At 40.6% G+C, this 144,179-nt stretch overlaps 4 protein-coding genes across 7 annotated transcripts; 3 read left to right on the top strand and 1 right to left on the bottom strand.

The window, feature by feature from the left end:
• The first annotated feature begins 7,679 nt into the window (after nucleotides 1–7,679).
• Nucleotides 7,680–54,101, top strand: klhdc8a (kelch domain containing 8A). 3 transcript variants are annotated; one of them, XM_040158722.1, is made up of 10 exons: nucleotides 7,680–7,874; nucleotides 10,230–10,291; nucleotides 29,934–30,065; nucleotides 34,660–35,099; nucleotides 35,936–36,146; nucleotides 38,996–39,160; nucleotides 39,310–39,528; nucleotides 48,137–48,238; nucleotides 50,446–50,594; nucleotides 53,183–54,101. In XM_040158722.1, the coding sequence occupies exons 4-10, from the start codon at nucleotides 34,935–34,937 to the stop codon at nucleotides 53,234–53,236; spliced, it is 1,065 nt and encodes a 354-aa protein (XP_040014656.1). In that variant the 5' UTR covers nucleotides 7,680–7,874; nucleotides 10,230–10,291; nucleotides 29,934–30,065; nucleotides 34,660–34,934; the 3' UTR covers nucleotides 53,237–54,101. The 3 variants fall into 3 exon arrangements, with proteins under 3 accessions (XP_040014656.1, XP_040014655.1, XP_040014657.1); XM_040158721.1 differs by lacking the exon at nucleotides 29,934–30,065; XM_040158723.1 differs by lacking the exons at nucleotides 29,934–30,065; nucleotides 50,446–50,594; nucleotides 53,183–54,101 and adding an exon at nucleotides 46,036–46,220 and having other exon boundaries at nucleotides 48,137–48,234.
• A 19,312-nt stretch (nucleotides 54,102–73,413) lies between these two features.
• On the top strand, nucleotides 73,414–101,896 carry slc41a1 (solute carrier family 41 member 1). 2 transcript variants are annotated; one of them, XM_040116031.1, is made up of 11 exons: nucleotides 73,414–73,521; nucleotides 75,497–76,641; nucleotides 82,249–82,356; nucleotides 88,169–88,240; nucleotides 90,346–90,490; nucleotides 91,497–91,643; nucleotides 94,961–95,108; nucleotides 95,425–95,504; nucleotides 96,106–96,240; nucleotides 96,453–96,601; nucleotides 97,156–101,896. In XM_040116031.1, the coding sequence occupies exons 2-11, from the start codon at nucleotides 76,156–76,158 to the stop codon at nucleotides 97,339–97,341; spliced, it is 1,656 nt and encodes a 551-aa protein (XP_039971965.1). In that variant the 5' UTR covers nucleotides 73,414–73,521; nucleotides 75,497–76,155; the 3' UTR covers nucleotides 97,342–101,896. The 2 variants fall into 2 exon arrangements, with proteins under 2 accessions (XP_039971965.1, XP_039971966.1); XM_040116032.1 differs by lacking the exon at nucleotides 73,414–73,521 and adding an exon at nucleotides 74,828–75,066.
• An 874-nt stretch (nucleotides 101,897–102,770) lies between these two features.
• Nucleotides 102,771–109,468, bottom strand: si:ch211-112f3.4 (EF-hand and coiled-coil domain-containing protein 1). The gene is made up of 9 exons (XM_040115835.1): nucleotides 108,688–109,468; nucleotides 107,494–107,935; nucleotides 107,251–107,385; nucleotides 105,425–105,504; nucleotides 105,113–105,254; nucleotides 104,448–104,589; nucleotides 103,648–103,764; nucleotides 103,123–103,192; nucleotides 102,771–103,030 (listed from the first exon to the last, which is right to left on the bottom strand). Exons 1-9 carry the CDS (start codon nucleotides 109,457–109,459, stop codon nucleotides 102,858–102,860), a joined length of 2,073 nt encoding a protein of 690 aa, XP_039971769.1. The 5' UTR covers nucleotides 109,460–109,468; the 3' UTR covers nucleotides 102,771–102,857.
• A 12,629-nt stretch (nucleotides 109,469–122,097) lies between these two features.
• etnk2 (ethanolamine kinase 2) lies at nucleotides 122,098–140,058 on the top strand. The gene is made up of 9 exons (XM_040159000.1): nucleotides 122,098–122,244; nucleotides 128,527–128,664; nucleotides 128,782–128,903; nucleotides 129,543–129,683; nucleotides 133,994–134,136; nucleotides 135,645–135,728; nucleotides 135,825–135,985; nucleotides 136,641–136,714; nucleotides 138,212–140,058. The coding sequence occupies exons 1-9, from the start codon at nucleotides 122,098–122,100 to the stop codon at nucleotides 138,282–138,284; spliced, it is 1,083 nt and encodes a 360-aa protein (XP_040014934.1). The 3' UTR covers nucleotides 138,285–140,058.
• Nucleotides 140,059–144,179: the final 4,121 nt, after the last annotated feature.

Below are 144,179 nucleotides of genomic sequence, written 5' to 3'. Positions count from 1 at the left end.
TTTTACACATTCATCAGACAAGGAGCAATATAAGCATTTATAGTAGCATTATAGGATTTATGTAAGTCCAATATTCAGTCTACTTTTGGCTCTGTTTTTGGTCTCCAATAATGCCTGGAAGAAATATACAGCTGTTGGGTAGCTATGTTCACATCTACGTTGCCAACTGTGTCTGTCTGGTGTTTGGTGCTGAGCTCTTCACATACAGTGGGTTTATCACCTTCTTCACTGAAAACAGCTGCCTGCTGCTGCTGGAAAAAACGCAGATGAGAACGGAGAGAGTGAACAAAAACAATAAAGTTGCATGACATAAAAGCAAACTAATGAGCTGAAAGATGCTAAAACTCATAAATCAAGGAGAACTGCAGAGCAATTGTTTTTTCTTTCTGTTTTTGAAGCAGTGACACATTACACATTTTTTTCAATTGCTAATATAAAAATATTGAATAGCGCAGCTTTAAAGCAGCCATAATTCATATTTTTTAAAATGACAGGGTGAAAAAAATGTGACATTAAGAAAGGGGTCGTTTTTAGTGATGAACATACAGAGTGTCATCACCTGCATAAGTTGCTCCCCCCCAACTTTATGAAGCTTCATAGTGAGTTTCAGCTCATTGTTTAGCTATCCAGCTCACAACTTTACAGTTGTGATTCATTCACAGCGCAGCTCATAGTGTCGCTTTCAGACACAGCAACTGCTAAGTTGCTTAAGTTCACAATATCAACTTAAAAGGTTGATATGCCAATGTTGTGCTCACAGCTTGTTTATGCTGCCCCCAGGTGGCCAAAAAAAAACTGTTGTTACGGGTTTAAGTATTTGAATATACAGGTGAATGATGTGCATGTTCTTTCATTCTATTGTTGAAACAATTATGAATGATAAAATCTCTTCATATGATATCTGAAAGAGGTGTAGACACCCTGGCAGCTGCTGTGTAATGGAGGACATCAGATCCCAGTCTGCCGTGTCTGTCAGTCCTCACAGGGGTAGGCAGAGCAGTCTCAACTGTCAAATTACTTTTTCAAGTCAGATTGGAACAAAAGCTTTTTGACTCAAACTTGAAGGTCATAACTGAGGAATTTATTCTTTGTTTCATCTCTGCCTGGGACAGAACAGTTACTCCTGTATATTCTAATCTTGCTATGCATCCATGTACACTCCTGACAAACTTCAAAGGGCTCCTTTGAAAAACAGCCCCCCCCCCCCACCTCCATAACAAATTACCATTCAAAAGTCTCACAGCACACAACGCTACACTACACTGAATCTCTTCACAGACAGAGCTCCACTGGATGATTGAAGTTGAGCTCTCCTGAATTTCCTCAACTTGCCTGCGTGATCAAAGTGGATGAAGGCAGGCGGTTAGCAAGTGGGCCCAGAAGTAAAGCTCTGCCTGGGGCTCATTCTGTTCTGTGCATGGGGAAAGACTTCTCTGCCTTGTACCCTTCTCTCTGCAGAGTATGCACTGTCTACAGTTCACACGTTGCATACCTTACCTCTCTCCATCTTACTTTTTACTGGTTGCTGTGCTCAGTATAGTTGAACTTTTATTAGTGTTTTAATGTTGCCCACATAGACAGATTATAGATAGCATATGCCTCTATAATAAAGTGAATAAATTATTCGAGGAGTTTAAAATGCAGAAAGCAACGGTAAGATGCCCCCCTCCTGTCTCATTGTAGTTCCCATCGTCCCTTCTGAGACATGAAATGTGACTGTAATATCTTTCAACAATTTATATTAGCATTCTGCAACTTTGCAAAGCATGGTTTAAACTTCTTATTTATAGTTATGTATGACCTTTACTAGCTAAATCAAGTGAAGTCTCTTTTTCTATACTGCTGGATCTTCATTCTGCTCTGCAAGTTACACTGAGTGGGCAAAAGTATGTTTACACTTGAACATTACACCCACATTGTTATGGTACAGCAATAACTCCACACCAGTCCCCTGGTTTCAGGCTTTCCACCAGAGTTTGGAAGCTGACTGCAAGGCTTTGCTCCCATTCAGCCATAAGGGCATTAGTGAGGCCCCACACTGATTTTGGGTGATAAGACATGGCGCGAAGTTGGCGTTCCAGTTCATGCCAAAGGTGTTGGGTAGGGTCGAGGTCAGGGTTCTGTGCACAACACTAGGCTAAAATGACATGACATGCTATAGAGCTGACAGAATAGTATGACATCTTAGGAAACATGCTTTGCTTTCATGCTGAGATATATGAGAAAAATCGATACCGTTCTCATGTCTGTGCAATAACTGTGGCGCTATAGACAGGATGCAATTAACCTATCTTAGCAAAAAGACTGAAAGCCGATATTGTAAAAAACAACAACTTTACAAAATGTTGGCTTTTGATGGTACAAAAAAACCAGAAAAACCTAAATGAATGTTGTCTGGAGTCTGGCAAAATCATCCCATGTCAATTTTATTATGTGGTGGCATGGTTGATCGACTGGTTTCCGTGTTAACTGATGAGTTTGCCCTGTGTATGTGGAAAGACTGATGGAATTTATCTGTTAAACTGCTCTGTGTGAGAAAGTGCTATCAACCCTATAAATATCTGCTGTAAGTGCACTGTGTATGGATATTGTGGTCACAAGTTGATTTAAATGTAATATTTATACAAGACATCTGGCTAGATGACCTGGCTACACAGAGCCTGTATAAAAATACACTGCTGCAAAGTCACTTCCCTGCTTGGTAAAATGGGTTATTACTCTGAACCACACATCTTTTTGCATGGTCTTGTTTTTTGTGACGATTAAAACTGAATCAGAAATGAAATAAATCAGAAAGTTAGGAAAAAGAAAGGAATAAGGCATTGAAAGAAAAAGCTAATCTTTCTCTTCCCATTTCCAACATCTGCCATTACAGCAAGCGACCACCGAAGCATTCGGCCAAAAGCACTAGTTGTAACTTTGGAATTGGTTTGATCCAGTAGAGGAGAGTACCTGAGGATGGAACAGGAAACACGGGTGTAGACAGTTTTTCTGAAGCTGACTGTCACTTGGTATAGTGTTTGCTGAAGTGTCAGCACTGGAGCCAGTGATTTTTTCGGGATAGATGAATCATCTTGTTTCTCAAGATCTCATCATTTAACAGGTAAGTTGACCAATAGAGCATGTGTCTTAAAACTGAGTTTGCCTATGTTAAAGGTTTAGAAATTCGGTCGCACAGTTTGAAAAAAACACACTGGCCCCAATTACTGCCGCCGTTGACCTGGTATGAGACAAATCCTGCAGTAACAGTTTCTGGCAAAACTCATACTGTTGCCAAGTACTATAAGTTGTAAGTTTTGCAAAGTAAAAAATGCTGGCTGTAGACAGTTTGAGTCTCAGTTCAATTATAGATGTAGCAGTGGATTCCTCTCCCCCAGACTAGTGTTCTGCTCCAATGGAAACATCAGTGATAGAGAGTGACATGTCGACAAGCCAATTATCCGACTGGCCAGTTGTCATCGACAATATATCACCACACTCATCTCTCTCTCAGACGCTATGACTTCAGAGAGCCTAAAAAGGCAGTGACAGGAGACCACACATATTCAAGGCTCTTAGAAAATAATAATGCAGTTGAAAAGGCATATTCGATGAGCTGCAAAGTACAGATGTTCATCGAGAGAGCAGCACCACAACTGTGTGCGCGTGTGTGTGTGGGTTTCTGTGTGTACGTCCAGAACTAAAAGAGAGAGAATGATGGTGCTGTAATCAGGCTAGATCCCTGGAGGGAAGAAAGCAGTGCTGACAGCACGTTGTTACCCATCTTCAGAGCTGGATTTCTGGGCCACATTCCCTCTATCTGGCTTTTAAAAAATAGCAGGGGGGCAGAGGATGTCGAAGCACAGACAGGAGGCAAAAAATGACCTGGGCAGAGAAAATAAGGGGGTCTTGATTCTCCAGAGGCTCTAACAGTGACACAAAAGCTGGACTGTCTATCAGACAAAACCATGCACCCTAACTGACACAGTGTAGATTCTGGGCTTGGAATGATTTGTATGGGGATGATAGTGGCCATTACTTAGAAGGCAAAGAGCAGTAATTACAGAAAGAGGAAGGTTGAGAAAAAGGTTTTGAAGTTGTCAAGCTGTGTATATACAGTATACACCAAAGGTTATACAACAACTCCATTTTGCCTGTTGTTACTGTAATTTACATAGTGTAATGTCTCGGTGTTTCTGAAATAAAAGCACAAAAAAATAATAAAGAAATAATGAAGTTTTTTTTAAGGAATCATGGAATCTTAAATCCTAAATTTAATCTTTTTTTTTTTACCCATTCAGCAGCCAAACACACTTGGGGCATTTTTTCTACAATGGAAACGACACATTGTTTGGAAAGTTTGTCCAAAAACTCTTGCACTTGCACTTGCAGGTTGCTTTGCTTTCACCGTTGTCCAGTTCATCCCAAACCAGCTCCACGGGGTTTAAGGAGCTGGTTTCTTTGGAGACACACCTTCCATCATTTGAGGCCCCCGTCTAGTTCTTTTCTTCTAACGTTTTGGGTCATTATCTTGCTGTGGGATGAACCCCTGACCTACCAGTCTGTCTTCCTGTGTTACTTCTCTTTTCCTCACCATTCTCATAACAATATACAGTTCTACTTCCTGCAGTACAGCAGGCCCTAATAATGCATCAGAGGGTGTAGTAACTCACTTTTTTCCAACACTGTCGTTTTAAGTGATCAGCAAAAGTAGTTGCACCTGTAGGAATTGTGTGCATTAACTTTTAAGGCGTAATTTACTTCCAATGGATCAGGAAAGCTATAAACTAAACTATTTCTTAATCCCTGTTTTGTATGAAATTCACAGTTTTTAGTGACCTTTTTTCTTTTTCTGGGCAGTTTACCGCTGAACCTTTGTACCAACAGACTTGCTGAAATTTAAGTACAAACTGGAAAAATGGAAGTGTTTTAAAACTCTTGTCTGTTAGTGTTTATAAACTGTAAAAACTGAACTTTAGGTCTTTTTAGGCTGATTATTAACCATTATCACCGCTGTCACAAACTTTACATAAAACCGACATAGAAATTTATACGTTACAATCAAAAAGCTGCAGGAAAACATAGTATATCTACAAACAAAATAGGATCTTCAGCTTTTTTTCTACTGGAACTAACAAGCTAGTTAAATTAATTTGTAATTAAATACAAGTAGCCCCCCCCCCAAGAATTACACAATTCTATGGTGTAGTATTTTAATTTGGTAAAACACGTAAAAAATTGTGGTCTAAACTCAATTTTTTACAAAACATGTACTTACTGCATTTTGGCTGTGCCTGTGTTTCATGGTGGCAGTTTGTAACTGAACACAACACAATGTGTACAGCTTGTAATGAAATGTCTTGCCCTTGTACATTTATTTATTATTGCTTTTGTAATGTCGTGAATTAATTCTTAATTAAGACCTATTTTATCTTCCCTAGTCTATTTCAATGGAGAGTTCTTTCTCATGACAGTATAAAGGCGTTTTTCCAATCATTTAAAGAATAACACACAGAGAAACTGCTTTTATATTCTATATGTATACATGGCTGTACCCTCAGGAAGTCATAAGAGGTTGGAAATGAAGAGTGAAATCAAAACCGTCTCAAAAGGTCGATGCGAATGTAAAACTCATCAATGTTGAAACTGATAACACTAAACTTGTATTTATTTTCTGAATAGTTCAAAGGATTCATGGCCATATAGTAAGGATTAAATATTGCAAAAATGGAACACATAACAGCAAACACAAAATACTTCCTTACAGTGCGTCTTCCTGTTGAATGTGTTTATATGCATATTAGTAAACTGGTTAAGATCAGTTTTTTTGGGTTATCCCTGACTGGTTAATGTATATTTTGTGCATGTAAACATCACATCCTGGTATCACAAACCCTTTTTAAGCCTGTATGCCAGATTTGAAACCTGAAAATGCAAGATGGAGTGTCAATAGAAACCAGGGTACTGTGGAACATAAACACCATATTCATTTCACAAGTGTGTACACAACTCAAGTTATTTGTAGGTTACTAGCAAAGCAAAAAATATGATGATAAATGATTTAATGTTGATCTACACACTGAAAAAGGTTTACACTACAACCTTTTGTTGTTCTCACAGACGATCACAATCCTGCACGACGTAAACAGGGGGAAGAATAACCATATTTTTCATGCTCCATGTAAACATTGTATCCTAAAAATGATCAAAACCATGATAAACCTCAAAACAAGGATACTGTGTGGATGAAAAGTTCAAGTTCATTCATTGTTTGATGTTTCCAAATTACTCAGCCAATAAAACTTATGATTAAATTCTGATCATGATTCAAGCAGATGCTTTTTTTATTTTAAGGTTTCACAGCCAACTGCATGAAGTCACATTGTTACTCACTGACTGTAATAAAAATTGCCTTGGGTTAATTTAGTCATTTTAAAACAACATATTCTGTCCTATAGATTGGCAAGAAATTGTGGCACCGAATGGCCGGGAAATGGATTTTAGAAGTGAGTACGAGGAAGTGGATTTTTAACCGGCACTGGATGCCCTTGAGCAAGGCACTGTAAGCCCCATCTGCTCCAGCAGCGGCACTCAGCCCGTACTGGGTACATGGCAATTTTAGGCAAAGGCAGTCTACCAGTCTACCTTTAAAAGTCCTTCATATTGCTCACACTTGACTACACACTCTAGAGATGATTTCGAGAGGATTCTGCAGGCTGACTCTGTAAGGGGACTCGGTATTAAGGGCTGACGCTCATTGTCATATAAATGACACTGCCGGCTCTCTGCATGATTTGTACACAGCTGTGTACAAATCATGCGGAGATATGAGTATCCAGGTTTCTTATCTGACATGTATTTTTTTGTGACTATGAATAAAGCCGGAATAGTCCTAACAGGGACACACGTGTGCGCATAAAAGTAGGAAGAGTCCTTTTTCTCAGCAGACATTTTGACACAGCAGGGGAAGCGCAGTTGAAACTACTAACATCAACAATGGCTCGGTTCTGTCAAGTGTCCCAGTGAGCCAAGCTCGTACAAGACCAGAGCCTGCACCCGGCTCACCTAAATGGAACTCAGCCGTGATTAATGTTATTAATTTACCTGCACCGGTGCTTTTTCTGCTTTGACATATCAAAATGTCTGCTGTGACAAACGAATAATGAATAATAATAATAAAATATTAAAATGAAAAGATCCCATCTGTGTATCAGTGTGGGCCCATGTCTGGCCTAGGGGTACCAAAATAATAAAATAATGTTCAGACTAGATAGCTGTGTACTGAACTACAAGTCAGAGGAGGACATGCAAATACAGAGCTTCTTTCTCACTGCAGGTTCAATCATGCCAATCCTCCCTCTAACGCCATGCGTTTGGATTTATTTTAATTTATAAAATACACGTTGGTACCGTATCTTCAAATTAACTGAAAGACCAATAACGACCCGATTCATATCATTCAGTATCTCTTTCAATCCAAATACAAGAAATAGTGTCAGTGGGCTTCCCTTTACCAAATATAGGTTATCACAACACACAGGCTCTATCCATCTCTCTCCGGATTGTACCATCGCAGGGATGGATCTTAACTTGTGGGATGAAAGCCGGAGATGAATACTTCATCTCTGACCCACATAATGGCGATATAACAGGCTCGGCGAGCGGAGCCCCGTCGTGTTACAGCCCCGCGCCTCCGCTGTGGACTGCTGGCGCGGCGGGGAGCTGCGAGCGGCGCGCCTCGCCTCCCATCTTCCATCCTCCTGGATCCGATTCAACCCCCGCTCCCTCCGTCTCCCTTCCACACACAGAGAGAGAGAGAGGGAGAGAGAGGGAAGGGAAAGGGAAGAGAAGGAGAAGCGGATCACACCGAGAGAGGGGCGACGGAAACGGGGAAAGTAAGTAGCTCGAGAGGGGAGATTAATGGGAAGCTCCGGCTCTATCCGAGAGGCAGGTCACTGAGGCGGTTTACATGACTCCCGGCTCAGCTGAAAAGTAGCGCTGGTACTTTAGCTAGCAGTATTGCGTTACCCGTTACATGAGGCTACACGGTGGCTAGGAAACATCGAGAAAGTTAGTGTTTTCTACTCTAACTTCGGTTAGTTGATGACACCAACGTACAGTTAAGCTAGTTTTTTTATTGAGGGCGTTGTAGGCTAATATTAAAACAATTTTTAGAGAAGGTGACTCTCTGTCGCTAGCCACTTCAGAAGAGGTAAACAGTGCAAATGTTGCTGTCGTAGTTGGCTTTGTGTGCAACATTGATAATTAAAAGCCCAAAAGTCTGCACTGCAGTTGTCAAGATAAACAGCAGTACGGAACTGTCTCAATGGCTCTTCCCATTCTGAAGAATATGGGCCTATGGTCATTCAATTCAGCATGTTAGAGTGATGGAGATAAATGCTTGAGGAATATCAGCTTTGTGACACTAGAGAATACCACAACCTGCCAATGAGTAACCCACACCAAAGCTGCCAGTTTACTAGGTCCACTTAGCTTAAACTAATGCAGTCCCGGCAACATCCATGAAACTAACCCGCCCGCCATGAAGGTCCTGATGTGTAGTTTTTTGGTGAAACAGCTTTAGAGAGATGTTTTTTTTTTTAATATTTAGTGCATCCACATTGATATAAATGGGGCTGACAAAATGTTAGAAATGTCTCTCAGTATAAACACCTCACATTCTAACAGCACCAAAAAATGTCAGTGACCATGGAGTTGAACCGACACATTTCTAAACAGTTTTAACAAAAAATAAATAAATAAACTGGACATTATAACCTTCATGGAGGCATGATTTATTGCCGGGCTGTTGTAATAGTTTTCATTAATTTAAGCTTGGTCTTCCTCATAAACTGGCAACTGGGTTGAAGTCCTTATCTGAATATTATTGGATTGTTTATACCATTTGTCATAGTTAAATAGGGTTTTAAAGTCCTTCCCCAGCACCATGGAATGGTGATTGATGATGATGGATCTATTGTTACAGTCCTCATGACAATGATGACAGGGAATATAAAGACCATCCAGGCCTCATCTGAAAGGTCACTCACTCAATATTCACCACCCTTGTCTGTCTTCATTCTGTCTAGGTTCAAGCTGAGCACAGATGTACAGGAGGAAGAATGACATTTCTTTCTCTTCCCTTCTCCCTGAGGGGGATTGTCACTCTCTCCTACATCCACATTTTCCACTAAAGCTGTGAATTTTCAACCTAATTAACCTACAATTACATAACAATATAAGTGCCTCAGTGGTCCCCATCAGTAAAACTGGGAGAGAAACATGAACCCCAAACTTTGCTCAATAAATAATAAACCTGTTTTAACCTGTCAATGATATTTGGTAAAGTTAGCTAACTATTTATATAGAATTTGAGCAGCTAAGTGCAGTTTTGTATTTTAAGACTGCTTGAATCAATTTTTGGCCACTAGTAGACAGGCATGAACTCCAAAACAAGATGACAGACACACAGCCAGTTGTTATGGTTAATGTGTTAGCAAGCAGTTGCCTACATATACACGCACCAGAAACAGCAGCATTACTATACATTTCGAGTTGCGTCTCAGGCCACCTGGTAAATGTAAGTCAAATATTCGCTGTCCTTACTCCTTTGGCCTCCACCGACTCCTGAGGAGTTTAGCTGATAGATGTTTGACTTTCTTACATTAGCCAGTCACTAACTTTGTCTGTCGCTCAGTGCTGTGCAGTTAGCGTACAGGGCTTTTATTTATTTATTTACCAATTTTTTGCTGAAAACTGCTGCTAAAAACCAGTTCTAGTGCCAGTGCAATACCTTGGTTCCTGTACCATTTCAAATCTATACTCTGAGAAGTAGAAACACTTTTGGGAAATAACAAAACTCTTTTTTCATTCTTGTCTAAACACCAGCAGCTGTACAAGACATACAGCCAAAAAGAAATAGTCTTAACCGGGCAAAATTATGATTTACGTGAGGAACACTCTGATCAAAGAATAACTAGATATTATAAATCTATGGAAAGATTTGATGGTAGCTTTACATGACAGATTTTGATACTCAGTGCTTTAGACACATTTTGCTTCGTACCAAAAAAACAATAGAGGTTCTATACCCAGCCTTAGTTGAGGGTGGTCAGAGAAACATATTAAAATTGCACGCCACCAATGGAAAACAATGAGCTAAAAGAGTATAAAAAGCTCTGTAGAGCTGCAGAGGTGGGTAATAATTCTCTGTGGTGTAGAGTTTTAGTGCTGTCTTCTTGAATTCACAGGTAACTGAATCGCAGTGCTGAGAAATCATCCAGGGTCTCCTGCCTGGGACTCACACCTGACGGTACAGTAGTGTCATTAATTTTCTTCTAGATAAAGAGCCTCACCTCCTCACCTCCTCTCCCCAGGCTTTCCTTTCCACTCGCCCCTTCCCATTTCTACTGCCTGCCCTCATCCTTTCTTCTTTCAGCAGCCCTTGAATACTTCCACACACACTCATACAGTAAAAACCATTCAAATGCTATTCATAGTGTGCAGCTGTCACGTTAAATTGATTTGGTTCGATAACGGCCTTAGTGCAACATTTGCCTGCTCATTTGCTAATAAGACAAACAGAGGATGGAGCTCCTTCTTGTTAAAGTTAGGAGGAAATTTAACACTGATGTAGCGTGTGTCTGTCACTCAGTGCTGTTGGGAGGATGGGCCATCTCTTTCTGACAAGGCGACTGACATTTTGACAGCAGTGTTCCGAAGTAACCGTTTGACTGACGACCGGTGGCGTATGCTTCCTATTGTTTTGTTATGGTACAAAACAGTGAAGTAAACAAATGTCTTGCATTCTAACTACAATAGTTAGCATGCAATGTTTGTGTCTACTTTCTAGCAGTGGCAGGCAAATTGTAGCTTGTGGGCCTGCAGTAAAAATATACCAGATAAACAACCTGTGAATTCAAACACATTTCAATTCCGCTTCTTTAGCTTACTTCACCATAACAAATTTGTTTCTTACAAACACAAATACATTGCAGTCTAACAGAAATGGTGTGCAAGAACAACATCAACAACAGTACTTTGATCCAACCATAACTGAAACTGCTCACTGTTTATTGTGCAGGGATAAACTATAAATTACATCTCTCATCTCATCCTGTAGTGCACAAAGCATATATTCACATACGGTATATGAATCATTTTTTGCCAAATGAGTATTGACATAAGCTGCTGTAACTCTGCCCTTGAATGTAATCAAAAAACTGCCTATAAATCCATTTAATTTATCAGTAAATTGAAAGAAATAAATTAACAAAACATATTGAAAACATAAGGACTTATGTTCCACAGATAATTCATTTTATAGATTTCTAATGGTTCTGAAAGTATGATGATGACAATAAACTTGAACTTGAACATACATGAAACTACTCAAATGAGTAGCAGTAGTAGCATTATTGAGGTAGCAATTAGTAAAAATTCTGAATGTGGAAAATATGATACTGATACTGCATAAATCCGTTTTTTCTAGCTGGGACTACTTTTCATGTTTTTCATGCTCAGCAGGTCCAAATATGGGTCTAATTTCTTCCAGTCATTCGACTTAATTTGGATAGTTCTAAAGTCTTGCTTTTACTTTACACATTGCATGCTAAAGTGTTAGCATGCAGTACTGGAGCTAGTGATAAACAGGGGCACAAAATGTTGGTGTTTATCTTCTTGTTGCTTAACAATGCAAATGTTTTCATACCAGACTGAAGGCAAGCAGCCTGGGTACTGTGTATCTGTAGGACGGGTAGATAAAAGCAGTCTGCCTGCTGTGTTAAAAGCCTAGAATACACTGTCCAGACCTCCTGCTGTCTTATGATCCACGCACAGAGGAGGGAACCACACATTTTATGTATTCTACGGATTCCTTTATCCATAAATACAACTCCTAACCTAAAACTAACTTTCTTATAGACATGAAACCTGAGAGCAAAGTGCCCTCACTATGAAGAAATGCTGTCACTCTGAAAGTCAACCACTCAAATCTTAAAAGGGTAGGAGTATGGGAAAAACACACACTCACACACATAAAAGCATGGTGCAGTGAGGGAACCGTTAGGGAGTTAATTCCAATTCTGCTGACAGAAGATAGGTCTTCCCATTCTCTCTCTCTATCACATAGTAATTACTTATAAGGCCACAGGGATTATGATGTCCCCAACTCTCCTCTGTAATAGAGCCTGTGCTCCATATAACCTTTTAGTTTTGCTACCCAGTCTCTATCAGCCCCCTCATTAAGCTGTCCCTCCCTCTCATTATCCCCTCCTATATAATATCCTCCATCCATTAACTTAGCCCACTTCTCCCACTCCTCACCATTACTCCCCCTCCTCTTTCTGCTTCTCCTCCATCTTTGCTGCCTTTCCTTACGCTTCTTCCTCCTCTGCTCTTTTCTCCACTTAAGCCTTCACAGCACTGCCACACTGGATCAGCTCACTCTAATTTGACTCCTACACAGCAGTCAGTGAAAGGAAGCAGAACCACTATGCCCTGAATATATGAGTATTTGAGCTGGGGGGGGGGGCTTCAGGGAAACAATACAGTACAGTGGAAATTGAATATACATTGTCCTTATGCAACCAGGCATGTTCTTTGGTGCAGACACGTCATGTCTGTGCATACACCAAGCCTCGTTTTCGCAGCTCTGCTAATGTTTGCTTTTTCCTAAGTGCCAGTATCTATTTCTGTCTCGTCTCCATGGCTCCTGGTGCCGCAACATGCAAAATGTAACCACAGCTTTTGATTAGCTTTCTCTAGTGCTTCCAAATCTCATATTAAAAATTAAGATGTTTTTTCATCTGTGTATCAAAGAGCAAGAGTGTGTGTTATGTAAATAGGTTTGTGTAGGTATATACCGTAAAGTTGTTCTTCAAAAGGTGGTTAAACTTTGACCTTTAGTCGGTGATCATCACGAGGCCATCTCAAAGAAAGAAAATCCAGTTCTATTTATGAAAAAACAGTTATTTGTGCCTTTTCTTTTCCTTAGGGGGGGCTTAAGTGTAAATTTTTACCTGCGTTTTACCTGCGTTTAAAAAAAACGCTGGTATTTTGGGACGACTTTCAGACGTGAAACAGAAAGCAGAGAAGAGGAAAGACCCATTCAAGACCTGTGAATGGGAAAAACGTATTACAGACTCTCAAACTGAGCTGAAATGAGATGAGTGCATATAAATTAGTTAAATAACATTACAATATTTTGTTTTTTTAATTTTAAATTTTTTTTGTCTTTCGTTTCTTGAGGGGGCGGGCAGGCCCTGTTGAGGGGATACGCCACCCCCCAAGGCAATGATCGCAGAAACACTGCCTTAGCACATATAGGCATCATACCAATAACCCTATATCTGTTTAAATCATGTAAAAAAACAAAACAAATCCTTTTCATCAAATCCTTTTCAGCTGCTTTTCATTGTGCAGTTAGGGAGTTATTTCAGTAAACAACTATAGTCAGATATTGACTATGTCCAATATTTGACTGCATATTTGAGCTTTCCTGAGCATCTCACAGTCTTCTTCAGTGGATGGATTTTGCTCAGCTGTCTGTGAAATATCGCAGTTGTTGTCATGTGACCTAAGTATGGAATTTTTTCCTCTTGATCTTTCTCCAGCCATCCATTGACTTCTGGGCGATGATCTTTGACCCCTTCCCAGTGGATGCTTTGAGCTGTTTTAACATAGCTGATGACTCTTTCCACTGTTCATTGAGTCTTCTCCTGGATCCTGTTTCCACTGATGTAGTGTTCCCCTCATCTGTTACATGTGATGTGATGTTGATGTTATACACCATGCCAGTTTTCCTCTCAAGGGGGGGCAGAGATCTTATGGTCTATGGTTTTAAGTTGGGGCAGGATTCTAATCATCCACTCTTTGTACCCATTGGCCCACAGTGCCCCTCTGACACGCTACATCACCCTCTCTCTAGCCTCCTCCTCACTGACAAAATTTTCTGCTCTGTGTAGGAGGGTACTCCCCTGGTCCCATCCACTTTCACATGAACACAGGTGTCTATGGCAGCTTACCATCCTCTTCGAGGTCAAATAAGCAAATATGAACAAATTCAGCAGCTGACTTATATGTTGTGTTCTTATGCGTCACCGCCATTACTGTGTACAATAATTACACTAACAGTGGAAACACAAACTCCAAACTCCATTGGAAACACACAATACTATAAAAGTGGAATGTCAACCAGGATGTGTAAAAGAGTATCTACTAGCAAGAGATATGTAGGGTAGCGGCTGCATGTTGGCTCCATCACTTGGACTGATCCTCAGTATTTAGCAGGCCCCTGGTTGGTCCTCCGTCAGCATGCCACTGAGAATGTCATCAAATCATGAGGATTTAATGCAGGTGAATTAAAGTAAAATTGATTGGGGGAAAGGCCAGTGGCTTTTGCTTTTTCATTTTTTGCTATTTTATAGAACAGAAAAGACATCTATTGAAACTGGCCTGAATGCTTGAAAAGTTTAAGTTTTATAGATAGCCTTTATTTTAATGGTATTGATGATTAAATTTCAACACTACAGGATCTCTTGGCAAAAGCCCTTAAGAAGTGAAATCCTTGGAATACATTACATAACTCATTATAATTCAGATGAAAACGCGTTAATGGTGTCTTGTTTACATATCTATAGGCTAAGAAAACAAAGCTCAGATATAGCCCACTGTTAACTGAGTAGCTCCGAAGCAACATTACACTTCCTGTTTTACATCACACAATGCATGATGGGAACTATAGTGCCAAAACTCAAAACAAATCATCCCAAACGGGAAAAAAGAAAAGCAATAGGAATGACCTTACAATACATTTTTTGACATCACTGAGGCATTAAATGCCCCACCAACATGGTTCATAGAGTATATCTGTGGAACATTGACATTTTACTTAACAATTTGTATGAAGTGATTATCTGTGATGAATACCTGTTAATATCTGGCAAAACTCAAATAATGTTAAATTGCATAACAGTTTTACAATATTTTGTTTTTTGTTTGTTTTTTCATTAAAATAGTAGCAGAAAATGTACAGTACCACTGACATGCTAAAAGATGGCATTTCTGAATAGTGAAAGCCTCTTTTAATGCAACTTTGAAAGAGCTTATCATTACATACAGTAACTTACCATGTTGGTGACTAGAAATTAATTTCAAATTTATTTATGTCAGCTTTTAATGTAAGATAAATCTTCACATTGAACTGGTAGGTAATCTCAGATTAGGTGTATTTTACCTGTTTCCCAGTGGAATGTCTTTTAACAGGCTGAGAGTTGGTCAGTGTGTTCATGTAATCGGCTGATAGAGTGACATGAAAACCAGAGCAGGATAAAAGAAATTGTTGCTCTATTCTTTTCTTCTTTGACATGACGGCACACTTGAGTTGCTACGGTGACAATGTTTTCACTTTTACAGCATCTGTCAGCTGAACACACAGACACACACAAATGAAGGACACACAGAAACACATAAGGACAGCTAGAAGGGGGGAAACAGAGGGAGCTGTTTGCCTTTTAAAGGCAGATAAGAGAAATGCCAACTGCTCCAAAAAAACCTTAGCCAACAATCAGCCACAACTGATTTAGTCTCAGCTCTCTCATTATAGGACCTGGACCCTGTGCTGCCAGATTTAGCCTGCTAATTTACTTCATCAGTACTAGCACAGACAAGGGAACAGCTGGGCTAGACCGTTTTGCCATTTCAATCTTGTGTAAAATATGTAAATGACAGCATTCACAGTGAGGTGGCCAGCAGCGGCAGAAGAGCTAAAAGAAGCTCTGGTGACAGCAGCAGGTAATACTGGGACTCCAGGGTTGTGGCAACATTATTAGTCTGTATTGTTAGTTTTCCCCATAGAGTCTTTTTGTCTGTTGAGGGTGATTTATTATAGATAGCACATGGTGTGTTTATGGGTGCACAGTAGAGATAAGATTAGCAGAGAGAGTAGCTATTGGCTCCTTTTGCTCTCTGGAGGTTGAGGGATACCATCTCTCCCTCTGGTCTATTGATCCAGAGGTCAGCCCAGACTCAGAGGAGAGTCTTGGTTGAGTGACTTTCTGTAGCCCACAAACCTTCAGACTTTAGCTTTCTGCTCTGCTTTGTTAAGGCAGCACATTCACCTAATCCTGTATGGACCATTAGATCAGTCAGAGCTGGGCAGCCAGGTAACCGAGAGCTTCATCTAATCTTGGAGCTGACTGGCGGCAAGATGTCTGCAGCTGCTGCTAGGAACAAGGTGGTGATTCAGTTGGCTGGGAGGAGCTGAGCTGTAGATCTGTCAGCCAGAGAGGCTGAATGTGTTCACACAGGAATGTTCTTTATGTTCACATGGTGAAGAAGAGCTCTCGTCTAAATTTCATGTACAGTGGATTATGTTGGGCTGAAGTAAAGCAGAGAAAATGAGGGTTGCTGTCCTGCAAATCCTACCCAAAAGCAATCCACAAGTTCCACCTTTATTTTGTCTCAATCTAAAGTATATTCTCTTTGTTGTGGTGTTTCTGCTCTGCACTTTGCCGAGAACACCTGTTAATATTACTGAGTGGGTAGTGCTTCTTCTTCTTTGCATATTCTTCAGAAGAAGTTTGAGCTTCTTTAGGTTTCTTTACATTGTCTGCTCAGCCATGGTAGCCCTCAGTCTCAGTTCTTCTTCTATTAATTCCAAAGAAGCCAGAAACTTAAAATGTATCAGTTTCTCTGCTTCACAAAATCCCAACCTGACTCTACATCTTTGGAGTAATACTCAAAATCTAGAAACTTTTATGGACTGGCAGTTGTAGAGTTGCAATTGATTGACATGGAAAATGTAACACTGCTGGCTTCATCAAACTGCCAAAGTAATGGCTTTTTGCCATTCAGAGATACATGTCTGTTACTGTATGTACTGTAAAAGTTCTTTATGGCTTAATCTAGACATGACATGACATTTACACAAAGAGACGATGTTCATGCGATATTTAGCACCTTGTGCGTGAGAGGGAGCAGAGAAAAAGAACAGTGTCATGGAAACAGTGCAAAGAAATTATATGAAGGAACAGAAGTGTTTTCTGTTCTTTCACAGCCTGCATCAGTGATTGATTTGAAAAATTATTTTGCTGTTGAAGCATTAATTAAGGCCCATCTTGAGCATGAAGGACACTCCTGCTTTTCATAGTGAATCCCCTAATATATTTTCTCATCAGTTTCATCACTTATTAGGGAGGGGATTCTGCTGCTTACTTTATAATGTCAGACAGTGGAGTAGAAGACTACATGTTAAGTTGGGACCCTCACTCGATTACCATATGTTCATATTCTGTATGTGAAGAGTTTTACTGGAGGGTGAGGGTGTTATATTCTTGTTATCTCTTTTTTACTGTGCCATGAGTGAAAAAAAGTGATCTGACATTTTGTGTAAAGAATATGTAGGGAAAATTAGCTTAATTAGGGGAAATACTGTGTTAATCAGAATTATCACGCCAAACTACTTTAATTATTCATCCAGCGATACAATGTCAAAGCCAGCAATATAAAACAAAAAAAAAGTTTGTTTTGGTGATCAGTCAAGAGTATCTTTAATCAAAAAATTAACTTTAGGAAACATTTAACCTTAACTTAAATAGAACAAGCAACAAAGAATCAGATATGTAAAGCAACTGAAAACGAGTAATGAAAACAAAGGCAGTGACTTTTTCTATAGGACATTTATTACTACACACTACTAACAAATAACAACACAATAATAACACAACAAAACACTAACTACACATATGATGACACTATAGTAAATGAATAGATGAATATAGAATGGGAGTTTGGCAGGTAAATTATGCAATAAGTGAATAAACCAAAAGGACCATCACTGGAAGCAGCTGGTAAAAGTGGTGGTAAGTTTAGATTAAGATTTGGATGGAGAACCCAACTGTAATTTCTTAATTCACCAGAAGAAAGCAGAAAAGAAGTACTACTTGCGTGCTTATAGATTAGTAGTGGCTGAGTTGGTGTGGCAGAGTCAGGAGTGAGGAAGAAGAAGATGATGATGCAGCTGCCGTACAGTGGAGATGAAAATTCTGGCTGTTCAATTTGGTGTGGGCAGTGCAGAGACAAAATCGAACACCCATTGTACCGGTAAAGGAAAGGAAAGGAAATCCAAAGTTAAATCCCAGTGACATTCTTTTATAGGGAAAGTTTGGGACAGAGATTCAGAGAGACGCCTGACCCATTCCTGGATTGCTTGCCCTCCCGGGGCAGTATTAACGCTCACACCCCTTGTGAGCATCCTGTCCAGGAGAGGCCAGGTGTCACATGCCTAATTGTCTTGCTTTTAAAGCGAGTTCCTAAAAAACGTAGGTTGTTTCTAAATAACTACAGAGAATGAAAATCTGGAATCCTGATGATCAGTTGATTACGATTAGTCCAAACATCACATGTTTATGTTTATGGAAATATTAATACATGAGTTTAACAGACGTAAAACTTGAAGAATTTACCTACAAATGGTAGTAAATCTCTAATCTAAATGAGAATACAAAAGAAAAGTAATAAAATAGTGACATTTTATCCTGTTAGGAGCAGAAGAGAGGGACAGTCAGAAAGAGGGAACCTTTGTTTAACATGTAACATGTTTATTCTCGCTTGGTGCATGTTTTGCCATTTCCAGCTGCAGTCTTTGTATTAGTTAGGGGAAGGGATTGGTGATACGGCCTAAAATGTATATCACTGTATAATTTGAAGCACAGATGGTAATGGTACATGTCCCCTTTTTTTTTTTCTTAAAACCACTGCGGTCACTTTCATCTAACATCATTTACAGATTATCTTTTTCTGCTCGTTGTCTGACTTTTTAAACCCGAAACATGTCCATATAATCAAAGTTGCGCTGGTCTTTTTTTTACCAACTCCTCTTGTTGTGTGCAGCGCTTTCCGCCATTTCTTCAGCCTGTTTTATACAGCCTGTTCAAGGCGGGAATGTTGTGCTGTTATTCTGCCTTGCCGTTCTGTGTAAAAGGTACGAAAATGGAATGGGGCGGTCTGTGTAAAAAGGAGAGCCAGCAAGGCGGGACAGATGCAGATGCTATTGTGTTACATATCACGCTTCTGATACCGTAACGCCGGCATGCTATCTAAAATCAAACACATGGGCTGCATTATGTTGGCTTCCTTTTTAAACAAAGCAGCATTGGCTGTCATGTTTTCCAGACAATTCGCTAGCACAGACTAATGACAACGAAGCCTTCTTTCAAACAGACTAGGCACAGTGTAGTGTATTGCTGCCTCCCACTGATGTAGTTACGTCATTGCCACTTTAGATCTGTTAGGGCTCTACTGGTCAGCACAGAATAGTCAAAGTCCATACCATAGGGCAAATTGATATCGGTGTATTTTCTATATGATTTATAACATCCATCCCTAGTTTGAGGGTATTAAATTAAGATTTGTGCCGTGTTGAAAGTAATACAGAAATGCTACTAGGTCTGATCTAGTTAGATTACTGTTGTAACATTTGCATAAAAGTGACTCTGACACATTTAGGACATGAGACCAACATGTTGAATTATCATGATATTTACATAAAGACAATCGGCGTTAGAGTATAATTCAGGTCTATTTCATCCATCCATTAGCTAGAGGGTCATAAGGGAGGCTGGAGCTGAGCCCAGCTGACATTGGACGAGAGGCAGGGTACACCCTGGACAGGTCACTAGTCTTTCACAGGGCTGACACATTGAGACAGACAACCATTCATGGTCACATTCACACGTACAGGAAATTTAGAGTCACCAAGTAACATAACCTTCATGTCTTTGGACTGTGGGAGGAATCCAAAGGATCCCGGAGAAAAACCCACCCAGCACAGGGAGAACATGCAAACATCCAACCACTGAACCACAGTGCCACGCTTGATTTATTTAAAACTGGTGTATTTCCCATAAATGTGGCTATTACGGCTCTATGGATTGTGCTAACTTTACACTTGAAGCCTCCATTGTAGAGATTCATGGAAATGAGGAGTCCGACAAAAGGGTAGCTAGGTTCACAATGAGATAGTGTCATCAAAGTAAATTTCGACTATGCCAGACACACATTTTGTTAAAAAAAAAATGCTGATATCAAACAGGAGAGATATCAAACCCAGAGTCTTGGAGTTTGATCCTTTTTATTAACATCACAGATATGTACATATATCAGCAATTGTAAGCATCATGGTGGCAGAAAAAGCTACATAAAATTAAGGGAGCACTTCTGTTAAACTTGGAACCAAAGAGTTTACAAGGCTTTGCGTTGATCATGTTACAAATGATGACTTTCATGTTTTTAAAAGTTAACTGTAGACATTGAGAGAGGAAAGTTGGATTCATTAAAGAACTACAATTAGTTCTTTAATAACTTAGGCTAAGCATGAAGTTACTATATGCAACACTGTACACTCAACCACTTATGAATTTACAGTGAGCTAAGATTGTTTATATTTGGGCCTATCTCCTCTAGGTTTCAACTCCGGAGCAAATAACACACCGCTAATAAGAAAAAAGACAACTTGATATATTATAACACATGAAAATAAACATTTAACCCAATAACTTTTCCCCTTACAGCAAGGATGCTGTTTACTTAGTCCTCTGTCAAACAGTTCAGTCTTCCACAGTTCACAGTTTTTTGATTTTACCTAATTCAAGGTGGTGTGTTAATATTGTTGTTGCTAAGCAGGTAGTGTGTTTGCAGATATCTCATATGCTTATCTGTCTAGAAGTAAGTTGTTGTCACTCCAGGCATGTTGTCAAGTAGGCGGGATACCCTCCTGCGTCCCTGGTATGGATCCTGACTCGCCAAAACTGGATCACCTCGCCTCACCTCTCAGAATCAAACTCAGACATTAAAAAAAACAACCTGCATACCGCAGGAAAAATACATTATCTCTACCATTACCATTGTAAAATACTTTCGTCACCATAGTGACCATATATCTCTTACTTTTCATCTGTATGAGTGGCTTAATTCAAATAATTAGTAAATTTGAATCAACTGTGTTTAAACACAAAAGACGATTTGCATAGTCACATATGAATTAAAATGCATTCACATCTTACATTCAAACTTAAACTAGCCTCAGTAAAACCACTTTTTTCACTAAAATGTCAGAAACCTGCCTTGCACTACACGAAAGAAAAAACAAAATCGATGTTATAAAGGAGGAATCAACGGGGCTACTGGTGCAATGTGTCCTGAGAATGACAGTATGCCATCCAGGGTCACGCCCAGGTTCTTCTCTGTCCCAGTGGGGACCACCGCAGTGTTGTCAATGGTGATGGACAGGTCTTGGTGATGGGATCCTTTCCCCTGGAAGGACAGAAGCTTGTTCTTGTCAGCTTCTGTGAAGTGTTCCAACAAGCTGTTCAGTGAGTCTTCACTCACAATACCAGGACCTATTCTAAGTGGAATGCAGCCATCATTAATGTAATTATATACACCTGTTTTTCCTGCTATGACGTCAAAATGTCTGCTGTGAAAAAGTTATATTTGCCATAAAGTAAGTCACATTAGCTAATCAAGAAACAGATGGTGTCACAGTCTGCTCCTCAGTTTCCATTGGCCCCTGTCTCCAGCTCCTGCTCATTTTTTATCAGGCCATGTTTTTGCCTTCATCTCCTCAGACTTCCCATTCTCCATCTACCCATCAGATATCCCTTTCTTCCTGTCCTCATATCCATCTGCTCAACTGCTTCCCATCTTCAATGACCTGAGCCTCCCTTCCCACTCACACACCTTTTTCCAGTTCAGTCATCACCTAGGCCAGTATTTAAACCTGCCATTGTCACAGGCTCCTTGTCAGTTTGTGTGTTTATGTTTCCTAGTGTTTTCCTATGTGCCTGAAAACCTGAGTTTAGTTACCTCTTGTCTGTACCTGCCTGCTTGCCTGGCTGTACACCTGCCTGTAAACATGCCTGCCTGCTTGTACTCTATTCTGCCTGTAAGCCTTAATTCCTCTATTGAAGCAACTTCACTGCATCAGCCTGTCTGCATGTCTGTGTGTGGGTCTTCCCTGCCTGTGCTGTTACAAGCAGCCTTGACCAAAATGGACCTAGCAGACCTCACGTTTTCAGCAGAAGAACTTAATGTGGTTCACTTCAACTGTACTGCTAAGATGCCCCCAGCTTAGAGAAGAAAGTTACAGTCATGTCACTAGCAATATGGAAATTGATTTCCAAACCAAATGAAGGTTCCTGCCATCTCAGAGTTTTTGGCCTCTTTTACGACAGTGCCTGCTAGCCAAAAGCCTGTCTCGCAGCTGGCTGGCCTCCGGCCTTCTAGCCTCCAGCCTGCATCCCAGTCGGGTCACCACCGGCCCGCTAGTGTCCAGCCTGCAATCTTTGGCTCAGGAGGTAGAGTGGGTCGTCCACTAAACTGAAGGTCAGTGGTTCAATGCCCTGCTCCTCCAGTCAAAGTGTCGAAGGGCAAGATACTGAATCCCAAATTGCCCTCGATGTATCATTGCTGTATGAGTGGTACAAAAAGTGCCGTATGTATAGAAAAGTGTAAAGTGCTGTTTGAATGGGTAAATGTGGCTTGTAGTGTAAAGCTCTTTGAGTGGTCGGTAAGACTAGAAAAGCACTAAATAAGTGCAATCCATTTACCATTAACCCCAGTCTGGTAGCCTTCTATCTGCCCCTGTCCATGAGTGGACTAGCCTCCTGTCTGATCCTGACTCTAAAGACCTTGAGCAGTCCCTTTCTGTGGGACTTGCCTTGCCTTTGCTGGGACGTATCTAGGCATCAAAACCCCTAGAAGGAAATGTGGGTCTCGTAGATATCGATTCCTTGAGTTCCCCAGTGACCTCCAGCCTCAGTTTCCCAGCGACCCAGAGCCTCCACTGTCCAACACCATAAGCCATCCACTTGAGATTCCCAGCTCCATTCTTCGGTTCTCAGCCCACTTGGCCTTTGATCCCCTTCTCCGGATATTCTCCTCTCACACCAAAGCCAGTATTTAAACCTGCCATTGTCAGCAGCTCCTTGTCGGTTTGTCTGTTTATGTTCCCCAGTGTTTTCCTATGTGCCTGCAACCTGAGTTTATTTACCAGTTGTCAGTACCTGCCTGTCTACCTGCTTGTACACCCGCCTGTAAACCCGCCTACCTGCTTGTCCACCTGTCTGTCTGTAAGCCTAATTCCCCCATTAAAGCAACTTCACTGCATCAGCCTAAATGTGTGTCTGCATTTGGTACCTCCCTGCCTGTGCTGTTACAAGAAACCTTGACAGATGGAGCTCGTTGTGTTGGTTGAACCTGTTCTTACATCTGTACAGAAGAGAGGTGAACATGTCAGTAGCTGCTAGTTACTGTATATATACAGTATGGTTTAGTTTTCTTTTTTCACGGAAGAAAGTAATAAGACAAAATTTATTTATATGAAAATGTCCCAGAGTATTTACCCAGAAGCCTGTAGTGATAAACAGGAACTGCTACGTCTTCACTTTCCTATCTTTACTTTGCAAAGAATTCTTGTCGCTCCTAAAGTTAAACGGATCTGTATTAATAGCAGGGTTCTTGCCATGAAGTAGCTGGCCTGTGCTGAACTTTACCAGATAAGGCTTGTTTGAGTCAAAACAGTAGTGACTGTATCAGACTCAGGGATGTGGAACTGCTATTGAAGCTCTTGGGGATGAATTCAGTATTGTTAAAACCAGGCCAGTGTGAAAAGCTGTTAGTCTGATAAAGCTCAAGCTGCCTTCTTCTGCTTTTCTGTACACTTCTACACACACACATCTAGGTAAGTGCACACACTAACAAATTTTGGAAACTTTGGTGGTGTACTGAAGTCAGCTACAGACTTCAGCACAGATGTGCTATTTGAATACTGCAGACTAATTAAATACAGTCAATAAATGATCCCTTGCTGAACTGCCCGCACCCACAGAGAGGGAGGGGGAAAGGCTACAGGGAGGGTCCATTGTACACCAGAATAAAGCACACCAGACATTTTATTTGACCTCTAAATAATGAAAATTAGGTTACTGCACTAAAAACAACTTGATGTAGGAGGTTATTGAAGCCTTTTCCCAGATCATAGCCGAACGTGTAAGATAGACTTAAAAGGAGGATTAAAGGAGAGATACAGGAAACAAGGATGTTTTTACAGAATTCAAACCATACAGCAGGTTAAAGATTGCTGCTATATTTGTAACGTGGTGGTAAAAGCAGTCACCGAGATTATGGTCCTTTTCATCTTTAATTTTGAACCTTAGTGTATTGTTGAACACCATGGTGTTCATGGTGTTCAACAATCCTGTAATCCTGTAAAAACAAACTCAAACAAACATGTTAATGCAGATCGGCCATAGGAGTGGTGCAATTTTGGCACTTCTTTTGGCATCACATTGGGTTTCCACATGCTCAAAACCACCTCTTATCTCAAACAAAAGCGCTAACAGCTGTTTTTTTATTTTTTTTTTTGTTGGCAGTAGGGCACTCATCGACCTTTCCAAAATACCAGAAACCCTTTAATGTGCTGTGCATTGAGTTTTTCTGTTTTCTCTATGAGAAAACCATTTGTAATTAAGTAGTCCACATTTAAAGGGGGTAGTCCAGTGTTTTTAGTATTGCACTTCCAAAAGTTTAGAGGATTCACAAGAGACCAAATAAAAAGATTGGTCAAAATTGAATCAGCAGGGGCCGACATATGCTTACTTTTAGTCTCCAAAACATAGAGCTGGGAGACATTGCCAAAAATGTTATAATTAATATCAGTCAAATCATGTCAAAGCATTATTTTTTCAAGTTTAAAGGCTGATTTTTGCTCCTGAGTGAAAGTTGAAGACACTAGAGGGTTAATTATGGTTATAAACTATTCTTTATCGTCAAAACATGACAAACACTTGCCAAACAGCGGAACATAAATCGGAGGCACAACATTCAAAACAATTATAAAGATAAAATCTTTTTTCAACATCAAAATATGCATGAATAAGTTAAGTAAAATCCTTTTTCAGTCCTTTTTCCTTAATAAAATAAATATCTTAATAGAAAAATTAAGTGTTGCAGTGTGATAAATAGACGAAAGAAAATCTCAACTGTGGTCAGCATCTTCTGTACAAGTTTTAAACAAGCAAAGCCATTACCCTAAAAGTTACGGATTTGAAGTCTTTATCTTGGAGTCTTACGTTTGTGGAGTTGCCTGTCTTTGATGGCATGTGTCTTCGACACAGTTTGCAGTGCGCGCTACTCTGTTTTTTGTCGGATTGTAAATAGCCAAAATATCTCAGAACTACTGAAGTTGGGTGACCTTTCTTATCAACGATGTCTTCGTCCTTCGAGCTGGTCATGAGCATTGCTTTTTCTTCAGTGTCGCTGATTTTGCTTATTTTGCAAAATGAGCGACACCATGACACAGCCACTGTGTCTGTAAACAATAAGTCTTATTCATCTTCTTCTATGTGTTTATTGGTGGATCGCGAACCAAACTAGAATACTGCTACCTACTCTGCTAGAGTGTGAAAGTAAACAATATCAATTGTTGGCCTGAATTTATACCTCTCAACGTGCAGCCAAACTTGCACAGTGGAAATTAACTCTACATGCTCGGTTTCTAATGCAGGCTTTCTGTTTTAAAGTCTCCAAGTCCAAGCTGACATCAACAGGGTTTATTTTACTTGCAAAAATTTGTTGATCAAACATGTGCTTTGTAAGTGTTCACCAGTGATTACACCTCTGCACAGTTTGAGGAAACTAAAGGTCCTAGACTGTGTTCAGACTGTAGGAAAATCTTGTTTTTCAATTCCAATGTATAGGTCTGCTTCTCCAGATTGTTGTGCGCAATCACATCAGATTTGGTTGGACAGGCTAACTCTGCACTGGCTGCTTTGGTAATGACCTAGATTTCTGTATGTATGGTAACTGGTGGTGTAATTTCCCAACATAGAACAAAAACAACAAGCTGCTGTCTATTTGGAAATTTTTCCTCTCAGTCTGTGTCACAGGAGTATCTTGTCACAGTGCAGGAGTCCTCGACTGAAACAGACAACATCAGGGACTGAGGAGATTGATACGCTGTATTCAGCCATGTTTAAGCAGTAATTATGATGAGTTAACTGCACTCTGGATGTTAATGTTGCTGTTGTTGTGGTGCAAGTGATGCATGGACAGCTTTAAAAGAGGTTGAGTGGCTAGACCTCAGGTTGCTTTTATGCTTAACCTTTTTGGTTTGGTTTAGTATGGTTTGCTTGTTTAGTACAGTTCATTTGAGCTGGTGTAATCATTCAAACTATGGTGCGGACCAAACAACCACCTCTAGTGCAGACCAAACAACCAAACCGAGACCACTTGAAAAAGCACTGCTATTGTAACCTGATGGTATGCTGGTAAATTCAAACTGACACTATGTGTTAAGTTTTGGCCTTATTGATTTAATTAAGACTTAATAATCATGTATGTGTTTATTAAATGAGTACTCTGCCAAGTTAGTATTTAACTACTATAACATTATCAAACTCATAATGGACAGTTTTTTAAAAAATGTAAAAAAAATTTGCAGAAGAACCAGAGATACCGTGTTTTATATTCCAAACATTCTTCTTCCTTATCATAAACGTGGGCCTACATTACCCACAATTCAACAGTTTGGCCATTCACGGAATTATGCTTGTGGTAGCTAATGTACCCACAATCCAATAGCTTTAACCAGAAATGAGGAGTGGGCTACAGAGGTCAGGCAAGCTCACTTCTTTCTAACGCCACACCCCCCCCTCTGGAGACACAGAAGACTTTATACAACTTTTTTTTTTCACACATTAGTACTCTCCAAGACCTCCAAACAGATTTTGATGTATAAAATCAGTGGAGTTCACCTTTAACTCCAGCTAATAAATTACAAAACTAGACATGGTTCTTATTGGCTAACATTTCTAGATTACTGACTGAACTCCATTTAGTCAGGTGAGTTTTAAAGCATTTGAAAGGGGGTGCGAAAAAACCGGACAGGTATACCCTCAAATTCTTTCAATTTAGCTACTGCAATCAAATTTTAACTAAGGAATGTGTATTTGGAAAATGTTATTCATGAAAACAACATCATGGAAAATGAATAAAATCAGACTATAAATGTGAGAGTTAATTCTCTTATGTGAGTCTATCCTGAGGAAGAGTAATGCTGGATTTCTTCCTTCCAGGTCTGATTAATAAGGGATTAACTCACATGGCAGTGCAGTTGGATTCAGTTTAGTCATCTCAAATATTCCAGTTTGTTGTATCAAATGTTATTACTGGCCGGATTTGTGCCTTGGCTTCAGGTTAGCTTTTGCAATCTCGTTATTTGCATATTCTTGTATTTTAGGTCCATGAGCAGAAGAGCCAACAGACTGAGTTCAGATGTTCCTCCTCCACTACAACCTATTTATCATAAATCCTGGTTATTGTCATTCAGACTTGGATGGAAGGTTGATTAGACACTAATCAGTGATAAGACATGTTATTAAATTAACATTCATTTCATTATGCCTCATTTAATGAAGGAAGCTTTCTATGGCTTTACATTTAGAGACGGTCCCCGCATGGAGGGATCGGGGGGGAGAGTATTTACGCAACCTAATTAAAAGTTTCAAGTTGGAGGCATGCTGATTGTAAATGACTTTAGATGATGCTGGTGGGCTTACTGTTGATCTCAAGCTGTTCATGCAGTTAATTAAAAAAAAAAACCGGTGTGGCAAACGAAATCGGTTACAGATTGCAATTAATGCACTCTGTGAGCCGGGCCGGGAGGGAACTATCCTGACTCGTTAGCAAGTGCACGCCTGCCGGGGTCAACCTATCGGAGAGCAACTGCTTTTATTTGTTTTTCATCCTTTTTCATAAGCCATTATTAACAGCAAACCAAGCGATAAGCAATCATGTGCAAAAGAGATGAAAAAAACAAAACAAAAGCTGTGCCTCTTGGGAAAAGCTTAACTGTTGCTTGGCAACCTACCCGCGTACTTTTAAAGGGAGGGATTTTATTTTGAAGGACAGCCCTCTCTTTATCTTCACCCTGTGTCCTTTATTCTTCCGTCTGTGAGATGATCAAAAGTATGACAGGTAGATAAAGCCCGGCAGTAAAACGGAGGGAGACGGGGAGAGATTAGGTGACAAAAGGGGAATGCGGGGGGGTTTGGAAGGCGGGAGGGTACGTGTCAAAAAGAGATGTGAAGCTTTGGATAAACTGGATAAACTACTGAGATACTATGTTAAATCACAGCTGGGTAATTTGATAGCAGTCACATTTTCACTTAAGTCTACTTCCTTTGACCTCTTCAAAACACACCTGACTTTGGCAGTAATGGCTAGTATTATTCCTCCCAATGTGACACATAAGGTACATACTGTATGTGGCACATACAAGGTGCATTTAAGGTGATGTGGTCTGTGATGTAGTCAGAATTAGGTTTGCACTTCATTGTGGGGTTATTCTGGATGCTTCCTCCCCCGTTCCTCACTGGAAACCATATGCAGACAGGAAAAATGGGTTACATGCAAGAGGGATGACACAGGAAAAAACAACAGCGGTACCCGACATCACATCGACAAGGAAAGGAACTTAAACATGAAAGATGCCACATCAGTTCAGTTCAACTAGACGACAGCTGCTACCCATGTGAGAGCATTGAAGAAGAGGATGTTTAGATTCAGTTACAGTACACACAGACAAAGTGATGTAGTGTTAGAAGGAACGGTGGGTAAACTATAACTTCTAGTCAGTGAGCATCATACTGCAAAGGTCTATCATGAGAAGTAGCACCGTCAAAAAACACATAGGTTTGAAGCATTCGAATATCAATTAGAGACATAAGTACTTGGCTGCATATTTTCAAGATGTGCCTTCAGGGTGCTCTGCTGGAATGGTAGGCCAACTGTTTTACACAACTACCTACATAACTTGCATACGACTTTATCTCGAGATTCCACAATTTTGCTGTCTACTGACCAAAATCCGTAGTATTTCCAAGATTATTCCAAGATATTTGCTGATCGGGGATCGGGACTCTCTATCATCATTACAACATGGTTGTTGTTTCAGCTTGACCTACATTTCATTTTTAATCAACTAATCTAGTGCCTGTTCAAAACATGCTTGTTATCTCATTAATAGTTCAATATTTTATTCAAAAATCTAATCATCTAATTTCCACGTCACTGCTGTGTTATCATGTTAAAACTGCTGTGTGCTATGATATGATATTAATAATGATAACAGACCTAACATTCCTAGTATTCTACCATCCCATTTGTATGAATGAAGGTTGACAAAATATTAGGAACACCTCTCAGTATATCCCAGTAAAGATCAACAGCACCACAAATTACATCCTCCAAAATGACCATTAAAATAAATCAACATCCCCTGTAAACAGATTCAATAAAAACTGAACATTATAATCCTCATGAAGGGAGGATCTGTGTCAGGGCTGTTGTATTATACTGCATTAGTTTTATCTAGGTGTACCTAATAAATTGACGAGTGAGTGTAGACACAGTAGAAACTGTAGAAAATGGGTATGGCATGGATTTATTTTATCACTGGAATAATATGCAGTTAAGAAAACCACTAGCAAGGAAAATATTTGACTGTAACAACAGTCTGTAACATTAGTTTAAGCCATTTTCTCACTCATACATGGCCATTAAAGGAAACAGAAAATATACATCGGCCAAATAACAACGTTAGATGATGCACAGTGCAATGTTACGTAACCATAACAGCAATGGTGCATAAATAACTTGTTCCGCCTGTTAATAATCCTAATATATCAAGCTTGGCTTGGGATAAAAAGTAAACAAAACAACGGTAAAACAACGGTGCTGCCTTGTTACCGCTGCATCTTAAACAAAGCGCTCCGGGATGCTTTCGCTTCAAGTGACCATGTGTAGAAGATGTACTGCTTTGATAAGCCATTTCTAATTTGCAGAGCTTGGATCTATGACTAAAATGCTCCCACACTTCTGATGATCCTGTGCAGATGTTGTAGCTGCAGTTTGTCTTCCGAGGAATCCATGCTTTGACCGGGTGCAGCCATCTTTGCGACACGCCATTGTTGTGATCAATGACGGTGGTGAAGTGGATGAGTCTTTCCACTCATAACCGACTGTTGGTAAATGCATTTCCTTTTATAATTCTCTATAACTACTCATCCAAAAAACTTTACAGACAACACTGCACTTTCTTAGGTCCTCAACAATACACACATGAAGTTTGAAGTTGATTGGATGAGCAGTTGTCAAGAAAAGATAGACAGACAGAAAGAAAGACAGACAGAGAGATTTGGAGATTCCTCCATTTACAGTTAGATGAAAGAGATGTGGGACTCCTGTCCATATTGCAGTGCATTCAGTGCAGCGGCCCAGGCTAATGCTAGAACAACTGAATACTAATTTTCACAATCAAATGTGTTTTGGTTTTTTTTACTTTTTACAATTCAATTATATAATCAAATTCAGAATATTCGTTGAAAGCCCTAATGAGAAGAATCTTACTTTGTGTGATTGCACTTATATGACAAGACAATCTAGTATGTTCACCAAGAAATTAGCATTATTCTCTAAGTGAGAAGATAAGATGTAATGTAGCTGTAAGGCTGGATGATTCATTTCAATAAGACACATGTAAACTTGCCAGATTTGTTGAAAACTCTAGTTAAACAAATCTCATCAAAAAATGAGCTTTCAGTGACATAAGAAGTGAATACTTACATGTAATCGGGCATGCGTGTTGTACACAGAATATCAGCATTGTCAGCCAAACTTTCTTTGAGCTACTGATTTGTATTGGACCTCAATGATGATTTTGATGATAGATATTCAATTTACGAATCTTCAGGCCTATGAGTGAAAGAAACCAATACTTTGGATGAGTAGTATTTCCTCATGTTCAACTTCATCAGATTGATATTTACTATGAGCTCCAAATTAAGTATTACTAAACAAGTAGTTGGCTTCAATTCCTCAAATCAGCTAAAATGTGTTAATAGTCTTGTATACTTGACTATGCTATTATTATCTGATGAGGGGTTGTGGAGTAAGTATTCAGAGTCTTTATAGTACTTAGTGAAAGTAAATATGACAAATCGGGTTGTTTCTGAGGCCTAACGGTCTAGGATGTGTACCATCCAATCGCTGCATCTCTGGTTCAATACTGGCTTTTTTATATTTGTCAAAAAAAAAAGAACTGGAATATTTTCAACAAAATGTAATTGTATGTATATTGTCTATACAAAATGTATGTACCTCTTGGTCACAAGCAGCTTGGACAACAGTTAAGATTCTTATGATCATATATAAACAATTATAGCAATTATAATTTTGTATTGAGATAAGATCTCACCACTGCCATGGTATTAAGGAACTAAATATATAATATCTATCGTTTTTCTTTTCGGGGGGTCAACATATAGAACTTCTCATCAACAGAACTCAAAAGGGATCATTTTAAATTCAAATTGAAACAATTTTAAAGAGATATCAGTTATGTAGTCATGAATGCTGATGCTTTTCTTTGAAGTTTATAGTAATTTTATTGTTTCATTGTTTGTGTTGTTTGTATTGTCTTGCGGAATTGTGTGTTTTTAGATAAATGCCCATCTAGGGCATGGTAAAATTGCTTAAGCTTCAGATGTTTACGATTCAAGATTCAATTTATTTATCATTACAATTACAGATGCAGTTCCTTTATGCTGCTCACAAAAAAAAGTTACATAAATGAATGAATAAATGGAGTGTGGAGGATTAATTCAGTACTCCCACAGCCTGAGGAAAAAACTGCTCCAAATTCTGGTGGTACCACAGCTGATAACTTCTGTATCGCTTGCCAGATGGCAGCAAGGTGAACAGGATGAGGCTGTGGTGGGTATTGTCTTCTATTATCCTTTGGGCTCTGCACAAGTTCCTCACCTCACCGATATCACTGATGCTTCGTAGATGGTTTCCGATGATGTTCTGGGCAGTTTTCAATCACCCGCTGCAGAGCTTTGCTGTCCTGGGCCATGCACATCCCATGCCAGTTTGTGATGTTTCCGATGTTTTCAGATGCTCTCTTTTGCTCCTCTGCAAAAGTTAACAAGAACTTGGCACAGGAATTAAGCCTTCTCAAGTTACTAGTTCACCAGGGTGGAGATGTTGATTTTCTCTTGATATTAATTCTCATCATTGTTTATAGTCTGGCCAGTAGTGGTGGTATGATCTGCAAACTTCACAATGGAGTTCTCTCCATATCTAGGAATGCAGTCATGGGTGTACAGTGTGAACAGGAGGGCGCTGAGCACACAACCCTGGGGTTGAGCACTAGAATGGAGGAGGTGTGACTGGTGTGTTGTACACAAGCCCAAGGCCCAAGCCCAAGTGTTCAGTTTCATGGGGAAGATTGTATGTAATGCTGAGTGTGATGCCTGAGTGGAGGGCAGTGGAGATGACATCCTCTGTGGATCTGTTGACTCTGAATGCAAACTGGTAAGGGTAAAAGCTGGCTGGGATGTTGTCTTTGAATATACTGGAGAACCAGCTTGTCAGAGTACTTTATCAGAATGTCACAGTGGTGGCTGTCTTGAAGCAGGTGGAAACAATCTGCTGTGACAAGAATATTTTTAAAATGTCAGTAATAACATCAGATAGCCGATTGGCATATGTTTTTATTACAAGGCCAGGGATAATATCAGGCCCAGAAGCATAACTCGTGTTCACTCTCAGCAGGATTCACCTCACATCTGCTGTGGATACTGACAGTAGCAGGTCCTCTGGAGACAGAGTAGACTTATAGTTGACTCTTTGTTGAGGACATACAAGCAAGCATAAAATGTATTAAGCTCATCTAGCAACGTGGCCTCATGTATATTGGGGGCTGGTTTTGTAGCCTGTGATGTTCTGGATCGCCTGCCAAATATCCTCGGTATTGTTGGTATTGAGATCCCTCTCTAGTCTCTGCTGATGTGTCCACTCTGCCTCCCTGATGCCAACTTTCAGTCTTGCTCTGGTGATGTTGTATGCTTCCTTGTCCCCTTGCCGAAAGGCAGCTTATTTGGCTCTGGATAGAGCCCTCACCTCTACATTCATCCAGGCTCTCTGACTGAGGAATGATTTTATTGTCTTCGTCATCACATTTGCTGATGTATGATGTCAGTGATGTGGTTCTCCTGGGTGGCAGCGTCTCTGAACACGTGCCAGTCTGTGCACTCAAAACAATCCTGTAGAGCTGTTGTAGCTTCATCTGTCAACACTAACAGTTTTTACTCATGGTGTTACCCTTTTTATCAGCTGAAAGTAAGTTGGCAGAAGGAGCAGGGAAATTTTGGTCTGATCGACCAAAAAGAGGACAGGGGAGGGCTTTGTAGCTGCCAGGAATGTTCGTATAAACATTGACCAGGGTATTTCTTCCCATAGTGGGGATGTGGATGCTGGTGGAATTTAGTTAAAACAGTTCTGATTTCTGTTTGCTTAACATCACGAGTTACAATAAAAATACAATCCAGTTGCTTTTCCATGTGACTGCTAATGACCTCATACAATTCATGTAGTGCATTTTTTTGAATTTTCATCTGGATGAATGTAAGCAGTAACAAACTCACAGGTGAATTCTTTGGGCAGATAATATGGTTGACATCTAAACATTAAAAACTTGACATCTGGTAAACAGTGTCCATCCGCTTTGACTACATTTGAGCACCAAGCATCATCGATGCATCATTGATCCCCTCCTCCTTACCTGAGTCGTGTTCTGTTAGCGCGGAACATGGTCCGCACATCAAGTGCAATAGTTTGATCTGGGATGTTATGATGGAGCCACAACAGTTTCTAATCTCCCGTTGCCGAGTGGGCCTGAGGTTTCATCAATTTTATTTTCCAGTGACCAGAAATTAGCAAGAAGTAGGCTGGGTAGAGCAATAGCCATAGGTCCAAACTGACTCAGTTTAACGCTTATCCTGGCTCTCTTCCCTCCTCTTCATGTTGTGGTATGTGGCACTGGTCCATGCTATATATTTGCTCCCATAAAAATAAAAATTAAATAAATAAACAATGTATATTTTATATGCCCATCAAATGTTTTGTATGCGCAGTCTTAATCAGCAAAGCAACTAGTAACTTTAGCTGTCAGATAAGCCTTCAGCTAATGATTATTTTCATTATCAGATAATCTGCCATATATTTTCTCGATCAATAGATTAATTTGGTGTATAACATTTCAGAAAAAAGTGAAAAATGTCCCCACAGTCCAAGGTGACATTTTCACATTGTGCTTGTTTTGGCCAACAAATAGTCCAAAACCCAAAGACATTACATTTATTATGATACAAAACAAAGGAGAGCAGGAGAAGCTGAATCTGTTAATTGATTGTCAAAATAGTTGCCATTTAATTTTTCTTTTGATCAGTTAATTCATTAATACCTTAATCATTGCACCACTACAGGTGATTGTAGTGCAGTAAAAAGTACAATATGTTTATGTGAAATGTAGTGAAGTATAAATTTAAAGTAGCATAAAATGGAAATACTCAAGAACAAGTATATGAAACTGTACTTAAGTACTTGAGTAAATGTACGTAGTTATTAACTTGTTGGCTACTGCAAATGTCCACCCTTGTATACTTCAACAGAAAATGTACACTAAGCTTTCCTGAAGGTCTTAAAATTTGATTCACTTTTTCATGCTCTGCTGTATATTGCACTGCTAAATTCATTTTCACCTCGTATCTTCTCCAGGGCCCAGCTTGAGGCAGCGAACCGTCCCCAGGGAAGGAGAGTTCAGCGTGGTCTATAACTGATCCGACACTCCCACTGCTTACCACTGCTTCAAAATTCCAGTAAAGAACTTCCTCTTCACCCTGGGGCCCTGACTCCACATTGTTCTATCTCTCTTACACCTCCATCTTCCCAGCTTCCCTGGATCAATCCACCTCCAAAACATCCCTGACTCTAGGCTTCCTTCTCCCTGTTCCCTCCCCACCCCCGTGAATCTCACCCAGTGTGCTGAGGCCATGGCAGTGCCTTCAGCCAATGAGTTTCACTGGCAGAACCTGGCACGACTGCCCAGCGGCCGTGTCTACCACACTCTGTCTGAGGTGGGGGGGCAGATGTACATGCTGGGGGGCTGCGACAGTGCCGGGAGGCCTTGTCCCGGCCTGGAGCTCTATTCTCCTGAGGTACCAAGCAAATCCAACCTGGACACTGTATCTGATGTTACATTTTCCCCAAGGAGGAATAGACAGTACAAGAATGACAATGTGCTGTTAGAAGTGATGTCAGTGCAACAATAATTTGGTAAAACATTACTGTGAAATCATAGAAAAAAGAATATGCAGCAGTTTATATTTTTTCAAAGGTTTAAAAGCCACAACCAAAAAAAAATCTGAACTAGGACACATTCACACATACAGTCAAGTGTGTACATACGATATGTTAATCTTCCCATTTTAGTGAACACACAGACGGGGGTATAAAGCTAGAATGTTAAGCTTATAATTTTCTTGGTAAATCAACAACAAAGTACTATGTTTACAGTAGCGGTATTTAAATATCCACCTTACAAATGTATCATGATTTCTTTAAACATTTATTTATTTACATTGAAGCCCTCGAAGACACTGTCCCAAATCAATTGATTTAAATTGGAAATAAACCTGCTCTATATATAAAGCACTGAAGAGATGCACCAAACAAAAGAAGAAAAACTAAAACCTAGGAAAAGTTCTACCTCTAAAACATAAAGAACCTTTATGTTGCCTGAAATTTTTTGTTAGTGTTAAGTATTTAGCCTCAAGGAAACAACTGTTCTGTGCGAAAACATCTGTTCTGTCCTGTACGTCATCATTAAGTGTGATAGGGAATATGACCTGTTCTTAGTAATATAAGCTAATACTTTGCTTTCATAACAAAGATGTAACTGAAACACAACCAGATCTTTTGCCAGCTGACCTGTCCTTTGTGGGTTTATATGTAACTGCTTTGCCTGAATGCGGCTCCTTGTCCCTGTTTGCAGGGGGACCGGTGGATAACTTTGCCCCCAATGCCCACCCCTCGTGCTGGGGCAGCTGTGGCAGTTCTTGGAAAGCAGATCCTGGTGGTAGGAGGAGTGGGAGAGGACCAGAGCCCCCTAAAGGTGGTGGAGATGTACAACACAGAGGAAGGGAGGTGGAGGAAGAGGAGTGCTCTGCGGGAGGCCCTGATGGGTGTATCAATCACTGTGAAAGGTATGGATTATAAGATATGAACTGTTAACACTAAAGCAAGGGCTAAAAAGTTGTGTCCTAACTGCATGGTAATACTGTAACATACAGTATATGTCTCTAGTGTCACAACAGTGTGGTATCATGTTGTGTGCAAAGCTGGCAATAATGGGGTCAACAAGAACAACAAATCACATATTAGGGTAAAAGAATTTAGCTGTCAGTTTACTGAAAAACGTATTTATCTGCAGCTCCTGACAAAACCAAGGAGAAACACTTGCTCAGTCATCTTATAATAAGGAAATCTGTCCACTCCCCAGTCATAGTATCTCATTTCATTAAGCAGCTTATTTCCTTATTTCTAACTTCCAATTTCTAATGCATAAGATATCAAGCCTAAACATGAACTTTGTTGTTCATAATGCCAAATTTATTTCATAAAGGCAGCAAGGGATGTGTTATATTATTCATCAAGACTGAATGAAAAATAAAAGCATTTTGTGGAAGCAAAACAACATACAACAGAGTATGAGCTCACTTAGTTATCCTTTTAAGCCATGTATAATATTACTATAATTGCTCTATAGGGACTTAACATATCTATCAGGATTATTTACTTTACATTGAGCTTGAAATACTTTACATTCTCTAATATAAAGAGATTTTATGATGATTATTTAGGATATTTCTCTGTTATCAGTACTACATTTAGTGACACCATCCAACTTTACATTAGTTTGAATTTATCATATACACTAGCATATGTTCTGTTGTAGCTAGTCAACACTGAGTTTATTATATTATTTTCATATGAATCAGTATAACATTATAAGGATAGTCAGTCAGTGTGTCCTGTCCAGAGTGAAGACATTTGTCTGTCAGTTGTGTGTCACAGGTGCCGCAGCAGTCAAAGGCCAACAGAATAGGTGGATTATTGATAACACAACCGCATCAAGATTACCGCACCCTGCGGCAGTGACCACCAGTTTACAGGAGGGAAACTGGAGGATATAGCGTAAAGCAGTGGTAGGCAAGTAGCAGCCTGTGGGCTAAATCTGGCCCTGCAGCAAAATATCCAGCCCCTCTCAAAAGTTTTCACTTTCAAAGTTTAAACTAAAACATGGTTTTCCATAAATCTACTGTAGATAACAGTGAAAAGACAAGGATCATATAAATCCCAGAAAATATGAACTCATAACATCTGATACTGTCCCCATGTGAAAAAAGGCATGCAACCACAGCTACTGTTCCTTGTTCCACATCACAGTATTAAAACAGCACACGCTGCTTACATCAAGTTTGATACACTTTTCAGATGAATTGCACAGATGAATAATATAATCTACATATAATATACGTTTTTATATAAAACAGGAACCATTTGAATTCAAACACAACTTTAATTCCTCAGATTGTTTGACTGCAGTCTCACACACAATTAGCTGGCAGTATATGAGTTGAAAGAAATAAACAAACAAAACATACTGAGGAAATATAGGTGCGCTGTCCCTCCATGCCCTTTTTGTATAACAACTCTAAAAATGCCTTAGGAGTATTTTACAGCTTGTTTGATTTCACTTTTAAAGCTAAAATTGCAGCATTTAGTTTGCAAAAAAAGAGAAGATATTTTACTCAATAAGTCCCTGTGTAAAGTGCCAAGAAATGATCAGAGTAACTGCACTCCACAGTGAAATTCAGGTAAGTTTGAACATACTATATAAACAACACTTTAAACAACACCTCATTTCACTTTCATTCGAAACTAACTTCTTTCATGTAAGTTTTCCAATTTGATTTCAGTGGAGCAGTATTTGGGCCCTGATGCTCAGATTTACTCTCACATTTTGGAATTTATCAAGCAGTCTACATAAATAAACAGTCTTTTCAGAGAGCATCTTGTCAGCCATGGTTGATTTGTGTTCAGTCCAGTGATGCATTTATCAGTGTCTGCAGGAACACAGATAGATACTGTATACACGCAGACTTATTGGCTGCATATAGGCTTCATTGTGCTGCTCTCTCCATCTCCCTGACCAATCTTCAATCCTTGGCCCTTTGCTTGCAGTTCCATCCCCAAACTCATCCCCAGCAGCTGAAAAAGAGACAAATAGTCTGACAAAATGATCGATAGGGCCAAATTAAAACAAATATGGTATTTTTAAATGGATAGACAGTCACAGAATTGAAGTAAACTAAAGTATACCATTTTAGGATCATTATTTTCCAGATATTAGATAATGAACTTCAGGTAATGAGCTTTTTTTCCCAAAAATGAATATAACCTCTTTCCCTTTTGTTATGTATGTAATATAGATGCATTGAGGTTAGAATTTAAAATAAATGGCTGTATATTGAAAAACATGACAAATTGATTAAGTAAAACATAATAAAAATGCAGATTGTTTCCCTGCAGCACTTTTCCTCTTCAGTCTGTTGATTAATGCTATATTTTCTTTTGTTTTAGCACTCTCACCCATTTCCATTCTTATGCTAGAGGTGTCATACTGAAGTGCCAGATATGGACTGGATTTTTATTCTGCTGCTGAGCTCCCTGTCTTCTCCACGTCTGTCACAGTCTCTTGCCTAATCTCTTGCTAACTTCTCATCCAACTCTATAGTAGATTTTAGCACTTCATAAAATGATGTACCCTTAAGGTGTTTCCACCAGCTTGGACTGGTCTTTCACAAACTGATTATTGTTGAGCAAGGTCTTCTTGTTCGAGTAATTTTCTCAGCATTTTTGCAAGGTTGCGATGGACAGATTTTTTCAGCCTAAACTTAAATCCATGAAATGCATTTGATGAAAACTGTGGCCTTACTTTGCTGTAAAATATAAATATATAAAAGCCCTGCATGTGTGTGTGTGTGTGTAGATGGACGGGCTCTGGCTGTGGGGGGCATGGGTGCTGACCTGCTCCCTCGTAGCATCCTGCAGCAGTATGACCTTCGAAAAGACGTGTGGGCACTACTTCCTCCCATGCCGACCCCACGCTACGATGCCAACACACATCTGCTGGGCAACAAACTCTACGTGGCAGGTACAAACCAACCAGTGTCGCTGTGTTTATACTACCGTATTTTTACTTTGTGCATTAAAGAACAGAATTTTTTTTTTTTTTGCGGTTTCAGTACACACTTTACAAGCATCTAAACACCTGTATACTATTGGTTTTACCTAATCTTTAAGGTGGTCGTCAGTGTAAGAGACCAGTGAAGGCCTTTGAAGTCTACGATGCAGAGGTGCGTTCTTGGACCGCGCTACCCATGATGCCGTGTAAACGCTCATACAGTGGTGTGCTATGGGACACAGGTGGGAGGCTGTGTCTGCTCGGAGGGCTGCGTCAAGGAGGAGGACACCAGAGCTCCAAGTTCACCAAGAACGTCAACATTTTTGACACTAATCAAGGTACAGAAACGTGCTATACACACACACACTCACACAAAGAGGTCTGTTTACACATTGTTTTTAAAGCTTTTCATTTATTTTAATCTCATGTAAATACTGTTATAATAATTATCATTTAATGTTTTGTTCATGTGAAATTTTCTGACCTTGCCCATGGAGTCAGAGCAGTGACAAAAACTTTAACTGTGGCTGTTCTGCTTCCTGACCCATATTTCATGAATTAGATTGCATAGACATGCTCTGTGTCAAAGGGTTGTTCAGAACCTCTGAACTTTATTTAAAATTCTAAGTTTCTGAAGATGCCAAATATATCAGTACTGATTGCGCTGAAATGTGCATAGAACAATCCAGTTGGAACTGCATTTTGAATATTTCACTTAATACAAGCAGGTTATAGCTTCATTGAAGAGTTGGAATGAGGAAAAAATGTCAAGATGGGTTGAGGACATTAAAGGCATTTATACAAAATACCACTGCTTATACATAATGTGTAGATTTGTTGGAAAGGTGTAGTTTGCATATGCCAGAAAGGGTTGTAAAGGAATAGTTCTCTGTTTTAGGAAATGTGGTTATTTGCTTTCTCTCCAAGAGGGAGATGAGATGATTGATATCAGTCAGAGCTTGAGTCAGCACGTGGTTAGCTTACCTTAGCATGAAGAGTCAAGGCAGGGGTTAACAGCTAGCCTGGCTTTGTCCAAAATTCAAAAAAGCTGTCTAATTTGCACAGTGTACCTTGCTTGTGTAATTCATACATAAGCATAAATTTAAAAAAAAACAAAACACTGTGATTTTAGGGGGAGTGCCATTCTGGATCTATTTCTTGATTAACAGTTTATTCATTGGCACAATATTTCTGTGTAGCGCCGGTTGCCAGATATGGTTGGATAGAACATAATTAGATTTTGGTCTCTGTACAAGCACAAAGTTAACAAACGTGGGAGCCTCACTGTGACAACAAGACTTTGGAAAGTATCACACAGTCACTGCGCCTGGCTGTTGTTCACCAAGAAATTTTCTTAGAAGTTCCAGCACATTATTCACCATAAAACAACACATTTTCACATTTACACATGCACATGCAGGTCAAACAAGCGACATACACAACACTAAAGGTGAACTACACAAGTGTGTTTACAGGTCTCAGGGAGTACCAAATACACATGAAAAAGGTTGTAAGCTTTAAAATGAAAAAAGAAATTGGGGATGTGGAGTTAGAAAGAGGTAAGCATACCAGACCTCTGTAGCCTGCTCCTCATCTCCACTTGTGGTGAGCAGCTCAAGGCTACATTAGACCATAAAAGGCATAACCGAACTGTCGGTGATTAGGTTGCAATATGAGTAATGTACTGTAGGTGTCAGGTTTGACAAGAAAGAAGAATGTGTGGGATAAAAAAAACTATATCTCTGGATCTGCTTGTGAGTTGTACAACATTATAGGAGTGAAATGCTAAATCAGCGGAGTCCTCTTTTAAGCAGATTTAGAGCTAGCTAGTGAGGCAAGCTGTTTCTCCTTGCCTCCAGCCTTTTTGCTAAGCTACACTAAACACTTCTTGACTTCAGCTCCATACATAGACACAGACCTGAGATTGATGTCGATCCTTCCATCTCACACTGGTAAATGTTAGTTTGCATTTTTTCCTAAAGTCCGAACTATTCCTTTAACATCTTTTAAGTAATAAAAGACTTGTCTATCAAGTCTGCAATCCAAAAATAAAAGTCATTATGTTAGAGTTGGTTAATTAAGTGATTGTAATTAGACAACACAGATTTTGGGTATCCCACACAGACATTTTATTTTTTGATATCAGCAAATGTCTCATCATCTCCACTGACAGCATCCATCTTCATTTCGACTCTACCATCACACAGAGCAGCCATTAATATCAACCTCACCATGAAGAGAAATGGTTCTTCTCAAACAGGCTCATTCCTTTCTTAATTCTCTGCACACTCTGTGTCCCATAACACAGCAGGATGACTTATCCCTTTATCCAACAAAGACACCCCAGAGTAACAGGTGAACAAATTGAGGAGGGACTGGAAGGAGAAATGGGAGAACAAAAATCAATAAGTCATTTTAGACAGCATATGGTCACATATCGGAATTGGTCGGATGAAAGCCAAATGAAGCAGAACATGGGAGTGATAATTTTTATGTATGATAATGGGGAGAAAGTTTGCCTTGTGTGTGTGTAAGAGACATAAAGGAAGAAAGAAGGAAAGAAAATGCCGTCCATCACACACAAACACAAGCGTTCACATGCACTTACTAATACATATCCACATGCACATGCACACACACATTTGGAGAAGGCAGCCGTACCGTCTTTTTCCAATCTAATTTTGGTGGAGATGAGATGGGAGATGAGCTGTGGAGGGAAGGCTGAGGATGACGAGCGCTTTAAATTACAAGATCCAGAAACAGATTGCTTTATTATCCATCTGCAGCAATATCTCTCCACACACACACACACACACACACACACACACACACACACACACACACACACATGGTCATGCAATCTGCTGTCACACCGTAATATTCTATTACTGTTCCATTCCCTATCGCCAGTATTCAGACGCACGCCTGTTAGGGGATGTTTCGGCCTTGTTGACAAGCTGCAACCAGTACAACGGATCTCAAAGAATGGAGTTGTGAAAGAAAATTAACATGAAGAATGAAAAACTGTGGCTTTACAAAATTGTTCAATGGGTTAGTTCACCCAAATGACTAAAAGATATTTTCTCTGTTTCCTATAGAGGTATCAGTTTCTGAGATACCTGCCTCCACCACAATACAGTGGATATTTCAATGCTGTAAGCACCATGAAAATTCCATTCAACTCACCATTGTATTGGGGTGCAGGCAGAAAACTCCAAGACATATATCTCAAAATCTGGAAAAACAAAACCAAAACTACTGCATGGAGCAGCACTGTTAGCAGAGTTACTAGTGTCTGCAGTCTCCTTCTCCTTGTATTGCCTGTGAGACTGGCAAAACTGTCAACACAGCAATCGCTGCTGCTCATGGTAACTTCTGAGCGTGTGATTATGTTTTGATTTTCTTTTTTTTTTTTTCTTTTTTTTTGATTTGGGTGAACCTACAGTTAAAATTTTCTAATTCAGTTTTCTTTTCTCAACTAGAATAATGAATTCTGCTGCTGTTACTGAATCTAACAAAGAAACACTTGCATCGATCCCTCGTGACTGAACAAGTAGAACTCAGGCAACAGTAACAATAACCACAAATAATGCAGTCCTCCTGAGGCTGACTAGCAACAAATCTATTCCTGTGTTGTGTGTTTGATTTATCTCATGCTTGAGATGGTAAAAATTGCCCAAAAGACAAAAAAAAAACAGATGTAATGAAGCAGAAATTGGAATAAAGCAAACGTGGTCTTGTTTTGGACATTACTGGTGATCAGTTTGTAGCTATTACAACATTCTGGTGATATTCGGTCCAAAAGGACCATCTGTGTAGTCAGCAGTGTCTGAAATATCACACGTGACAGACAGACAGAATCCATCAAAGATGGAGAACTAATCACCATCCTTTTATAGTTTTAATCATGTGGAACAATTATAGAGGAGAGCTCTGGACAGAATTACCACCAAACAGACTACAAAGCCCGGTCTTCAGAGGATCGCCTCATCTCCTTCATTCTATTGTTACATGCTCTGTCTGTATCTCTCTCTCTGTATTTTCTCTGTCTCTACATCTCTTTATTCTCCTCTGCCGTCTCCCACCAGAGTGGAATAATGCATGGTGGTGTTTTCCTTGCATCGCACAAAGAAAATCTTGACGCAAAGTGTTGTTTAATCCTTCCAAAGCAAATAGGAACCAGGCCTGCAGTCGCAGCTCGGTCTCAAAGGACTGAACCATAAGTCTATAGCGTGATGTGTTGACACAACTGTAATTTAAAGAAGAAAATCCAGCATGTAACACTGTAGGTGCTGTGTAATAACAAATTACTAATGTTGTAGCTTGCATTCTGCTTTCACTTTGTAGATTGATTTTGTATTTTATTTTCTTTGGTTGATAAATGGAAAAAATAGATGACATCACAAGATGTTTCCAACACATAGTACAAAGTGGAGTAGAAGAAAGAATATAATGTTGGTGTCAGAATCAAACAGCAGGATTTTTTTTATATAGATCCATCAAATTGTATCAATGTCCAGCAGTCATTAAAAAAAAATCCATTGCATTGAAGGAAGTTATTTTCATTTGTCAATAGTAATCTAAGTTGATCAGAATGCAGTGCAGCCACAGGCCATGTGGTGTCCTAACCAAGGGGTTCAGTTTTCATTTTGAACACATTTTTGATATTCTTTGCTCACATGTTAAAACATGACTTACAGTCTACAGCCATGCTAGTGGCTCTGTGGCTCTGTACTTAGGCACAGGGGTGCTTTAAGCTAAATGCTAACAAAAGCATGCTAACATGCTCACAGTGCCAGCGCTAACTTGCTGATGTTTAACAGGTAGAGTCTTTCCTATCTTAGTTATAATGCTAAAATTTGCTAATTAGCTTCGATTAATAAATGCGAAGGACAGCTAACACTGATGGGAAAGTTGTTAGGCATGCAGGTATTTGGTTATAAACCAAAGTATTGGACAGACTGAATTTCTGACCACATGACAATGCCAGATGAAAAGTCAGGGGATCACCTGTTAGTTATTAGAATTCAGTTCAATTCAAGTCCCCATGGAAGAGCTGTCAAGACATTTCAGTCAACACCTTGCCATCATGTGCACCATGAATATCTGCGAAAAATTCCATGGCAATCCATCCAGCAGGTTTTGAGAGTTTTCTCCATTGGGGATTTTACACATCACAAAATTAATGTCAGAATGTCAACATGCTGCATAGAATTCTTGAATAGAGATTAGTTGTTACTAAATATTTACATCTACTAACTGCCGGATGTTAAATTTACTATTGCTGATATATCTAACCTGAGGCTTGATCAAAATACTGTTTAGCACTGATGTAAACTGAGACTCCAGCAGTCATTATCCATTTTATCCATTTTAAAATAATGAGACACTATATCTAAAATTACAAAACATCTGGCCAGTAACGTCAGAATAGATGACCTAGTAATGTTGGTCCGGTGGTGTAATTTCTTGTTCTTAATCTCTCTTGTCCTTAAAACTGCTACAATGCACCTTCTGAGTCTCATGGATGTGTTAGGTAAAAACTGTATACTGTGTTCACAGTCATTCCTATGACAGTTGCTAAGTGGGCATAAATGGTGGGTTTTTTTGTTTCAGGTTTCTGTTTTTTTGGAGGGCAAGAAAGTTGACAGTGGAGACTTCCTTTGGCTGAGCCAGCTGACTTCCTGCTTTCGTGATGGATTTACAGATAGCTAGTGTGACCAAATCCAAGGGAGTGGCTGACAATTAGGCATTTTGGGAATTACAGGGAAGTAAAAGTAGAAGAAGCACATTAGATGAAGTTGAAGCTTGGTATCATTTGAATTTTTTTCTATACAAGTATATGTTACCTTGAGCACTTTACTTTGGGTACCTTACAGTAAGAAAATATGAATAAAATATGTGTTTTTCTGCAAAACTCTATTTAATTAAGAAGCTAAACTTTTCAGATGTAAATTGTTAAATGTAAAACAGAAGCAGCTGAATCTAAAATATAGACATACGCTCTAAAATCTTGATTTAAATCAGTGACCATCTAATCAAGGAGTAAATAGAGAAGAGTATGAGTCTGAGCAAGGATTTGATGCTTACGTAGTTGAGGGTTTCAGGTCTTGAGGTTCGATAGCCTGGTCTTGAACACAGAATACCAGCTGGAATTGATTGACATTACAGACTCATGATACACTCCTGTGAAATACACAGAGAGGATTCATAGGACATGTCAGCAAGCCATTAAGGTTTTTGTGATTAGGCTAGATCCATTTAGCTAAACATTAATTTGAATAGCAAACTTAGTGAGGCTATCTCATTCAGAGACCTGATGACGATACTGATAGTCAACAATTTTTAGCTTACATTTAATAAAATGTTATGTTAATATGCAAATGAGGGACAAACAGATCCAACTCTGAAATGTCATTTTATTATTCAGTCAACAAGAACTTACAAACAATGCAAAATCTATGTTGATTATAACGGCCGACTACAATCTTGTGACTGGCTACCAAAGCGGTTTTGAACCCTGATTGCAAACACACCCAAGAAACCCATCTGAGAGAAAGAGGGAGAGAGAACAAAAAGACAATAAGAGGACAGTAAGTGAGAATGAGGGAGAGGAGGCAGAGATAGAAAATGGAAAAGCAAGTATGAGAAATAAGAGAAAGAGAGAGATCCAGAAAAAGAAAGTAGACAAGAAGATAGACAAGGATAAAGGGCAAGGGTTTTTTCTTGTACTTTTTCTTTCTTGTTCTGTCTCTGTCTTTCTAATTCTCTCTCCCTCCCTCGCTCCCTAATTAAGTTATCTTTCTTCCTCTGTCACGATTCTCTCCAATCTGGGTTTCCTTCAGATAAACAAGACTTGGCAGCAACAAAACCTAAAAGAAAAAGAAAACTTCAAGAGAATCTGCTGGGGAAAGAGAAACAGTATTTTGATGGCTATGTTTTCATTTCCTCTACTCTCAAGAACACTTTTTATCATCTGGAGTGCCACAGCTTTGAGTGTGAAGGAAATGTCACCTCTACACTGCACAAGGTTTGTAGAAAACAGTCTTTATTGTCAGTGTTAAGTGTCACCTAATTAGGGTGATTAAATTTAAAATCACAATGTCTTCCACACCTGCGGCTTGACAGATTTATCTTATGTCGTTTTGGGATTAAAGCTGCCAGTGGCTGTTTGGTAGATAAGAAAAAGCACATGCTCACCACTGCACCTGCGTCCAATTCTCTGCAGTGTGGTTTCCATTTTGGTTGTAGCAATGTGATAGGTGGGAAGCAGTTGAGGGATCATATATGCCTCACTACACTAGCAATTCCTTCTGCTTGGTCAGGGTATCTGTACAGAAGAGTGGGATCTATGGGAAAATAGGACAAAAATCAGACTTTAACGTTATACTTAAGCGTTAGCATGCAGGTTGCACTAAGAAATCAATGCACACTGACTCTGGGTAATGTGCCGCACCCCGCGGTCCTTTTTTTCCACTGGTGTACTTACTCAAGTATAATCTATACAGACAGCTGATTATAAAAATCTCCTGCTTTTTATCCAACATGGATTTATTAAGGTCATCTGTAATGACTGATCAAGGCTCCCAGTGTCACTTTGAGCTTTCTGGTTTCACTATAGGCAGATTCCACCTGCCCACTAGAGGATGGGGGGAATCAGTAAAATCAATTAATCAATAAAATAAAACAATGCTGATTTCTTCCTCAGTCAGCCTGGTGAAGACACTGTCACTGTCCTTTCAGCTCCTGACAGACAGAAAGCTGGTTCTGACAACAAGAGACAGCCGAATGGAGGTTGGAGTCGGTGTGGACTGAACGGACCAAATGCTTCAGTAGCACTTATGGGCCACTCGCGTCTCACTTTTAATGTGGATTCCCAATAACTCTGTGCTGTGTCATATAGTAAACAAGGACCAGTCTTCCCAGAACCGTCACCACTTTATTGCAAGACACCAGTCATGGCAAAAGCAGAGCCTCTCTGCAATTTAGAGAATCAAAGCATCCTCAGGGTCTTTCTAGCATAAAGACTCTCTTTAGCTCTCATAGAGAGTCGTAAGACATCATATATATAGTAACTGATTTTAATGTTGTCGCATTAACATAACAGGAAACGTAACGTAGGAAGCATGATCCTGGAAGTGTACCTTTTCAAAATAAAAGTCTTCAATAAATAAATACATACGTAGGATTATACAGGAATTTATATTGTCTGCTTCTTAAATTAGTGCAACAAACTACACATTACTACACATACAGTTTGACCATAACAAGTTAACTTGGTGTCTCTGAAGGTTCTCAATCGAACTATAGCTTGCAGGTGGCCAGCTGAATCTTAATGCTGTTGTGCAAACTTCAGGCTTCAGAGATCAGAGACGCTATCTTGGACTCATGACGTACTCCTTTCCTCACTAAATAGGAAGAAGTCCCTGTAACAGAGCCGTTCAAAGTGACCCTGTCATCATCAGTGTCAGTGTTGGTCTCCCATTGTTCACCAATTCAAATTTTTCATTAAAGTTCAGTCACGAAAATGATGTGCCAGCAGCCTAACAAAATGATCCTCACTTTCTCTTCCTAGTAGTAGCCTGACCTTAACTCCAGCTTTCCTGTCCCCTCTCTTTCTGTTCGTAGTCTGTGCTTGTTATAACCTTTGTGTGTCCTTGCCAGGTGCGTGCGTGTGTGTGTGTGTGTGTGTGTGTGTGTGTGTGTGTGTGTGTGTGTGTGTGTGTGTGTGTGTGTGTGTGTGTGTGTGTGTGTGTGTTCATGTCCTGACTGCAACTGCCTTGTGGATGACCTGTTTGTGCAGGTCACTCTCTGACAACAAGCATCCTCTCCAGCTGACAGTGGATTGCATTGCCACTAGACTTCACCTCATCTATTTTATAAGCTTGTAAACACACAAGCTCATACATTTGCTCACTCCAGCTCTCACTTCTTCGTCTTCTGTAGGTACCTGGTTGAAGTCAGAAGAGACGGTGGCTCTGAAAACAAAGAGAGCTGACTTTGCTGCTGCTTTCCTGCGTGGACGGATGGTAGTAGCAGGAGGACTCGGTAAGAGAAACGAATAGTAAACTAAAACTCCTGCTGCTCAAACACGTTGGTGCTGCATTCGTGTTGTATGATTCATGAGAGAACAACTTGATAAATTAAAGCACAAGGAAGTGTCCTGCTTGTTTAAAGCAGCCATGTCTTCTTAACTCAAGATTTCTGTACACCTTGGCTGCGTCTGATCAGCTCTTTCAGCCGTTAGCATCACATGCTTATGGCTTATGTTATCTCGTTCCATCACTGGATCATGTTAGGGTACAGAGTGACATTATTTTAACAAACAATTGTGTGATAGACTGCGGTATCTGAATCGACCCCCCAGGCTGTGGTCACAAAGCAAAATTAATCCTTGTCTTTATATTTGGCTGCTGGTAAACAAAACTCAGTAACTCTGTTTTTTATTAGCTTTAGCTGTAGCATTTATTTCCTGACAACTGAAAATCCAATGTTACTTACTCCGCTCCAACGTCCAGTACACCTGCCTTTCCTGAGCATAGCCTCACCATATCTCTCTCCCGCCCATTTGCCACACGTTCCACACCAAGCATTTCCAAGAAGGCTGCTGTACTCTGCTATTTTCCAACAGTATTTACATTTTGCTTCATTTTGTCTGCATTGTGTTGACTGAAGTCAAAGTGTGACTACATGACCGACATGGCATCGTTTCCTGTACCATCCCCCAGCTACATTTCTGCAACATTTTGGTTAAATTTTTCATTTTACACTGGAGTCACATGGTTAATTACATCACTTCAAACTGCTGAGTGGAACAATGCCTTTTAGACTTATGAGATGAACTCACACAGAAAAACTGTGGGTTCATTTCATAAGACCTATAGGGTTATAGCTGGAATGAAAATACCGATGCGTGTGACTAAGACTCATAACGTTGGTTTTAGTAACTTTGCAATTCATTGATCAGCCCTACACTTGAACACGAAGAAATCCAGCGAGGATGTGAAATGTGTTGTATTCTGGGGTTAAATTTTGGACCTTAGCTCTGTCTCCGTCAGTATCACTGCGTCTCTAAGTCTCACACTTTTGGCTTTAAACATCCACTCCCAGACGCTGACCAAACAAATGTTGAATTTCTTTGCTCCATCACACAGCAGCAGGATCAATACGTGTGTGTGTGTGTGTGTGTGTGTGTGTGTGTGTGTGTGTGTGTGTGTGTGTGTGTGTGTGTGTGTGTGTGTGTGTGTGTGTGTGTGTGTGTGTGTGTGTGTGTGTGTGTGTGATGGCAAAATGTGGTCCTGAAAACACCTTCTGTAGCAGGAACTACCACAGAAGTGGTTTGGATCACTTGACAGTTTTGAGTGTATGTCTGTCTGTCTGTCTCTGGACAGATTTTGTCACAGCGGTAGCGTCACAACCGTGCAAGATAAAGTCACCAAAACTTTACAGGTGTGTAGTAGATGGATGTGGTCGGAACGAATGTTGACGGCGTCGCAGCTGGTGTGATCCCATCACAAAATGGTCTCCACTTATTTTCAGCAAAAGTCCAAATATCAGTTCCTCTGGGGAATTGCAGTTTTTTTTTTCTGGAATGTCAAGTGTATTATCTTAGGGAGTCTCTAAGTAAATAAAAAATAAGGCGAAGGATAGTAGTGTTGTAGCAGTAGTGTTTGGGGTGTTGTATTATTGTCTTTTGAGACTTCAAAGTGCTTCACGGAGTTGAACTTTTTCCCCATTAAACTCATTTATAGGGTTGCTTCACCCAAATTACCAATAAATAAATAATCCAATGGAAGTAAAATTAACTTAGTGGTACGTCATTAAAAAAAAATGTAATTTAGAAAATTCAACAGCAACATCTCCTCCCAGAAACAGTGCAACTGTTACTCTGGACAATCCAATTCCACCGAGCACAATTTCCAGAGCTTTTATTGGAACTATGAAAACTGTTGACAGTGTAATCCGTGGAAACCACCCTACCTATACCCGACCCCCTACCATCATTGGACAAGGGCTCCCCTTCCTCAAAAATCCCAATTTAACTCCTGCTTGTATATATATGATGGACTGCACTTGATTACAGGATTGATGATCACGGCTCCTTGATTATGTCAAGAAAAGTCTGAAAAAATGATTTGCTGCAGTATTCTCAGCTAAATTCTGTAAATGTAAATCTGAGATAAATGGTGTGGGATTTACAGGAAATCCGGCGTGACTGTGTGTGTTTATTCTGTATGTCCTCCCACATTCTTTAGGTCATGAGCCGTCAGCACTGGAGACAGTGGAGGCCTTTCATCCTCAGAGGAAGAAGTGGGAGAAGTTGGCTCCCATGACCTTCCCCAGATGCTCCGCCTCCGCCATTGTTATCAGAGACCGCCTCCTGGTGGTGGGTGGAGTCAACCAGGTATGGTAGGGCTCAGCTTAACTGCAAAGGTTCCATACAGTATTTACAGCTAAACAGAAGATAATTAGTGACTCAAAAGCTTAACAAACCGTTATCCATGGTAGCAGATGCTCACTATTAAAAAAGATTGTTTATGTATACCCTCGCCCTTAATGTGAAGTGTCCTCTACAGCTGCTGAGTGTGATTTCATGTGGAGTGACATAATGTGGTGAGGAGCTAGTGAACAGGGATTTGTTTAGAAAAGGCCCTTAGCTGTCTGTCTGTCTGCTCACTGCATGTCTGTCCATCAGGATCATGCCTAAGCAGATCTGTCCCGATTTTACACGCTGCACGTGACAGTGTTGGACAGTAATGACCTACTTTTCCCAGTAACGAGCACAGTCATGAAATACTATCTTTTGAGGGAAAGAAGTATCTTTTCTTTCTAATCTTATGTCTAAATCTTTGAGATAACAGTCCTGGTTGAAATTATTGGCACCCCTGAATTTTAAGTACAGAATTTACAATATCTATATATGCAAATTAACCAATTTTCTATCATCAAATATTTTGATAAAATGTCCAAGGTTACTGAATGAAAGATAATAATAGTGAAAGAATACAAACACAATTACCCAGGACACAATTATTGGCACGTGTCACTAATATTTGGTTTCAGAACCTTTGTCAACAATGACAGCTAAACGTTTTCTGTAGCCAACTAGAAACTTCTTGAACCTGTCTGCTGGTAGTTTCTATCACTCTTCCTTTGCTATGTGTTCAAGCTCTTTTAAATTCACAGGAGTCCTTCTTTCAATGGCAGATTTCAGCTCTCTCCAACGGTTTTCAATGGGATTTAGGTCAGGACTCACTGCTGGTCAGTTTAAAAACAGTCCATCTTTTGCTTTTCAGCCACTCTTTTGTGCTGCTGGATGTGTGCTTTGGGTTGTTGTCCTGCTGAAAGACCCAAGACCTTTGCCTCAAACCTAGTTTTCTGAAACTGGCTAACACATTTTGTCTAAAATGCCTTGTTGATCTTCTGATTTCATCATTCCTTTCATACATTCAATGCCTCCAGTACCAGAGGCAGCAAAGCAGCCCCACAGCATGATAGAACCATCTTTTACTGTAGGTAGGGTGATCTTTTCCTTAGGTTTCATTTCATCGCCTGTAAACAAACTGATGATCTTCATTCCCAAAGAGCTCTACTTTGGTTTGATTCGTCCATAGATCCCAGAAAGACTGTGGTGTTTTTCCACAATCCACATCAACCTTCACAGACTTCTCTCATTGAGTTTCTTCGTAGCACCACGTCCTGGAAGCAACTTAACAGTTTTATGACTGTGAAACTTCTTGATCACATTATGAACCTCTGAAACAGGGGTTTCAAGATCTTTGGCGACTGCCTTATTGCCTTTCGAATTATGTTTTTTGATAATAGCATTTCTGATGCTCTCAGGCAGCTCTCTTGTCTTCACCACTGTGGAAGAGAAGTTGGAACCAATCTGCCCCATTTTCTTGCAGTAAAACCATGATTCACTGGTTAATTCAGGTCATTCAGTGAACACTGAAAATCAAGCACAGGTGAGTTTTATTAGTTTGTTATTTTGTTTGAGGAACCAATCAAAAGGTGCCAACAATTGTGTCAAGCATAAATTTTATGTCTGGTTTTTATTTCACCATATGAAACCTTTTTTTTTTTGTATTTTGATTATAGAAAAATAGTATTTAATTTGCATTCAGTATGAAGATATTTTGAACTGAACTGCATATATCGACTCTACACGTTGTAAATCAGTCAGAGTCAAACCTCCCCTCTGTTGTCTGATGTATAGGGCTGGGTATTAGAAAACCGTTCTTGCTGGAATGAAAGCAAATGTACCTTGTATATCACTGTAGATTACAAAGAATCAATTGTAAGAGAAAAGTATCCAAAAGAAATGTACTGCTGTGCAGTTTCAATCAGTTTATTGCTATCATGTATGAATGGGTTTGTTTTATAATAATTTGCACATTTAAAGAGTATAGTATTTGATATGGAGAAAGCTACCTTTTGAGGTGTACATTAAGTAAGGGGCATTGTACGACCTGGTGACCCAACATGAGATAACAAGGACACACACCCATTAATGCAAAGCACCTGCAACCAGGCCCAAACACTATGCAAGCCACAGAAAGAAAGAATTAAAACTGCCCTAGCTTTGGCAGAAAATATTGTAATCATTCAGGGTCCCGTCGGTCAAAGTAAGAGCCTGATTAAAATTGACCGAGTTTGCTCATGAGCTTCAAGTCATATCTATAAGGTAATCAATATCTAATAATGGACAGTATTGAATATTATTGAGTGCATTATCATTCTTATATCATGGCCATTTAGTTAAGGTAATCCTTAGTTTAGGTTTGATTCTCCAGTAAGTTAACTGGTTATGTTTTGTAAAATACTCTAGCAGTGGTGGTTACCTGCTATAGTTAAGATAAATGACCTGACACACTGATTTAACACAGTGGTCTAACTGTTGACAGGCACTATGTTAATTATTGTTCATTTATTTAAGGTATGGAAATGTTGCCAGCCTGCGATTACCAGTCTGTTCTCTCTCTCTCTCAGGTTCCCAGCTCAGCCCATGAGATCCTCTATGTAAAAGAAGAAGAGTGTCTGTAGCCTGTAGTGACTGGCACCAGATGAACGCAGCAGATCCGATTCTCTGTAAAACCCTCCCTGAATCAGGCTATAGTGAAAAATGTAATAAAGCATTGAAAACACTGAGAGAGATGGAGTCTGGGTGAAAGTCCCTGACGTTCTCGTGTCATGTAACAGACAACACTGCCCCCTGCTGGGCTCGACTGACACAGAGAACCACATGTAAGCATACACATGCACAATGGAGGAGCTGGCTCTTTCTTTATACCAAGTTATGTATGTTTCTTGATACTTTTGGTATGTAACACTTCTGCATTGTACGTTGTAGTGCATACCTGGAGAAGAGGTTATTTTGTAGCTATCATGTCTAGTAATGTAGACGGAAAATATATGGAAGACCTATTGTATGGCATGTGTGCATTTCTTTTTTGGTTCTGTGTCTTTGTTTATGTGTGTGCAGCTTGCTAACAACTGAGTGTACAGTATGTAGGTAGTATGATTTCAACACAGGATCTTTATTTTGTTTGACGACATGACATGCAATATAATATAGCAAAAAACTAAAGCAATGAACACTGAGTGGGAGTGGAATTTGCCATCAATAATTTCTAGTGTAATGTATTGTAGTAATTACACTGAGAATGCTGTACTATCACTCCTCTGTGCTGTAACACTGCATATTTGTGATTGTTATCATAAATCGGTTTGTACAATACATTGCATATATGAAAAGAAAAGATGTATTAAATGACAGCAAAGAAGAGGTTTCTGTTTGATCCTGACTGATTGGACACATTTTATTCCTGAAGCAATACTAATTTCTCTTTATTATAATGTTTCATTTGTGCAGCATGTGCTGTGTGGTAATAATCATGACTTAATAAAATTTCACTGTGGTTGTGACGTTAAAGGGTTGTTTTTGTGACTTCAGAGTTATCCTACTAACTGGTATTGTGTTTGCTGTCGTTCTACCCAACGGCAAACTCTTGCCCCTTTGGCTCAGATGAACAAGCTGTAGAATATTTTCGTCGTGTTAAGTCTTCGTCCTCTGCAGATTATATTTTATCCTGCAACATGATCGGTCTCTGTTCTGTCCGACACCCAATCATGTCATGTAATATTGAAGATATGAGTGGTCATCTTCAGTGGCATAAATGGGGTCCGTTAGCGGGTATTGCACGTCTTTTGCACTAGATGGCAGTGATTACACGCATGAACCCACACATGAGCCTGTGAGACCTTCAGTGATTCATTTCAGTCAGGGGTTCTCCAGAGTGGTGTGGTACAAACTGACGCATGCTATTACACTAGCGGGTATGTCGTCGAATTCAGTTGATTTCCTTTAATTATGTTTGAATAAAAAAATTTCGTAAATTTAGTGTGTACATTATGATAAGAAGAAAAGCCCAATTTCTTTTACAAATTTAATCTTTGTACTTGTAAGTGGCTAAAATGATAAACGCCGACAGGAGATCAGAGGTACCTATTATTTTAACACTTTCACATGCAATAGATGTCATCATGAGATGAAGAAAACAAACCAGACCGAAGAGTAATTTTTGTGCCTTAAACTGCACAAATCACAGAAGAATTGCGTGGAAAATGTTCTATGTCCCAGTCTCGCATTTAGAGTTTCACCGTGGGTCTTGATAACAGCAGGTAGACTGATGGCTTTGGAAGGAAAATGCATCGCTCGTATTTGAGAGAAAAAAAAAAAATCACAAAAAGGTGTCCAGAGCGTCTTTTCATGGGCCCCTGCAGCTGATAAATAATAGATATAAATTCATATATTGACGCAGTATGTTATGAGTGAAGCAACATAAGATGTGGCATATATCTAGTGTCTTCTATATTGTTATGGTAATCAGCAGGAAGTTCGTACATGCTAGCATAAATAACCCCCAGAATGAAGGGGCCTCTGTGCTTCCGGTTCATGCATGTTTAGGATACTTGAGAATGAATATCACACACAAATTTACCTCTAAATAGTTATTTTACTGGCTTGCACTCAAACTGCCCGTTTACTAGATGGTATTCAGTACTCGTATGAACAAATCTTCAACATAGAATCTTCAAACTGAACTAGTTACACAGTCAGTGACCACGAATCTTTGAACCGAACCGAAGCAAACGATTTAAATCAGAAGAGTGATTTGGACCGACTATTTCTATATATAAGCTGTCATGACATCCTAGCAACATTTTTTTCTACCCACCTGCTGTTTGATTTTTTTTGTAAAGTGTAAACCTGTCTATAGGACAGGCCTTTTATTTTGAAACTCCAGATTTACAATTTTCCGTGTCATATCTATTCCAGTGGTAGATGTCTGTCGCTGCTTATAAACGCTGTAAGTTAATAGACACTAAAGGGGGCTTCACCATCAGAAGTGATTCCTACTCAGTTAATGAAATATAGCAATAACAGCTGCAATCAGAATGTTACAGCCAGGTTTACTAATGGCTGGTAAGACTCTTTCGGTAATGCTTATTCACTGCTTACTCTACATCTGCACTAATTTCCTCTGTGAGGCTTCTGCTGCTGCCCACTAAGTATTGAATTTTGCTCTATAAATGACTCGCTCCCACAAATACCCACACACACATACACACACACGCACGCACGCACCCATTTTAGACATCATCCAATCTAAAATGGGCTGATTGCATTCAAGTGAGGCTGGCTGGGTGTTTGGGACCACGCTCTGTGGCCACCGTATTCCTCTCTGTGTTTTTTCCACATTAACTGAGTCAAACTAATTTCCCTGACAAAGCAGCAGAGAGACACAGAGGGGGGCAGCCATTAGTCTAAACTAGTAACACTTGCTTAACCATTTAGGCAACAGGAAGATTTACTACATGACTGATGAAAATAGAATTGTCCCCAATGTTTCTTCCTCTCCAGTGGAAAGAAAGTTATCCGAAGAGGGAAAGATAACATGTATTTCAATAATGAGCTCTATAATCATATAATCGAAACTGCTGCCACACAACAGTAAAGGATACGCTGAGGTAATTGAGGAAATCAAGTTACTTTCTAAAAATATCAATAATTAGGTTGACCCTCACTTCATTTTCAAATTAGTTTCATCCTTTGAAGTGAAAAAGGCTCGAAAAGATGTTGCATTAAGGTTACCTGTCTGGTGAATAACAACCAGTCAGTATTTTTATTGGGTTATTGGCAGAATGCATTTGTGTCGATTTTCTTCGTTAATACATTGTATGTGACATAACATAGTTTTTTGTTATGTCACAGGTCATTTTGTGTTTACTTGGAAACTTCAACCCCGACATACTGCAGACTCTGCTTCAGGTCTAACCCTCTTCTACCCTGCAGTATTCATTGCCCTGAGTGTGACAGAGCTACAAAAGAGGGATTTAAAAGAAGGAATTGAAACTGCATCATCTTTTTCTGGTTGTTTGCTAAGGGGTCATATTTGATCTGAGCACAAGGTTTCCAAACCTGTTGCATAATTTTATGAGAACAAGCGTATTTGCACAGCCAAATGCTACAATTTTAGAAAGAAATTCGGTGTGTGTGTGTGTGTGTGTGTGTGTGTGTGTGTGTGTGTGTGTGTGTGTGTGTGTGTGAGAGAAGATGGGTACATGGTGGGGGGGCATCACTCTGGTCAAAGTACTATATCTGATAAGTGGTAGTATGTAGCTTGTCATTCTCTTCATAAGATTTGTATTTCATATACATACAGTACATGAGAACAAAGTCTCCTGTAAATCAATACTAGACTGTAAAACTACTACGTTCCAGTCTTTGGATGTTTCACTTGCTGATACCAGAATAAAGTGCATTGCAAAAGTCAAGTTGGGAAGAGATAAAAGCATGGATGACCTTTTCTAAGTCTGCAGAGGAAAGGAATGACCTGATGTTGGTTAGCTGTCTCAGATGGGCAAAGCAAGACTGCAACGCTTTGGTCACTTGAGCATCAAAAGACAGCTCAGTCAAAAATAACACCTAGGTTGCAGGCCTCTTTACAAACATTATTTGATATGGCACGCAGCCTAGAGGAGAGCTTGTTAATGCTGCTAGTTCAGCTATCAGAGTTTCCGTGCCACGTCTTACTTCACCTGTCTCCTCACTGTAGTAGTGACAGAAGTTAGAACGCAAAATAAATTAAAAAAAAAACTGCAACATGTGGGAGTCGAACGAGGACTTGCTGGACTACAGGGAGCGATATAGGGAAAAGGCCCTCAGCCAGCAACTTGAGGATTGAACTTCAACCACCCTTTGCTGGGGAGGAAAACAAAGTTTTCCCTCCTGGGCCAGACAGTATGAAGTAGCTGTATGAAGGCGATGGTGGGAGGCACCGAAGGTGACTAGAATTATGATCTGGCCAGGATTTTGCCAGCGGCTTGGCTGGCCAAGGCTTTTTTTCTCTTGTGGTACAGCCTGCCAGTGGCTGTTCAGGCCAACTATTCTGCAGTAAAGAGGAAACTGCGGGAGGCTTTTGGACAAAGACATTTTCTGGACTGTTTCAGAATGAACCTCTTTGCCTGTCTCCGTGCTCTAGGTGAGTCTTTGGAGGTGTACTCAGCAGAAATAAGAGAGGAGAGGTGAAATTCCACAGATTTCTGGCTGGGCTCAACCCACTCTGAGAGCTAAATGTCACAAGCTGGGGGCTACTGATTTTGAAGAGCCCCTGTTTATCACAGAGATGAGATGGCCAGAGAGACTCTAAAGATGGACTAAGTCAACACTCTTACACGCCAGCCTTCTACTGGAAGTGGTGCATCAGCAATGGTGCATTCCATATCTGATGGAGGTGGTTTGTACAGAGCCATGGTCAGACTTACTGAAGACGTGAGGGAAATGAGAATGGAAATGAGATGAATGGCAGAGGAAAACAAACAAATGGGAGTCAGTGGCTGGAGGGACGAATGGATAACCTCTTGCCCTGTGTGTGGACGTTAGTGTCATTATGCTTGTGGGGAGCAGGGCTGCCAGTCACATCACCCATGGGGTGAACAGAGAAAGCGTTCACCCGACCGTTGTTGGCATGAATGGAGAGCAGAGGGAGGTCCAGAGGGAAAAACAGGATTAACTAGGTGCCCTAAGATAACTGAGCCTAGTCTACAAACTGGTGGAGCCCTAGACCTGCCAGGGCCCCCCTTTAATGACAAAACATCGAGGTGGCAAGGAGTGCATTTTCTCTGCCCCAAGAGAGAGGCCTCAGCCAATCAGTTGGGAAAAGAGATGTCGCTGATGCTGCAACCAAAAACAACAGCGACGGCACCTATGGGCCCTTTGGACTGATAAATATTTATCAGTGCATTAACGAGTAATGCACTGAAACAGAACACAAAAGAGTGACCATGTACCTCATATGTGAGGGGAAGCTTTGAAGGTACTGAAATCAACATATTAATATGCTGATTTTGGTTTTTAGTGTATACAGGATCAACATAGTCATTTATCAGTGCCAATTGCCGCACATCTTTTCCAGCAATGTGCAGGCGGCCCCTACAACTGATGTGCCCTTTGTGTCCTTGAAGGAGTTTCTGGCTACTCAGCTGCAGAAAGCACAATTGATTGATTATTAGAGATATTTAACAAGTCCAAAGGTGCGAATGGCAAATGCATACTTAGATTATCAGACATCCAAACCAAAACCGGTGAACATCCTCCTCTACGACAGCGCAAAACCCACCAGACAAGAGAGAAGAAATTGACAAGCGTTTGGCGGCCCTGTTAGCTGATGGGGTAACTGAGGAGAGCTGCAGCCACTGGGCCTCGCCTGTCATCCTAGTAAAGAAGAAGAATGATGAGTGGAGATTATTTGCTGAATATATACGCTAGAACAGTATAACAGTGAAAGACTCTCATCCCCTACCCAGGGAATATAATACCTTGGCCTCTACCAGTGGCGGTTGATGTTCATGGGCTTCACTAACTCATTTGCGATTTTTCAGTGTATGATGGAGCTAGTGCTCAAAGGGTGTCCATGGCAGGTGTGCATGGTGTACACCATTCTGATACCGTATACAGCCACACATTTGAGGACCATCTCTCCAGTCTGAGTAAGATTTTCTCCAGGATTCAGGCAGCAGGCCTCAGACTAAACCGTAAGAAGTGCCATTGAGATTATGTAGTATTCCTGGGGCATGTTGTTTCTCGCTACGGCATACAGCTGGACCCCTGAAACACAGACAAGGTCAGAACCTGGCCTACACCACGGGTCTATGCTCTAATTATAGACTAGAATTATAGAATACTAATGTTCATACTATCTCCCAGCGACCTCAGGATCCAGTGCCCAGTAAATGGTAATGGTAAATGATGCCTCACAGGAAGCGACCATCCAGGTAAAAGCTATAGGGTCAAACCAGGAGTCAAGTGTTCCCCAGATTGTCACTCTGTTGTCTCAGCCACCCACTGTAAGCCCTCGAGTCTCTGACATCCCCACAGAGGGGTGGCATGTGGAAATGGACAGAGAGTGAGAAGACTTGTCTTTCCTGCATGCACTTTCACATGATGGGACTTGAATGAAAGAGCTGCAACAGGCCAATACACATACTGGTCAGGTGTGAAAGTGAGATCCGGGTGTGAGGTAGATCCAGGTGGATTCGGAAATTATGGACTGACTGCCCTTATCGTTCTGTTTTGAGTTCCTCCCTCACGGGCGATGCTCAGTGTTAAGTGGTCATACCATCCTAACTTATCCCTGATGTGCTTCAGCACCTTCATTTAGGACCTGCGTCGGCGGATTTCTAAGTGGAACAAATATGGGAAAAAGCAAGGCAAACTTGTTAATGGTCATCTATAATATCCAACAGTGGTGAAAGAAGTGCATCCCATGCAAAACCCGCAGGGCCCCTGTGCCCGAGCATTGAGCACCAATGGAGGCGACTCCATTCCAGCAAGTCAAAACTGACATTCTTGAATTACTATTGCCTTCTAAGAGAAACATATATGTGTTAGTAGTAGATGACTACTTTATCAAGTTTGTAAATTTGTATTTTTTTCTTAATCAAATGGCCCAATCTCATATTGAAGCTGAGATTGTTCAGAGACTGGGTCAACTTTTTGGGATTAAGAAAACACGCACCACACCATATACTCTCAAGTCAGATGGAATGGTTGAATGCTTTAACCAGATTCTCAATGACCAGCGGGCCAAATTGTTACTTGCCTTCGGAGGTGAATGGGATGATTATCTAAAAAATGTAGATTTAACCTATAACACATCTTTCATGCCTGCAGCAACGACACTCGTTACTGTTTAACTCATGGACGGGAAATTCATGTCACAGTGAATGTTTTGGTGCCATCTCAAATGATGCACTTGGATTTACCTTTTCTCCTTCTGACTTTGTGTTCTCTCAGGCAGAGAGGCTGGAGACTACTTATAGTGGTGCCAGGCAGTATGGTGCCAACACCCATGAGAAACAAAAACTGTACTATGATGGAGCAGTCTGTCACAAGCTGTATGCATAAGGGAATCTGGTATGGCTGCTAAATCCTATGAAGGCAGGTATGAAGTTTGCTCCCCACTGGTAAGGACCCAACAGGGTCCTGGCTGTGTTGGACTCTCAGGGTGAACCCAGACCTAGACTTTACAATAAACTGAAACCCTACACACTGCTGGTGCCTGCTGGTTCTTTAAGTAGCCTTGTGGCTTCTCCTCTTCATGCTCCCTCGCTGCAGGACAAGGGGTCACCAGATGGGAATTTTGTGCTTGAGAAACCACTGGCTGCTGGTGGCACAGGGACCGTTACAGGCACCAGTGAGCCACAACAGACTTTGTCTGATTCTGGAGGAATTCTGAGACAGCCAGTTCGTTTCAAGGACTTTGACACTTATTGGTAGCTGATTTGTTAAATGGTTGTTATAGTTGCATGTTGTGAAGTGGAGAAATAGGACATTGATGTATGTAGGCTATGTCTAGACACTATGGTGTATATTTGGTGTACGATTGGGATTGGTGTGGCATACTTTGTTGAGACTGTGCAGTTATGCATGGGGACATGCACAATGTTGTTTACTGTTGAAATTTTTGTGTTATGATAGCATGTTGCTGCTGGTGTTTACGCATTTGTTGATTGCATTTATACTGTTACTGTTTAGTAATGAAGATGTTTCTTTCTGGAGGAGGGGACTTTTACTGAGTTGCCATTTTAAAAAATGCTCTGAGTGAATTTAAGTTCCTTCTGGTAAGCAGTTATGCAGTGTTTAGGTCTAGGGATTTCACTGGGAAAGGTACGAACGGAAGGAAAGTATCTGTAATGCACTGCCTTTGACAAGGTAGGAAGCAGTAAAAGTTTCGCCTACTTTGTTCAGACTGCGGAGCCTCTGTGTTATTATTTTACCATCCTCAAGTATAGGTGCAACTCTTAACCTTCGGCCGCATTATCTTAGCATAAAGACTGGACACGGCTAACCTGGCTCTGTCCAAAGGTAACAAAATGTCTAAAGATCACTAATTAATACGTCAGAACTGGTTTGTTCAATCATACAAAAACCGAGGTGTGAAAACTACAAATTGTGGTTTCGGGAGATTATGTTCCAAACTATTTCATGGCCAGGCGCACAAACTTTATAAGAAAATATTCATGCACATGATCCCAAAACCATAAATTGTTGGTTTTACATTTTGGTTAAACAATCAAAATACAAAGTGTTAATTAGTGAGCTACATGCAACTCCAGGTGCTGGTACTTGGATTCGATTAACCTCAGACAAAGCCAATTTAGCCGTTTCCCCCCACTCCCAGTCTTTATGCTAAGCTAAGGTTACTGTCTCTCAGCTCTAGCTTCATAATTATCATACAGACATGAGAGTTGTATCACTCTTCTCATTTTGATCTGGGCAAGAAAGCGAACAAGCATATTTCCCAAAATATTGAACCTCCCTTTAACAAGCATCATTTTAATGTGGTAGCTGTATAGGTGGAGCTAACTACTTTATTTGCTGTTAGGTTGTTTAATCTATAATAATACATCATATTTTGTTATATGACCATATAAAAATCATATTCACCAAGTGACTAATGCTGTCAGATACGGGAGATGAAGTGGAGTAAAAAAGAACATTTCCCAATGAAATCAAGTGAAAGAAGTTTTTCTCAACAGTTTTTTTTTCTCATTATCTTGAAAGTTTTCTTTAGTACACTGTAAAACACGATATGAAGTTGATTTATCCTTACTATAATTATTTTATAGTGGTAAAATAAATTAGTCTGAGGGAAGAAACATGCACTAAGATAAATAAAGTATAGTCAGATGGATGCACACAGCTATGCCTAACAGCAGCTAAGGTTGTGCTCCACCCTTGAATCAGAGTTACTGATATCATTAAAGGTGATGGCAGGTCTGCTGCACACTCCTCTCTGACCTCCAATGAAGTAATTTTGTCTCTGTTCTCCAGTTTCCATTTCTCCATGATGTGATGATGATGTCTGTTTTGTTTAATGGTTGAGCTATGTGCTGCCTGCAGGAGGTTACTCTTCACCCACCCATGCACACAGACACATAACAGGACACATACTATATGAGGACAAGACAGTTAATCAGTAAGGCTGTTTGTTACTCTCTAACACCTTTCTGTCATTTACAAAAAGATTTTGATGTTGCAGTTTCTGTCGGAATAAGTAACTTTTTTAATCATCATACTGGTTTTTCCATGTTCGACACACACACCTTACGGCATGGAACATTAGCAGTATCTTGTACTTGCTGGTACAGCCATCTGAAAGGTCACAGCTCATTCATTACAAGAGCCCAGGGTCACAGGTCAGGAAATCCATTTTCCATCTGCACTCTTTGATCCCAAATTAAGTTTGGTTAGTTTTTTAGTAATAGCAACAAATAGTAGTACTAGCTGTCATTCATGGTATACTGTATGTGGTGGCAATCCTCAGTTTTGATTTGAATGAGATCCCGCAGCTAACTGTCAAGATAGAAGCATGTTCACATTTGAAGAATGAGAGAGGATGTACATAATAAATGAGCTTGAGGTCAAATGTATATAGCTGATATTAGCCAAATCTGGTAGTTTTAAAGGATAATTACGATTTATTCTAAATTGGATTGTTTACGATAACGTTGTACACAGCAAAGTAATTGCAAAGATCATGGAAAGAAATGGCAACACCACTTCAAAACTGTTGATGGGGTAGGACATATGAGCAGACCGCAGAGACCCAACGTTCCCCCATGAGCAAGCACTTGGCGACAGCTGCAAGGAAAAACTCCCTTTTAACAGGTAGAATCCTTGAACAGAACCCAGCTCATGGTGTGCGGCCGTCTGCCTTGAGGGGCTGGGTTGAGAGAGAGAGAGAAAGGGGGGGGGGGTATAGCAGAGCACAGGTTCCACATAAAGATGTATAACAATAATGAGACTAATAATAAAACTAAATTATAATAATGGGGTGAATAATAATATTAATAACACTAATAATAGTAATGATAATCATAATAATTGAAGCAGTGGGTGTAGGTGGATTGCAGTCACAGATCCAGACTCTGCAGCACCAGGGGCAGGATTTACCTGCAGAAAGTGACAGGAAGAAAGATGAGAGAGACGAGAAAGCACAAAACAATGGGAGAGAGAAGAAGTCAAGTTAGTAACAAGCATTGATGCGATATGAATGTGATATGAATGTGATATGAGGAGAGAGGACCGTGGTGGATCATGGTAAGTCTCCCTGCAGTCTAGGCCTATAGCAGCATAACTAGGGGGTGGTTCATGCCAAGCCTGAGCCACTGAAGGCTCTGCCTCCCATTTTACTTGTGGAGACTCTAGGAACCACAAGTAATCCTGCATTCTGGGAGCACGGTGTTCTAGTGGGGTAATAGGGTACTATGAGCTCTTTAAGATATGATGGTGACTGACCATTAAGGGCTTTGTAGTTGAGGGGGGATTCTGGATTTTTCAGGGAGCCAATGCAGAGAAGCTAACACAGGAGAAATATGATCTCTTTTCCTAGTTCCTGTCAGTACTCGCACTGCAGCGTTCTGGATCAGCTGGAGAGCATTCAAAGATTTGTTGGGACAGTTTGATAATAAGGAGTTGCAATAATCCAGCCTAAAAGTAACAAAAGCATGGACTAGCTTTTCTTCATCTTTTGGAGACAGGATGTGCCTGAATTTCTGCAATGTTACATAGGTGAAAAAAGTCAGTCCTTGAGGTTTGTTTTATGTGGGAGTTAAAGGACATATCCTGATCAAAGAGAACTCCTGAGATTCCTAAAAGTGGTGCTGGAGGCCAGGGCAAAGCCATCTAGAGTAACTATATCATTAGATAAAATGTTTCTGAATTGCTGGGGGCCAAGTCCAATAACTTCAGTTTTGTCTGAGTTTAACAGCAGAAAGTTGCTGGTCATCCAGGTCTTTATGTCCTTAAGGCATGCTTGAAGTTTAGCTAACTGATTGGTTTCATTGGGCTTCATTGACAAGTACAATTGGGTATCATCTGCATAACAATGGAAGTTTATGGAGTGTTTCCTAATAATATTGCCCAAAGGAAGCATATATAAGGTGAATAGAATTGGTCCAAGCAAAGAACCCTGTGGAACTCTGTGACTATCTTTTGAGTATATGGAGGATTTATTGTTAAGGTGCACAAACTGAAATTGATCTGAAAAACAGAACTTAAACCAGCTTAGAGCGGTTCTTTTAATGCCAATTAATGTTCCAGTCTCTGTAATAGGATGTGATGGTCAATGATGTCAAATGCAGCACTAAGATCTAACAAGACAAGTACAGAGACAAGTCCTTTGTCTGATGCAATTAGAAGGTCATTTGTAACTTTGACCAGTGATGTCTTTGTGCTTTGATGCACTCTAAATCCTCAAATAAACTATCATAATGTAAAAAGTCACACAACTGGTTGGCGACAGCTTTCTCAAGGATCTTAAAGAGAAAGGGAAGGTTAGATATGGGTCTATAGTTGGCTAAAACATCTGGATCAAGAGCAGGCCTTTTAAGAAGAGTTTTAATTACAGCTGTTTTAAAGGACTTCGGTACATAGCCTGTTAATAAAGACATATTGATTATATCTAGTAAAGAGGTGCAAACTAACTGAAAACTTCTTTAAGCAGCCTAGTTGGGATGGAGTCTAAGGGACAGGTTGATGGTTTAGATGAAAACATTGTTGAAGTTAGTTTGCAAAGGTCGATGGGAGAAAAACTGTCTAAATATATATTGGGTTCTACAGCTGTTTCTAAGGTTCCTGGTTGAGGGCAGGAGGTGGTGAATTTTGTCCCTAATAGTTAGAATTTTTATCATCAAAGAAGCTCTGGCATTACAGAGGGTCTTCCTATATGTTTTAAGACTATCATACCAGGCTGAGCAGGATTCTTCCAGTTATGTAGAACTCCATATCCTTTCAAGTTTTCGTGTAGTTTTCTTCAATATGCGGGTTTGGGAGTTATACCATGGAGCTAATCTCCTTTGTTTTGATTTGATTGTTTTATTATTATTATTATTTATTATACTGTGGAAAGACTATTAAATGTTCTATTTCGATGCCATAGGTCTGAACAAGGTCGAGGGTGCTGTTAAAACAGTGAGTGGGTTTATTTACAGTCTGAATGAAACCAGTTGAGTCTAAAAATGAGATAAATGCAGTTTTAAGGCTCATTATCAACATCCACATGAATATTGAAATCACCTACTATAATTACTTTATCTGTACTCAGGACTAAATTTGATAAAAACTCTTTCAATTCAGATAAAAATTCCGAGTATGGGCCAGGAGCCCATACACTATAAAAATAGAATAGGCTTTAATGTTTTCCAGGATGGATGTGTAAAACTAAGAACCAGGCTTTCGAATGAGCTATAATGGAGTTTAGGTTTAGGGTTGATTATTAGGCTTGAGTTGAAAATGAATGCAACTCAACCTCCTCGGCCGGTGCCTCGGGGAATGTGAGTATTAATATGACTGGGGGGAGTGGATTTACTTAGACTAACATATTCATCATGACAAAGGGAGATTTTAGTGAGACTAAATATATCAATATAATGATCTGATATTAAATAATTTACTAAAACAGGTTTGGATGGGAGCGATCTAATGTCAAAGAGTCCACTTTTAATTCTCCAATTTTGTTGTGGTTCTGCGGTGGCAGTCTTAATTTTTACGAGGTTTTTGTGTACAACTCATCTTCTGTTTATTTTTGAGTTAATTAATTTAGGTGGTCAGGGGGCAGACACAGTCTCCATGGGGCTTTGGGTTGGTGACTGCTATAGGGGAAGCACAGAGAAGCGTGCAAGACTTCAACTCTGCCTCCCAGTCTCAACTCTGGGTTGTCATGGTTTTGGTCTACCAATAAACTCAGTCAGATTTCTAGATATGAGAGCTGCTCCATCTGAAGTGGGATGTCGTAGATACTGGAAGTGGGTGAAATGGTATACAGTATTTGGTGGTAGGCTGGCTTTGTCTAAACTAAATAGAAGTGAAAGAATGAAGAGCACACAGCAGACTGAAGTTTGAAGATTTACCGGGTTTTTCCCCTTGCTGGTGAGAGCCTTACTCATTTTTTAAGGAGAGTTTTGTTATGCACTTTTTCAGTATTTATGTTCTTCTACGTTACAAATATCAAACATTAGCCTGCTGATGCCATCCTCTGTCACCCTCAGTCACACAGGACTCGCCTTGGAAGTCCGTAGAGGTCTGTTGAGGTTAGGGTCACATGACAGACAGAGACAGAGGAAGGCAAAGGCCAGCTAATTTTCAATACCCTTGCTAGCAGGCTAGGCTATTTGTAATGTAAGAAGGTATACAGTAGAGATATGGTTACACAAAAAAATACTGAAACTTCTACTTCTATTTAGTTTTGTCAAAGCACTTTCAAATGCATGCATTTTTTTAAATGTTACAATAATGCTTATGACTATATGTTCAGACAGAACACCACAGGGATATTAGAGGCAGCACAGTTGCTTACAAAGTCTACGGAAAGACACAATTAAGAAAAAAATTACCTCGTATCCTGGGGCTTTATCAATTTGCTTTAAATGTACATAGAGAAGAGGAAAAAGGAGAGACACTGGAAGGAAATAACAGAAAGAACTGGAGTTTCTCAAAAGTTCAGTGACAAACTGAGCTGAACACAAGCACACAGACACATTAACACAGACACATTCAGTGCATCTATTGCTAGCAAATTTACAGCTAACGTCTGTACAGTCGTTGCAGTACACTGGCAGCTCACACATTATTCATCTGACTTCATTTTCATGATTTCGCTTTGTCTTCTCAACTCAGTAATCAACTTGTTGAGTACAATGTTATTGTTACCACAAGGAATGTTGGTCAAAGCTACATGTTCCGAAAATGTCCTTTAAGATAACTGATCTGATGGAATGAAGTGACTGGATGATGTTAGTAACAGTACTCTCACCGGGGTTTGTCATGACTCATAGGAGAACGAAGAGAAGAAGTGAACACTCAAACTCAGGCCTGTCGCAGTTTTCTGCTGCTGCTCTGTGTATAGAGGAGGAAGGTTGGAGGGGGTGGGAGAGAGATCGGGGGAGTGTTTTCGGTGGACAGCCATTCATCCTGAGCAGAGGGAAGGTTTCCAAATCTCCCCCCTGACATTCTTCTGGGCTCAAAGAAGCCCCGGCACAGAAGTGGTCCAAAACTGGCACAGACCGCCTCAGCGTTGCCAGGGACAGCCACTCTGCCGAGGTGTTGCTGGGGCCCAGTGCTGTTTTGTCTTCCGTTCTCACCTCACTTCCTGGTTTAGAAAAGGAGACTGGAGGATCATTAACCAGTAGAAGGATCCCATACTGCACCATACTGTATGTCCACATGTATGCCTCCATTCAGTTAGCCATTTCTGCATTTATTGGCAGTCAATGACATGGCCTTCCTTTCTTTTTCTCTCTAAAGCAAACATCCATCCAGTGTTGTCATCTGTTAGATTCTTAACCTGACGGAAAGATTATGAATATCTCACGTAGTTACATAGATCAGTTGCAAAATTAGTAAGGTCATACTGTTCCATGTCCTGTGTTTGACTCTACAGTACACAGTGTAACGTAAAAGGTTAATAATGTTACATTATGTCATTATGTGATCTCTGGATGAATACTGTCTTATCAACCTTACACATTTCAACAACAAAGAAGTGCTCTGTCTCCATTATTGTGTCTTTTAACTTCCTGTCTACACTGGAAGTGGTAATGTGTAACATCGTGTAGCTGCTTGTAAATCACCTTGCACCTTAGTTATAGGAAATATCTGACAAGTTTCACAAAATGACATACAGCATTAAGGACCGTTTGGATCGGAAGGATAAAAATGGGTTGAATCACTTTTGCATCCCCTTTTTTTCCCAGGTTTGTAAGCACTTGTCCTAGTGGTGTAAATCGCTGAAAAACACAAAACTCCCCCGTTTTCATGCCTTGCTCTGATCTGGAAATGAACATTATCAGAGGATTGTTTAGCGGTTTTGGAAACAAGTTAAGTTCCATTTAGCAAGCTAGAGCCACACTAAATTGTGTAAGGCATCATCGGTGTGCACAAACAAGCACATGAATTGTGTCTCAGTATGAGACTGAAAAATTCCTATTACATTTATAGTGTAGCATATTTTAGGACACACCTTTTACACTCATCAGTATCCAGTTTTGCTTAGTTTATACACATACAAAGGATATCCTGTTAGAAGTGCTATTGATGAATATAATAAGACTCACAGCCCATCTATTAAATACTGTATCATGTGTACTGAATCTAAGAATGAATCCTCTTAGCTCCTGAATCCTCTTACGGACAACCCGTGAGTTTCCATTCTCCACGCCTGCATTCCTGCAGGGCCACAGTCAATGTGCAGCACCAAGCCAGCGTAGCATCTGGACACACGTATGCAGAAAATCCTATAGAGATACACTGGTCAATGCATCAGCGCCTTCAAGATCATTAAAGACCCGTGTAGAAATTATATACCAAGGGAGTTAAGAAGTTAGGGAATAGCATACAATACTTACATGGGTCTCAGATGCACCAATAGAAAACTTTTTGAAACTAAAAAATTTTGAATGACGGCTGAATTCCATGTAACTTCCTCAGCATCAGGGTCCTGTTGTCATTCATGCAGGCTCCCTGTCACCCTACTCCTCAATAGACAGCTTTCGTTTTACGCTATTGGTTAGAAGCAAACCAAAGCTGTGAATTCAGTCATATGCTAGCATAATCTAGCTAGCATGCAGGTGTTGTAACTGCTTTTTTCTTTTTTTTGGCCACCAGGGGGTAGTGTAACAACCTGTAAACACGTTTCGCGAACATGTTCGCCAACAGTTGCCTCTTCACGTTGAGCAGACACAGAGCAACATCGCCACCTGACAAATGTAACAGAAATTTACACTCACTTTTTAGCTGCGTTTTGGTTTCCAGTAACCCCTGTGAAAAATATCTGGCTCTTTAGCCACAAAATGTTGAGCTATGTTCACCAGCTAGTCTCTAGTGTAATCTAGACAATAAGCTAAAAGATGCTAACAAGTTCTGGGTACAACTGAGGAAAACTGCATAGCTGGGTGGTAAATCTGTCGGTTTATTACATGGTCCATTGTTAGAGTGATATAAAATATTGATTCATGCACCTTTAAAGATTCATCCAATCCCTACATATAAGAAGACAGTACATGTAAGATACTTTTCTGTTTTCATCCATTCTGACTTCTGTAGTAGTTATATATTCATTCAGCACTGTGCTACTGCTGTTTGAGAGGAAATTTAAAAAAAAAAACACATAAATCTGCAGTTAGACTTTGAATCACTGCCAGAGAATACATGTTGTAACGCTTTTGGTATAGACTGCCAAAAAGATATCCTGTCCAATCAATGAATGACAGAGATGTTCAGCTCAAACTTGGTTGTGCCTTTATATTTACAAATGGTTGTGTGTGTGTGTGTGTGTGTGTGTGTGTGTGTGTGTGTGTGTGTGTGTGTGTGTGTGTGTGTGTGTGTGTGTGTGTGTGTGAGCTAGAGAGAGACAGAGCGAGACTGTAGGTGTATGTAACTGTAACTGTATGTGAGTGACATATTAACAACAAAAAGCAGATTTAATGAGTGGAAGATAAACTTAGCTTCATCATCAACAAAACCCTCAGATGGATGTAACATTTAGAGATGACTTTCCTGTTCTTAGATTCTCTTCACTGTCATTTTAATCTGATTTTTACCTGGATGTTGTACAATTGTATTTTGGTTTTCTTCTACATAAAGTGGAAAAATTCACTCTTTATAAATCTAAATGAACGAGTCAGAGTAATTGTTTGCTGTTTTCAGCCAGATCCTAGATTTTTTGCAAAGTAAATATTTGTAAATACACTGATCAGCCACAACATTAAAACCAGTTACCAGTTCTAATGTTGTGGGTGAATGATATATATTTGTGTGTGTGTGTGTGTGTGTGTGTGTGTGTGTGTGTGTGTGTGTGTGTGTGTGTGTGTGTGTGTGTGTATATGTATATATAAAATCTAACTGTCTAACTTAATATACAGAATTATCTTTAAGACAGGTCTTTAATCATATAGTGCCTTTGTCCATAACAATAAAATCTTCCCTATTGGTTGAAAATTTTAGTTTTAAATCATATCCAGTGATCAGTGAAGAAGAAGAAGGGAAAAAAAACAAAACATTATGCCAGCCCCTCATGTCCACTCATGTGGTGTTCCCCGAAGAATGCATGAATCTGAAAGAGCGACTTTTTAAAAAGTTTAACAACTTACCTGTTATTAATGTTTTGGTTAGGTTAAATAAATTCAAGTCGAGGGAATTTTATTCATATAGCCCAAAAATACAAGTCACAAATCAGCCTCAAAGGGTTTTATGTTCTCTACAACATATGAGCCCCTCAGACCCAGATAAGAAAAAACTATCCAACAAAATCTTTATCGAGGAAAAAAAGGATGAAGTCTTGAGAAGAGCCATAGAGGGGGATCCCTCTTCCAGGATAGACAGACATTCAACAGATGTAGCCTATATAGAGTGTAAACAGGAATAACAATAAAATTATTATAAATAAAAAAATGTTTATAGAGAAAGAGAATGACAGTACTCAAAAGAGTTATTTTGCTCTCCAAAATACAATTGTCAAATTCTGCTTCACAGCAATAGATGGCTTTTACTTTATTTGGAATTGAATGGAAGTCAATGAGGCTCAGATATTACACCCAAGTAATTTCAAATATCTTTACTTGCATAGCTTGCATATAAAAATGCCACAATTCACAGTCAGACTATCCTGTCTCGCATCTGCAAAAAAGGAACAATAGTAAATATTCACTCATGTAAACAAGTGGGCCATAAAAATAAATGAATAACAAGCTTAAGTTCAGCTACGTGTCTGTAAAGGATGATGGTTTATCACAGAGTATAATCTCACTCGTACCCCATGTTTTTTAGCTAAAGTTTGAGAGTTGCAGTTTCATGAAGCCGATGTGGCAAAGACTTTGAAAAGACTTTGAAATGAATGTAAAAGGTCAACATTTTGAGAAATGCAAAAACACTGCCCGTCCACTTGTTCTAGCAGCACATCTTCTTCCAGACCTTCAACTATCACTCCTCTTGTGCATATTTGTATGTTTGAGTCAAAAAGGTGCAAAATAATAAACTCTTGATTGCCGTCTGAGTAATATAGCAACAGAGTGCAAGCAAGTCACAAGTTCCTATAACTCTGGGTAAAAAGCACCAAGCATATTCACCCACAGACCACAGTGTAACCGACGCTCATTCCCCTTTCATTACTGGATGTTTACGCTGAGTGCAAACTGGCTCACTCACCACTTTGCAAGCGAGGAGGGGGCTGGGGCCGGATGGATGGGTTGTAGCCACTGCTCTCTGGGCGATGCCGGGGCTGCTGATGCTGAGCCGAGGGCCTGTATAGCAACAGGCAAACAGCACAACAAAGCTGCAGGTCCTCTAGGGATGTTGTTAGAGCTGCTGCTCTCCTGGGAGCAGCACGAGGAGGCTGAAGTAGTGTGCAATTTATCTGCCAGATAACACACGAAACACACACGTACTGTGCAGGCGCTATACGAAAAAGAGCCTCGGTAGTACATCCCATTATGTGAATCTTACAGCCAAACAAGAACCAGAATATCATTTAAATAATGGAAAAAAGCAGTAAACTCGTACAGGGACAAAGTTGCAGGAAATATGGTCACAGTCTTGCCTTGTGTTCCTGAGTTATGCCGTAGAATAATGGCCAGAAGTGTTTCTGCAGAGCATTGACCTTTAAGATATAAAATGTCATCACTTCACCTTTTTATCCTATTAGACATTTGTGTGAAATTTTATCATAATTCGCATATGAATTTTCGAGTTGTGGCCAAAAACCGGTTTTGTGAGGTCACGGAGACCTTTGACCTTTGGCCACCAAAACCTAATCTGTTCATCTTTTAGTCCAAGTGAACCGAGTGCCGATTTTTAACCAAACAGACACAGCAAACAAAAAAAAATCTTTCTATTGTCATTGTTGATTATAGGGTCAACAAAGATTGTGGTATTATTGAAATTCTTTACAGTATTGGTTTATTCTCATTCTTTCTAAATGAATATTAGTTTAGTTTAAATTTTGATTTGGATTTTATTCAAGATCCCTGTTTCTCTCTTGTATTTTCATCTGACTTTGGTGTAATTTCAACACTTTGACTTATGTAAGACTTTTTATTTATTCCCTGTGTTAGTGGATGAATGACTAAAATCCAGCCCGGTACAGTTAGACAGTGCAGCTATGCGTGTGTGGCCATTCATTCAGAAATCAGGGCCTATTGTTAAATTAAAACTTCCATCTCGGCCCCCTGGTAGTAAATTAGCAGGCTTGCGGAGGAGCCTCGCACCGCATGGGCACACGTTTCCACACACATGGGGGTAGCGGAGGGAGGGGACGTGCCTGTGTGCAATGGAGAAGAGGGGTTGGAGGGTGGTGGTGGTGTTAATAATGGGAGGGGGGGGCTGTATCGTTAGCTCAGAGTGTGGAAGGAGGGCCCGCCTTGTAGCTTCCTGGCCCCCTGCACAGGACGGGCGTATTATAGATGCGCGTCGGAGCAGCCGGACGGCGGGGGCCACTGGACGGATCCAATGTGACAGGGTCGGGAGAGACCGGGACACAGCCTTTAAACCGCGCGGGAGGGCGGGTTTAACCATTAACCGCCACTAACCATTAAGGCGGCGGTGCAGAGCCGGTGCCGTACATAAGGCGTGCGCACCGGCGTCCACGCCTCAAGCCTGAGCGCGCTGCCAAGGGGCGCAGGATACACGCAGCCGGCCACACGGAGCCCTTGTGCTCTCAGCGACCACTGTCCGCTCGCGTCTCCTCTCTGGACCGCTCGCCCGCAAAAAGGTAACCGCCGCCGAGGAGCTCTTTCCCCGACTACCTGCTGGACGTGTCAGCTGTAATTTCATAACAGATTCCGCGGCCGGCCGCGAGAGTCCCGTAACGCCCTTATCTAACGGAATGTGTCGCCGCGTGACATCGCAGCGTCGCCCCTTAGGCACGTATGTTTGGCGGTGACCGGGGTGAGAAGATGATGGTGCGTTCGCACCCGTTTTTATGAGTTACAGGCTCGTGGTGACAGTGGCAGCCACACGGGCTCCAGCCCGGCGTTGGAACCGAGAGCCCTCTGCCCTCGTTTAAATGAGCAGTAGAATAGAATAGGAGGGCTCGTCTATTCAGCCCCGACCAGGGGGAGCACTAATTTACGCCTTTGCCATGTTGGGTTCGGGTGGTATTGGTCCTGACTACTAAACAGAGGATTGTTCCAGCGGGCGAAGCCAAAGTCTGCGTGCGGATGTCGCAACATGCAGACGGAGGAAAGCTGCGTCAAGTCAGCGACCTCGGTACAGGAAGCGTGCCGGACGGCGTTCAAAATAAAGGTGCCTGTGCACGTCCTTCCGTGCGACCACTGGGACGACCTGCCGCTTGCTTGGTGTCGTCCGTGTCAGATGTGTGTGGTCAGGTCAGGGGCGTGGGACGGGATATTTACCGTAATGTGGCCGAACTCGGCTGAAATGTTGGTCTGGCAGCTCGGATGACAGCAGAGAAAAACACCAGGCTTACTGTGATCTCTCAGCAGGGCCCGAAATGTCCTTGTCGGGTATCGCTCCCTTCATCAAAAGTGTCTTCGGTGATTTTCCTGTAGCTCAGAGAAAAGAAGCAAGGAAAGTAGTGTGCTAGCCTCGCTCCCACTCTTTGTTAAAGACTATTCAAATGAGTATGGTCTTCCCGCACCTGCTCCCACGAAGAGGTTAAACACTTCATCCTCAATCCATTCGTACAAGTTGGTGATGTAGGTCTAGGATCCGGTACTGATTCTTGAACCGGAGGCAAGGCTTCGCAGACAGACTTGGTATTTATTTAGAGAGATACTTGACAGGTTCGGTATTTGTGAGGTGTAACGAAAATGCATGGTTGGTTGAAAATGGATCTCCAAATGTAAGTTTTGGGGGTTTTTTTTCCCCACTTCTGGATCTGGGAAGGAAGTCTCTACCGAGTTTTCCTTAAGCGAGCCTTTCGTGTGGGCTGGGGTTACTGTGACTTTGAGACTGAAGTTCTACTCCGAACGTGGTCGCTGTTTGTAAAAGGATGGGGGTTGTTTATTTTGAAAGGTATGACAGGAATTATTGTCTTTGCATTGCGGCTGCTTTGGAGGTGGTGTGATACTCCGTTTCCAGAGGATGCAAGCAGCACCTCTGTTAATGGTAGAATATTTTTAACCGCCGGGAGAAAATTTGGCGCTGGTAGACCTGTTTTAAACTCACTTTTGGTTTCTCTAGACTTCTGCCACTATGTCAGTGGAGAGTACGATGGTTTTTGCAGGGCTTAAATACTGTAATAGTCTCTTACAACGACTTACATAGCATGTTTGGCACTCAGAAGGAAGTTTTGGTAAGCGAAAAAAACTACGTTTTTATTATCCACACTAACATCACTAAATGTTTGTCTTCAAGATTTTAGCAGTTATATTATTGTGGTGCTTGACATTGTGGTGCTTCTGGGATTAGGTATAATATTGCTGTAACATTTAGAGAATCCCTGTATTCTGTAAAATGTGCGTATTATTCATGCAGGGTTTTGGTTTTTCCAATAGGGAAATTGAAAATGTCTAATTTTTATTATACTTCATAGAAAAAAACAAGACGGACGCCTGAGCACCACTATACTTTACATTTTTATGTATGAATAATTTCATCACAATTAAACTGTTAGGAAGCAGCCTTGGTCAACTAGCTACTGCTATTTGGAAATAAACCTGGAATGGGGCTGGAGAATGTTTACATGTTAGACTGAATAATCAATGAATTTGTTCTTTTCCCAGGTGACTGTCCACTCTCGTTGGGTGAGTGACTTTTCTGCTGCCGGTAATTTAATCCTTGTACTGCAGACCTTTAAATATCTTCCTTGAAAACCTCCCGGCAGCCACGTGGTGTAAGGTGAGACATTACCAGCCTGGTACACTGACCAGTCTGACATGATCAGTGGACTCAGAGCATGACCAGTCTGCACTGCAATCTGGCCACTTCAGACCTGTGATTTCAGCTTTTACTGAACTTTGAAGGACTATTTACAAGTGACTGGAGGGGATTTCTGTGGTGAGTCCCCAAGCCCATTGTTTTCCTTGATCTTCTTTGTTCAACCAGTATGCTTTCTTATTTTTTTTGTCGGCCTACCCTGAGCACCTTGCAGTGAATGGAGAACATACTGGTTCTGCTCCCGAAGCACCGACAGGAACACGGGCTCTGCAGACTCACGGCTGCATGTGCCTTGCTAAAGGTTTTTTCTTACAGAGCAGTTTTCTCCTGGTCTTTAATAGCGACATCCACTCCCTGTAAACCTCTTTAATGGGATAAATCAATTGGACTGATCAGGTTCAAAACCAGATCAGGTAGCAAATTCCATTCTCACTTCCCCAAAACTGTTAGGCCAAGGAACGCTGACCTTTCTTTGTCAAGCCCACTGTCTTCCAAAGGCTTCCGCATGGTACTTTGGTTGAAAGAACAAGACAAACTCCCCGACATCGACATGTCCTCCGGGGCAATTGAGATGAAGAAGGAGGGAAGTCCCCCGGCACCGGACTTCCTCAATTCCAACTGCTCTGTCCACCCGGTAATCCTCACCAAGGGCCAAGAGGAGGTGAGCCCAGGGACCGGGGGCGAGTTTGAGCTCACAGAGGTCACATCTTTCACTGAGAGGGCCAGTGAGACCGGGGAGGATGAGGAGAGGTCGGAGGTTGTGGTGGCAATGGACTGCCGGGCCAACGCCAAAGGTCAGCGGGAAGAGGACGCTCTCCTGGAGAACGCAAGCCAGAGCAACGAGAGCGACGACACCAGCACCGACCAGAGCCCTGAACCACCGGCACCACTCAAGGAGACCTCCTTCTCCATTGGCCTGCAGGTGGTGTTCCCCTTCCTGCTGGCTGGGTTTGGGACAGTGGCAGCCGGAATGGTGCTAGACATTGTCCAGGTGAGTGATCAAAACATGTTCTGTAATGTACATAGTAAGCACACAGCATATATTTATGAAAAATGTTCTGGGTTTCTGTGAGATTCTAATTAGTAACTAAATCAAAATAAAGGATTCACCATGGTTAGTTCTCACTCGCAAAAAAATATTCTTCATATCAACAAAGAGGGTCTTGCTCTTGTAAAATGCTAAAGAACATGTATGGAACAAGTTATTGAAAGAATGACTTAAATGCGTTGGATCCTGTGGAAGATATTGGGGTATGGAGAACTAAACAGTTTTGCACCACACTGATTCAGACATTAACTTAGTTAGTTAGCTCCACTTCATTCACTTCTTTTCATACAGTCCAGTTAGCTGTGAAAAACATCAGGAGCTCCGTCTTATTTAAACCCCCAGTAAAGTTCATCTAGTGTTTGACAGTGGTGTTTCTGAGCAGAGCCGGTGCTCGAGGCAAACCATGTGGACTGCGTCAATGTGGGACGGGCCTGCCCCTGCAGCATGTGAATGAACTGGTTTAGCGAGCCCTGTTCGCCTTGGCATGTGTCTGCTGCTGGCCTATCTCATGGCATGCCTTTGGGAATGGGTGGATGGGGCAGTTGTCACACATCATGGGGGTATTTACATAACCTTTTTTTTCCTCTATGGCTTGCCTCGCTGTCCTGAGGGCTTGCACATACTGGTACATACTGTGTCTTCGAATGACACGTCACACATTCTTCTATTTGAAATCTGACATACTTCGATACAATAGAAACAAGAAAAGAAGGTGTTTATTGTAGTGCAGTGTATAGCCACAGAGGTGCTGGATCATATCTGCCTCCAAGAAAAGATCTACAATTTATTATTTATCAATTTATAATTTCCGTCCTTTCTTTTCCTGTTGACTCACTGTAGTTGCTGACTTGCTCTGAGTATATCTAAGAACAATCTAGAAATGCAGACCAAAGTCATGCTGACAAGTAATACATTCCTTTAAAGTCGGCTTGTGATGCAGATAAAGCTGGAGGTGTTAGGCTGCCAGGAGACCAGTCCAGGCACATTGTGTACACGCATACTGATGCCAACATGGTGGACCCCAGGAACTCAGCACACAGAGGAGGGGGACAAGCAGGGGAATAAGTGGAGTTTCTTTGAGCACCTGAAATGGCAGAACGCCACAGTTGAGCTAGAGTTGGACGGAAAACAAAATACAGTACGGTGTCAGAGCCTCCATTACCATGTGGTTAGGTATCCTCACTAAACCAGGAATGCAGAGGTTTGAGGTCAAAAAGTTTTCATGCTGCCTCAACTTAGGCACCACGCTGCTGCGGTTTCTCCAATTTCCAAAACACACAGTGCACCATTCCTTTAGAGGTGAGGCAGGGAAACAGGGGATGCAGATGGTACAGGACCTTATCCTCTCCTTATAGTCAGCAATGTTTGTGACTGTGGGCAAACCTCGAAGAAATGCTTGCAGTGAGATGCAAAGTGCGACTCGTCTAAAGCGACTGTTCTAGTAAGTTCGGCTGAACATCTAGCAGGTTGTCTCACTGCCTAATTCCCCCTCCATGACACCGTGAAACGCTAACTCAGCTAATCCTCGCTGTCCTTCCAGGAAGGTAATTGTCTAATGCTCTCTCAGTCTCTCCTTCTCTCTTTCTCTCTGGTTTGGTCAGAGTGCGCCAGTTCCTTTGCTAAAAGTAAGCTTGAAAACTGTAACGTGCTAAAGCTTTTAGTAAATGTGTCTCCCTAGCCTGAGATTAGAAGCTGCGGCTAGGACCAGTGTATGACTTGACTTTTTGAGTCACTCTCTATAAGACCTCTTTGAAATGTGATCTCTTTAACGTCTGTCACTTTGACTATCTGCGGCACACGCACACATACAGAGCTTCTGGCCTCATTCCCGCTCGAGGCTGGCCTAGAAAGGACCGTCCAGGCTGGTATAGAGGAGTGAGACGTCTGCATAGTTCTACTCGGTGACTTGGTAGCAGCAGTAACAGAATGACCTAAAACTGTCAGTCTCTCACCGACAGGGACAGGAACTTAAGAGCTTGAGGGTGACTGGCTCACTTGGACTAAAGGTTACATGTAGTTTGTAAAGGTTATGTAGTGCTAGTTTTCCTCAGAATGCCAGTGTCAAAGGCTAAATGGGTGATTTGCAATTAGTCACAAAACACATTTTCAGTTTCTATCACCACAATTCCTTCTTCTGTGCAGTCAAACTACAAACCAGGTATGCAATTAAAATGTTAGTACAGTGTACTGTCATAATAATCTGTTTGTCTGTATGTCTGCCTCAGAGTCTAGACATTTTTCCTGTGCTGCAGTGTTGGTAGACTGAAATGCCAAAATAAAGCAAAAGAGTGGGACACAGCTTAAAAAAACAGTCTAAAAATACAGGCACCAGTAAACAGGAATTCGTAGTTAACACAAAGGTTTAACACCAACGAAGCCCTCGCTGCCCACCAGACACCATATTGGTCCAACCACAAGCGTGGGCTTAATCTCTCAAATTGAATCATTTTACAACTACTGGCTTCTATCCCCAGCTCTGCTGGGCAAAGTTGAATCGGGTCATAATCAAATGTATTCAAGTGTATTCTATTTCTTCAAGGATTTGTCTGAATAAAGCCACCAAAACATAAAAATATATGTTCTAAGGGCCCAAAGCACGCGCTTTTTCAAAACTTTAAGTGGTGTCCAACTATTTACATTTCCTATTGCACTGACTGACTGCTTCTATTCGTATTGGACAGTTATTTCCAACAACCAAAGATGTCCTGACAATCATTAACAACATATCAGCTCACAGCTATTAAAACCTGACAATATCCCAAACTGCTACTTGGTTAGGATTTGAGTGAAAGAGACTGAAAGGATTAGCAGGTTAGAATGCTTTTGTGTTGCACCAAGCCCTGGCTAATCTTTGACTTTGTCCAGGATCTTTAGGAATCATTTAAGGGTTCCCGGTTGCTTGTCTGCAGCTCTTCTGGTCAGAGAGTTCAGGCCTTACCGTCCGTCCAACTTCATCTGGTCCATGGATGCCAACAGAGTATATCTCAGGCTTCTTTTGGACTTACCTTAAAGCTTGAGCATGCTTTCTGTACATGTGGGGGAGCTTCATTGCTCCTAATTACACCATTTGACTGAAAACTCTTAAGCATTTGTGGCACTAGAAAATGTTTTCTCTACTTGTCGTCCCAGACAAAAAATAATCCAATTGAAATTGAGTCGATCGGGTTCCTCTACATTCATCAATTTAATGCCAATAAGGTCTTGTTGCATTGCTGACATTCATCTTTCAGGTTCAATTCCAGTACGCCCATGAATTTTGGCAAGGGCTTTATTAATTTGACTCTCCATGGCATGTGATAGCACATGAGGATAGGACCCTAACTCTACCATTCATGCTGTAGCACCAGGAAAATGAAACAGATACCACCTGGTGTAGTTTCTGTGATGCTGCTGGAGTTGCGTTGACATTGCATACCATCAGGTTCAGCTTCCCACTCAGTACAGCAAGTGCAGTGATCATAAATAAAATGGGGCCATGTTACTCAACTGGGCAACCCAACGCTTGTGGGGCTTGCATACCAGAGCTCCTATAGGTCTGTACAAAGAGGTACTGGGGTTGTCCTGTAGAGTTCCTAGAACCGAGGAGGTGGCCATGAGGAGGGAGGGCTTGTTTGGCTCAGAACCAGTGTTCCATGGAGACAACAACATATATCACCATGGGGAGGCAAAGAGGGAGATAGGGGAGTGAGACAGAAGTAAAGAGAGGGAGAGGGAGAGAGAGAGAGAAAGCTTGAAAACATGCGGCAGTGAAAGAAGAGAGGAGTGCTCACAGAGGTGCTCACAAGGCTGCTGGGTTGGCAGAAGGCAGTGAGCCAAACTGAGGGGCTGGCTGTTGGAAAGGAGCTGTGCTTGGCGTGATGACAGCAAGGGGATAGACAGAGGGAGTTTAACCCACACTGGAGTTTTGGTGCCACACCTACTTATACAACACACACTGAACTGCAGACAACACCCCTTATCAGCACTGTACATCTGGATGCACAGTGGGAGCAAAATAGTGAAACAGATATGCGAGCTTGCTAGTGTGAGAAATGCAGGCCAACAGTTTTTGTATGTAGCTTCAATGTCAGCTACTCCTCTATTTTCCTCCCCTCGTCTATTTTCTCCTCTCCCTCTCTTTTCTTTTCTGTGTCAGCCTCAGTGAATATTGATTCACCTCGGGGCAGACTGGACTGTAAGTGCTGGGGGCCTGTGGGACCAGCTCCAAAGATAAGCACTTTTACTGGAGAAAGATCGATGGCCTCAGCCCCAGCAATACCTTTGTTTCTGGCCACAGTAGACCACAAACCTGCTATCACTGCATGAACTCTAATGGCGGTACAGGAGAAAGAGGCACTTCACGTCAGTGATAAGCCCCGGGACTCACAGGGTACCCATCTCTCAAGGACTGGCCAGCAGCCAGGGAAGAGGTTATCAAGGGTCAGGTCTAATATTACAGGCTATAAATTTCATTAAAGGCCATCTACTAGGATCTGGAAGCGTGGCTGAGTGGACACGTTCTCTTGCATGTGCTAAACATGATTTGTGGTTCTCTCAAGCAAGCCCACCCCAGTTGTCCTTTAGATTTACCTGGTCTAGCTCCTGGCTGACCAGGACTGGCTCACACTATTTATTTGGTTCTGGGGGTAATTCAGACAGCAAAATTTTGCTTCTTTATGCTATGGAACAGGCTTAACAGAAAGGCAAGCCAATGTAATGCTAGTCCTTACAATGAAGCACTCTGATGTACTCCTGCTGTACTGAATTTATTATAGTTTTTTATTTCCACCATGGCACATGCTACACTGGGCTCTATGTCATCATGGTACCACCTTGACATTTTGTTTCACTTCATTCATTCTGCCACAAAACTGGACCTGTTTGAACAACAATCGAATATATTCTAGGCAATTCAGAAGTCTGGAACCAGGCCATACACTCTACACAACTCTAAAAGAATACATGGAATGAATTTCATACTTAAATTAAAGGTTCCTCCTACAAAGAGGAAAAACCGATTTTATTTTGGAATACTGTCTGGTATAAATTTCAATATTAATGGTTAATATTCAGAGTTCATATTTGTACCACCCATGTGTATTCACGGAAATGTTACTAGCTGATTAAGTAACATTATTATCATAACTGTTGATGTGTAATTTATGTACCATGGTGATTATGGTAAAATATGAGGTCTCCTTTTGTTAAGCAGTAAGAGATGAAGATTGCTGAGTAAAGATGGAAGATGGGAATCATAAGGGAAAGAAAGCCAAAAGAGAACCATTATAAATCATTTCAGCATGAAGTCCCGGTGACCTTGTTCTTGCTTAAGGAGAGCCAACATGATACATAGTGTGAATCTATCTGCTCCATCATAGAGTTCTGGTTCCACCACTGAATCAATATTAAAGAAAAAGGTCACATAGACCCAGAGACATTCTGGTCCCAACTAAGGATTCATTCAATCTATGTAGGTGACAGTTTACTGTGTCTCTATGAATCTGATTTGTCCCATTTCAATATAGCAGTGTATTTACTATGCTTTATTCATATTACATGTGATTGTTACAGCACTGGACAGTGTTTACGGAGGTGTCAGAGGTGTTCATCCTGGTTCCAGCGCTGCTGGGGCTCAAAGGCAACCTAGAGATGACACTGGCCTCCAGACTTTCCACAGCGGTAAGAAATGTGTGTGTGTGCTTGTGTGAGAGCGTGTGACTGTGGGTTGTTGACATGTTACGTTTATCATGGATACTTTCTAGCCACTCTGAATTACCAACAATATGTCCCTCCAGTGCCATAGCTTTTTTTAAAATCCATTTATTTATTTTGAAAAAAGAATCATTCTATCCGTGTAGTAGTTACATCTATAGATTTTTTTTTAATTCATTTCTTCTATTTGGAGAATTGTTTCATTTCATTGTGGCAGTGTAAAGTGTTTCCCTCTCAAAAGTTACCCAATCTGTCTTCTTTCCTCTAAACTCTAAGTATGTTAGACCCATTAAAGCTGATTGTTCTTGGGGTCAGAGTTCATATTGCCAAACGTGACCTGGGTTTCAGACAAACTGATAGCAACATTCCTGTCCTTCTCTTTGTTTTTTATCATTTGCACTGACTTAGCCCACCCTATTCACCTGACTACACAGGTTGGTTTTGCTGTTTAAAGCTGAACTAAAAGCATCTGAAGTGTTTCATCTCTAAAACTTCTGTCTGAATATGTTAATATAATACGTCCTCTGAGTAGAAAGAAATAATCTGAACACAATGTATTGCATTCCTTTGAACTAGTGAAAAAAATGGTGAGTTTGCTCATTCCTACAGTATGATGGTTTTGCCAAACCAAAGGCCATAATGTTGCTGTGGCTGACAGACAATATAAGACAGTATGTAAAACAAAAAAAGAAAATAACATTATGCCAACTGACATGCTGTTTTTTGGCTTAGAATCTCACATTCTTGTTAAATGGTCCTGCGAGAGGCTAACTTTTTTTGATTTAATCAGATATTGAAATCAGTCCTGTAATTAAAACTAGCTCTCCTGCTGGCTATCCATAGTCACACTTCAGGCAGATAAATGATTTTTTTTTTTTGTGTGCGTGTGTGTTAGGTACAGGTAGAATCCGATGCTATAGGTACATATTGTCATTTGTAGCTTCCACTGATGTCTTGGCTGTAATGCCTCTTTCTGAGCTAATAGTACCATTGTCCTTTGTTTAGTCTGAGGGGTCAATGACCTAGCATCATTGCTAACCACAGGTTAGCAGCACAGCCCCTTAGTTATGAAGGTATAAGAGAATTAGCCCAGTATTGCTCTTAAGTGCACCAATCCTCACATTCTTTCCACTGGCCTGTAGGATACAGTTGACGAAGCTGATTAGCATCGCTAGCAGAAGCCCACCCAAGATGGACGGCTCAACTCATTCACACTATAAAAAATCTACTCTAACAAGACATGTAGAATTAGTATACGCTAATCCATCAGGCTTCCAACGACAAGCATTTGCCACCAAATTTCCAAATCCTTATTGTATCAACTAAATTGATTAGTACTAGAGTAGGCCTATTTATGACCAACATTATGTTATTAAGTCAATGTCATATTGTTGCAAGATTAATCATCAAGTTGACTTTAATCCACATTTGCACTTCAGAACTGATATAATTTCCATCAGTCTACTGTCTGAATCAGAAGTAGCTACAGCAAAGCTCAAACATTTAGTAAAGAAATTACTAAATGTTTAAAGAGTTATTGCCAGACAAAAAATGCATGTTAGCCATGCTACAACTTGGCCTGTCAGCATTATGTTGCTTTTCATAATAAAAGCCCCATCCTGTTGAATATTTGATGAGAGACCATTGATGTTGATTTTTTTTTCTTCAACTCTTTTTGGTTAGTGTTGTGTTTGAGTTTTGTTTCAATATTGATTAAGAGTGCAGAGGTGATGGTGAATCAGTGTCAGATTGGGAAGTTGTTTAAACAATGTTTTACCAATGTTTCCACATTGATTTAACCATTTGCTGATGCTATGTGGCTGCGTCATATTTGGAATCACGGTTCTGTTCAAAGTAATGACAATTAATCTCTCGAAATAAATCATTGTAACATACAACGTATAAATCATGATATAAGCTGATTTCATATGGAACTGTTTAAACATATTGACACAAGTTTTTGTTTGAAATAAATAAATAGTAATAAAGTTTGGGAATCCCTGGTCAAAATTTCTGTTACTTTGAATAACAAGGGAGTAAAAGATCAACTGATTTCCAAAAGGCATAAAGTTAAAGATGACTAATTTCTTTAACATTATAAGCAAGATTACTTTTTTATTTCCATTTTCACAGTTTCATAAAAGGGCCCGAAAGAAAAGCTTGGGCACCATGCATGGTACCGAGTAACACCCCCTTTGGCGGGTTTCACAGCTTGTAAACGCTTTTTGGAGCACATACGAATCTCTCAGTTCTTGCTTGAAGAGTTGAAATGTTTATAAAGCATTGAAATTTGCATCACTTGGTCCTTCCAATTGATGACTGTGAACAAGCCATGGCGCTAACAAGCTAATTAAGGTCTGAGACCCTGGTAAAAGTTATCTGAGAGCTCAAATCTCTTGAGGTGCTCAAACATTTGTACAGTGCTCCTTTCCTTTTTTCATTCTAAAATTTTATTTAAAAAAAACAATACACTAATTTTGCTTAAAATGTTGGAAAGAATATATCATCTTTAACTTCATGCCTTTTGGAGATCAGTCCATCTGCTACTCACTTAACTACTCACAGTAACAGAAGTTTTAACCAGGGGTGCCCATATATATACATATATATATATTTATATACACACAATGATTATAGACACCATTCCATTAAAACCAGTTTTAATGTTGCGGCTGATTGGTGTATATATTGTATTGGTCCCAAAAGCATTTGTCAATCTGCACAGTTTTCAGTTCAGCATAAAAGGATTCTCACATCCATCATCACAAAGTAGGCCAGAGTCTGATGTTTGTCCTGAGACATAACTGTTAGCTCTCTGCTGGCTGGCCCCAGCGGGACCACGTTTCTTTCCACGCCGCCGCTAATTATGAGCAGATTAAGACCACTGTAAATTTCCTAATGCGCTTATTACTGAAAAAAATAATGTAATCCCTAGTACTGGCTGGCTGTAGGAGTTTTCATTTCACATGACCGTGTTTCCTTTTTGATTTTTTTTCCTTTGGTCTTTTTAACCTTTTTGTCTTTGAATATTTTACTGAAAGGAGGCTTGTCCTTCTTTTTCGTCATTATTTCTCTGACTAAAGAAAATAAGAAGTTGTTTTATCTTATTCCCTCTCATGTACTGAGTTTAATTGATTGTACGTATTTGGATATTTTGTGAATTACAACAGCTACTTTATCCTCAATTTATGTGTATTAAACGCTTCAACATATACTCCATTTGTGTATGTTTGGATTCCAAACTTGTTAATAGCAGATTTTACACAGTTGAAAATCAATGGCATTATTATTCAAATAAAAAAACCTAGTGATGCGTTTGAATCTTAATGAATCTCAGGGTATTTCAGCCTCTAATGAATCTTATATCACCCACGAATGCTCCATCTCTGGGATGATCCAAACACCGCTAATCCAGCCGCCCACACACACCAATAGATGAGGACTTGGCACCATATTCGCACATCATCAGATAACACCAGACGATGCATATGTGAATTTCTGAGCGTCATCTTTGTACTGAATGGGTTTGCATGTTGTTGTTCTAAAAGCAAATTTTGCTATCATTTGAAAAATCTTTTCAACCCTTCTTATATGAAATTAAGGGATTCTTATCTGAATCTGAGGGATTTTGGAGATAAAAGTTCGGTCTGAAAAGCAGCTATATACTCTCTCTGCATGTGGAGTTCATTGTGAGTCTGTGATGCCCCCAGTGGTCTGCACAGATACTTGATTTTCTCATATCTGTCTGCCTTAAACCTTCTTATCAGTATGTGTGGGAGTCTGCCCCCTCTGATTGACGGCATGATTGCCAATGCAGGAGGTGTCCATGTACACATTTACATGGTGCTGATGGGTGAAGAGTATGTTTGCGTGGTTGTAATGACATATAGTCCTGCACACCTGTCATGCTGCCAGATATATTAATCAAGCAGGGATAGTGTTATGTTGTGAGAGTCAAGACACGCACACGCACAAACACACACACGCACACACACACACAGAGCCTAGTCTCTGGCGTTTTATTTGTACATTTAAATACCATTGAACAGTTTAGCTAGCTAGTTTTCAAGCTAGCAGATGCACAGCCATGAGTTGTAATGGCTAACACCTTAGCAAACATTTGCCTACTTACACATCTAGCTAACACAGAACAACATTAGCATTCATTTGGAGTCATGCTTCTGGCCACCAGTCGAATTTAAGTTAAGCATTTGCTCAACTTTGTTGAGAGTTTTGATCTCTACCAAACTCTGAAAAATATGTGGCTCTTTAGCTGTTAGGTGTTTCATGTACTGCACCAGCTAGTCGCTAATGTTGTCTGGAGCTGAGCAGGTATTGTACAGTTGGCTCAACGCTGCTTGTGGGGAATGACAGCCAGCAGGGGTTGTTTGGAGCCGCAAGACTGAACCACGCAGTAAACCAGCACAATGCAACACGTTGGCAAGCCATTTGATTCGCTGTTAACATCCACAATATTGAGCAATACAGGTTTAACATAGTGACTAAAAGCATAATTCCTGTTTATTTACAGCCAGGGTCTCATATGTTTTAGCACTCAGTTATATTTTTAATATTATACACACCAAGTAAATTGCTGAGGTCTGGAAAGATTTCAGCTTAGCTAAAAAGAAACACCAGCAATCAGATGATATGACAGGTTAACCCAGTCAAAGTTTTTCAGAAGAGAAAACAAAGGAAAATGGTAAAACTACGACCATAATTGTCTGACAAAAACATCCAATAACAAAACAACATCCAGTTTACTGGGCCACCTGGTGACCTAGGGTTTAAGGCCCAAAAATGTCCTAAGTTTGTGTTTGGCCCTGGGATGTTTATTACATGTCAATTCCCTTCTCTCTCTGCCTTCGTTTCTTGGCATCTCTCTACTTGGCTGCCCAATAAAGGAATAAAATTTAAAATAAACATCCAGTTTACCGGTTCAACTTAGACCTTGCCATTCTAAATGTAGTTGTGCGCAGACATGGTTTCATTGTGAAATGAGGGGTTAACATTTCAAGTGTGCTTGCTTTGTTTTTACCTCCAAGTGGTTTAAATAATCTGGCTAAACTGGTTTGTTTACAACCCGTGCAATCGTCTGACTGCCCATGATTCATGTCACTGTATTCCCAGATCTCAGCAATGGTATCATGCTGCAACTGATAGAATATGATCGCCCAAACCACAAAAAAGTTACAAGTTGTAATGAACCAGAATTTTCCTTCAGACATTTATACTCCATGAATAAAACGTTTTTGATTTATACATGTTTATTTGTTTAAAAATGCATTGCCCTCACCTCCATTTTTTGGATCACTTCTTACACTTCTTTATTAAACCCAAGCATGAAGCAGATATTCTCACACTTGTATGTGTTTTCATGTGTCCAGATGTTTCCCTTCCCTTTGCATATGTAAATGTTAGGGGACAGAAAGGAAGAGGAGATCCTCTGTTTGTGTCCTCTCACTGTGGATGAGCATTAGGATCATTGCTCTGGACGCACAGTAGCCCACTGTAGCCACAGCCACTTGATGCTTGAGACCATCGGTGTGTATGTGTGTCTGTGAAAGAGAGGAGATGAGATAAGTGGAGTCGGCCGCAGGGTGGGGGATCAGATCAGAGTGTCTTTGTCCAGAGAACTGACATCTTATTGTTCCGATGGGACCAAGAGGCAACAGCATGTACACACGCTGTACATCCCCACACACACACACACACACACACACACAGATATACCCAGATGATAATATGTTGACCTTGTGTGTTCTTCTGCGTCTTTCAGGCTAATATTGGTCAGATGGACACAGCCAAGGACATGTGGAAGATGATCATGGGGAATTTGGCCCTCATCCAGGTAAATGAGACACAACAATACTCAACTCCAGTTTCAAGTTTCATCTCTGACCATGCCAACATGCACTAAACAAACCAGGTTACTGGGAGAAATCGGGTTAAGGCAAGAAATCAGACAGAGTTTACATACACTTTAATTCAATGGTCAGATTGATCTAAAACTCAGACTACTCACATGTTAGTGAGTAGTCAAATATCTCGCCAATTTCAGCTTGCGTTCAGCTTTTAATTAACAGCATTTGATTATTTTGGATATGAGGATGCACAGCTACTAGTAATGATGTTTTCTTTCATTCAGCCGCACTTTTGTCACAGCAACATGATCCTTGTCCAGGATCTTTATCGTACACATGCACCGAAAAACATGATTACAGTTTTACATGACCAAATAACCAAGTTTCTTCATCAGAAACGGACCCAGTTTTCTCATAACCCCTTAACTTGATAAAGGAAACCAAGTTTCTCATTTACGTGGCATTTCAGGTAGTTAACGCCAAACTTGAACCATCGGGTTTCCTAAGTGCACTGTGCCATAGCATTAACACTTGTGTACTAAATGACAGCTTCTGAATACTAGCTCTAATCAGAAATCAGAAACCGAAACACAAGCAGAATCTATGCGCATAATTAAAGTTCCTGCACACTCTCGGTACACTTCCCACTTATTGTCTGATCTGACCACACCTTCAGAACAATAAAAGTAATCACCAACATTTAAAACCAGTTGCCCGTTTTAATGTTGTGGCTGCTTGGTGTAAGTTGTCCCACCCTAACAGGTGCCACAAAAACTACTTGGAAGGTTTGTAGAAATGTCAGTCTAGCACTGTCTCAAAATAACTTGTATCTGCTGGCTAAAAGCAAATGTAACGGGAAATGGGGTGGGCGGGAAACTGTAGGACCTAGCATGGCTAAAAGGCCGAATCCGCATTTTGTAAATTACAGGTATACAGCTTTTTCATCAAACACTTTATCGTAATGACTGTCTATTAATGTCCCGGCACACACTCAGCCTCTTCCTCTCTGCTGCTTGTATTTCTTCACTGAGCAGTCACTGTACACAAACAAAGTTACTAAATGAGGATATTAACAAACTTTCCATATTTCCAGAATGAGAGGTCAGTCCCTCTGTCAAACCAGCTGGAAATTGTAGAGCCTTGCGATTTCACGTTTCATCAGTTCAGTCTGATTGAACTCAAACGTAAAACAAACAGAGGCGGTTGCTTGGTATGAATGGGGAGTAAAATCTGGTGTGTCCACAGTTTGGTGATATAACGTAATTCTTTGACAAATGTAATAACTTTGCCCAGCTGCAACCTGCAGATATAAAAAGCAAGAATAGCTGAAAATATTTCTTCTTTCTGTTGGTATTTATATACTGTACTATACATATACAGACAGGTGACAAAGAAAAAACCTGAAAAATGAGTGAAGAAACAACGGATGCAGATGCTTCCACACAGGTGCAGTGCATGGTACTATTAAGCAGTTCACATCCAGTCATGTCCTGGGGCATGTACAAAAATGCTGAGCAGGCCCAGTTAATTCTCATCTTGTATCAAGATGGTAAAAAGAAAAGATCTAAGTGACTTTGAAAGAGGGTTCATTGTAGTTATGTAATATTTGGTGAGTCCATAGTTCCTGGAACACTTTAAACCATTGCTGGCCGGGTGCTGACACAACCTCCTGTTTAGGGTCAGTATGCACTCACACTGGGTCACACTGGTACTCCATGAAGATAGTTGTACTGGAGATTCCATATTTGTACATCTGTCACTTGTTTTGGTAGTTGGGTAGTTTGTAAGAGTGTGACGCTGTGTTTAGAGATAGTGTTCCCCCAAGATAAAAATGTCAATAACTAAACTAGCTAATAAGTGAATGAATGACTGATAGAGGTATATTCTTGGGTCAGTGATGTTAAATAAGTCACCATATATTTTGTACGTACTATGTATATAAAGGCTGTGTGAGCTTCAACACTGAGTAGATTTTGAAAAGCTGCTCAGATGTAACAGGATAGTCTCACATAGAGTACATCTGGAGTTTACATGTTGACTGCATTCAATAGTTACACAAACCATTTTAATGCATGTATGTGTGTGTGTTCAGGTCCAGGCCACAGTGGTGGGGTTCCTGGCCTCCATAGCTGCTGTGATCTTCGGCTGGATCCCAGAGGGGCACTTCAGGCTGGGCCACGCAGTGCTGCTGTGTGCCTCGAGCGTGGCCACTGCCTTCATAGCTTCTCTGCTGCTAGGTATGATTTAATTTCACTTCATTTTCAGAGTGTTTTCTGAGATTTGCCTTATGTCCCAAGGTAAACACTGTTTCACACAGATAGCAAAAACACAACATTTAACTAAACAAGCAAATACTACAAACATATATTATATGAGACATGACAAATAAGTAGCTGTAGTGAAATCAGTGTAATTGCTCAGGGTGTGATGGGGACATGAAAGTGTGTAGCAATTTTCATGGAAGTCTATCTAGTAGTTGTGAAGATATTCCACTTAAAACCACAAATGTCAACCTCATGGTCCCAATTAGATGAAAAGTCAGGGGATCACCAAAGTCATTAGGATTCAGCCTCTGGGGACCATGAATATCTGGACAAAATTTCATGGTAGTCCATCCAGTAGTTGTTGAGATATTTCATGTCTGGACCAACATGGTGCACCGACTGACCAATATTTCCATTCCCATAGCCATGCTAGCATGGCTAAAAATTGGTCCTGCAAAATTTCTAGCCAGAATCGGATTACAAAAACTATCATTTGCAGTGCAAACATTCTTTGGCTTTGACATTATGTCTACAATTGGATTTGATTAACTCATCATCTTCACTTTCTATTAGTGTTGACTGTATTATAAACTGTCCTAGCCATGAGAAGACCCTGTAAGCATTCAGTTCCTCTGGTCAGCAGCTATTTTTTGCTTCAGATCTTCTTACTTTATATTTTAACCAAACCTTCAGGTTTTGATTCTGTCACTTTGAAATTTTCCTGATGAATATATGAAGAATCCTAATCTAGTCTCTTGAAAAAAAAAAAAACCTCTGGTAACAACCTTAAAGGCAACATTTTCTACTCTGTGTTTTTGCTCAGTGAGTCAGTGAGAGCCCAGAACCCTGACGACACACGGTTAAAGCTGTAGGACATAACTTATCACACAGAGTATCACACATTAAAAGGTGCAGCTACGTGTGAATGTGCCCTTCGGATGTCTTATCGCTGCGATATCTCCGACCTGAAATCCCACAGGGCTCATCATGATCGGTGTGATCGTTGCATCCAGGAAGGTCGGCATCAACCCTGACAACGTTGCCACACCCATCGCCGCTAGCCTGGGAGACCTGATCACCCTGTCCCTGCTGGCAGGCATCTCAACAGCACTGTACAAGGAACTAGGTAATATACTCACACACGGTTCACGGATTAAATCTGATGTTCATTCAGTGGTGCATAGTCGTAACACAAGTGTCAGCACAAGTGTCTACACTGTAAAAACACAAGTGTTTCTACAGTGTAGTTTTCGTCAATTTGCTACTGGGGCAAGAAGTTTATTGAGGAGATCGGATGTAAAATTGTAAAAAACAAATTAGTGTAAGAATATCAGTGCTCATACAGCTTTATTCAGCTGTTAGATACAAATAGCATATACCTTCATGTCAGGAAAAGGGAAAATAGGTGTTATATAAACAACAGTGTCAAATCAAGCCTCTAATTAGTTTCTAGCAGTATCTCCCAAATGAGTCAAAGAGACAGAATCATTAATGCAGAACAAATATTTCAGTGATAGCATCGTCACAGTTGCTATATTTGTGATACAACTTCAAAAGCCTCTATAACCTTTGAAGGTGTTATCGTAAAAGGGAGCAGCACGTGTAGAAATCTGTGAAATGTGGCAATGTGTGGAAAATAAGGATGAAAGCCGCCCCACACCTAACCTGGCTGCGTTTTAAGGGCGGGACAGTCCACAGCAATTTGGCTTTATTCTGAGCTCTGTGATAGTAACTTTGCCTCCGGCGCGCCCAGCTTCACTAAACTCCCCGCTGCTCCAGCGTTTCCACACCACAGACAGACAGACAGACAGACAGACAAACACTGACACACACCAGAGTGATGAAACCCTCCTGACCAGAGTAAGGAGTAATCACATAACTCTTAAGTCTGTCTGAGAACCCCCAGGATTTACAGTCTTACTTACTTAAGGTGCCACATTCAGGTACTATATTTAGCTTATTTTGGTTATTTGCCTCAAACACACAAAAACACAGCTGCTGTTTGGGTCTTGTGTACATACATTGTTTCTCAACTCAAACATTGTGTTTTTGGTGGTTTGTAGTGTCAATTTAGAAGTAACACTGCCTCCTAGAGACAAGACCAGGTATTTACTGCCAGTCCAAATTCAGTCCTGTTTGGTCCTCACAAGCTCACTTCACTTATATTCCATTACGTTAAATGTCAAAGTCTATAATGAGCAGTTTTAGTTTTATCATAGTCAAGATTAAATATTTTTTACCTGGTGCATTAATATTTGACTCATGAAAATTTCAAATTTGTGTATTATTTGAACACGTTTGCAAAAGCGATTACATTCTTCTGTCTTTTATGTCATTTGGATTGCATTTTAATAAAGGCTGATGTACTTTTGTCTACAACATCAGCAACGATGACAATAGTTACGAAGTGCTTCACAAAATAAAATAAAATCTAAAAATATACAGTCCAGACCAGTATTTGTCCAGTGTTTGAACACTTACACAGTTTTTGTTCTTTCTTTCATCTGAGCCTCAGCACATTTGAAATGGAATAGTTGGTACTACATTAAATTGCCAACTCTCAGCTTTAATTTGAATGTGTTTACATTAATATAGAAAGAACTGTGTGGGAGATATAGCCTTTTAAACACATAATGCCCAAAGGTTAGAGGTTCAAACGTAATTGGACAGATACACATTAAGTCAAAAAGAATCATCATATTTAATATTTTTTGGGAAATTCCTTTGGGGTCAATGACTGCCTGAAATGTTTGACCCACAGACACCACAGACACTTTGTATCCTCCCTGGTGATGCTCTCCCAGAGCTTCACTGCAGTCACATTCAGCTCTTGCTTGTTGTGCGGTCGCTCTGCCTTTAGTCTGGTCTTCACCAAGTGGAATGCTGATTGACTCGGCCAGTCGAGGATATTCAACCTCTTCCCCCTGAAAAGCTCTGCAGTTGCTTTGGCCATAAGTGTAGGATCATTGTCCTGCTGAATGATGAAATGTTGTCCAATGAGTATTTATGCATTTGGCTGAATGCTCATATATATTTCTGCATTCATCCTGTTGCTTCTGTCAGCAGTGAAATCATCAATAAATGCCAGTGTGCCAGTTCCATTGGAGCCATACCTGCCCAAACCCTAACGGAACCACCCCCATGTTTGATGGATGAGGTGGTGGCTTTGGGTCATGAGCTGATCCTTTTTTTCTCCCCACTTTCCTCTTTCCATCATTTTGATCAAGGCTGATTTTGCTTTCATCAGTCCATAGAACTTTGTTCCAAAACTCTGCCAGTTTTTTTTTCTGTGTTTTTTGTGAACTGCAGCCTGGCCTTTCTGTTTCTGACGGTTGCCAGGAGTTTCACATCTTGTGTTAAATCCTCTGCAGTAATGGTCATGAAGTCTTCTCTTGATCGTTGACACGGAAATATGTGCGCCAACATCCTGGAGAGCATTCTTGACTTGCTCTGCAATCATTAAGGTTTTTTTTTTTCACCATACAAATTATTTTCTGCTCATCCAAAAGACTGATGCTCCTCGGTCTACCAGCTTGTTGGCCATTTTTTAGTTTTCTTGTGCACAATTGCTTTTCTAGAATTTGCCGTACTGTTGATTTTGGCAAACCAACTAACTTTGGTAGCTCTCTGATAGACTTTTGCTTTTTTTGAGCCTCGTGATTACCTTCTTCACTTGCATTGTCACTTCTTGCGTCCTCATATTGACAGAGAACTCCACCTCAGTTGAAATGACAACTCTCAATCAACTCTGAGCCATGTGTGAGCTCTTTTTGTGACACACAGCTGCCCAATAAATATTTAGTAACCAAGTGTCCAATTACTTTTGAATCCCTCAACTGTGTTAAAAGAGCTATATATCCCACACAGTTCTTTATATATTGATTCAACCCTAACTCAAATCAAAGCTGAGACTTGGCATTATTTTATTTCAAAATAAATGTGCTGAAGCTCAGAGCCTGAAGAACAAAAATGTGTCCAACTGTCCAAATAATGGTCTTGACTGTATAAATGACAAATAATATATATAATCTACAGTATAGCAACAATTATTACTAGTACAATAGTGTATTTACTGTAAATAAGACTATTGCTTTCTGCCTCATTTTCCTTTGTGTGACAACTGGCAACAGGCATTATGGGAAATGTGGTCTTAATTTGGAAGAATACTAATACTGTTGCTGTGAGGTTCTGACCCGTTATCCCTACCATGATTTTACTTGTTGCTGTTAATTATACCCAGCAAACACATTTTTTAGGCAATGGATGTTAGAAATACTGCAATCACTATCTTTGATAAAATAAAATAAGCACAAAAACGTTCTCCCTAACACCCTGAAATAGAGATTTCAAAACAAGAAATAATCTACCCATTTCATAGAAAAATATCATTATACTTCAGTATGTGCTTGGTGTGTAACTCCACCTTACCTTCTTCTTTTACAGAGTACAATGACTATTCCAACCCGCTGGTGTGTGCAGTGTTTGTGGCCATGTGCCCTCTATGGGTCCTGATAGCCAGGAAGATCCCATCCACCAGAGAAGTCCTCTACTCCGGCTGGGAGCCGGTTATCATCGCCATGGCTATCAGCAGGTACAGCAAGCAGGGATCCTTCTCTTTATTTAACCATTATCAGTTCAGGGCAACAACAGTCAAACGGAATGCAACATTCAGTTTATATACAGTACTGTACATATACTGTAATCATACACTCAGGTATTGACATCCCATTCCACTATTTTTTGCCATTTTTACATAATGCCATTTATGTCGATCATCGGGTTCTGTCTCCATTTACAAAATACTGCAAGTAAAATATAACACTTTTAATTTGCAGACTGTATGTCCAAGATTCTTAAGTGTGTGATGGATATTTGATTTCTATGTAATGATGATGTCTTTCTTTTAGTGTCGGAGGTCTGATCCTCGACAAGACCGTCACTAACCCAAACTTTGCTGGCATGGCTGTCTTCACCCCGGTCATCAACGGTACGGATTCATTCGGTTTCCATTAAACATTACTGATGCCTTTGAGTGACCCCAGCAGCAGAAGATAAGTTGAAGAAAAAGGAAAAAAACAAAACAGTGACTGGTGCAGATAACAACAGCTAATATGCTAATTAGTAGAATAACAACTATAGTGTATATAATAAATATACAGGACTAAACTAGAGGTTGACATGGATGTCTCATTCCTGGAGATGGGGAACAAATATAGAAAATTCTGTTTTAATATAAAATGTGTATTTAAATCTGTTTATGTTATCACATCCATCTGTTTTAGTAACCTACAGATGTGTCATATGTATAGAAATGCATGACAGAGTAAGCTAAGTGTATGCTAAGAATTCTTTGTTTAAACTGACAGAGGGCAGTAGCATATTACCCTTAATGGGTGACAAACCTTGCATCTCCATAATGCCAGGTTTCGAGAAATTTCAGATTCAAAAAAATGAAAGATACGAGAACTGGAGCTTCTGCTTTTATCTCGGGCTCATCACACCAATCCTGAGGGCGTTGTACTCTGTTTCCATGTTTTCACCCTGTGTGTTTGTGTGTGTGTTTGTGTGTGTTTGTGTGTGTATATCAGGTGTGGGAGGTAACCTGGTCGCGGTTCAGGCCAGTCGGATCTCCACCTATCTGCACATGAACGGTCTACCCATGGGGGATCCCAACCCCACCCCCAGGAAGTGCCCCACACCCTGCACCTCCTTCTTCGGCTCCAGTACGTTGCTGGGTGGTTGTGGAATGTTCCACTGTTTCCCTCTTCTCTAAAAACAGATCTTTCCATGATGGCTTTTAATTCCAGCATATGTCCTAAAAAAGCGCAGCCCTAGTTTCTCTGAAATTGCAGAAGAAACGCAGTTACATCTTATCATAGTCCTCTTTAATATTAATATGTGACTGGTTCAAAAGTAGCTCCTCTCTCTCTTCTAGCTGTGAACTCTCGTTCGGCCCGTGTGCTCTTCCTCCTGGTCGCCCCGGGTCACCTCGTCTTCCTCTACACCATCAACTCCCTGAGGGGGGGACACACCACCCTGACACCCATCTTCATCACCTTTTACCTAGCTGCTGCTCTACTCCAGGTACCAAACACACACACACACACACACACACAGTGCATGTATGCGCTTTTTTGTCCAAACGTGCAATTGAGGAAAAAATGTATGACCACCTTTGTGTAATATTTGCATTTAATTACAGCTGTAAAATTATTTGACTGTTTAGAGAACTCAATAAACTAGATCAAAATTCGTTTAGTGGGATCTCAGGAGGAAGTGCCCTGTTTGTAACCACTATTGCGTTTAATTGAGTTGCTACATCTTTCACCGTTGGTCTAAATTTGGCATCTTTCTAGTTTTACCTTTTTTTTTTTTTTTTTGATCCGGCAAATATTGTGAGATTGGTCGAATTAGTGTTCATTATTTTGACTGTAAGATTGCTAACTCCAGGAAAAACTGTAAAACTGGCTACGCTGACCATTCAGCAAACTGTCACTTGTACAACCCAACGAGTTCCCCAAAAACACACCTGTCTGCAGAGGCAGTAATATAAAGCTTTCATTTAGTTACTTATTGAGAAGAGCAGAGCCTGCGTGGTTCCAGTAAATAAGGTTTGCTTCTGCTCCCTCGTCCTCCAGGTGATGATCCTCCTCTATCTGGCAGACTGGATGGTCCACTGGATGTGGGGCCGAGGCATGGACCCCGACAACTTCTCCATCCCCTACCTGACTGCTCTGGGTGACTTGCTGGGAACCGGCTTCCTCGCCCTCTGCTTCCACATGCGCTGGTTCATCGGGGACAGAGACACCAATGTGGGCAACTGAATGCGTGCACAGACACGCGCACAAAAAAAAGAGAACAAAATCATCTCATACTGTACGCTTGCAAGCACGGACAGTGACAAACATCACCCATTCTCTGAAACTGGAAGATGTCTACATTAAAAGGGCTAATCTCCTGTAGATGATGGTAGAGTACACTTGTAGGGCAGTATCGTTTCATCTTCAGGATATCGGGACGCTGATGCACCACAGCAGCAGCCCAGAATCCAGACACTCTCTGTGTTTCACCGTAGAAACAATGGAAACGTGCATATCTTCACCTCAACCACCCAGCAAAACTCCACCTGATGGATCCAGCCCCATAGACTCCACTACTCCTCCTTTATTTTACTTAATAACTGAGTCCTACTACTTTTGTTATTATTATACTATTGACAATGATTATTATTGTTGGTAAATAATGCATTTGATATGAATCGATACCTGTTCTATGTGAAGGGCCTGTCCTCATTATTTTCAATGGGGACTTTAGCCCTCCCATTTTTAAAGATCAGCTTTTAACACTTGAAACCAAGATGACAAAAGACAGCAAAAAATATATCCAGACAAGCCTAGAATTCTTAATCACCAAGTGCTATGTCGTATAAACAGAAATATTATATGAAATGTGTTTCGTTTTTGATTTGGTAGAGTACATGAGGCTGTTCTCTCTGTTTTACTTTGGCCTTGTGACAGTAGGAAACAGGCTTGGAGGGGGGGTTTACTACAGGGACTGGACCACAAACATAAAAAGCTATAGCGAATTTGGCTCCCGTCAACGGACAGCTTAACTTGAGCAGAAACAGGGGCAGGAAATCAAGGCTGTAATTTCTGCGTTTACTCCCTCACAATCAAGGGCTTGAGAATCGGGAATCAGATATGGGATCAGATCATAGTCCAACAAACGCTTACGTCAGCCACTACAAGAAAAGATTTACCTTTGATTCTGTTAGAGATTTTAAAACATCTAATTAATGCCTATTTAAAAGTTTCTATTAGTGAGGATTGTGTGTACATTCCCTCAAATCTCCTCTAGAGTTCAGAGGTTACATTACTTTTTTGCCAGTTTAACTAAATACTACAGTTGTGTAATGTTATTAGGCAAATACTTTCATTAGTGAGCAAACACACAGAAACAGTGGAAAATAGTAAGTGGAAAATGGGCAGATAACTGTGGGTTAGGAAGAAAAACGCACACACCTCACCGTTTGTTGCAGCCCACTGTGGGTTTTTTTTTTTGTTTGTTTGTTTTTTTTGTGTGTGTGGATGCCAAGGGGTTAGAGAGGTCTTATTTTGCCGCGAGCTGTTCCAGGTGAGAATAGCACCAGTCCCCCTGTCTGAAACCATCTGCCAACTCTCTACCGGAGCAGGCTAGTTGTTGTTGTTGTGTTGCCCAGGCCAGGCTTACAGTAAGTGACAAGAGGCTCAACATGCTGGAACAAACCTGCAGAGCTTACCCAACTGAACAGCATTGTGTCCACACATGGTACAGAGTGTGAAAGTGTGTTAAGTTGCCTTAGCATGCTCACGGGATGTGCTCACTCGGGTTCAGCTGGCACAGTCTAAGAGGAGGTATTGATTGCTGGCATTTTGTGTGAATATCGTCTGGATAATCTTTAGATCTAATCATTATTTTATTTTGATTACCACAAAGCATTTAGGCCACGTTGGACCAATGAATCCTTCCAATGAAAGACAGACTAATGACGTTTTTGGAGGCTGGGTAACAGGTAACATCATTAGACTGCAATAGGAAGTCGTGGCAAACCTTTTTCCGTATTTTAATCTCGGTATTGGATTTAATTCTGCAGCCTTTAGATTCGGATCCAGCAAAAGATCAGCGTAGTTGTTAAAGCTATCTGAGGGCCTAGTCCCACCAGCAAAAAGCACCAAAAATTTAGCAACTAAATCAGTTCACTCCAGTGGAATCGCTACAGTCGCTGCAGAAGTGAAGGAAATCTGCCCAAATATCCCGCTTGGAGTTCAACTCAAGTGAACTTAACTAATAGCAAAATGTCTGTTGAGGGACCAGAGGGGAGAATCTAAAATGGAGGTAGTTGTATTGCATCATCCACTTTTATTTGTCCCTCCTCTGTCCGAGTATAAACTGCTCCACAGAAGGGGAAAGGTTCTGCAGACAGTTAGTTAACAGGAGCTGATGCTAGAAATGCATCTTTTAAATGAACTGTTCAAACTTATTGTCTTATTAGCAACCAAAAGCTCTCTAAGCCAACAAGGTTTCTGTCAGCTAGCAAGTCTTGTTAGCGTAGAAAACCTTCATCCCCCTCAGTAACTCTTTATTGAAGGGCTGACTAGCTCCAGCTTGCTCCTAGCTTGCTAATGTATTATTTGCACAGGGCCTTTGCATAGAGTTTGACTTTGATGAATTTTGGTAGATGAGTTGCGAACTATCTTTACTGTGCAGACCATATAGGGATCAGAGGCCAGCTAACATATTAGCTGCTAAGTTGATGGTACAAATGTGTTTCCTTATTAACTGTGTCCGCTGTCCAGACACACAAATGAATTCTGTGGTAGTTTCTGGTGTGACCGGGCACAGAGGATGATTACATTACAGATTACAATACCACCACCACCACCACCCCCCACCCCCCAACACACACACACGCAAACTATCTTCCACCAGACTCAGCTGACCCGAGCTGACTCTCTTCAAGGGCTTACGGTTAAGGAAGAGAATGAAAAAGGAAGTCGTGAGCAATCTTGACAGACTGTACCGAGTACGGAAGTTGACACAGAGGTGAAGCCCAGTGTCTTAGGAGAAACCTGCATGTGATGCTTGACTTATCCGGCGCTTGTCAGACTTCTGTGCTGTTTCGAAGGGGGCCAGCAGAATGCATGTGCAGGGCACATAGTGTGAATGTGCAAAACGTGATTGTTTTATCTGTCTAAAATCCTTTGTTTTGGTCTGGCTGATTTTTTTTTTTTTTTTTAACTGTGTCGATTATGTTAAAATTCAGATTTTTTTTTTCTATTCCTTTCCTCCTTTCCCTAATCTTTTTAACTCTTGATAATTATTGTTTTGTGTCATGAATCTCATCAAGCAAACAACCACTGTAAGGATGAAGCAACTTCTCTGACGCTGGTCAAATGAACGAGTACTGTAATCTACACACTGGACAACAGAGGGCACCACAGGGATTCTCTTAACTGTACAGCATCTCTGTGTATCTCTGTGTCCCCTGGATTCAAACCCACACGTGTCCACTTTGAGTGACATTCATTCATCTGTCTTCTTTTCTACAGTGTTTGCAGTGTTTTAAAAGTTGCATCCTTCCATCTGTTGACTCTCAGTCTGTATCCTCCACTCTCTTACTTACCAGGTGCCAGCGTTTTGCCTCTATGTCTATGGAAAGTTGTGAATACTTCTATAAGGGGGCAAGTAAGTTTGTCTATTTATTTTTAGAAGCACACAAAGCAAATTGTACATACTATATTTATTCTATATATAAGGTTGTGTATTTTGTCATTTCATTTTGGCTCAGTTTCTTTATCACCATGTTGTCATCATTTTTCTCTTCTCTTTTTAATGTGTTTGTTTTCTTTACAAAAGGCCAGTAGAGCTTTTTGTCGCTTGCCGCAATAGAATGGCGGTGAGGCTAATGAATAGCACAGTGCCTAATACCAGTCTTTACACACCTCACACATATGCACACACACCCTGTCTCGCGCAGGGGAAAGCATACTTATAAGAAATAGAAAGGCCTTAACCTATCAGAGCCAAGCTCAACTCAGAGTAACCAATCAGGAGCTAGGTTCGCCACAGAGTAGCGTGTCCTTAATTAGCTTTGATTAATAAAAGATGTACAGTAAATTGATTATGATGTGAGATGTAATAGTGACTTTATATGATGTAGCTGTGGAGAGGAGGGCTGTTGGCATCAGTTACAAGCATTTGTTCATGTGAATCTGCAAAAATGAGGACTAGGGAGAGTGAAAAACCAGCAGGTTGGACTTACAGGGCGCCTGAAAGGTCTGGAATCAAGTTAAGCACCAGTAGAAGTAAGATAGCAAACCACAAACAAAACAGAAAATATGAAAAAACAAGTGCAAAATGACAAAATACAGTGTTACACCTCCTTATGATTCCAGAAGTTTCCCCTGAATATAACGTACCCAGCCTTTAAAACCCTTCACCCACCTACTGCCTTGTTAACCTCAGTGCTTCGAAGCGTTGAGCGCCTGAACTCACAGGGAACCATGCTGATCCTCAGGCTGCCAACACCCGCATCAAGGTCAAGGTTTTGATTCAGACTCTAAATGTCCGCCTGTCCCAGTCAGTTATGTTGCCTTTAAGGAAAAACTGATGTAATAAAACATGTACAGTCTTACTGGGACTGAGGTCTTGGGGCTCTCTGTGTGTTCTTCTTGTAAAAGCCCTCCCTCTGTGAGGCTGGAGGAAGGCTTTCTCCCGGCAGGACTTTGTAAATTGCTGGAAATAAAGGACTATATTATTTCATATCATTCCCCTGGCTGTGTGTTTGTTGTCAGCTTTAATTGTAAATGAATCTGTTGTTTGCTAAACTTAGGGCAAACCTCCCTTTAATTTGTAGAGCAGATTTCACACAAGTTTTTACAGGCTGAACGTGTATCTTTAATATTATTTACTGCTCTAAATTTAAACTCATGACCATAGAGCTGTAGAATATTAATAAGGTTTTACATGAAAGTGAATCTGTTAATGCTCGTATGAAGACAGATGTTCATTTACATCAAGATGACTCCTCAACTAATCTGAAAGTGAAAGTTAACCCCCGTCTCTTCTTAAAACTCACTTTTATCTCATGGCTTTTGCTCCGCTGATGGTATTTGTTGTAAGTGTTTTGGTAGTTTCATTGTTTTAGATTAATGTTTTTTGATTTTTATTACTATTTTATTATAATTTCATTCTTTGTTTTTACAGCAAAGCCCTTTGTAACTGTTTTAAAGATCATATTTGAATAAAGTTATTTATATTATATGCTTTGTATGTAAAATCTCAATCTGCAATGTAACCAACAAATGCTCAATGCAGTAGAGGAAATGTAGTGGAGTAGATATATAAAGTAACATCAAATAGAAATACTCAAGTAGCCCTGTACAAAACTCAGATCACAGATTGAAAGCCATCTTTCCTCTTCTCCCATCCTGATACTAATATTTTTAACAGTTGAAAAGTTCTGGGCATAAGTAAAAGACAGGAAATGTTGAACTATAGTCTGTATTTAAAACTTAGAATTCATTACAGCTCCATGTGTTATGTCCAATATACCCCCTTCCATAAGGTTAACAATGTGTTACAAGATTTTGTTTCGTCGTGTCAAAGCGCTGTGTGTCTCTTAAACAGGCAACAAAGGGTTTGGATAAATTATTTAATCATTTACATTAAATAGATAAAAAATACAACAATAAGAGACTGAATAAAGTAAATAAAATTCATCCTTAAATAGACTGAATCAGTTTCAAAATCTGGGATACACAACTTACATGGGCACCCATGTAAAACAAGCCGAAGTTATTTAACAGGAGATGAGCAGAGAGTTGGTGCTGCTGGTTTGATGGCCAGAAGATGTAACTAGGAGCTTCTCTCTGCTCTCTCCTCCTCCTCCATCATCCCCTGCATCTCCAAGGAGATCACTGGAGGACAACCGGAGGCAGAGAGCATCAGCTACCTGTAGGACCCTGGACGGACCTGGATGGAGAAATTGAAAAGTACCATTAAAAAATTGAGCAACACTCAAACGTCAATGTTTGGACAATTTGGAAGATGCACGTCAGACCTACCATCTCCACTCCTACTGCAGACATCAAGAGTGTCCATCACAATCTTCCCCAGGGCCCTGCGGGACATGTTCTAGAGGAAAAAAGACAGGCTTTTGAGTTTTTGGTGTTTCATGATGGGACACTTTGCATCATAAAAAAGGGGGTAATGAATTAAAATCACATCCTGAGTGTGACAATTTTTTTGTCTGTCTAAGATACGCCTGCCAAAGCAACCTGCCAAAAGCACGATGGGATACGCTCCCTCGAACCCAACTTCCACTGTCCATGAACAGGATAAATGCAATCAGAAGTAAACATATCTGAAAAGCCAATAGCTCTCAAAGCTGTTTTTAGACTGTGTCAGTCGGCAGTACCACAGGATCTGTAGGACGCAAAAGCTACACGAGCTTAAAGAATCAATGAATCTGACCTGGATAAGCAACAGAAAATGGACTCATGGAATAAACTCTAGATGGCAGCGAAGACCTGTGTATGCGTGTGCCTGAGGTGACTGGTGTGAGCGTGTGTACTGTGTTTGGGCTCTGCCTTGTTGCGTAGCTGCAGCAGCAGTGTGAGGGCATCCGTGAGCTTCTCCTCCAGCAAAAACAGCCGTGTCTTTTCTTCCTCCTCCAGCCTTGTCTTGTCCGCCACGTCCTCGGGCCTCTGGGAGACAGGAGGAAGGAGGGGAAGGAGTCAATACAAACCAGCTGAGACCTAAAACAGTGGTGGAGGAAGTATTCAGATTCTTTACTTACATCAAAGCACCAATACCACAATGTCAAAATACAAAAGGAAGAAAGTCCCATGTTCAAAATTGTACTTGAGTAAATGTACAAAAAATATGATCAGCAAAATACACCAATCCGCCACAACATCAAAACCAGTTTCCGGTTTTAAAATATATACTGTGTAAATGTATTGGAGTAGAAGAATAAAGTGGCATAAAATGGAAATACTCAAGTGGAGTACAAGTATCTCAAAGTTGTACTCTCGTTGTCCGAGTTACTGACATTGGCATGCGCCTGCGTCTCCCTCATCTTTGAGCTGTCTTGACTATTTGACTGTACAGCAGTCTAGCTCAAAGTGATCCAGCTAAATTCAACCAGTGCTACTGTATATTCTAACCGGCATTGTTCAGCTTATCCTTTGGTCATTCAGTGTTCCTATGTAAGAGAACTATTAACTTTGCCACGGCGCAGACTTGATGTCAGTTGATTCTCTGTCACTGACAGTTTTTTTTTCCTTATGTATTCTGAAATTAGGCCTCCAAAGCTCTAAAAGTATTTGTAACTTTGCCTCAAAGTAACCCACTCAAATGGGCATCGTGACTAACATCTCTCCCCCACCTTTTCTCTGCCTCCCTCAAGCTGCTCTTGGTTTTCTCCCCTCCAACCGCAGCGCCCCCTCCTGTCTTTAGAAGTGCCGATGAGCTTTTTATTATGCAGCTGACTCCGAGAGAGGAGGTGATGGACCATTGGGTTCTGACACCTGGAAGAAGACAAAGGAGAGTTTACTGTTTAGAGCTAGTTATTTGGTTTTAGGGTTCAGGTTAGGATTAGGTTTAGGTTTAGGTTAGGGTAAGGGTTGGCGTCAGGCATTTAGTTGCGATGGTTAAGGCTAGTTAGGGTTAGGAGTTAGGGAATGCATTATGTCAATGAGGGTTCTCACGGTTAGATAGATAGACAAACGTGCGTAGCTGTGAGACTGTTAATTAGATTTAGACTCAGGCAGTTACATAGTTCAGAAATTCTGATTCGTGGAACTTTGCGTTTTCTCCCTTTTAGCATAATGGGAGCTAGCAGCTATGGTGGCCTGTGGTAAAATGTTAGCACAGAGAGCTACAGTTATCCACGGAAGATCCAGAGGTGATCTGGAACTAATGCCACATATTCAGATAAGGTTACCACCACTTTACAAAACCAAAGAGTAAGAGGAGTCATTTAAGGTTAGATGTTGGTGTATTCGGGGGTGAGATAAAGGGTGCAGGTGTGTGCGTTAGGTGTTCCCTAACCCCTTTCCACAGCCGTGCGGTCGGCTGATGTGCTTCTTCCCCTCTAACGGGCAGCACTGTCCTTCGTCCCTCTGCCCCCTGTCGTCATCCTCTTCATCAGAGGCAGCTCTCCCCTCTACTGCTCTCTGCAGACACTCGGCATCTGCAGACAGGAGAGTAGTTCCCTTACTGCCCAAAGACAACTCAGTGATTAAGAATCCCCTCATGTGTACCTGTGTGGATTGGTAATTTGTTAAAAAATGGGGGGGGGGCTTTAATGCTAATGCTGCAAAGCATTGGTGGATGAATAATGTTTCATCCGCCATCACTCACCTGTCTTCCTACAGGTGTCTTCTGCTCCCAATGGATACATTTGTTGACGGGAGGAGTCAAAGAGGCAGGTACAGCAGGACCTGAGGATGGTAAAGGTAGAGAAGAGAAGTAAAATACTGCCAATCAGCTAATACCGTGGACAAATGCTCCCTCGTCTGTGTCTTTGCATGTGGGCTAATGAACCTGATATGTATTTTACTCACTGGCTTGGACCTGACTAATGAAAGCTGTCCTCTTTCCACTCTGCTGGCACACAATAACGTTTTTTATGTAACACATTCCAGCTTCATTTTGCCTGCTGGCTGCCACCTACTGACAACACACACATACATACAGTCACACAGGAAACCACAGGTGATGTTTTAGATCATTCAGGGTAATGCTGGGATCAGTCTACACGATGTTTATGTCTTTCTGTGTCTGATATAGATTATAATGGCATTGTGGCTCGGCTGGGAGACATGTCAGGCTACACGTCGAACCCCCGGACCCTTAACCCCTTGCAGCATTTCATGATTTGCATGATTTTCAAAGGGCATCACGGAGGACAGGCTTAAAAAAATCTGAAATCAGGTATATCTACAACCATGCCGCCTGAAGTGTCACAGAGCATGTCGTAGACGTTGTTTAACAAGATAAGACAGTTCACAAAATTCAGACTTTCCAGGCTTTCTTTCAGGGCCTCATTTTCGTCCCATCCACTTCCATTGGATTGGGCCATTTCCAGGCAAGATATTGTCTAGTCTGATCCTGGCTTTCAAGAGGCCATTCTGTGACAGAAAGGTCCCAGGTTTAGTCCTTGAAAAATATTGGTTGGAGTGACCATGAGAAAGACTCTCAACTGTTATTTGCTAACCCACTGTAAGCTGTTGTTTGTAGGACCGGCCTGCTGTATTGTCTTTTGCACATTAACATCTGCCTTCGCTCCTCATGTCTTCATCTGAAATACATAGATTGCATTTAAACCTGGCATTAAAACTTATGGCCAGTGTACACACTGAGGCTGGATACCTTTGCCAAAAGATGACTGTGCATGTCACATATTCAAGTTCATTTTTTAATCGTAAAGACTAGTCATCATTGTTTGTCCTATTTGTTCCACATCCACCCGGATTCTGACAGTCCATTTTGGACAAGTATGTTGCTACAGGGCATTGACTGTCTGTCGTTCCTTTTAGCTCTGTTCTGGTCTTCTTCAACTCCTGAAAAAAAAAACAATATCTGGCTCCATGGCTGCTAAAAGTTTCACTATGTTCAGCAGCTAGTTGCTAACTTCGTCTGTCTGCCGTTTGGTGCTGAGCAGGCAACACAAACAATGACCTCAAAGACGCCTATAATATGCTGTAGAGCTGAGTGGAACAGGTGAACCCTCAGGTTCTCTGAGGGTTCTTCCCCTCAAGTGGCACGTTTCATTACACATAGTCATTTGATTCTTTGCGAATGCAAAAATATTGATTAAGTGCAACTTTAATATTTGTGGTTTATCGTGCCAAATGTTTCTTTTACAACCAGCAGAGCAGGTTTCAACTGTCTCTAATGCGCTGTGGGTTTCTAATGAAATGAATCTGAGTATAATGTGGTCACTGAGGAGGGTTAGAAAGAGTCTGTTAAACATAAATGCAGTGGTGTTTATTGAAAATTAACCCCATCTACTTTTACCCAACGCTCAAATTCAGACTATAGTATACCTTGTGTGACACTTAACCTGTGGGCTTTAATGCATTGAATTTCAAATCAGTGGAGCACAGAGGCAAATGATATGTAAATAGATGCACAAATACACCCATGCTCACCAACACGCTCACTCAAGAAACCAGTGTTTCTACCTGTACTGGTGCAGTTCAGTCTCCAGCTGGGTGATCCTGGACTGGAGCTGTGGCACAGACTGAGCCTTCTCCTGGATCAGCCGAACCCTCTGTAGCCCCAAGCTCAGAGCCTCCCTGGCCTCCTCCGCCCGCTTCCTGATGGAGATCATCCAAAATCATCAAACCATTTCTCTTCCGTTTATTCACTCTTCCATTAAAACTTCACCCAGTCAAGCTTAAAAACTCCCAGCAATAAAAACAAACCTGATCTGAGCGTTCTTCTTCCTCAGTGCAGACTCCACCCCCTGCAGCTTGTGCACCTCCTGGTACGCCCATTGCAGCTCCTTCTCCAGGCGCTCATTGTATTTGATGGCCTCCTCCAGCTGCCCGTCACGTGAGGAGCGGATCAGCTTCAGCTCCCTCAGAAGGGGGTCCCTGATTTCCTGTCTCCTCGCCAGCGTCCTGGCCGCGTCTCCTCCAGCACCACTGCACTGTCCTTTAATTCTGTGTGTTGCTACCAGTTTTCCTTGTATGAAGGTGATGGAAGTCGTAGGAGCTGAAACAGTGGAGCTAAAGCTGGAGGGAGAAGGGAGGGTGCGGCTCCTCTCCCGTCGGAGTGCCACCTCCAGGGCCAGACAGCGAGCATCGCTCCCCTGCAGCGCCGACCGGAGGTCCTCCACCAGCTCCCTCAGAGCTGATACCTCATCTGGAGAAGAAGACCAAAGAGGAGAGAAGTTATTAGTTATTAGTCACTTGACACATTAAGATTTTACATAAAATAAGTATATGGTAAGCTTAAAAATACCACGTGTTGTTCTAAACATATAAGTTGTTTGCAGCAAGTTTCTCCTCTAAACTTGTCATGTGGTTGCATTTGAATAACTGTTCAAGGCATAAGGAGGTAACAGAAAAACAAATAATAGAGGAAAATTTCAATTATTATCAAAATCAATACATACTGGCTATCAGAACTTTGTTTTTCCTTTTTTTTTTTTATCCTGCTCCATCAATCATCTCATCACTCCCCAAGATCTATATTGGGACCCTAGGAGGGGTCGGCCCCTAGGCTGGGAACCACTGAACTAAAAAAAAAGTGCATATAAAGTAGTTAAACCCTGCTCCAGCTCGAGCAGCTACAATAGTAAGATGCTGCCTGTAATGCATCAGTGTTAAAGGTCATCTAATAATGTATGGCTCACAAGACAAAAAAGGAAATGAGCTGAAGTAATTGGTGCTTAAAGCCTACTAACACCCCCCTCTTACCACACACTGTCTCAAGACAGTAACAGCTGCTCTGTGCATCTCCAGTCAGTAGATGATGAGTAGACTCAAAATAATTTCTTACATACTGTAAATAAGATGAAGTTCGTGCAACAATAGTGGAATATGGTCTTTAAATACTCAGGAGTCATTTCAGTGCAGCAACACATGTAAAACAATGTCATCCTGGTACAATACCTGTCTCACGGTCCTCTGTGGCTCGACCTTTGCTAGATGTGTCTACAGGTACACCCTGGGCCCTCGTCAGGTCAAAACTGACACACTTTCTGCGCCTGACACGCGGCCAGCGGAGCCGGATCTGTCTCTCGACCAGCTCCGTCGCCTCAGTAAGGGGCAAGCGCCACGCACACTCTCCGGTGCCTCTACGCGCACTGCGCACACGGAAATACCCACAGAGCCGCGAGTGGAAGTCTTTAAAGGACAGCTGGCAGGGCAGCCCAGAGCAGACATCCCTAGACTCTTCATCTTCCACATCTTTCTCTCCATCTCCATCTCTAGCTCCGTCCTTTCCTTTTCTCGTCCTCCCTCCCGCCCCGGTGAGCCCCAGCACTGCGCACAGCGCGGTGAAATCCTCTGCCGTCACCGTATCGTCCCGGTTGGGGCAGGCCAAGTGGTGAAAGACCTCCTGCAGGTATTGGTCTATTCCAGTGGCCAGGACGACGATTTCGTTCTCCACGCCGGGATCAGGGGAGTGGTGATGGGCCAGAGCGCTCCGGAGCCACTCGCTTTTACGCGCTGCTCGCGGCGAGGGCTCGGCGCGCGACAGGGCCAATGCTGTGCGCTCCATGACTGCAAAGAAAGTAAATTTTTCTTCTAGATGTCCCCAAATAAAAATCTGATTGTGCGCATTAGCACCGGATATGATTTCAAACCTGAAACACTTTCCCGGTGTGGTTTTCACGCTGCGTAATTCCCTGGAAACCTCACCTTGGATTCCTTCCCGGCTCATCAAGTCAAGATCTGAGTCCTTCGAGGGGGAAAAAATCCCAATGCACCGACTCCACCCTTTTGTGTGCACACTCTGACCGCATGTTTGTGTGTGTGTGTGTGTGTGTGTGTGTGTGTGTGTGTCTCTGTGTGTGTGTCTGTGTGTGTGTGTGTGTGTGTGTGTGTGTGTGTGTGTGTGTGTGTGTGTAACTGAACCACTAAGGTGCTTTTCAATTCAATTCCATTTTATTTATATAGGTGCCAAATCATAACAGAGATTATCTCAGGGATCTTTTCATGTAGAGCAGGTCTAGACCAGGACTCTTTATAGTTGCATTTACAGAGAGCTAGCATTCCCCCGTGAGCAAGCACTTGGCGACAGCGGCAAGGAAAGGCTCCCTTTTAACAGGTAGAAACCTTGAACAGAACCCGGCTCATGGTGGGCGGCCGTCTGCCCCGACCGCCTGGGTTGAGAGAGAGAACGGGGGGGGGGGCATAGCCCAGTAGATGTATAAAATAAAGATGTGTAACAATAATGAGACTAATAATAAAATCAATTATTAAAACAATAGGTTGGATAATAGTACTAATAAAACTAAATATAATAATACTTGATAATGACAATAATTGAAGCAGTGGGTGTTGAGCAGGATCATGGGGGCAGTAGGTAGTTTACAGTCACAGATCCAGACTCTGCAGCACCAGGGGCAGGATTTACCTGCAGAAAGCGACAGGAAGAGAGAGGACATAGACCAGAAAGCACAAAACTACGGGAGAGTTGGGAGATCTTACAGTTGGGTATGCGAGAAAGTGAGGACAATGTTGGTGCTGTGGTTGTTTGATCTCCATTACAGCAGTGGTTCATGTATCAAATATTGCCACAAAACAGTTTACAACCCATATCTTTCACAGTGTTCCTGCACGGGACACTGAGCAATTCCTTTTGTCTGATAAATGATCAGATGTACAGACTACCGAGACATACAAGTGGGTTTGGATTAAATGACACTATTTGCAGAGAGTTCCGGTATTTTGTGGCACCTGACATCTAGTGACAAAAGCAAACCACGACAGAGTGACTCATGGTGGGTTTTAGTTTGCATCTTTACCAGAATGAATCTTAAGTGGACCTGACTCACTGCCTGTTTGGCAGCAACAACAAAAAAAAAGATAAAAAGACTCCTGATACTCTGCAACTAGCCCACAGTTCTCACTAATAGCAGGAAGGCAAACCTTAACTTGAAAGTTAAATGTGAATTTGTTTCCAGGAAACTGAGAAACTCCCAGCCGGATACCTTCCCCCAGCTTGACCTCACAACTTCTTACATACCTGACAGCCAAAACAGAGGGAGCATCTTGATTACACGCGGCTAGGCATGACTACACTATACCAAATTACACGTGAATTACAATCCACCGATGACTTAACTATAGCATTACACAATGAAAATAATTCAGTACAACAGAACTAATGACAAAACGATTTATCAGTTGGCAGAAGATTGATCCGCTAAATGTTTAAATCAACTAACAAGCAAAATGGCCCAACGTCTGCTGGTTTCACCTGATCAGATGTGACGATTTGCTTTTTTAATGTGAATATACTGTCAGTTCAGTATCTTTGGGTTTTGGAAGGTTGCTCAGACAGAATGACCCGAAGACGTCCCCTTTGGCTCTGGAAACTTGATTTGGGCATTTCTCATTATTTTGTGACATTTTATACACAAACACTGCATTAAACCAGTGACAAAAAGATAACTGAGATGCATGTAACTGTAGTCGAAAAAGTCCAGCAAGTCTAAAAAGGAAACTATTAGAATGCGATTTTGATTTGTTTTTGTGCTGTTGCATAGTAAACAAGAGCGGATTACCAACGGGGCAAAGTGGGCAACTGAGCCTCAGTGGCCCAAATAGCCCCAGGTTTACTCTACTCTGTTTCTGTCTACACGACTTGATGGATCGCAGATGTATTCGAAATTTGCTACACTGAAGTAGAAAATCAACTTCAGTATAACAGCTCCTCCATCCTCCATCTTGTAGCCCCAGTCAGTCCATCCCAAATCCTAGTTTTAAGAAATTACATTACATTGTTTTAGTTTATGTTGAACTTGTTTATTGTAAAGTTGTGTTTGATCAAATTTCTTTCATTTTTTCTGCATTTCAAGTAATCGACACTCAGAAAACCCCGGGCAGGGTAGTTTTATTCCATCATAGGAATAAGACTGTAACCAACAATTATTTTCATTATCAATAAATCTGACATGACAGCTATATTCTTAAATAATTGATGAATTTCTCTGTGTACAAAATTTCAAAAAGTTGTGACATATGCCATCATATTTCCTGAAGCTCAAGTTAACATTGCTTCGTTTTGTCTGACCAACAGTCAAAAATCTCCAAAATGTTGAGTTTGCTATCATGTAAAACTGGGAAACTAGTAGAGATTCACATTTGGGAAGCTGGTACCAGTGAATCTTTTTTTTTTTTTGCATTTTTACTTAAAAATGACTAAAATGATTAATCAGTTATCAAAATTGGTGCCATTTCAGCTGTTTCCCGATGCCCGAGGAAATAATGAAGCTACCATGTATAATGGGGGTCATCAGAGCCCAACAACAGATTTTTGCCCCGGGGCCCTTATGAGGTTAATCTGGCCATGATGGTGAAGAAGGCATTGTTGAAACGTGCATTTTACTCCCTACTCCCAGAGTGCTGGACAAGGATACTAAAAAAAAAAAACAGAATTAAAAGTGCATTCTGATAGATCTGCATTTGCTCACATTTAAAAAAAAAAATGGAAATATAAAATGGAAAAGTAACAGACAGATTAATTGATAGTAAAATATTCCTTTTTAGCCCTACACAGTAACATTATACATGACACTGAGGACACAGTACACTCTACAATAACACATAAATTGCAGACTTAAGTTTACTTAATATTATTAGATTTGACTGTTGAAGGCAAAAGAGATATATTGTTATTCCATCAGAATTATATTCCTTCCATTGTGTAAAAATCTTTGAAACAGCATTCAGACCAAAATGTAGGGAATATATTTAACACTTAGGAATTGTTTGCCATATTTTGGAAATACTCTCATTCAATCGATATGCATCGAACTCTCCCTCTAATTTCTAAACCCTTTTATGAGGTTTGTTGTATAGACTGTGGAACTGAAGTGTCATGAACAGAGCAGAACCCGACACTGGAATAAAGCCACTCATGTAAACTGTGTTTTTGGGAAAAAGAATAGTCAGGTTAAATCACCGAGAGCAAAAACATAGCAGAAGGAGTTTCCCAGACAAACGGTGGGGATCAGCGATTGGTGGTTAGCAGTGCACATTTGTAGCTCATCCATGTTTCTGTCTGCCTGATGATTGGTCGAATTAATGTGGTGCTGCTGCAGTCCCTCGCTGAACACAGCCACATGAGACATATTGAAATATTGGCAAATCTCTTCAAGTAGTTTACTATTGAGTCATGAGATTAATATCAATCGTCTCATTGAAGTCTCAGCAAGAAAGAAAATAAGTAGATTTCCCAAAAAGTCAAACTTTTCCTATAAGTAAATATACATCATTTGAAAAAGATATTACAGTTTTTTGGTGGCTAATAAAAGGTGTCTCAGGGAGTTGGGGAATTAGGACTCATGATCTCGGTGTTTCTAAAATTCAAGCAATGGCCATTGTTTTTTCTGTGAATGGAAATGTGATATGTGCAGACCAGTGAAGGAGAAAACTCACCTCTCTTAACAAACGGGGAGAATCCTTTAGAATAATTCAAAATGAATCACCACTACTACTGAAGATAAGAGTTTCTAGAGTTACAAACCATACTTTTTCACATTTGTATGCCAATCAGTAATGTACTGGCTAGTAGATGAGTCATCTGAACTCACGAGCTCACAGATGAAAACCTCAGATATTGTTTAGTCTTTGTTTTGGTTTCCAGGACTAATCTGAATATGGTTGAACTGCAGCACTTGCAGTGACTCATCTGGGGCTTTTACCTTTGCAAAGGTGTGTACTGTTTCAGTCTGCGCTACTTAGGGTTACAAATGTTTTACTTCTCCAAGACAAATAATGTATTCTTTCAAAGACACGGAAATTGTCCTGAAGCCATAAAACAACATTTATTACCTGTGGCCGGTTTCATGGACATGTGGAGGCAGGTAGAGCTTAGAGGTGGTAAACGGTTCAGGTCCTCTGGCTGTATGTTGGAAACTGTGTTTTTCTTTTCAGGCCTCTGGAGTGGAATCTGAGATAAGACAATCAAGGTCAAGATATGAACTACAGCCACAGAAGCATACACATATTATTTTCATATAATGCATAAATGTACTGGTAAATACAGTTAAAATTACTGTGTAGCCCTCTGTTGGTGTTCATCATACAGCAAACAATGGTTATTTTTAGTAAAACCCAAATACAATTTTGGAAAATAATTTATGTATAATCTTATTTCCTAATAGATTCTTTTGAAAATGTAAATATATAAAAAAAATACACTCTTCTCTGCAATGAAAGGTATAAGTTAGGGTGACTTTATTTTGCACTACACTACAAACCTGCATATACAATGCTCACTCACTCTTAAGTAAAAGTACTACTACCATACTGTAAAAATACTATTTTACAGGTGAAATCCCTGTGTTGAAAATGTAACTCAAGTGAAAGTATGTAAGTATAACCAGGAAAATGTACTTCAATTATTAAAAGCAAAAGTAGTAAATGCAGAAAAATGACACCAGTGATTGATATACAAGTATATCATTAGATTACTATTACTCATGCATTAATGTAAAAACAGCAGTTTATTGATGTAACTGGTTGAGGTGCAGCTAATTTTTACCATTTTGTAGAGGACTGCAAATAATTATTATTTTCATTACGGATTAATCTGCTGATTATTTTCTCAATTAATCGATTGATTGTTTGGTTTGTAATAATTCGGAAAATAGTGATAAATGCCCATCAACAATACCAATAGCAGCTGTACCTATACAGTTAGGTAGGGCGGTTGAAGGGCAGTTGTCACTGAAGGGGTTTTCATAAAGATAACTCAAGTTGCAGTTTGTGAGATCCTCCCTCTGTCCTGACCTTGGAATCAGAGTTTCTCCATAAAGATTAGTCCAAAAAAGAACAGGTTTACATAAATCACGTAATAGGTGTTTTTGTGATGATAAATACTCACTTTATCTGTTCTTCCTATATATGTGTGCACATGTGTGTGTGTTGTGGGGGGTAATTAGTAGTTAATGTGCAGCTCAGAGCTGTGCCCCTCAGTCCTGCTGCTGTCGTCCTGCCTCCCTCTGAGTCAGTCCTCCAGCTGTTGCTGATCCGGGTGAAAGGACCTGATCTGAAAATGAAAGGAGGCAAGAAGCAAGAAGAAGGGGCTGTAAATAAAGGGGGGTGAGGGTCTGCAGCCAAGTGTGTGTGTGTGTGTGTGTGTGTGTGTGTGTGTGTGTGTGTGTGTGTGTGCCTGCGTGTGTGTGTGTGTGTGTGTGTGTGTGTGCTCATGTATGCGTGCCTGTGTTGTCCTGTTGTTCACCTTTGAGAGGAGGAGGGAGGCAGTATCAGTATTGATAGGAGTTGGGGTAGGGCTTTGTGTCGACTGCCATATGCCCCTCTGAGGGTCAACAAAAAGACAAATACAGTCAAACACTCCCAACACACATGCACAAAAACACACACACACACACACACACACACACACACACACACACACACACACACACACACACACACACACACACACATATAGCACCTCTTTGAAGTGGTGACACTGACCCATATACTGTGTCCAGTTCTCCGAGGGCTCGTCCTGGTTTAACCCTGCAGGGAGATGAAGGTCTCTAAAAGTGAGGTCGCAGAAGTTAACCTATTTGCCAGCTTTTGGTTGTCCACTCATTTCTTTATTGATCTGCAACCATTGCGTGTTGGGCAATAGTTACTCCTACATAGTTTCTGCATTGCATTATTTGGCTTTACAAAGATGCAGTGCTGCAGTGGCAGATGCTACTGTACACAAAGTATCTTTCTCTCTTGTCTGACTCTGCATTGTGTTTGGCTGTCATACAATGTTAAGGCTGAAGCCTTTTTTCAGGGATTTTTGGAAAATCTTAAGGACTTTTTCAAAAGTGAACTAATCGAATAATTGAAATGACCACTTTTTCTCTTGTTGTTTTTCGTGTTGTAAAATCTGTCATAAATCCAGTATAACATTGCTGTCAAATTAAAGGGTAATCAAAGCTAAGTCAGTAAATGAGGCAGGGGTAAAAGAAGAAGTCAGATCCTGTATGTACTGAAAGTACACACAGAGATCTGGTAAGCTCACTTATTTCAAACTCCACACCCCTAGATTTTTTTCATTTTCAAACTTAGTAGTGTTCAGCCACAACCCATCCAAAGGTGAGTCAAGTGACATCACTCGAGGTAATTCTTCAGATTTTGCGCAGCTTCCTGTGGAGTCACAAAAAGCCTTTCAGTAGAACTAAAAGTACCCCTCAAAGACATGTGAACATAACTGTCTTGTGTAAAATGGAAGCGGTCCACTTGAAAATGGAAATATCCACAATAATCGACTCTTTGGCCAATCACAGGCAGTGAAAAAAGGTTATGAACACAACACTGACATATCATCACCTTTTAAGTTAATATGGTAAACTTGTTAACAAATAGTTAGCCATTCAAACCCTTGAGGATACAGCACAGCATTAGCATTCATTTGGAGTCATGTTTCTGCCCAACTGATGAATGTAAGTCCAATATTCATTCTCCTTTTAGGTCTGTTTTGCTCACCACCAACTCCTGAAGGACACACCTGGCTCTTTAGCTGCTCAGTGTCCCACATGTTCACCTCCTAGTGACTAACTGTGTCTGCCTGCTGTCTGGTGCTGGGCAGGTAGTGCACAGTGGGTATTTAGAGGTTTATTGCCAGAAACAGCTTTCTGCTGCGGCCTAAAACAACGCCAATGAGAGCTGTGAGAGTGAAGCAAAACAGGGCAGGTGCAAGCCAGAAAACCAAAACAATTAGCTAAAAGGCTCTAACACACTCCCTATGGAACTGCAGAGTCGGCTAATAATTCGCTGTGGGTTCATCCCTATGAAGGAGCCCCCTCAGTCATGTCTTGTAGTCATGTTATTCACTAATAATATAGAAATATTGCTTAGAGCTGCTTTAAGTAGTAGTACCTCAAAATACAAAATGGTACTTAGGTACAGTATGTGAGTAAATTTGGTAGGCTAGTTTTAATCTAAGCCATCTTGTGTGATGGGGTTTATCATCATTGGTATACTTGGCCAACGATGATTTACATCTTCATTGTATTTTAGGGGTTACTTTGTACTTGTGCAGAAAAGTCAGCAGCCATTTTTCAGAGCCTCTTGGTGTGACCAAATGTGTAAATTGGCTTTATTTTGTGATAGAACAAACGAGCTTTTGTGGGCAGTGCATAAGCTTTGAGTGCTTTGGTGATCTCACTACTTCGTGTGCTCAGGTGTGGCTATCTAAAGTATCTGGAGTGGGACAATCACTGACCTAAATCTCTGACAAGACTGCGACTGAAATGTCATGGAGACTTTAAATAAGGCAGCCAAAGCGGTGAGAACTGTTTTTATAGAGGAGAGAGAGTGAAAAGTGAAAAGAAAGATGGGAGGAATGAAGAAAAATCTAAAAAAGAAGAAAGGGAAAGGCTGTGATGACAAAGGAAATTGTGGTAATAAAAAGCTACGTACAAAGCAGAAAGCTAAGAGGAGGAAGTTTACAATGTAGAAAGTTTGAAGGAAACACCACTTTTATATTATATGGTTTAGGAGGTTTGGGTTTCCGTCCCACAGTGAAATTACAAACAACCAAACAGGACTGCAATTTTCTTGTGCAGTATGACTCAGTCTCATTGCGCTTATCAACCGCTATTTGTCCAGCACCAAACAGCAGAAAGACAAAATTCGTGACTAGCTATAACCGGTGGGCACTAAAACAGGATTGGACTTAAATTTGTCCAGTAACATGCGGTAATTCCAATGGGATAATAATGTTACACTGTGTCTGCTAAATGTGTAAACAGACATCTGTTTGCTAACATGTTGGCCAAACTTTAAAAGTAATAATACTAAATAAAGGACTGTGCGTCTGCCAGTTTTTCTGTATTTCCACTGCCCCCTAGCTAGCAAGAGGATCTTTATAATAAAGAAGGAATTGGTAGAAAATATAATAAAACCTATTTCTCAAATAGTTTGCAATTTACAATGAAAGATTTTTTTTAAGAATAATTTGGCCGATCTGAAAATCAGTCATTAATGCTTATTTACAAAGTTTTAACAAGATGAAGGAGTCACTACAGTATCACGTGTAGCCTTGATCTGACAACTGTCTCTCTGGACGGTGGTAAAAGGTGACAATAAAAAACCAATAACCACATTGCAGCAGTCAAATAGTAAAGTCTATCAAAGTCATTCAGTCCAGTAGAGCTCTAAACTGTCCAGATGGTCAGACGACCTTGAACGGCATTCCACTCATTTATTTTGCAGTCGATCATAAACTTCCCATTCTGCAGTCACTCAAAGAACATCTATCAACTTTGAAACCAATCCATGTCCTTTCTATGGCTGTGAGCAAATGTTATGAAGTTGTGTGGGAAAGTAAAAACTTCTCACGTGGTATGGTCCTTCTTCCCAAACACCTCAATTCATGCCAATCATGCAATCTGTGATAGATGAAGAGTTTGTCAACATGAACCTTGACATGAGAAATTAGGTTAGCCAAGAAGCAGGCTCAGGGATCACTCTTTCAATGGAGTGGTGATTTATGATCTCTGTGTGTGTATGTCACATTGTAAACACCACTTCAGTGTGTGACAATGTAAACATTTCCTCATTCCTGAGATATCGAAGGAGGACTGATCAACCTTTGAGCTGTCCCACCTGTGTACAAGGTCATGGCTGAAATGCACACACGTTCATTCATCTACCCACTCACACATCCGCAGCTACCCACCCTCACACACACACACACACACACACACACACACACACACACACACACACACACACACACACACACACACACACACACACACACACAGACACAGGATTTACCAGCTGCATTCCTGAGAGCCAGTGAAGAGCCTGGATGAAATTTAGGGAGAGCAGATGAGGCATGTGGCTACAGGCAGAGCTACTGCTCTGGGCTGAAACATTCACACACAGTGTCTGGGTGTGACTGCACACACCAACACATCCCATCATGTCCTGTAAAACTAAAAGTAGCCATTAGTCATTTGTAAACATTTGTAAAGTTTGCTTGCTTACATATTATGCATTCCTCTCCGTTTGCACATGTTCACTGTAGTTCCTGACATCTGCAATATCCACCCACTGCTCCTTCAAAAAAGCATCAATAACCTCCACCTCACACATGCACACACTGACACAAACCACCAACACATACACATTTAGAGTTCTCCTCAATGCCTCTCCAATTATTTCAAGCCTAGCTCTAAGCTAAAAGAGGTATACTTTGAAACAGGAGGCTGTATGAAGTAGTACCATGGACCACAATATGCTAGTCCATAGTAACTATTTTATGAATAAGTATGGAAAATGATCATATTTACTGTAGCACACCCTGACCTGAAGTGAGCTGCTTATGGTGCTGCTTGGTGCCATGGAGAAATGCGTCTATTTGCAAATCACAAGACACCAACCTCAGACTGCAATTATTGTCTTATAAAAAGACCAAAAAAAAAACCTGAAATCAAGTATGTTTGGTTTAGTTGGGTCACTTTAAACCTGCAATACGTGCTTCTTTTTTTTTCTGCAAAAAAGTTGTGAACACAACTTTAGCAAAACATGGCAAACTCCTTTGCGAGCAGTTCCTTAGTTACACATCGGGCAGTAAAGGAGCAACCTTATTGTTCATTTGGAGTCAAGTCCAAAATTCACCCTCCTTTAGCTCTGTCTTTTGCTTTCACTGATGCGTGAGGGAAATATATGGCTCTTCAGCTGGTAAATCCTCCACTACTTTCACCAGCTAGTTGCTAACTGTGTGTGTCTTCTGTTTTGTTGCTGAGCAGGTAGAACACAGTGAATGTTGAGAGCGTTTTATCACTGAAAACAGCTGCCTGCTGTGGCAGAAAATTGTTGACCTAACAGCTACACAGTAGTCAGGTTTCCAACAAAATGTAGCGCAAATATTAGCCAAATTTCGAGAATACTGGCAAAAGGAATACGAATACTGGGCGTTGGGCACATCTAGATAAACAGCTGGTGGTGCCAGTTCCTCAGTTAGGTACCAATGAATAATTGCGCCACAACAGAGTGCGGGGGGATGATATGATTAAAAGAGCACCAGTCAAACCTCAAAAGAACTAAAATGATGTGGAAAACATGATGCTGATGATGTCTGTCATCATGGAAAAAAACACTATTCATAAGAATACTACAAATGGAGCAAAACCTGTAAACTACAACATGTGGCACTCAGTGATAACAGCTCTCTGCTCTATGTATTCTAGTTTAGCACACACACACACACACACACACACACACACACACACACACACACACACACACACACACACACACACACACACACACACACACACACACACACACACCAATGAACCACTATGTCTGCACAGACCAGACATACCAGCAAAATGGTTGTGCCCTTTCTGGTTGTGCACTTTATTTATATAACCCAAAATTGTATACACAAAAAAGCGGATGAAACAACTTAATCCCAAAATCACAAAGTCACATAATAGATTACATTTTCTTGTTTCAAAAGTCTTGGGTTTGTTCAGAGCATTGGGGGACCCCAAGGTTTTCTTTAAAGGCTTTATTTATATTCAGCACTAAAACATTATTACGGAATTATGGGAATACAAAAGAGTGACTTTTCTGATTAGAACCCAAATGTCTAAAGAGGGAGCACCTGAGATGTAATCTGTGACAAACAGGGGATCTTTGGTCTAAAGTGGATCTTTTTTAGACGTGAAAGACTTAGGAAACTTCTCAAGCAACAGTTAGAGTAACAGGAGACATAGAGCGTCAGAGTGATATGTAAAACACCCCTTGATTAATCTGTCAGCAAATCTCTCTGATCACAGCTCTATAATAATTGGAGGTTTCGAATGTATTGATATCGATACTTCAGCCTACCTGGGAATCATCCATAAGGGTTTTATATTTCCCCTAGTTCGCACCAAATCACATACATTTTTATTACTATACTGCCACCAGTTGGCTGAGAGTTGGTACTGCCATAGTGGCGGTTGTTGTAGATCATGTTCTCTTTACCCCATCTAGTCAGTGTGGTGTACTCAGTTTTGCCTGTATCTAGTTTAAATTGGCAGTTCATGAAAACTGATAATGGGTGAAGTTATTTTTCTTGCTGCTTTCTGGGAAATATGTCAGACGTGGCCTGCATCGCCAGGAGTTGAATTACTATTTATCTGATGTGGTATTTGTGGTTTAGTAAGATTGATAGCTGCAACGATTACTTGATTAAATGATTAATAAATAGACAGAATATTAAATGGCAGCTGTTCCATCTTCTTCAATGTCAATATTTCCTTGGTCTTCTGTGGTCTTAAACTGAACATCTTTAGGGTTTGGGGGCGTTAGTTTGGACAAAACAAGACCGAAACTAGCAAAAAATCTCCATCATAAATTTCCAGTTCCCAGGGTCCAAGGTGACGTCTTCATACGGCATGTCTTTTTTTTTGCCAACCAACAGTCAAAAACTTAAAGATGTTCCGTTTACGGCTGTACTGTAAAACAGAAAAGTGTACGAATACCATAAAATAAACTGACTGGTGGTCATTTTGCTGCTTGTAACCAAAACAATCCCATACATACCTTATGTTTTCTTTCACAGAGCTGTTCAGTGTCTTAGCAAATCGTTCATTCTTTGCTGTTCACACATTGAGGCCCCCGGGATCTATAATGCACCCCAGTCCATATACTGTATGAACACACTGAAACAAACATTCAGCACATATGCAATTACAACAATCCTTAAAAGCCTAAATATCACACCTTCATTCTACAATTATTAGTCCCCAAAAAAGACAAGAAAAAAAAAAAATCAGAAACTAAGTAAAGTTGTTCAGTAGATTAGAGTGTTGCCTGTCAACCTTACCTGTAAGTTCGGCACAGTTCTGAAAGAAGTGACTACATTACCGTTCGTTGCTCTTAAAAAAGAAATGAACTTAGTCTAATTAATATAAGAATTCTCTCATCAAGCCAGCATATGTTTTCATTCGGCTGAACCCGGGTTCCATTCGGGCACACTCGGGAAAAAATGGGCGTGCTCGTCTGTGGTGCGTCTCAACCCGCGGTACAATCGGATGATCCAGGGCGGGCGGAGCCAAGTAGGAGGAAATAGTACAGTTGGCTGACTGCTCCTAAGAAAACCGGCGGCGAGCATCCTTACCCGGCAGTTCCATCGTTCATCTTCAAAGCTTCTTAGTCATCATTATTGAAACAGCTATTAAGCAAGACAAACTTCTCAAGCAAAACTTTAGTCATTCACAAAAACACCTCAGCATTTAGCTACTAATAAACCAAGCAACACTTGTATGTTGCATTTTTTTTTAGAAATATCTGTGAAGAGCTCGGAGATTAACCTTTAAGATAAACGGCTGCAAAATGGAGACGCAGATACATGTGCCCCTCGGGTCGCCGGTAATTAGAAAAATCCCCATTTTCGTGGACGAACACAACGTAACGGAGGGGGCGATGAAGCTCATTAAAGAGCTGAGACCGGCGTGGGACACCAGCCATGTCAAGACCAAGGTAACGTTAGCCGATATGCTAGCTGTGCAGTGTATGCTCGGCTAGGCTAGGCTATGCTAGGCTAGGCTATCACTGACAGCTCTGCAGCATCACCAAGCAGTCTCAGGCAGCCAGGAGGTCGGCCGTGGAAACATTAGATACCGGGTAGTTTCATTTCTCTTAACAAACCTCACACCGCTACACAGCCATATCTTCTTCTTAATTTATCAATGAAGACTTTTTATGGTTTGGTATTTGGCAGTCTTGGCAGTATAGTGATGTGGTATCGCTAGCTAAGCTAGCGAGACGCTGCCGGTCTGAACTGAGTGTCCGGAAATAAATTAGCACAAAAGCCACTAGAAGAATATTACATTTATTATTTTAACGCCATTGCGTTTTCAGACAGCTTTATTAGTCCAAATTACACATCACGAAGCACCAAATATAGCACGAAAGCCCAGTCATGCAGTCATCTTAGTGTCAGTTGCCAGCTGGCGGTGACGTGATGGTCAGTTTGGTTGAGAAACTTGATGATTGTTAATTGCTCAAGGAAGCAGACTGTTATATAGCTGGCTGCATTAAGTTTTTCATCATGTCACTTTGCTCCCTTTTCCGTCGATCTGAATCCGGTGTGACTGAATGCTACTGGTAATGGAAACATATCCAGTTGTGGGGGCGTCAGGGCACTGCACAGGGCAAAAGCATACCGGGAGACTTTATAGGATAGCAGTTTAGATTTTGTTACACCAAATGCAATGTAATGAAGTTCACAACTAACACCAGTAATATATGATATACAGTGAACAGTACACTCACAGTATTTGTAACACAAATAGACTTAAAACAGTTTCAACATTCCTAGTTTTTAATGTAGTTTTCCCGATACACTTAAGTACAACATGTAAACAGTACACTCTCTAAAATGAAGAAATAAACCCCCTTATTTTACATTGAGATTCCTATCTTAGGAAATAAATTCATGTCTTTATGAGAATGTTGTCATTAAGATAAAGAGCAAATGTCTGAATTTGGTGTGATCGGCTTTGTCCAAACACTGGTCACAAACTCCCGATTTCCCCAAAAACAAATGTGGTGGAAGATGTAGTTCAGTTGCATTTTACAAGGCAAAATGTTATACAGATGTGACACGAATACATATAAAGTCAACGGAAAAAGACAAACAGAAGGCAAACATACAGATAACACAAAGGCAGATACACAAATCTGTACCTACTGTAATTGATACAAGTGAAGGTTTAAAGTTTAAAACCTCTTTAATTCGGGTAGATTTGGGTTGTATTATTCATGAATTTACAGTGACTGGGGAAGAAGTCTCTGCTTGTTGTCACAGCAAATTGCCTCCAAAGGTCATTTGGGAGAACTCATCTATTGCTTGCTTGGTGATAAAAGACACACTGTAAAACCAATTATGCAGTCAAAGTGAGCCATAAATCCATTTCATGTTTTAAATGAAAGCTCCATCTGTGGAATGGAGCTTCATCTTGAAGTCAGAGAGATCGGTGACAGCCTCAGCTCTCACTGCACACAGCTTGCATAGCAAAATACTGCGACACAGTGTATAGTTACAGCCTACATGTCTGATGAAATTGTGTCGGATGGAGTTTGTGGTCTAATCTAATCTAATCTAAATTTAACTTTTGATGATAATGAGATTGATAATCTTAATTTTTATTTAATTTTTTTCCCTCTCATACGTAAAATGTTGCTCAAAGTACCTTACATTAAAACAGGGCTGCAGCTACTTATTCATTTTATCATCGATTAATTGTTTGGCCTGTATAAAGTCAGAAAATTGTTTAAAATGCCTCTCGCAATTTCTTATAACCCAAGGTGATGTCATCAAGTGTCAAAGATATTTAATTTAATAGAATGTTTAGACATGGAAACTAAGCTAATTTTCACATTTGAGAGGCTTAAACAAGAGAATATTGGGATCTTTTATATCTTTAAAAATGGCAATTAATCAAGTATCACAATAGTTGTTGATTAATTTTCTGTCTGTCAGCTAATCAGTTAATCAACTACTTTTATAATATTAAATTATATAAAAATCCACTTAAAATATGTGAACAAAAATACAAATAAAAAATTATAATGCACACTTTAAAAATACAATGGAACAAAGAACAATTATAAAAACTTTGTAGTAAAATTCAACAAAATTAAGCAAAAAGAAAAAAATAGAATTCGACAGACCCCTTAAAAGCAATATTAAAACAGCAAATAAAAGGAATCTACAGAAGTTACATTTTCTGATCACTAGGGCAGTAGTCTCCGGTTGACTGGTTGATGGGTTTGTCGATACTCTCTCATCTGACCAAATTCTCATTGGTCGGACAATCGCCGGTGTTACGTTCATAAGGAGAAAAGTGATATATGAACATCGTTCAAGGGTTAATCTACTACTTCCGGCGACAGGGGCAGGGGACAGACTACCTGTGAAAACGTTTTAAAAGAAGTTGTCAGTGTGGATGCATTTTGTTTAAAAGGAAGACCGAAAATTCAAATGTAAACTTTGGAAACAGCAGTTTCCATATCACAGCTCAACAAACAACATGGCACATAATCTTAAAATGGTAGGCTAACTTGTCCACATTAAGATGCTCCATCAACTCTTGTGTTTAACGCTTGAGGCTTTGAATGTGAACATATCAGATTTGGCATATTACAATATGTTATACTGGAAATACTAGCTTTTCATATTTATTCATAAGTAATTTAGGCTAATAAAGTTACCAGTTAGAGTGTATGTACTCAGTGCACTTTGGCCCATTTAGTTAATCTAGAGATAATGTGCAGGTATTTTTTCCCCCTGTGACCAATTGATCTGATGACTAGTAGGTACGTTTTCAGTTGACCAAAATTTTATTTAGTTGACTACAGCCCTATTAACCACTGATCCAAAACTCTTTCTAAAGTACTTCTTATTCTTTTCATGGCATATTAACCCAGGATTAGCAATCTGCTGTCTGTAGCGTTCACCACTTCTGTTTAACATTTACTCCGCCACTTTAATATTAAAGAGCAGTGAAATCATCAGTCTATGTCTTTTAAGTGTGTAGCAGAAAATATGGCAGAGGTCTTAATATAGGATCAGTACAGTAAAGATAAAGTGGCTGCCAACGGAACACTATTTATTAACCATTTAGTTTTGAATTTTTATCAGTGAATTGAGCTGAATGGCACTCATTTTTAAAATGTTTTGAGATTAGGCGTCCATACAGATTTATGGGCTTTGTGTAGGGCTGGGCAATAAATCAATATTACTGTACATGGACTGCTAGTGATATTGTATTGTGACGATATGATCATATCATGTTAACATTTTACAAAATCATGAGCAAAGTATAATTCAAACTCAGCAGAATGAGATTTGAGGTTTTTTGTTTACAAATGTGTAGAGTTTTGCTTAATGTAATGTTTACTAATAGAAATTTTTGGGTTTGGCTTGGATCTTTGACCAAATTCTGATATATTTATAAAAATACAAGTTTGTCAGGGATAGAATTAAAAAGTCCTAGACTTACTTCCATCATTGTCCCTGGTGTTTTCACACCCCACAAACCTTTATTAAGATGGAGTCAGGTATTTAATGTCTGAGAGTTTTTAGAAATCTCTTCCATTTTTTTCTTCGAAAGTTTCTAAAAAAAATAGAAAATTTAATATTGGTGAACAATCAGAAAAAAAAACAAATTCGGGAAGTAGACAAGGTTAAAAAGTATCATAGACATTAAAATGTCAGTTTTGAGTATTTAATATGTGGTCTTGCATACATTTGCCATATTGAAGGGATGTCCCGATCAGTCTTTTTTAGGCCCTGATCTGACTTATTTAATAGTGGGTATAGTCCGATCTTATACTAACATAGTATCAGATGATATCCAATGTTGACTAACTGACACATTGAAATAGCAGATGTAGATGGCGGTTAGGCAATTAAGTTGATCTGCTAATATATATTAATAAAAGTTTAACTGGGAAGTTCCAACTCCTCAAATTGACATGACGCAATCCGCTTGATGTGTCTTTGCCAGGTCAAAGTCTATGGAGTGACACCATTTACTGCTATTACCCTCGTGGTGCCATGAACTCAGCTACAGCAACCATGTGTTTTACATTCTGCTGGCTAATCTCTCTGGATCTGATACCCCACCCACTCACACACCTGCAGCTCAGAACGTGACAGTGTTTACCTCACTCATGAAAGGCCAGTGTAGCAGAGCTTTTCTCAATGACCATCACCCAAACATTCTTTGTCCCACTGGATGCTTTTGTCCTTGTATGGAATGGTACAGCTGTAATACTGGAAGTTTATTCATGAAACAATTCACAGCAGGTGATGGGCTGAGTAAAATATGAGATTAAGTAAAAATGTTTTGGTTATTTTGGTTGATTTGGGAAGGATGTTCTCGAGCAGTGGGACCATTGTTTTGATGAGAGCGGGAAGTGGTAAGTGTGGTGAGGAGCAGCAGGGCAGGACTGTTGACAGAAAGACCTGCTTAGTCCTGCCACCTGGACAGGAAGACTTTTACTGTAAATACACAGCATCCATTTCCAAACATCTCACACACACTGAGTTTCTGAGAACAGCAGATTGTGCCAATAGCAACAGAGCAACAGTCTCCTCTTACAACTTTCTGATGCTGGAGACAGAGTTATTCGTCTCTGCCAAAAGAAGCCAGTTTCAGGCCGTGCAGTCAGACCACTGAACTTGGACTCATTGATGGAAAAAATAAAAATGTCAGGCAGTATATCGATGAATGTTTACCTCTGTCTCGGTCCAAGCTTATCGCTGTCTGTCGATGTATTGATCACCGGTCTTAGCAGCGTATTGTGTGGCGGGTAGAAGGGATCAGTCATGTGGTATCAAAGGCATGTATGCTTGTGTATGTACGGTCATAACAGGGATGCCTGTGGGCCCATCTTTGTGGTCAGCCACGTGTGGAATGTCAGATATGTGTGAGTGAGCGTCTGGGCTGGGGGAGATGTGTATGTTGTTATTGTGTTTGCTGCAGTGGGATGGACTGGCCCGCTGGTTTCCACTGGAGTGATACTGCAATTCAGATATTTAAGGCTCAGCTTCAGACACAGAGGACTTTTTGCATATTCTTTATTTTAGAAGAGGGGTCGGGCTCAACTTGTTGTCTAACTGATGCAACACCACCCTGCAGAAGAGTCATTGTGCCTTATGCAAGATCACCTGTACAAACACAATTCATTTTAAGGGGCACGTGTGATTTATTTTAGCGAACTTGTCACATTTGCAAATATTCTTTTCTCTTAAGCAAGAGCAAAATTCACCAGTGAATTAGGCATACTGTATGAGTCATGCCTTTCTCTACAGGACTGACTGAAATAAAATAAATAACGAAAATAAACGTAATGGAAATTAATATTCATAATCGTTATTCATCGCCAATGTACTGAGACAATAACATTTTTTTTGTCTTAGATTTTATTGTCATATTTTGACATTGAAGCCTATACGGTTCATGAGTTACCAGGAAAATTTTCACACTCCAACAGTTGCCTCAGGGTATAAAGTCACTGTCCAGGGGAGCATCCTCTGTTGCTCCTGACGACATGACATCACCGAAAATTTCTCCATATCTCCGTGCCTGTGACATCCCCTTGACTGCCTCCCATCTAAGTCATGGGCCACTTTGCATTTTACAAATGTTTTTTGCTGCTAACTTCATATCAAACCATTCTCACTGTGCTGCTCTGATAACACGTTGTTGGCAAATGTACTAATAATTTTTTGCTAATTGATTCAGGTCCCTTAACATCAACAGTGATACTGAATTTGCTAAATTTGTTCTGGTTATGGTTCTTGTTTTTACTCTTAGTGCCATTTTTATAAATGAAACTTGCTCACAAATGGAACAGAACAAGTACAGGCAAAACTTAAATAATACAAAAAATGCAAAATCGATATGATTTCACGTGATTGAATGCTTCAAATAAGTTTAACATTTTAAATTACAGTAAAAAAATTTTTTCCATGTCATAAGTACTAAATTACCCCTTGCATGGATGCAACTATCTGTGGGCTGAAGGCACATGTTATACTGATTCAGTTATGAATATTGTTCTATGATACATTTATCTCATGTAGGTCAAAGCTGCATGGTGTCTGCACTGTTGATCCTGCCCTAAGGAACACTGATAGCTCTGGGAAATTACTGTAGAGAAAATTCAAATTCAAGCTTTTGTTTGGGAACCACTATGGTGCTGTCCAGTCAGGGGCCGGTTATATGACCTATTATCTTCTTCTCCCAGCTCTTCACTGATGGAACGACCAACAAGCTTGTGGGCTGCTATGTGGATGCCAGTCCAGAAGACGTAGTGCTGGTCCGAGTATACGGAAACAAGACAGAGCTGATTGTGGATAGAGACAATGAGCTCAAAAGCTTTCAGGTAGTGTAAAAACCAAGGGAGTCTACTGGGTGTGTGCTCTCTTCTGAAGTGCCACAGATTTTTTTCTCCCACCTACCGGTTCAATGCTCTGTGTTTTTTTTTTTCTCTCACCTTCAGGTGCTACATGCTAATGGTTGTGCTCCCCGCCTCTACTGCACCTTTCAGAACGGCATCTGCTATGAGTTCATGCAGGGGGATGCTCTTGGGACGCAGGATGTCAGGGATCCTTCCTTACTCAGGTGTGGACATGGTGGAGTCATGGGACTACTCTGGATTTTTACCGATGTAGCCCAGAGATGGTACAATTATAAAACAGTGCTAGGTAGCATTGTGCTCAGAATCCTTTGGGATTTCTACTTTCTACTTAGAAACTTGGACACAAACAATGCAGAGATGCCTCAACATTGCGCAACAAAAGATGCAAATGAAGCATTCACCCGTCAGTAACTCTCAAACGATACAATGAATGCAAATGAACAAATGAAACAAATTAACAAAAGCTGATTCCAAAGATGCATTTGTGCAAAAGAGTTGCTCATGTAACTGTTTTAATACAGCAATGTGCCCCTGAGCAATCACCACTAATACCTTATCTGGTAACGCACATTGTCCTTGGTGTTTTTTGTTAAACACTCATTGTGTCTTACATGATGTATGCAGTTGTTTTTATTGGACTCATTCCTGGAACTCTGCAAGAGATAGTTGTCCTCATCTAACCTTGCAGATAGAAGCATCTTAATTCTGTAGCGGAGGTGTTTGTCATTGGATCCTTGGATGTCTTTATAATAGTATTGTCAACAACATAATCATTTCATGTTGAAAATCTAGTCCCGATGATAACCATGTTCATCTTTTTGTGTGTCTCGCTCTCCTTTCAGATTGATAGCCAGGGAGATGGCTCGTATTCATGCCATCCATGCACACAATGGCTGCATCCCCAAACCTAACCTCTGGATCAAGATGCGAAAATACTTCTCCCTTGTGGCCACAGAATTCACTGAGCAAGCCTCCAACATCAGGTGAGATCTGGATTCTCAGTTGCTTTTCAGTAGTTCTTGGTTGGCCTTGCTGCTTGTAGCTCTGAACACACTATGATAATAGTGCGCATAGCTGATGAAGCACAGCCTCATGAAGCTGATATTCAGTTTTATCAAACATTTTTTCACCGGATGGTAAGAAGTTACCCAGTTTAATTTTGTTGGTACCAGAGCTAGTTTAAATTATCTAACTCATCATGTACAGAATAGAGGTCCTGCTGAGTGAGGAGAGGGATGTTAATTTTACAGGAAGGTGGCCTCGTTTCTCCAAAACAGACTACTCTCTACCGCCTGTACTGTTTAGTTAGTAGTTGGGCAATATGGTCAAAAATAATAAAGAAATACTATGAAAGAAATAATTTTTTTCATATTGATTGCTTTCGATAGTTATTGATATATACATTTATTACTATTAATGAGGAAGGAAACACATTCAGCATGTTTGTTAGCCCTCAAGGATACACACAATGTGTTATGGTGAGACCCATGTCTTGTAAACATTGATTGTTTAAAAGAAAACTCCAAGGGTACCTTTTACTTTGAACTTCAAGGGGTATATTCAGTTTAGGATTGAATCCTACATAAATCAAAATGTTTGTTAAGGTTCTAAACAATCATTTTTAACCAATAATTTTATACTCTCTGCAACCAACATGGCATAACATTTATAGTATAACATTTGTAAGACACCTCCATGCGGCTGGACTACACATCTGTAGTGTTGCCGAAGTGTGTAAAGCTGTTTGTCCACTTCTTCCCCTCATTCTGCATAAAGCTTTCATTAACTTCCTTTAATTAACCACTTCATTTACTCTTTAATTACCTTTTGAAACCTGGTTTTTAAAATGATCTACCTGGCATCATGTCTTTCACTATAAAGTATGAACGTGCACTCACTTTGTCCCTGCGCCTTTTTGAGCTCTTATTATATCAGGCACTGACTGAAAAATCAGATAGGGGTGACTGCTGCCGGGGTTTGAACTAACGTTACCACAAGAGGTACGGTGCAACCTTGACTGCTAGTGTTTGCGCTAGCAGTTTGGGAACGCAGACTTTGGCTTTCTGTATACTGGAATGGTGGGATGGTAACAAATCTTTTCAAACGGTAAAAAAGTTTGCTGCGTTTCTCGTCTTCTTTTGCACAGTTAGCTGCATATTCTGCAACGGATATCACTCGACTATTTATGTACTTTAGAAATCTGACCCATTTCCTAATCACTAATGTTGTCTGACCTCTCCTTGCCACAATTTTATCATCCTGTACGGCTGTCCGACTCTGTTCACGGACACTTATTGTTTTCCGTTTCCAACAATGCATGTGTGTGTCCTTTTTTTTGGCCTTACACCTGCCAGCTATGTAATCCCGTTGCTGTAGTATAAAGGGATAATTGTATAAAGTGTTTTAGCCACGCTATTGGCACGGTTTTAGAGATGGTAATATTGGTCAACCAGTCCATCCCTTTGAACCAGAGTGAAATATCTCAAGAGCTATTGGACCGATTGCCATGAAATTTTGCACAGGCATTCATTTCCCAAATCAACAAATCCTACTGTCTTTTGTCATCCTCTTGACTTTTCCTCTAGTGACCCCAGCAGATCAAATTTGGCACATATCCAATGAAATATCCTACCATATATGTAAGGGATGGCTCAAAATGTGGTATAGACATTTGTGGTGCCAAAGGAATGACTCCTAATGTTTACACTGATTCTAGTACTTTCCCCTGACTTTTCTCCTGGCATCATTATCAGGTCAAATTTTTATTTTGTCAAGTTCTTTGGTTTGTGACCAAAAACATCCAAAACTAATGACATGCTAACATGCGTGCTAACATGTTAAACTAAGATGGTGAACATGGTAAACATTGTGCTGTTGGCCCAAATATAAGGCAACCCTGATTATAGGAGGAACCTCCTTTTTCCAACAGCTGTTTTTGTAAATAGATTTTTTGAAGATACAACAAACTTTCACACTGATCCTGTTGGGAAAGTTTCCCTGAGATACTGTTAATCCAAGAGAAAGATGGTCTTCATCCTTGAAACTGCACTAACGAAACACTTTCAGGGCTGGCTCCACTAATCTCTGGGTTGGTGGTTCGATGCCTGGCTCCTCCTGTCCACACGTTGAAGTGTCCTTGGGCAAGACACCGTGCCCTAAGTTGCTCCCAATGTGCAGGCCAGCACCTTGCATTGCAGCTCCGTCGCCTTCGTTTTGTGAGTGTGTGTGAATGGGTGAATAAGAGACAAAAATTGTAAAGTGCTCTCTAAACCGCTGAGATAAAAAGGTGCTATATACAGTTAGGTCCATAAGTATTTTTGCAGTGACACAATTTTCAAGATTTTGCCTCTGTACACCACCACGTTGGATTCGAAATGAAGCCATCTAGATGTGATTTAAGTGTGGACTTTCAGCTTTAATTAATACATAGTCCCTCATTTTCAGAGTCTCAAAAGTGATGTGACAAACCAGCATAAATATCAATATAAGGTTATTTTGATAGTCTTACATCTTGACCTGTGAACTACATATGGGGAACTACCAACAAGTCCTCAAACAGGAACTTGTTGGTAGTTCCCCATATCAGCCTGACAACTTGCAGGTTGATAAGGGAGGAAACATGAGGAAATTAAAGCATATATGATGGTTTCTGTGTCTCTGAAGCAGATATTCTTTTAATGATAGTAGCAGGATGGGACGGTTTTAGTGACATGAATTTCAAAATGAGTTGGAATCAAATAAAACACCTACTGTAGGTTTCTGACAGAAGACTTAGTCTTGTTAGAAAGGGGGCCAAATGAGGATTTTAAATCCATATGCACATTGTTGGTGCCAATGATAAGGATATCACTTTTATCTGGATTTAATTGAAGGAAGTTAGCAGACATCCAGTTCGCTTTGCGTCTTGGCACTGGACCTGTGGAGCCGACAAAGGTAGACTGTTTCATAACCTCGCCAGATGCCCAATCACAGTTGATATCTTTGTTCTGATGGCTATTAGATTAAGTCCAGCATGTGGTTTATATAACTGTAACAATAACAGCCGACTGGATTACGGAGTCTGAGGCATGCAGTGGGCTAGCAGATGTTTGCTTAACTCTGTCTATCAGGTCACTTTACGCTCTTCCTTGGTAACACAGACAGCTAAAGTGCCCTGGTCCTGGACAGCAGACACCTGTTAGACTGCGGTCTGAAGCAGAGTGTATAGAAACCCATGCTTTAAGGAGCATTTTCAAAGAACTGGCAGAGATCTGTGGGAAGTCTAATATTTCAGTGTTATACAGAGTCATTTAAGTAGCGAAAAAAACGAAAAAAAAATGCGGGCCACGTCCCATAGATTAATAGTGTGATATCTGTGCTATACACCAGGCAGGGATTGAACAGTTGAGACTCTGGTAGCTCAGGTAAAGGAGAAGCATCGAGCCAGGTAGAAATCTCCAAGGAAAGGGTGTGTGTGTGTGGGTTTACCCAGCCTCTCTCCCTATTTTCTCTCATCTCCTGCTATCAGGCTGACTGTGGATTAAGCCCCGTAAGCCCATTACAGTTAGTACAGGGGTCTCTGCTCGGCACTTCAGTCTGATTGGGTGAGACACTGACTCAGCGACTTAACCCTTTCTCCACTGTCTGATAATACCGCTTTCACACCAACACAGGTTGAAGCTGCACCTGCTGATCTGAATGGGTCAGTGTGAGTCATCTGACCTGGGCTCAACACTGGTTGGATGCATGAACATTCAGTAGGCCTGTGTCATATGCACACAGATGGAAAAGGTCAAATATTTTAATAAATACAGCTGCAGGAGGTGCATGACTATCAATTTCAAGCCTAATATGTAAATACAGTGACAGAATAAATCACAAATTAAACATGTATAATTAGATCCTAAAACTCCTTTCAAAAGGAGACTTAGTAGTGTATCCATAGTGATTCAGGAGCACTCTGCTGCACAATGAGTATCCACTGAGAACTTGTCTCTGTAGCTGTGTTCCCAGGAGCCAGTTGGGCAGTGCCCCACTGAGCCTGTGTGCTGTCTGTTCATGTTGGTCTCAGCTGTTTTCACATCTCATACAGTATGTTCCCACTCGATAATGATACCAAAACAATGAAAGGTGGTTTATTTTGGTCCATAATAACAAGTAAAACAATTCCCGTCGCTTTCCTTTACCATGCATGCATGGAGTCAGTGTTGTGTTTGCAGACACTCAGGATACTTGTTAATGAGAGGAGCCTGAAGTGTGTGTCAAAAAGCTGACCTTTTCTGTGTCGTTCCCTGTCTTTGTGCTCCATGTCCAGGATCCAGCAGGAGGTTCCCAGCAAGGCGTTGCTGGAGCAGGAGATGGTATGGATGAAGGAGCACCTCTCCACACTGGGCTCCCCTGTGGTGCTCTGCCACAATGACCTGCTCTGCAAGAACATCATCCACAACAGCAAAGAAGGTAGGTACCCTCTCCTTAAATTGAGCATGCCTATTTGGTTGTGATCCTCTCCCACAACTAGATTGATTCAGTCTCATTACTTTGACTTCAAGTGATACGGGTGTATGTGATGTAGAGTGATGTATTACATATTTTTAGAATGGGGTTTTTTTCAATAGATTGTTTGGTCTATAAAATGTCCGAAAATAGTAAAAAGTGCCAATTCAGATTCCCAGAGCACTCCAAAACCCATGAATATTGACTTTACTATGACAGAAAACTAAACTACCAGTAAATATTCACATTTTAGAAGGTGAAACCAATGAATTTATGTCATTATTGTTTAAAAAAAAAATTCAATTCCTACAATTAATCAGGTGTCAAAATAGTTGCCAATTAATTTTCTGCTGATCGACGGAATTGTTTCAGCTTTATTTTAGACCCCATTTACACTCGGTATTAACATACTTTCTGTATCTGAATATCATGTCTGGATGAGGAAGAACACGTTAATGCACGTGTAGTTAAAAACTTAATGTATGGCAATAGGATTGTTGTTGGAACAGCCACACCACTTCTGAAGATGGTCTGACTGGTCTGGCTCCTCCTGTGATCAGATCTCAGGCAGGAGTAAATGACATCTGCAATGAAATCTTACTACAAGCAAGGAAACAAACTTCTTCACTGGTTCTGATTACTTTCTTACATTTTACAAAATTGAGCTTTCCCAAAAGTGTATCAAAATTTTATGTAAATCATAAAATGTTGGCTCAGTGTATAAGTATGTATGTGGAAAACAGAGCTTTGGCAAATCAATGATGTAAGCCAGCCCAGGAGGGGTGTGTGTGGTAGATAAGTTAAAATGAAAACTTTCTGTCACCTCAAACCTTCTCGGTGATCACTACTTTTAAAAATCACAGATAGAAAGTACAGCAAAGTTATTGTGTTTAACCTGTACATATTTGTTGATTTTTGTCAAGCGACATAGCAACCATGAAAGAATGATCTGATCAGGTGGACTGTCTCTACCAGTCATTACCAGATGTTGGCTGTGATGCCCAATTGTGTTGTTGAAGAGATTATTTAATTAAATGATTTTCTATTTTCTATTGTTCAGGGTTTCTCTATGGGAAAAGGTCTCAGCTAAAATGACCTGCAAATGCTGGTGTGGAACAAGTTGTTTTCACATAAAAACAGCATTTTAAAAATTAATGATATAGTCTAGACGAAGTCTTAAACTTTTAAAAAGAGTGAAAGATATCTCTGACAATGACAATGACAATGACCTGTTAGGACATCCATCAGCAACAATGGGTGCCACTCTGCCCTCACTTGAACACCACTGGTCAGTCAAGTTCTTCAGAATTAGCAGTTTTGAATTCCACTTTTGCTAACTAGGGTTAAAACTGCAAAAAGCTGCCAACTCCTCAGACCTAAATCTCGTCTCAATGGCTGGTTGGGAGTGGAGATAACAAAGCTGTTTTTGAGCAACTACACCTTTATACACTGTACATGTGATGTGTTTTCAGGTCACGTTCGGTTCATAGACTATGAATACTCCAGCTACAACTACCAGGCCTTCGACATTGGCAACCACTTCAACGAATTTGCAGGTTTGTTGAACCACGGTGTGATTTGTATGTGAGGGTAAATTGTATATCCATGTAGTATGGCTTATTATACAACTGTGTGTGCATGTGTGTGATCAGGTATGACTGAGCTGGACTATGGGCTGTACCCCAGTCGGGAGATGCAAATGGACTGGCTCAAAGTATACCTGCAGGCATACAAACTCTTCACCAAGAAAACAGAGGAGGTCAGCCCACGAGAGCTGGAGACACTCTATGTACAGGTCAACAAGTTTGCTCTGGTGAGGAAGAATGCGTTGGCAACCACACGCTACCATTTTACGATTAACCGTTTTTGAATTGCGAATTTGCTGCATCAAACCAAGCGCTCCCCTTTCTCCCTAAGCCGTTACAACAAGTGAGAGAACTTTTTCACCACGTGATGATCTGTACACGGGAAGACAGGGAATACTTAAAAAGAAATTTAATGTACATGCCGTGGTGAAATAAAATGCATAATGTGTCAGAAATGTTACGATATGCCGCTCCTGTCTAAAACTTCTAAACAGTTTGTCACTCACGTTTTACTGTCGGGACATTGTTGGTTGCACCACAGTATGTTTAGTCTGAGGGGAGGAAGGAATAAACATGCCTCCTTTCCTGTTTGAAGCCTCAAAAGGTTGGGTTGGGTACCCTTGACTGTGCAAGGTTGATATGAGTCTCACATTTCAGTAATGATCATATGGTTTTTCCATCAAGAAAATATGCAGTGCAATTGTAATGATAAAGAAATTATGTTGCTCAAGAATCGTGAGAGAACTGTGATCTCAATTCTGATTAACAAAAATGGTGAGTCACATTTTACCTATAATTGTGTGGCCCTAACACTTACAAAATCACACCCACTGTGTCTCACATTACTTCACCTCATCTGATATCTGATTTGTCTCTCTCAAGGCTTCTCACTTCTTTTGGGGCTTCTGGGCACTCATCCAGGCTAAATACTCCTCCATCGATTTTGACTTCCTCGGGTAAGTTTGTGTGAGTGTGTGAGTGAGTGTGTGAGTGAGTGTGTGAGTGTGTGTGTGAGTGTGTGAGTGAGTGAGTGAGTGAGTGAGTGAGTGAGTGTGTGAGTGTGTGTGTGTGTGTGTGTGTGTGTGTGTGTGTGTGTGTGTGTGTGTGTGTGTGTGTGTGTGTGTGTGTGTGTGTGTGTGTGTGTGTGAGAGAAAGAGTTAGAGCTGTGTGTGGGGGCCCCCAATGTAGAATATTACAAAAGTGATAGGTTGGACAATGTGTCTGAAAAGAATCTGTCAGTGTGACTGAAACGGAACATTATGAAAGACTGAAACTGGAAACCCTAAAGCCAATGTGTCTGTAATTTCTTTTGTGAGCTTCCATACCACTTAACACTTCCTGCCCACACACCTGTAACACAAACAGACACCAGGTTTGCCTCCCCTAGTGGTTCACAGAGAGGAAGTAGACCTAAGGGGGTTCATGGACTGCAACCTAATCACTCCCATGTTACTAAAAGAGAGAGGCAGTACTAAATTGAATATCTTTCCTACTTTGCATGCTTGACTGTCATAAAGGGCCTGTCTGCTAATTTGACTTGTGTACTTATTTAGTCAACATCGTAATTACCTAAGAATATCTTAGCACAGTTACACATTTATTCAAATTCTTAGTGTCACAATTTAATTCAGAATCTCAGATTCAGAAAGTTAAACTTAACGTTAGCACCAGCACTGTATGGGCACAGCTCTTTGAAATGAAACAGACTATGGACTGAGTTATTTTCTTCACCTGACCAGAGTTAGTTGAAAGGTTTGTGAAGTGCGGCAGTGTGTGTTGGTAAGCTGGTCTCATTTGATAGTGCTGGAGCTCGGTGCTCCAGTTCTCTAACTTTAGCTTATTCTCTGGGTGATGGCGTAGAAAGTATTAAGAAAATACTTCACCTTTGTCTGGCAAAGCTAATGATTAAATTATTAGATCCAACGTTCAAACACAAAGAGTTTTGACAGTCTGGTCATTACCAGTCACCACAGCTGGACCCATGAAGGAGAGACAGCTAATGCTAGATAGAAGCCCCCCTTTCTATAATGTAAGACAAACACAAGAATGAATGTGTGAGAACTGCCAATGACTGTAGATGTTGAAATTACATGAACGAGAAGTAACGTGTAGCAGGAATCAGTGGTAACGTTAGCAAGCTAAGCTAACTATTTTCATTTTTCCAAGTAGAAACTAGTAAGCATAACTTGCTAGTTTTCACTTTCTAAGTGGAATAAAAACCTAACACCATGATGGGCCCTCCCAAATGTTGACTGTAATAAAGGGAAATCTCTAATGATCCATAATCAAAAGGAAAAAAATCAATCTATTATGATTATTTTTAGGCAATATCTTTTACATATTTTGACCTGCATATTTTAGCTATAGTATCACACAAAAAGTGTGGAGAATTCAGTCTTCAGTCGGAATTCAGACTTAACTGGTGGACACCTCTTTCCTCTTGTTTGTTGCAGGTACGCTGTGTTGCGTTTCAACCAGTACTTCAAGACCAAACCTGCAGTGATGGCCCTGCAGATTCCAGAATGAGAGGAGACAGAGGAGGACAGGAGGAGGCGAGAAGACAGGCGGGAGGGTGTAACAGGTTTTATGCTAGGACTTCCTGTAGGGTGGGAACTGTTCTCTATGAGCCAGCTACTGATGGACCACTCCTTGGTCTGACTGGTGTCCTTTTCTGCAACAAGCGCAGTTAGTCTTTTATTCCTCCAAATTTAGCTCCACATCTGTCACAAGTCTAGCTCAAGAATTATAAAACTTCCATGAGTTCTCTGTGTTCTTAATTTATCTCGATAAACCTGACGTCTTGCTTTCCCTCTGCAGCTGAACCAGGCGTAGTGAGCACAGCCGTCTGAGTTTGGGGTAGAGTTCACTGACTTAAAACCTGCTTTACTGTCTGTCACACTGGCACCAAAATGTTCCACAAAACTGGTAATGAAGGTCAAAAGAGGGATGAAACTGTTAAGGAGGGTTCGATGCTGACATTTACTGACATAGTTTGTCCTGCTCTCTGTGCATTGTATCCTGGCTCAATGCCATGGCCTCATTACAGTTAGAAACTGACTACAGAGGCATTTTACCTGGGATTCCTCACATTTTGCATGAGGTGTGTGGTGAGACCATTCCTCCTTCTGTCTGAAGATGTTTTAACAGTTTGAATTCTAATCTCTGAGATCCTTCCTCTTATTTCCCCATTTTTGGTGCTAACTGTTCATAGCTGTGGTATTTCTGCACTGTACTTGGCAGAGAACACCTGTGTATCAAACGCTGTGGGCGGCACTGTGTCATCTTCTCTCCTCGGATTGATGTAGTTTGAGCTTCTGTTGGTTCCTTCTCTAGCTATTCCAAGCAAACTGCTGCTGTTGCTGCTGCTGAAATATGAAACATACTTTTCTGTGTGCTAGTGGACTTTTCCTCTGGAAGGACCTACCAAACACTGAGTGTGTGGAACAGCAAATGGAAAAGCTTTTCATGGACCTGCTGTAGGTTGAATCACTATTGTGTTATAGCAATCAGTGATAGAGAGTAGCTAAATGTGCATTTATTTATTTATGTGAAGACATTGTAGATTATTTAACATCTCAGGTCAACAACTCTTCAGTTTGGGTTGCTTTAGTAAGTGTTGGTTTGTGTTGAAATGGGAAGTGGAACTGAAGGAGGAGGGGAGATAGATTAAAAACAAGGGGACCTGTGTAAATGTCACTCTTAACTCTGTGCATTTCTGTCCTGGAACCATTTTTCCACCTTCTTGACTTTTATGGTTACAGTGAACCGCTCTGTTAAACTTTCCAGACCTCTTGGAAAATCTCCCCCGTCCACCCACCCAGCCGCCTCTAATGCTTTCCTGTGTCTTCTCCCTTCTGTTACTATCTTTGATCTCCTCCCACCCCAGCTTTGTTTCATCCCTCCCTTTCTCTGTGGATATTGAGGCATTAGCACCTGTTCCACTGGCCATTTTAGCGTCAGAGACTGCTCTCAACCCCACACTGTAATTCATTCCCATTCATGTCGCAGATTCTGAGCCTAATTTTGTTAGTTAGTTTTTTAAGTTATAGCTAGGGTCAAATTAAGTCTAGCTTTCACAAAGAGGCAGGAGTGGGTTATCTTGGGCTACGTGTCCATCATGAGACCACCTCTTACTGGGATGGAACCGCATCTGACTCTTACTCCTCTGAAACTAAATCCTCATTCCACACTCAGCATGAATGCTAGAACCCTTAAAGGGGGACTACACTGATTTTACACATCAGTCTGTTCATAGGTGTTAGGGCTTACTATTGCCAATGTAAAAAAAAAAAAAAAAAAAGTTGAATAAAAGCTTTTGTAGCTCCAGAGTGAGCAGCGGGAAATCTGATAAATTGCCTCGAGTGATGTCACTTGAGTCAGTGTCGGTTGGAGGTTGAGACTACAAATTTGAAAATGAAAAAAATCTGGAGGTGTGGAGTTCTCTGGTGTCACTTTTTATTCATAATTTGAAATTTCCTTTCAACGTGGGGGGAAAGAAATATTAGAACTGTGATGACCTGTTCAAATTCAAGTTTACAGTCTATAAGCGCATCAGAATGTCTGAAGTAGTTTGCCTTGAGGTCCAGCAGAGGGCATTCTTAAAATTCATAAAAACTTTGACCTATTGCATGCCCTGTTGACAAGTCAGTAAACTAAGCAGATAAATAAAAATTGAGGAGGACACTAGCAAGCAAGGCCATGCTAATCAGATAATCACGACTCCAAAGCGTCTGAGAAGCAGTGTGTGACAGTGTTCTGGGGAGTTCTTCAGCATAGTTAGAAAAATTACCAGTAACGATGAGGCTGTTTGCTGACTTTGTAAAAAACAGCTGCCTTACTCAACAACGACAACAAATCTGAGGTCTCGTGCCAAATAGTGGAGGCACGGGAAATGAGTGGGCGATTTACATGCCAGTTCAGATTTGTTGGAACGGGAATTTTTGAACAAGTGACAGCCGTAGTAGCCAGCTCCACATCTCTGCTTTAGGCTGAGGCTTGATTCTTGACAGAATTCTTTCCACCCTGTGTCCACTCTTGAGTTAATACACTACAGATTTAGTTGTCTAGTCTTGTCTGCCACAGAAAACATGATGCCACTGTTTTCACAGGCTGCGAAATACTAACTATGACCATTAAACTGTTCTTCCTGTGTAAAATCAGGGGTAGTGCCCCTTTTAATAAGCACAGTTGTTCTTCATGGCCCTTAATCGTTTTTTTCTGTCTGGCCATTGATAAATAAAGAGCCTTCAAAATCGACTTTAATTTAATCAGACATTGGCATCCTCTTTCCTTCTTTTATTCAATTGGTCTAAAATTGAATTCTGCATATTATTTAAAAACGACTCAATAGTGTTATATTTGGCTTTTTGAAACCTGTAGATACCCTGAGACTTGAATCCCTGTGCTTAATGAATTTAAGGACAGGATTCACTCCTCCCCATCTTTGACGCAGTCACTGATCAGATTAGACTGGATGAGTAAACACATGTATGAATCTTCCAAAGATGTTCATTCATGCCGGGCTCTGGAAAAGGGATGTGCCTTCTCTCACACCCACACACACTGTCTTAAGGATATTTAACCCCTAATTGACCCAGCAGGGGGTGACACTGAGGTCTGACCTTTGTCCTCCACTCTAGGTCTCATGTAACTGAGGAGCTTAATAATTTCTCAGCTGAGCAGCGGCCTGTCCGAACAACAGAACAGACAAAGACTAACAGACGATATGGGGATAGTTAACCTGAGAGATGACACAAGTGTTTTGAGAGCGATCACATTTATGTCTGAAATGTGTTCATGGTCCTTATCCTGAGGAGTGATGATCAGAGCCTTCTGAATGTGAATTATAACTCATTTTAGGGCTGCATGAGACTAAATGGGTTCAAGAATTACTTAGTGAAAGGTATGCTCATATGATGGCACATATTTGCAAGAAAATACAGAATTGTCTTAAAGAAGCTCAAAGCACCCACAACAGTAGTGCATTTTTAATTTGAGAATAATCAACAGGCCCTTATTTTAGGGAACTAATAGTGGAGTAATCAGCTTAGTAGATTTGCAGACAAAGGCCAAATTAGTGAGCTTGCTGCTTGAATGCACAATCCTAATATCCTGGTAGGAATTTAGCCTAGATAAAAAGGGCATTTGCACTCCATGAGCACTGAATGAATTTCTCCATTCACTTAATAGAGCACACTGACCCCGAGTTGACCTCATCTGTTAACACACTTTAGGATTTTGGAGGAGGAAAATTAAGGCAGATTTATTTGATGTCCTCCGAAATGGCATCTAACACTGTAGCAGACACTAATGTTAAAGGCTAGGGGCTAAATGTAAGGTTGAACTGAAAACACATTCCACACAGAACTGAGGCTGCAGTCATGCAGGAGTGCACTAATATTTAAACAGCCGTGCCCATTGGTCATCTTACCCACTGTGTTTTTTGGCACCAAAAGGTTTGGCACTAAAATATTCTTTGTGTTACTGACATGGTTCAATCCTGTGTGTATTCTGAAGACTTCAACATGCTTCTCACATTGCATTCCCAAAACCCTGAATTACCTGTAGACTTTCTTAGGGAGACTCACACCATTCTGAAAGAAACACTGGCACTGGTAACTTTGTTGAAATTTCCATGCTTGAATTTCCTGTTCAATGCTGTTCAGAGATTTCCCTCTCTTTGTATCAGGCCTTTTAGGGTGTTCAAAAGCAGTTTAAAACAGGGTTTATTTAATGAGTGAATCTAACATTGCATTTCACACCTCTTCTTTTGTTTTCTAATCATTCCAAAATAGTTAGCTTCAGAGAGTTTGCATTGCAGTTCATTTGAGATTAACTATTTTTTGTGTGAATGTACTAACTTAATTTTAAGAAACGCTGTACAGATAACTGATTATTTTTTCCTTTGTACGCTGATATTTACTTTTTGTAAATGCTTTGACTTGAAACGTAGAGCGCTGTGTAAAGGGAGCCGGCAGATGTGACTTGTAGATGTGACTTTGTAAATGTACTCATCCACTGCTAAAGAAGAAGCTGTGTCAATGTGTGCGGCATGAAGAGAAGGTGTAAATACTATAAGAAATACTGTGAAAAGCTTACTGTACAGTGATCCTTCACACCTCTGTAGAAGTGGCAAGAAGAATTATTTAACAGTTGTCCGTAAATATTTCCATAAAAATGTATAAAAATGATTTAAAACATTTTTTTTTTTCTACTTTTGATTTCTTGGGTCTCAGAAGTGCTGGCAATCCATGAATCTACCAAGACCTGACTTGTCTTCTGTTAACACTCCGGTTTCCACCTCTGTTTGTGTCTGTCTGCCAGCTGACCCTGTGCCTTGGCCCTGACAGGAGGAAGGAAGGCAAAAACTTCTGTGGGAGGACATCCTGCCAAAACACACACAGGCTCACACACACTTATGGGGATGACTTCCAACATGCTAGGCACAGAACTTTTTATGTCTCTTGACTTCAAAGCTACCTTTTTCTACCCACACTCACATCATTAGTATGTCATATTTGATAGATTAAAAGAACTGAGTTAGCTGCCATTAGTGCGAGTGAGAAAATTATCCCTAAGGTTTTACTATGACAACTTCAGGGCAATCACCAAACTTGAGTATTTTTCAACTTTTTAAACAGAGAAATTGCTCATTACAGGCCAAGAAAAGCTATTTTCACAATCCCTTCTTACTATTAACAATGGGATCATACATGAACATGCTATTATTTTACCTAAGAGATATATATCAGTGATGTCACGTATTTCCACCAATCAGGATTTTAGCCTTATTTGACAGTTGTGGGTTATAGCTTGCGTTTCCAGGCTAATGTCAGTCAAATACGAGCAAACCATACCCACACAGTCATCATGAAGCTGTCTCTTCACTTTGATGCTGAGTCAATTATTCAAGTGCACAACCCATCCTAGCAGGTTAGCCAGCTAAGTTAGAAGCTTAGTAGCCTTCTCAAGCTAAACTGATTAAAGGGAGGTGTTTCTGTGTCGCTGTGCCGTGTTTATTTACACCATCTGCTGGATAGTTGATGCAGATAATAATCTAATATGCGCTAACTGGGGAAAATATGGAGTATGAAATAAAAATTTTAAACATGGCATTTTAAATGAATCCTAATATTCATCCATCCATCCAGTAGCTTCACTGCTTATCCTTTTGAAAGTTGGGGGGGTTGGAGCTGATCCTAGCTGACATTGAGCGAGAGGTGGGTTTCACCCTGGACAGGTCATAAATTCTTATATAAAATATCAAAGTAACATTTCATAATAATGGGTTGAGTTTTAATAATTTCTTGAATAATGAATGACTGTTTCATTATATATTATTGCTCTTCAGTACTGAAATTACGAACTACCTCTAACTACCTAAGCCTCTCCGTGATGTTTTCACAGTATTTTCAAGTCTCA

This window comes from Xiphias gladius, chromosome 21, assembly GCF_016859285.1.
Source record: "Xiphias gladius isolate SHS-SW01 ecotype Sanya breed wild chromosome 21, ASM1685928v1, whole genome shotgun sequence".
Classification (NCBI taxonomy): domain Eukaryota; kingdom Metazoa; phylum Chordata; class Actinopteri; order Istiophoriformes; family Xiphiidae; genus Xiphias; species Xiphias gladius.
Note: the sequence above shows the minus strand (reverse complement) of the source record. Positions and strands in the feature narration are given on the sequence as shown.

Coding starts and splice junctions, on each gene's coding strand:
- klhdc8a (XM_040158721.1), top strand. CDS start 34,935: ATGGCAGTGCCTTCAGCCAATGAGTTTCACTGGCAGAACCTGGCACGA. Junction 48,239..50,445: donor GGTAGTAGCAGGAGGACTCG/GTAAGAGAAACG, acceptor CACATTCTTTAG/GTCATGAGCCGTCAGCACTG. Junction 50,595..53,182: donor TGGTGGGTGGAGTCAACCAG/GTATGGTAGGGC, acceptor TCTCTCTCTCAG/GTTCCCAGCTCAGCCCATGA.
- si:ch211-112f3.4 (XM_040115835.1), bottom strand. CDS start 109,459: ATGAGCCGGGAAGGAATCCAAGGTGAGGTTTCCAGGGAATTACGCAGC. Junction 107,386..107,493: donor AAGAAGAACGCTCAGATCAG/GTTTGTTTTTAT, acceptor GATCTCCATCAG/GAAGCGGGCGGAGGAGGCCA. Junction 104,590..105,112: donor CCGCACGGCTGTGGAAAGGG/GTTAGGGAACAC, acceptor GTCTTCTTCCAG/GTGTCAGAACCCAATGGTCC.
- etnk2 (XM_040159000.1), top strand. CDS start 122,098: ATGGAGACGCAGATACATGTGCCCCTCGGGTCGCCGGTAATTAGAAAA. Junction 128,665..128,781: donor ATGAGCTCAAAAGCTTTCAG/GTAGTGTAAAAA, acceptor TCTCACCTTCAG/GTGCTACATGCTAATGGTTG. Junction 135,729..135,824: donor CCACTTCAACGAATTTGCAG/GTTTGTTGAACC, acceptor GTGTGTGATCAG/GTATGACTGAGCTGGACTAT.
- slc41a1 (XM_040116031.1), top strand. CDS start 76,156: ATGGTACTTTGGTTGAAAGAACAAGACAAACTCCCCGACATCGACATG. Junction 82,357..88,168: donor CCTCCAGACTTTCCACAGCG/GTAAGAAATGTG, acceptor TGCGTCTTTCAG/GCTAATATTGGTCAGATGGA. Junction 96,602..97,155: donor TAGCTGCTGCTCTACTCCAG/GTACCAAACACA, acceptor CTCGTCCTCCAG/GTGATGATCCTCCTCTATCT.